General features: G+C 38.0%; 32 non-coding genes across 32 annotated transcripts; all 32 read right to left on the bottom strand.

Moving 5' to 3' along the window:
* Positions 1-6,065: 6,065 nt before the first annotated feature.
* TRNAC-GCA (transfer RNA cysteine (anticodon GCA)) lies at positions 6,066-6,137 on the bottom strand. The gene has a single exon. It is a non-coding gene; the product is annotated as a tRNA-Cys (tRNA).
* A 5,592-nt stretch (positions 6,138-11,729) lies between these two features.
* On the bottom strand, positions 11,730-11,801 carry TRNAC-GCA (transfer RNA cysteine (anticodon GCA)). The gene has a single exon. It is a non-coding gene; the product is annotated as a tRNA-Cys (tRNA).
* An 8,335-nt stretch (positions 11,802-20,136) lies between these two features.
* TRNAC-GCA (transfer RNA cysteine (anticodon GCA)) lies at positions 20,137-20,208 on the bottom strand. The gene has a single exon. It is a non-coding gene; the product is annotated as a tRNA-Cys (tRNA).
* A 48,249-nt stretch (positions 20,209-68,457) lies between these two features.
* On the bottom strand, positions 68,458-68,529 carry TRNAF-GAA (transfer RNA phenylalanine (anticodon GAA)). The gene has a single exon. It is a non-coding gene; the product is annotated as a tRNA-Phe (tRNA).
* A 5,653-nt stretch (positions 68,530-74,182) lies between these two features.
* On the bottom strand, positions 74,183-74,254 carry TRNAC-GCA (transfer RNA cysteine (anticodon GCA)). Its single transcript has one exon. It is a non-coding gene; the product is annotated as a tRNA-Cys (tRNA).
* Positions 74,255-75,134: 880 nt separating this feature from the next.
* Positions 75,135-75,206, bottom strand: TRNAY-GUA (transfer RNA tyrosine (anticodon GUA)). Its single transcript has one exon. It is a non-coding gene; the product is annotated as a tRNA-Tyr (tRNA).
* A 3,734-nt stretch (positions 75,207-78,940) lies between these two features.
* On the bottom strand, positions 78,941-79,012 carry TRNAF-GAA (transfer RNA phenylalanine (anticodon GAA)). The gene has a single exon. It is a non-coding gene; the product is annotated as a tRNA-Phe (tRNA).
* Positions 79,013-84,665: 5,653 nt separating this feature from the next.
* TRNAC-GCA (transfer RNA cysteine (anticodon GCA)) lies at positions 84,666-84,737 on the bottom strand. Its single transcript has one exon. It is a non-coding gene; the product is annotated as a tRNA-Cys (tRNA).
* An 880-nt stretch (positions 84,738-85,617) lies between these two features.
* Positions 85,618-85,689, bottom strand: TRNAC-GCA (transfer RNA cysteine (anticodon GCA)). The gene has a single exon. It is a non-coding gene; the product is annotated as a tRNA-Cys (tRNA).
* Positions 85,690-89,423: 3,734 nt separating this feature from the next.
* Positions 89,424-89,495, bottom strand: TRNAC-GCA (transfer RNA cysteine (anticodon GCA)). Its single transcript has one exon. It is a non-coding gene; the product is annotated as a tRNA-Cys (tRNA).
* An 880-nt stretch (positions 89,496-90,375) lies between these two features.
* On the bottom strand, positions 90,376-90,447 carry TRNAC-GCA (transfer RNA cysteine (anticodon GCA)). Its single transcript has one exon. It is a non-coding gene; the product is annotated as a tRNA-Cys (tRNA).
* A 3,734-nt stretch (positions 90,448-94,181) lies between these two features.
* TRNAC-GCA (transfer RNA cysteine (anticodon GCA)) lies at positions 94,182-94,253 on the bottom strand. Its single transcript has one exon. It is a non-coding gene; the product is annotated as a tRNA-Cys (tRNA).
* A 1,808-nt stretch (positions 94,254-96,061) lies between these two features.
* On the bottom strand, positions 96,062-96,133 carry TRNAC-GCA (transfer RNA cysteine (anticodon GCA)). Its single transcript has one exon. It is a non-coding gene; the product is annotated as a tRNA-Cys (tRNA).
* Positions 96,134-97,941: 1,808 nt separating this feature from the next.
* On the bottom strand, positions 97,942-98,013 carry TRNAC-GCA (transfer RNA cysteine (anticodon GCA)). Its single transcript has one exon. It is a non-coding gene; the product is annotated as a tRNA-Cys (tRNA).
* Positions 98,014-100,777: 2,764 nt separating this feature from the next.
* On the bottom strand, positions 100,778-100,849 carry TRNAC-GCA (transfer RNA cysteine (anticodon GCA)). The gene has a single exon. It is a non-coding gene; the product is annotated as a tRNA-Cys (tRNA).
* A 2,728-nt stretch (positions 100,850-103,577) lies between these two features.
* TRNAC-GCA (transfer RNA cysteine (anticodon GCA)) lies at positions 103,578-103,649 on the bottom strand. The gene has a single exon. It is a non-coding gene; the product is annotated as a tRNA-Cys (tRNA).
* Positions 103,650-106,412: 2,763 nt separating this feature from the next.
* On the bottom strand, positions 106,413-106,484 carry TRNAF-GAA (transfer RNA phenylalanine (anticodon GAA)). Its single transcript has one exon. It is a non-coding gene; the product is annotated as a tRNA-Phe (tRNA).
* Positions 106,485-109,220: 2,736 nt separating this feature from the next.
* Positions 109,221-109,292, bottom strand: TRNAC-GCA (transfer RNA cysteine (anticodon GCA)). The gene has a single exon. It is a non-coding gene; the product is annotated as a tRNA-Cys (tRNA).
* An 871-nt stretch (positions 109,293-110,163) lies between these two features.
* TRNAF-GAA (transfer RNA phenylalanine (anticodon GAA)) lies at positions 110,164-110,235 on the bottom strand. Its single transcript has one exon. It is a non-coding gene; the product is annotated as a tRNA-Phe (tRNA).
* Positions 110,236-112,068: 1,833 nt separating this feature from the next.
* On the bottom strand, positions 112,069-112,140 carry TRNAC-GCA (transfer RNA cysteine (anticodon GCA)). The gene has a single exon. It is a non-coding gene; the product is annotated as a tRNA-Cys (tRNA).
* Positions 112,141-115,884: 3,744 nt separating this feature from the next.
* TRNAF-GAA (transfer RNA phenylalanine (anticodon GAA)) lies at positions 115,885-115,956 on the bottom strand. Its single transcript has one exon. It is a non-coding gene; the product is annotated as a tRNA-Phe (tRNA).
* Positions 115,957-116,837: 881 nt separating this feature from the next.
* On the bottom strand, positions 116,838-116,909 carry TRNAR-GCG (transfer RNA arginine (anticodon GCG)). Its single transcript has one exon. It is a non-coding gene; the product is annotated as a tRNA-Arg (tRNA).
* Positions 116,910-117,774: 865 nt separating this feature from the next.
* Positions 117,775-117,846, bottom strand: TRNAC-GCA (transfer RNA cysteine (anticodon GCA)). The gene has a single exon. It is a non-coding gene; the product is annotated as a tRNA-Cys (tRNA).
* A 3,365-nt stretch (positions 117,847-121,211) lies between these two features.
* TRNAC-GCA (transfer RNA cysteine (anticodon GCA)) lies at positions 121,212-121,284 on the bottom strand. The gene has a single exon. It is a non-coding gene; the product is annotated as a tRNA-Cys (tRNA).
* A 1,604-nt stretch (positions 121,285-122,888) lies between these two features.
* On the bottom strand, positions 122,889-122,960 carry TRNAC-GCA (transfer RNA cysteine (anticodon GCA)). The gene has a single exon. It is a non-coding gene; the product is annotated as a tRNA-Cys (tRNA).
* A 1,818-nt stretch (positions 122,961-124,778) lies between these two features.
* TRNAC-GCA (transfer RNA cysteine (anticodon GCA)) lies at positions 124,779-124,850 on the bottom strand. The gene has a single exon. It is a non-coding gene; the product is annotated as a tRNA-Cys (tRNA).
* Positions 124,851-128,850: 4,000 nt separating this feature from the next.
* Positions 128,851-128,922, bottom strand: TRNAC-GCA (transfer RNA cysteine (anticodon GCA)). Its single transcript has one exon. It is a non-coding gene; the product is annotated as a tRNA-Cys (tRNA).
* Positions 128,923-131,660: 2,738 nt separating this feature from the next.
* TRNAC-ACA (transfer RNA cysteine (anticodon ACA)) lies at positions 131,661-131,732 on the bottom strand. Its single transcript has one exon. It is a non-coding gene; the product is annotated as a tRNA-Cys (tRNA).
* Positions 131,733-132,596: 864 nt separating this feature from the next.
* Positions 132,597-132,668, bottom strand: TRNAC-GCA (transfer RNA cysteine (anticodon GCA)). Its single transcript has one exon. It is a non-coding gene; the product is annotated as a tRNA-Cys (tRNA).
* Positions 132,669-135,389: 2,721 nt separating this feature from the next.
* Positions 135,390-135,461, bottom strand: TRNAC-GCA (transfer RNA cysteine (anticodon GCA)). The gene has a single exon. It is a non-coding gene; the product is annotated as a tRNA-Cys (tRNA).
* A 2,968-nt stretch (positions 135,462-138,429) lies between these two features.
* On the bottom strand, positions 138,430-138,501 carry TRNAC-GCA (transfer RNA cysteine (anticodon GCA)). The gene has a single exon. It is a non-coding gene; the product is annotated as a tRNA-Cys (tRNA).
* A 2,723-nt stretch (positions 138,502-141,224) lies between these two features.
* On the bottom strand, positions 141,225-141,296 carry TRNAC-GCA (transfer RNA cysteine (anticodon GCA)). The gene has a single exon. It is a non-coding gene; the product is annotated as a tRNA-Cys (tRNA).
* Positions 141,297-144,179: the final 2,883 nt, after the last annotated feature.

Raw genomic sequence — 144,179 nt, 5'->3', positions numbered from 1 at the left:
GATCTATTGACGAGGGTATATGGTTATGAAACAGGGACTTCTTGAACTGCACTCCTACGCTCTACCACTGAGTTAAACCCTTTAATGCTTAAAACTGCCCTTTTTTAAAAAGGTGATTGAGTGGTGACTGTATGGAACTTGTAGAACTAATGACATCAGTGCACTTCTGGTCAGCTGTACAAATTAATACATTTCATTAAGGGCATATTATTGGTTTCCACCACAGTTTTATAACATTCATATGAGCTTCCAATGGACTATTTCAAACTGATAATATCACCAGTAGAACTTGGGTGAATGTAAAACACAGCTTGTATCATATGAAGGAATCCTAAACAGTTTCATGGTGTTTACCCTATGTTTCAAGAGTATTTCAAATGTAGAAATGTGTTGCTCATTACATCAAATGCTAAGATTGTAAATGTTTTTTTCTACAGGTAAAACAGTTGAACAAGAGGGCACCCAGATTTCAACTAGGGACCTCTTGATCTGCAGTCAAATGCTCTACCACTGAGCTATACCCCCAATTTTGAAAAGTTCACCTTTATTAATTCAGTAATATGTACAAATTGCAAGCAACATGCAATCACCATCAAAGCAATGCATTTTCAGCCACCAAACCCTCCTTATAAGTATATGGGGTACGATGGATGTCCTTTATCTGCCTTGGTAAAATACAGTGAGGTTTCCATTGCAAGAATTCATACATTTCGTATCACATGTAGATCTTGGAACATGGAAAAAAATCTTTTGTCAAATGCACAAATTCTGCAAAATGTAACTGCTTCTCTACTGCAGTTTGTTGATTTTGTGCTAAGAGCATAGTTAAACCCAATTGTTCATTGTTTTGTATTTGAAATGATGATATATCCTATTGTTTCTTAAAATGCATTGGGTTGAAAAACATTTTAACAGGATCTATTGAAGAGGGTATATGGTTATGAAACAGGGACTTCTTGAAAAGCACTCCTACGCTCAACCACTGACATAAACCCTTGAATGCTGAAAACTGCCCTTTTTTAAAAAGGTGATAGAGTGGGTGACTGTATGGAACTTGTAGAACTATTGACATCAGTGCACTTCTGGTCAGCTGTACAAATTAATACATTTCATTAAGGGCATATTATTGGTTTCCTCCACACTTTTATAACATTCATATGAACTTCCAATGGACTATTTCAAACTGATAATATCACCAGTAGAACTTGGGTGAATGTAAAACACAGCTTGTATCATATGAAGAAATCCTAAACAGCTTAATGGTGTTTACCCTATGTTTCAGGTGATGATCAGGAGTATTTCAAATGTAGAAATGTGTTGCTCATTACATCAAATGCTAAGATTGTAAATGTTTTTTTCTACAGGTAAAACAGTTGAACAAGAGGTCACCCAGATTTGAACTAGGGACCGCTTGATCTGCGGTTAAATGCTCTACCACTGAGCTATACCCCCAATTTTGAAAAGTTCACCTTTATTAATTCAGTAATATGTACAAAGTGCAAGCAACATGCAATCACCATCAAAGCAATGCATTTTCAGCCACCAAACCCTCCTTATAAGTATATGGGGTGCGAAGGATGTCCTTTATCTGCCTTGGTAAAATACAGCGAGGTTTCCATTGCAAGAATTCATACATTTCGTATCACATGTAGATTTAGGAACATGGAAAAAAAATCTTTTGTCAAATGCACAAATTCTGCAAAATGTAACTGCTTCTCTACTGCAGTTTGTTGATTTTGTGCTAAGAGCATAGTTAAACCCAATTGTTCATTGTTTTGTATATGAAATGATGATATATCCTATTGTTTCTTAAAGTGCATTGGGTTGAAAAACATTTTAACAGGATCTGTTGAAGAGGGTATATGGTTATGAAACAGGGACTTCTTGAACTGCACTCCTACGCTCTACCACTGAGTTAAACCCTTGAATGCTGAAAACTGCCCTTTTTTAAAAAGGTGATAGAGTGGGTGACTGTATGGAACTTGTAGACCTAATGACATCAGTGCACTTCTGGGCAGCTGTACAAATTAATACATTTCATTAAGGGCATATTATTGGTTTCCTCCACACTTTTATAACATTCATATGAGCTTCCAATGGACTATTTCAAACTGATAATATCACCAGTAGAACTTGGGTGAATGTAAAACACAGCTTGTATCATATGAAGAAATCCTAAACAGCTTAATGGTGTTTACCCTATGTTTACCCTATGTTTCAGGTGATGATCAGGAGTATTTCAAATGTAGAAATGTGTTGCTCATTACATCAAATGCTAAGATTGTAAATGTTTTTTTCTACAGGTAAAACAGTTGAATAAGAGGTCAGCCAGATTTGAACTAGGGACCTCTTGATCTGCGGTTAAATGCTCTACCACTGAGCTACACCGCCAGTTCCGAAAGGTTCATCTTTATTTATTCAGTAATATGTACAAAGTGGAAGCAACATGCAATCACCATCAAAGCAATGCATGTTCAGCCACCAAACCCTCCTTATAAGTGTAAGGGGTGTGAAGGATGTCCTTTATCTGCCCTGGTAAAATACAGTGAGGTTTCCATTGCAAGAATTCATACATTTCGTATCACATGTAGATCTTGGAACATGGAAAAAAAATCTTTTGTCAAATGCACAAATTCTGCAAAATGTAACTGCTTCTCTACTGCAGTTTGTTGATTTTGTGCTAAGAGTATAGTTAAACCCAATTGTTCATTGTTTTGTATATGAAATGATGATATATCCTATTGTTTCTTACAGTGCATTGGGTTGAAAAACATTTTAACAGGATCTATTGAAGAGGGTATATGGTTATGAAACAGGGACTTCTTGAACTACACTCCTGTGCTCTACCACTGACATAAACCCTTCAATGTTGAAAACTGCCCTTTTTTAAAAATGTGATAGAGTGGGTGACTCTATGGAACTTGTAGAACTAATGACATCAGTGCACTTCTGGTCAGCTGTACAAATTAATACATTTCATTAAGGGCATATTATTGGTTTCCACCACAGTTTTATAACATTCATATGAGCTTCCAATGGACTATTTCAAACTAATCATATCACCAGTAGAACTTGGGTGAATGTACAACACAGCGTGTATCATATGAAGAAATCCTAAACAGCTTAATGGTGTTTACCCTATGTTTCAGGTGATGATCAGGAGTATTTCAAATGTAGAAATGTGTTGCTCATTGCATAAAATGCTAAGATTGTAAATGTTTACTTCAATTTATTTAATTAACAAAAATATTTCTACAGGTAAAACAGATAGATAAAGGAAGCACCCAGATTTGAACTAGGGACCTCTTGATCTGCAGTGAAATGCTCTACCCCTGAGCTATAACCCAATTTCTGAAATGTTCACCTTTATTTATTCAGTAATATGTACAAAGTGGAAACAACATGCAATCACCACCAAAGCAATGCATTTTCAGCTGCAACCAAACCCTCCTTATAAGTATAAGGGGTACAAAAGATGTCCTTTATCTGCCTTGGTAAAATACAGTGAGGTTTCCATTGCAAAAATTCATACATTTCGTACTACATGTAGATCTTGGAACATGGAAAAAAAAAACTTTTGTCAAATGCACAAATTCTGCAAAACATAACTGCTTCTCTACTGCAGTTTGTTGATTTTGTGCTAAGAGCATAGTTAAACCCAATTGTTCATTGTTTTATATATGAAATGATGATATATCCTATTGTTTCTTACAGTACATTGGGTTGAAAAACATTTTAACAGGATCTTTTGACGAAGGTATATGGTTATGAAACAGGGACTTCTTGAACTGCACTCCTACGCTCTACCACTGAGTTAAACCCTTGAATGCTGAAAACTGCCCTTTTTTAAAAAGGTAATAGAGTGGGTGACTGTATGGAACTTGTAGACTAATGACATCAGTGCACTTCTGGTCAGCTGTACACATTAATACATTTCATTAAGGGCATATTATTGGTTTCCACCACAGTTTTATAACATTCATATGAGCTTCCAATGGACTATTTCAAACTGATAATATCACCAGTAGAACTTGGGTGAATGTAAAACACAGCTTGTATCATATGAAGAAATCCTAAACAGTTTCATGGTGTTTACCGTATGTTTCAGGAGTATTTCAAATGTAGAAATGTGTTGCTCATTTCATCAAATGCTAAGATTGTAAATGTTTTTTTCTACAGGTAAAACAGTTGAACAAGAGGGCACCCAGATTTGAACTAGGGACCGCTTGATCTGCGGTTAAATGCTCTACCACTGAGCTATACCCCCAATTTTGAAAAGTTCACCTTTATTAATTCAGTAATATGTACAAAGTGCAAGCAACATGCAATCACCATCAAAGCAATGCATTTTCAGCCACCAAACCATCCTTATAAGTATATGGGGTGCGAAGGATGTCCTTTATCTGCCTTGGTAAAATACAGCGAGGTTTCCATTGCAAGAATTCATACATTTCGTATCACATGTAGATCTAGGAACATGGAAAAAAAATCTTTTGTCAAATGCACAAATTCTGCAAAATGTAACTGCTTATCTACTGCAGTTTGTTGATTTTGTGCTAAGAGCATAGTTAAACCCAATTGTTCATTGTTTTGTATATGAAATGATGATATATCCTATTGTTTCTTAAAGTGCATTGGGTTGAAAAACATTTTAACAGGATCTGTTGAAGAGGGTATATGGTTATGAAACAGGGACTTCTTGAACTGCACTCCTACGCTCTACCACTGAGTTAAACCCTTGAATGCTGAAAACTGCCCTTTTTTTAAAAAGGTGATAGAGTGGGTGACTGTATGGAACTTGTAGAACTAATGACAACAGTGCACTTCTGGTCAGCTGTACAAATTAATACATTTCATTAAGGGCATATTATTGGTTTCCTCCACACTTTTATAACATTCATTAGAGCTTCCAATGGACTATTTCAAACTGATAATATCACCAGTAGAACTTGGGTGAATGTAAAACACAGCTTGTATCATATGAAGAAATCCTAAAGAGCTTAATGGTGTTTACCCTATGTTTCAGGTGATGATCAGGAGTATTTCAAATGTAGAAATGTGTTGCTCATTACATCAAATGCTAAGATTGTAAATGTTTTTTTCTACAGGTAAAACAGTTGAACAAGAGAGCAGCCAGATTTGAACTAGGGACCTCTTGATCTGCGGTTAAATGCTCTACCACTGAGCTACACCGCCAGTTCCGAAAAGTTCACCTTTATTTAATCAGTAATATGTACAAAGTGGAAGCAACATGCAATCACCATCAAAGCAATGCATGTTCAGCCACCAAACCCTCCTTATAAGTATAAGGGGTGTGAAGGATGTCCTTTATCTGCCTTGGTAAAATACAGTGAGGTTTCCATTGGAAGATATCATACATGTAGATCTTCGAACATGGAAAAAAAATCTTTTGTCAAATGCACAAATTCTGCAAAATGTAACTGCTTCTCTACTGCAGTTTGTTGATTTTGTGCTAAGAGCATAGTTAAACCCAATTCTTCATTGTTTTGTATATGAAATGATGATATATCCTATTGTTTCTTACAGTGCATTGGGTTGAAAACATTTTAACATGATCTATTGAAGAGGGTATATGGTTATGAAACAGGGACTTCTTGAAAAGCACTCCTACGCTCTACCACTGACATAAACCCTTGAATGCTGAAAATTGACCTATTTTAAAAAGGTGATAGAGTGGGTGACTGTATGGAACTTGTAGAACTAATAAAATCAGTGCACTTCTGGTCAGCTGTACAAATTAATACATTTCATTAAGGGCATATTATTGGTTTCCACCACAGTTTTATAACATTCATATGAGCTTCCAATGGACTATTTCAAACTAATCATATCACCAGTAGAACTTGGGTGAATGTAAAACACAGGATGTATCATATGAAGAAATCCTAAACAGTTTCATGGTGTTTACCCTATGTTTGAGGAGATGATCAGGAGTATTTCAAATGTAGAAATGTGTTGCTCATTACATAAAATGCTAAGATTGTAAATGTTTTCTTCAATTTATGTAATTAAAATAATATTTCTACAGGTAAAACAGTTGAACAAGGGGGCACCCAGATTTCAACTAGGGACCTCTTGATCTGCAGTCAAATGCTCTACCACTGAGCTATACCCCCAGTTCTGAAAAGTGCACCTTTATTAATTCAGTAATATGTACAAAGTGCAAGCAACATGCAATCACCATCAAAGCAAAGCATTTTCAGCCACCAAACCCTCCTTATAAGTATATGGGGTGCGAAGGATGTCCTTTATCTGCCTTGGTAAAATACAGTGAGGTTTCCATTGCAAGAATTCATACATTTCGTATCACATGTAGATCTTGGAACATGGAAAAAAAATCTTTTGTCAAATGCAAAAATTCTGCCAAAAGGTAACTGCTTCTCTACTGCAGTTTGTTGATTTTGTGCTAAGAGCATAATTAAACCCAATTGTTCATTGTTTTTTATATGAAATGAAGATATATCCTATTGTTTCCTACAGTGCATTGGGTTGAAAAACATTTTAACAGGATCTATTGACGAGGGTATATGGTCATGAAACAGGGACTTCTTGTACTGCACTCCTACGCTCTACCACTGAGTTAAACCCTTGAATGCTTAAAACTGCCCTTTTTTAAAAAGGTGATTGAGTGGTGACTGTATGGAACTTGTAGAACTAATGACATCAGTGCACTTCTGGTCAGCTGTACAAATTAATACATTTCATTAAGGGCATATTATTGGTTTCCACCACAGTTTTATAACATTCATATGAGCTTCCAATGGACTATTTCAAACTGATAATATCACCAGTAGAACTTGGGTGAATGTACAACGCAGCGTGTATCATATGAAGAAATCCTAAACAGTTTCATGGTGTTTACCCTATGTTTCAGGAGTATTTCAAATGTAGAAATGTGTTCCTCATTACATCAAAAGCTAAGATTGTAAATGTTTACTTCAATTTATTTAATTAAAACAATATTTCTACAGGAAAAACAGTTGGACAAGGGGGCACCCAGATTTGAACTAAGGACTTTTGATCTGCAGTGAAATGCTCTACCCCTGAGCTATACCCCCATTTCTGAAATGTTCACCTTTATTTATTCAGTAATATGTACAAAGTGGAAGCAACATGCAATCACCATCAAAGCAATGCATTTTCAGCCACCAAACCTTCCTTATAAGTATATGGGGTGCGAAGGATGTCCTTTATCTGCCTTGGTAAAATACAGTGAGGTTTCCATTGCAAGAATTCATACATTTCGTATCACATGTAGATCTTGGAACATGGAAAAAAAATCTTTTGTCAAATGCACAAATTCTGCAAAATGTAACTGCTTCTCTACTGCAGTTTGTTGATGTTGTGCTAAGAGCATAGTTAAACCCAATTGTTCATTGTTTTGTATATGAAATGATGATATATCCTATTGTTTCTTACAGTCATTGGGTTGAAAAACATTTTAACAGGATCTATTGAAGAGGGTATATGGTTATGAAACAGGGACTTCTTGAACTACACTCCTACGCTCTACTACTGACATAAACCATTCAATGTTGAAAACTGGCCTTTTTTAAAAAGGTGATAGAGTGGGTGACTGTATGGAACTTGTAGAACTAATGACATCAGTGCACTTCTGGTCAGCTGTACACATTAATACATTTCATTAAGGGCATATTATTGGTTTCCACCACAGTTTTATAACATTCATATGAGCTTCCAATGGACTATTACCAACTGATAATATCACCAGTAGAACTTGGATGAATGTAAAACACAGCTTGTATCATATGAAGAAATCCTAAACAGTTTCATGGTGTTTACCCTATGTTTCAGGAGATGATCAGGAGTATTTCAAATGTAGAAATGTGTTGCTCATTACATAAAATGCTAAGATTGTAAATGTTTTCTTCAATTTATTTAAAAAAATATTTCTACAGGTAAAACAGCTGAACAAGGGGGCACCCAGATTTGAACTAGGGACCTCTTGATCTGCAGAGAAATGCTCTACCACTGAGCTATATCCCCGTTTCTGAAATGTTCACCTTTATTTATTCAGTAATATGTACAAAGTGGAAGCAACATGCAATCACCATCAAAGCAATGCATTTTCAGCCACCAAACCCTCCTTATAAGTATAAGGGGTACAAAAGATGTCCTTTATCTGCCTTGGTAAAATACAGTGAGGTTTCCATTGCAAGGATTCATACATTTCGTATCACATGTAGATCTTGGAACATGGAAAAAAAAATCTTTTGTTAAATGCACAAATTCTGCAAAATGTAACTGCTTCTCTACTGCAGTTTGTTGATGTTGTGCTAAGAGCATAGTTAAACCCAATTGTTCATTGTTTTGTATATGAAATGATGATATATCCTATTGTTTCTTACAGTGCATTGGGTTGAAAAACATTTTAACAGGATCTATTGAAGAGGGTATATGGTTATGAAACAGGGACTTCTTGAACTACACTCCTACGCTCTACCACTGACATAAACCCTTCAATGTTGAAAACTGCCCTTTTTTAAAAAGGTGATAGACTGGGTGACTCTCCGGAACTTGTAGAACTAATGACATCAGAGAACTTCTGGTCAGCAGTACAAATTAATACATTTCTTTAAGGGCATATTATTGGTTTCCACCACAGTTTTATAACATTCATATGAGCTTCCAATGGACTAGTTCAAACTGATCATATCACCAGTAGAACTTGGGTGAATGTAAAGCACAGCATGTATCATATGAAGAAATCCTAAACATCTTAATGGTGTTTACCCTATGTTTCAGGTGATGATCAGGAGTATTTCAAATGTAGAAATGTGTTGCTCATTACATAAAATGCTAAGATTGTAAATGTTTACTTCAATTTATTTAATTAAAAAAATATTTCTACAGGTAAAATAGTTGGATAAGGGGGCACCCAGAATTGAACTAGTGACCTCTTGATCTGCAGTGAAATGCTCTATCCCTGAGCTATAACCCCATTTCTAAAATGTTCACCTTTACTTATTCAGTAATATGTACAAAGTGGAAGCAACATGCAATCACCATCAAAGCAATGCATTTTCAGCCACCAAACCCTCCTTATAAGTATAATGGGTACAAAAGATGTCCTTTATCTGCCTTGGTAAAATACAGTGAGGTTTCCATTGCAAGAATTCATACATTTCGTATCACATGTAGATCTTGGAACATGGAAAAAAAATCTTTTGTCAAATGCACAAATTCTGCAAAACGTAACTACTTCTCTACTGCAGTTTGTTGATTTTGTGCTAAGAGCATAGTTAAACCCAATTGTTCATTGTTTTTTTATATGAAATGATATATCCTATTGTTTCTTACAGTGCATTGGGTTGAAAAACATTTTAACAGGATCTATTGACGAGGGTATATGGTTATGAAACAGGGACTTCTTGAACTGCACTCCTACGCTCTACCACTGAGTTAAACCCTTGAATGCTGAAAACTGCCCTTTTTTAAAAAGGTGATAGAGTGGGTGACTGCATGGAACTTGTAGAACTAATGACATCAGTGCACTTCTGGTCATCTGAACAAATTAATACATTTCATTAAGGGCGAATTATTGGTTTCCACCACAGTTTTATAACATTCATATGAGCTTCCAATGGACTATTTCAAACTGATAATATCACCAGTAGAACTTGGGTGAATGTAAAACACAGCTTGTATCATATGAAGGAATCCTAAACAGTTTCATGGTGTTTACCCTATGTTTCAGGAGTATTTCAAATGTAGAAATGTGTTGCTCATTACATCAAATGCTAAGATTGTAAATGTTTTTTTCTACAGGTAAAACAGTTGAACATGAGGGCACCCAGATTTCAACTAGGGACCTCTTGAACTGCAGTCAAATGCTCTACCACTGAGCTATACCCTCAATTTTGAGAAGTTCACCTTTATTAATTCAGTAATATGTACAAAGTGCAAACAACATGCAATCACCATCAAAGCAATGCATTTTCAGCCACCAAACCCTCCTTATAAGTATATGGGGTGCGATGGATGTCCTTTATCTGCCTTGGTAAAATACAGTGAGGTTTCCATTGCAAGAATTCATACATTTCGTATCACATGTAGATCTTGGAACATGGAAAAAAATCTTTTGTCAAATGCACAAATTCTGCAAAATGTAACTGCTTCTCTACTGCAGTTTGTTGATTTTGTGCTAAGAGCATAGTTAAACCCAATTGTTCATTGTTTTGTATATGAAATGATGATATATCCTATTGTTTCTTAAAGTGCATTGGGTCGAAAAACATTTTAACAGGATCTATTGAAGTGGGTATATGGTTATGAAACAGGGACTTCTTGAAAAGCACTCCTACGCTCTACCACTGACATAAACCCTTGAATGCTGAAAATTGCCCTTTTTTAAAAAGGTGATAAAGTGGGTGACTGTATGGAACTTGTAGAACTAATAACATCAGTGCACTTCTGGTCAGCTGTACAAATTAATACATTTCATTAAGGGCATATTATTGGTTTCCACCACAGTTTTATAACATTCATATGAGCTTCCAATGGACTATTTCAAACTAATCATATCACCAGTAGAACTTGGGTGAATGTAAAACACAGCATGTATCATATGAAGAAATCCTAAACAGTTTCATGGTGTTTACCCTATGTTTCAGTAGATGACCAGGAGTATTTCAAATGTAGAAATGTGTTGCTCATTACATGAAATGCTAAGATTGTAAAAGTTTACTTCAATTTATTTAATTGATAAATATTTCTACAGGTAAAACAGTTGGACAAGGGGGCACCCAGATTTGAACTAGGGATCTCTTGATATTCAGTGAAATGCTCTACCCCTGAGCTATAACCCCATTTCTGAAATGTTCACCTTTATTAATTCAGGAATATGAACAAAGTGGAAGCAACATGCAATCACCTTCAAAGCAATGCATGTTCAGCCACCAAACCCTCCTTATAAGTATCAGGGGTGTGAAGGATGTCCTTTATCTGCCTTGGTAAAATACAGTGAGGTTTCAATAACAATAATTCATACATTTCGTATCACATGTAGATCTTGGAACATGGAAAAAAATCTTTTGTCAAAAGCACAAATTCTGCAAAATGTAACTGCTTCTCTACTGCAGTTTGTTGATTTTGTGCTAAGAGTATAGTTAAACCCAATTGTTCATTGTTTTGTATATGAAATGATGATATATCCTATTGTTTCTTACAGTGCATTGGGTTGAAAAACATTTTAACAGGATCTATTGAAGAGGGTATATGGTTATGAAACAGGGACTTCTTGAACTACACTCCTACGCTCTACCACTGACAAAAACCCTTGAATGTTGAAAACTGCCCTTTTTAAAAAGGTGATAGAGTGGGTGGCTGTATGGAACTTGTAGAACTAATGACATCAGTGCACTTCTGGTCAGCTGTACAAATTAATACATTTCATTAAGGGCATATTATTGGTTTCCACCACAGTTTTATAACATTCATATGAGCTTCCAATGGACTATTTCAAACTGATAATATAACCAGTAGAACTTGGGTGAATGTAAAACACAGCTTGTATCATATGAAGAAATCCTAAACAGTTTCATGGTGTTTACCCTATGTTTCAGGAGATGATCAGGAGTATTTCAAATGTAGAAATGTGTTGCTCATTACATGAAATGCTAAGATTGTAAATGTTTACTTCAATTTATTTAATTGATAAATATTAATACAGGTAAAACAGTTGGACAAGGGGGCACCCAGATTTGAACTAGGGACCTCTTGATCTGCAGTCAAATGCTGTACCACTGAGCTATACCCCCATTTCTGAAAAGTTCACCTTTATTAATTCAGTAATATGTACAAAGTGCAAGCAACATGCAATCACCATCAAAGCAAAGCATTTTCAGCCACCAAACCCTCCTTATAAGTATATGTGGTGCGAAGGATGTCCTTTATCTGCCTTGGTAAAATACAGTGAGGTTTCCATTGCAAGAATTCATACATTTCGTATCACATGTAGATCTTGGAACATGGAAAAAAAATCTTTTGTCAAATGAAAAAATTCTGCAAAATGTAACTGCTTCTCTACTGCAGTTTGTTGATTTTGTGTTAAGAGCATAGTTAAACCCAATTGTTCATTGTTTTGTATATGAAATGATGATATAGCCTATTGTTTCTTACAGTGCATTGGGTTGAAAAACATTTTAACAGGATCTATTGAAGAGGGTATATGTTTATGAAACAGGGACTTCTTGAAACGCACTCCTACGCTCTACCACTGACATAAACCCTTGAATGCTGAAAACTGCCCTTTTTTAAAAAGGTGATAGAGTGGGTGACTGTATGGAACTTGTAGAACTAATGACATCAGTGCACCTCTGGTCATTTGTACAAATTAGTACATTTCATTAAGGGCATATTATTGGTTTCCACCACAGTTTTATAACATTCATATGAGCTTCCAATGGACTATTTCAAACTGATAGTATCACCAGTAGAACTTGGGTGAATGTAAAACACAGCTTGTATCATATGACGAAATCCTAAACAGTTTCATGGTGTTTACCCTATGTTTCAGGAGATGATCAGGAGTATTTCAAATGTAGAAATGTGTTCCTCATTACATCAAATGCTAAGATTGTAAATGTTTTTTTTCTACAGGTAAAACAGTTGAACAAGGGGGCACCCAGATTTGAACTAGAGACCACTTGATTTGCAGTCAAATGCTGTACCACTGAGCTATACCCCCAGTTCTGAAACGTTCACCTTTATTAATTCATGAATATGAACAAAGTGGAAGCAACATGCAATCACCCTCAAAGCAATGCATTTTCAGCCACCAAACCCTCCTTATAAGTATAAGGGGTACAAAAGATGTCCTTTATCTGCCTTGGTAAAATACAGTGAGGTTTCCATTGCAAGAATTCATACATTTCGTATCACATGTAGATCTTGGAACATGGAAAAAAAAACTTTTGTCAAATGCACAAATTCTGCAAAACGTAACTGCTTCTCTACTGCAGTTTGTTGATTTTGTGCTAAGAGCATAGTTAAACCCAATTGTTCATTGTTTTTTATATGAAATGATGATATATCCTATTGTTTCTTACAGTACATTGGGTTGAAAAACATTTTAACAGGATGTATTGACAAGGGTATATGGTAATGAAACAGGGACTTCTTGAAAAGCACTCCTACGCTCTACCACTGACATAAACCCTTGAATGCTGAAAACTGCCCTTTTTTAAAAAGGTGATAGAGTGGGTGACTGTATGGAACTTGTAGAACTAATGACATCAGTGCACTTCTGGTCAGGTGTACACATTAATACATTTCATTAAGGGCATATTATTGGTTTCCACCACAGTTTTATAACATTCATATGAGCTTCCAATGGACTATTTCAAACTAATCATATCACCAGTAGAACTTGGGTGAATGTAAAACATAGCTTGTATCATATGAAGAAATCCTAAACAGCTTAATGGTGTTTACCCTATGTTTCAGGAGATGATCAGGAGTATTTCAAATGTAGAAATGTGTTCCTCATTACATCAAATGCTAAGATTGTAAATGTTTACTTCAATTTATTTAATTAAAAAAATATTTCTACAGGTAAAGCAGTTGGACAAGGGGGCACCCGGATTTGAATGAGGGACCTCTTGATCTGCAGTGAAATGCTCTACCCCTGAGCTATAACCCCATTTCTGAAATGTTCACCTTTATTTATTCAGTAATATGTATAAAGTGGAAGCAACATGCAATCACCATCAAAGCAATTCATTTTCAGCCACCAAACCCTCCTTATAAGTATAAGGGGTACAAAAGATGTCCTTTATCTGTCTTGGTAAAATACAGTGAGGTTTCCATTGCAAGAATTCATACATTTCGTATCACATGTAGATCTTGGAACATGGAAAAAAAACTTTTGTCAAATGCACAAATTCTGCAAAACGTAACTACTTCTCTACTGCAGTTTGTTGATTTTGTGCTAAGAGCATAGTTAAACCCAATTGTTCATTGTTTTTTATATGAAATGATATATCCTATTGTTTCTTACAGTGCATTGGGTTGAAAAACATTTTAACAGGATCTATTGACGAGGGTATATGGTTATGAAACAGGGACTTCTTGAACTGCACTCCTACGCTCTACCACTGAGTTAAACCCTTTAATGCTTAAAACTGCCCTTTTTTAAAAAGGTGATTGAGTGGTGACTGTATGGAACTTGTAGAACTAATGACATCAGTGCACTTCTGGTCAGCTGTACAAATTAATACATTTCATTAAGGGCATATTATTGGTTTCCACCACAGTTTTATAACATTCATATGAGCTTCCAATGGACTATTTCAAACTGATAATATCACCAGTAGAACTTGGGTGAATGTAAAACACAGCTTGTATCATATGAAGGAATCCTAAACAGTTTCATGGTGTTTACCCTATGTTTCAAGAGTATTTCAAATGTAGAAATGTGTTGCTCATTACATCAAATGCTAAGATTGTAAATGTTTTTTTCTACAGGTAAAACAGTTGAACAAGAGGGCACCCAGATTTCAACTAGGGACCTCTTGATCTGCAGTCAAATGCTCTACCACTGAGCTATACCCCCAATTTTGAAAAGTTCACCTTTATTAATTCAGTAATATGTACAAATTGCAAGCAACATGCAATCACCATCAAAGCAATGCATTTTCAGCCACCAAACCCTCCTTATAAGTATATGGGGTACGATGGATGTCCTTTATCTGCCTTGGTAAAATACAGTGAGGTTTCCATTGCAAGAATTCATACATTTCGTATCACATGTAGATCTTGGAACATGGAAAAAAATCTTTTGTCAAATGCACAAATTCTGCAAAATGTAACTGCTTCTCTACTGCAGTTTGTTGATTTTGTGCTAAGAGCATAGTTAAACCCAATTGTTCATTGTTTTGTATTTGAAATGATGATATATCCTATTGTTTCTTAAAATGCATTGGGTTGAAAAACATTTTAACAGGATCTATTGAAGAGGGTATATGGTTATGAAACAGGGACTTCTTGAAAAGCACTCCTACGCTCAACCACTGACATAAACCCTTGAATGCTGAAAACTGCCCTTTTTTAAAAAGGTGATAGAGTGGGTGACTGTATGGAACTTGTAGAACTATTGACATCAGTGCACTTCTGGTCAGCTGTACAAATTAATACATTTCATTAAGGGCATATTATTGGTTTCCTCCACACTTTTATAACATTCATATGAACTTCCAATGGACTATTTCAAACTGATAATATCACCAGTAGAACTTGGGTGAATGTAAAACACAGCTTGTATCATATGAAGAAATCCTAAACAGCTTAATGGTGTTTACCCTATGTTTCAGGTGATGATCAGGAGTATTTCAAATGTAGAAATGTGTTGCTCATTACATCAAATGCTAAGATTGTAAATGTTTTTTTCTACAGGTAAAACAGTTGAACAAGAGGTCACCCAGATTTGAACTAGGGACCGCTTGATCTGCGGTTAAATGCTCTACCACTGAGCTATACCCCCAATTTTGAAAAGTTCACCTTTATTAATTCAGTAATATGTACAAAGTGCAAGCAACATGCAATCACCATCAAAGCAATGCATTTTCAGCCACCAAACCCTCCTTATAAGTATATGGGGTGCGAAGGATGTCCTTTATCTGCCTTGGTAAAATACAGCGAGGTTTCCATTGCAAGAATTCATACATTTCGTATCACATGTAGATTTAGGAACATGGAAAAAAAATCTTTTGTCAAATGCACAAATTCTGCAAAATGTAACTGCTTCTCTACTGCAGTTTGTTGATTTTGTGCTAAGAGCATAGTTAAACCCAATTGTTCATTGTTTTGTATATGAAATGATGATATATCCTATTGTTTCTTAAAGTGCATTGGGTTGAAAAACATTTTAACAGGATCTGTTGAAGAGGGTATATGGTTATGAAACAGGGACTTCTTGAACTGCACTCCTACGCTCTACCACTGAGTTAAACCCTTGAATGCTGAAAACTGCCCTTTTTTAAAAAGGTGATAGAGTGGGTGACTGTATGGAACTTGTAGAACTAATGACATCAGTGCACTTCTGGTCAGCTGTACAAATTAATACATTTCATTAAGGGCATATTATTGGTTTCCTCCACACTTTTATAACATTCATATGAGCTTCCAATGGACTATTTCAAACTGATAATATCACCAGTAGAACTTGGGTGAATGTAAAACACAGCTTGTATCATATGAAGAAATCCTAAACAGCTTAATGGTGTTTACCCTATGTTTACCCTATGTTTCAGGTGATGATCAGGAGTATTTCAAATGTAGAAATGTGTTGCTCATTACATCAAATGCTAAGATTGTAAATGTTTTTTTCTACAGGTAAAACAGTTGAATAAGAGGTCAGCCAGATTTGAACTAGGGACCTCTTGATCTGCGGTTAAATGCTCTACCACTGAGCTACACCGCCAGTTCCGAAAGGTTCATCTTTATTTATTCAGTAATATGTACAAAGTGGAAGCAACATGCAATCACCATCAAAGCAATGCATGTTCAGCCACCAAACCCTCCTTATAAGTGTAAGGGGTGTGAAGGATGTCCTTTATCTGCCCTGGTAAAATACAGTGAGGTTTCCATTGCAAGAATTCATACATTTCGTATCACATGTAGATCTTGGAACATGGAAAAAAAATCTTTTGTCAAATGCACAAATTCTGCAAAATGTAACTGCTTCTCTACTGCAGTTTGTTGATTTTGTGCTAAGAGTATAGTTAAACCCAATTGTTCATTGTTTTGTATATGAAATGATGATATATCCTATTGTTTCTTACAGTGCATTGGGTTGAAAAACATTTTAACAGGATCTATTGAAGAGGGTATATGGTTATGAAACAGGGACTTCTTGAACTACACTCCTGTGCTCTACCACTGACATAAACCCTTCAATGTTGAAAACTGCCCTTTTTTAAAAATGTGATAGAGTGGGTGACTCTATGGAACTTGTAGAACTAATGACATCAGTGCACTTCTGGTCAGCTGTACAAATTAATACATTTCATTAAGGGCATATTATTGGTTTCCACCACAGTTTTATAACATTCATATGAGCTTCCAATGGACTATTTCAAACTAATCATATCACCAGTAGAACTTGGGTGAATGTACAACACAGCGTGTATCATATGAAGAAATCCTAAACAGCTTAATGGTGTTTACCCTATGTTTCAGGTGATGATCAGGAGTATTTCAAATGTAGAAATGTGTTGCTCATTGCATAAAATGCTAAGATTGTAAATGTTTACTTCAATTTATTTAATTAACAAAAATATTTCTACAGGTAAAACAGATAGATAAAGGAAGCACCCAGATTTGAACTAGGGACCTCTTGATCTGCAGTGAAATGCTCTACCCCTGAGCTATAACCCAATTTCTGAAATGTTCACCTTTATTTATTCAGTAATATGTACAAAGTGGAAACAACATGCAATCACCACCAAAGCAATGCATTTTCAGCTGCAACCAAACCCTCCTTATAAGTATAAGGGGTACAAAAGATGTCCTTTATCTGCCTTGGTAAAATACAGTGAGGTTTCCATTGCAAAAATTCATACATTTCGTACTACATGTAGATCTTGGAACATGGAAAAAAAAAACTTTTGTCAAATGCACAAATTCTGCAAAACATAACTGCTTCTCTACTGCAGTTTGTTGATTTTGTGCTAAGAGCATAGTTAAACCCAATTGTTCATTGTTTTATATATGAAATGATGATATATCCTATTGTTTCTTACAGTACATTGGGTTGAAAAACATTTTAACAGGATCTTTTGACGAAGGTATATGGTTATGAAACAGGGACTTCTTGAACTGCACTCCTACGCTCTACCACTGAGTTAAACCCTTGAATGCTGAAAACTGCCCTTTTTTAAAAAGGTAATAGAGTGGGTGACTGTATGGAACTTGTAGACTAATGACATCAGTGCACTTCTGGTCAGCTGTACACATTAATACATTTCATTAAGGGCATATTATTGGTTTCCACCACAGTTTTATAACATTCATATGAGCTTCCAATGGACTATTTCAAACTGATAATATCACCAGTAGAACTTGGGTGAATGTAAAACACAGCTTGTATCATATGAAGAAATCCTAAACAGTTTCATGGTGTTTACCGTATGTTTCAGGAGTATTTCAAATGTAGAAATGTGTTGCTCATTTCATCAAATGCTAAGATTGTAAATGTTTTTTTCTACAGGTAAAACAGTTGAACAAGAGGGCACCCAGATTTGAACTAGGGACCGCTTGATCTGCGGTTAAATGCTCTACCACTGAGCTATACCCCCAATTTTGAAAAGTTCACCTTTATTAATTCAGTAATATGTACAAAGTGCAAGCAACATGCAATCACCATCAAAGCAATGCATTTTCAGCCACCAAACCATCCTTATAAGTATATGGGGTGCGAAGGATGTCCTTTATCTGCCTTGGTAAAATACAGCGAGGTTTCCATTGCAAGAATTCATACATTTCGTATCACATGTAGATCTAGGAACATGGAAAAAAAATCTTTTGTCAAATGCACAAATTCTGCAAAATGTAACTGCTTATCTACTGCAGTTTGTTGATTTTGTGCTAAGAGCATAGTTAAACCCAATTGTTCATTGTTTTGTATATGAAATGATGATATATCCTATTGTTTCTTAAAGTGCATTGGGTTGAAAAACATTTTAACAGGATCTGTTGAAGAGGGTATATGGTTATGAAACAGGGACTTCTTGAACTGCACTCCTACGCTCTACCACTGAGTTAAACCCTTGAATGCTGAAAACTGCCCTTTTTTTAAAAAGGTGATAGAGTGGGTGACTGTATGGAACTTGTAGAACTAATGACAACAGTGCACTTCTGGTCAGCTGTACAAATTAATACATTTCATTAAGGGCATATTATTGGTTTCCTCCACACTTTTATAACATTCATTAGAGCTTCCAATGGACTATTTCAAACTGATAATATCACCAGTAGAACTTGGGTGAATGTAAAACACAGCTTGTATCATATGAAGAAATCCTAAAGAGCTTAATGGTGTTTACCCTATGTTTCAGGTGATGATCAGGAGTATTTCAAATGTAGAAATGTGTTGCTCATTACATCAAATGCTAAGATTGTAAATGTTTTTTTCTACAGGTAAAACAGTTGAACAAGAGAGCAGCCAGATTTGAACTAGGGACCTCTTGATCTGCGGTTAAATGCTCTACCACTGAGCTACACCGCCAGTTCCGAAAAGTTCACCTTTATTTAATCAGTAATATGTACAAAGTGGAAGCAACATGCAATCACCATCAAAGCAATGCATGTTCAGCCACCAAACCCTCCTTATAAGTATAAGGGGTGTGAAGGATGTCCTTTATCTGCCTTGGTAAAATACAGTGAGGTTTCCATTGGAAGATATCATACATGTAGATCTTCGAACATGGAAAAAAAATCTTTTGTCAAATGCACAAATTCTGCAAAATGTAACTGCTTCTCTACTGCAGTTTGTTGATTTTGTGCTAAGAGCATAGTTAAACCCAATTCTTCATTGTTTTGTATATGAAATGATGATATATCCTATTGTTTCTTACAGTGCATTGGGTTGAAAACATTTTAACATGATCTATTGAAGAGGGTATATGGTTATGAAACAGGGACTTCTTGAAAAGCACTCCTACGCTCTACCACTGACATAAACCCTTGAATGCTGAAAATTGACCTATTTTAAAAAGGTGATAGAGTGGGTGACTGTATGGAACTTGTAGAACTAATAAAATCAGTGCACTTCTGGTCAGCTGTACAAATTAATACATTTCATTAAGGGCATATTATTGGTTTCCACCACAGTTTTATAACATTCATATGAGCTTCCAATGGACTATTTCAAACTAATCATATCACCAGTAGAACTTGGGTGAATGTAAAACACAGGATGTATCATATGAAGAAATCCTAAACAGTTTCATGGTGTTTACCCTATGTTTGAGGAGATGATCAGGAGTATTTCAAATGTAGAAATGTGTTGCTCATTACATAAAATGCTAAGATTGTAAATGTTTTCTTCAATTTATGTAATTAAAATAATATTTCTACAGGTAAAACAGTTGAACAAGGGGGCACCCAGATTTCAACTAGGGACCTCTTGATCTGCAGTCAAATGCTCTACCACTGAGCTATACCCCCAGTTCTGAAAAGTGCACCTTTATTAATTCAGTAATATGTACAAAGTGCAAGCAACATGCAATCACCATCAAAGCAAAGCATTTTCAGCCACCAAACCCTCCTTATAAGTATATGGGGTGCGAAGGATGTCCTTTATCTGCCTTGGTAAAATACAGTGAGGTTTCCATTGCAAGAATTCATACATTTCGTATCACATGTAGATCTTGGAACATGGAAAAAAAATCTTTTGTCAAATGCAAAAATTCTGCCAAAAGGTAACTGCTTCTCTACTGCAGTTTGTTGATTTTGTGCTAAGAGCATAATTAAACCCAATTGTTCATTGTTTTTTATATGAAATGAAGATATATCCTATTGTTTCCTACAGTGCATTGGGTTGAAAAACATTTTAACAGGATCTATTGACGAGGGTATATGGTCATGAAACAGGGACTTCTTGTACTGCACTCCTACGCTCTACCACTGAGTTAAACCCTTGAATGCTTAAAACTGCCCTTTTTTAAAAAGGTGATTGAGTGGTGACTGTATGGAACTTGTAGAACTAATGACATCAGTGCACTTCTGGTCAGCTGTACAAATTAATACATTTCATTAAGGGCATATTATTGGTTTCCACCACAGTTTTATAACATTCATATGAGCTTCCAATGGACTATTTCAAACTGATAATATCACCAGTAGAACTTGGGTGAATGTACAACGCAGCGTGTATCATATGAAGAAATCCTAAACAGTTTCATGGTGTTTACCCTATGTTTCAGGAGTATTTCAAATGTAGAAATGTGTTCCTCATTACATCAAAAGCTAAGATTGTAAATGTTTACTTCAATTTATTTAATTAAAACAATATTTCTACAGGAAAAACAGTTGGACAAGGGGGCACCCAGATTTGAACTAAGGACTTTTGATCTGCAGTGAAATGCTCTACCCCTGAGCTATACCCCCATTTCTGAAATGTTCACCTTTATTTATTCAGTAATATGTACAAAGTGGAAGCAACATGCAATCACCATCAAAGCAATGCATTTTCAGCCACCAAACCTTCCTTATAAGTATATGGGGTGCGAAGGATGTCCTTTATCTGCCTTGGTAAAATACAGTGAGGTTTCCATTGCAAGAATTCATACATTTCGTATCACATGTAGATCTTGGAACATGGAAAAAAAATCTTTTGTCAAATGCACAAATTCTGCAAAATGTAACTGCTTCTCTACTGCAGTTTGTTGATGTTGTGCTAAGAGCATAGTTAAACCCAATTGTTCATTGTTTTGTATATGAAATGATGATATATCCTATTGTTTCTTACAGTCATTGGGTTGAAAAACATTTTAACAGGATCTATTGAAGAGGGTATATGGTTATGAAACAGGGACTTCTTGAACTACACTCCTACGCTCTACTACTGACATAAACCATTCAATGTTGAAAACTGGCCTTTTTTAAAAAGGTGATAGAGTGGGTGACTGTATGGAACTTGTAGAACTAATGTCATCAGTGCACTTCTGGTCAGCTGTACACATTAATACATTTCATTAAGGGCATATTATTGGTTTCCACCACAGTTTTATAACATTCATATGAGCTTCCAATGGACTATTACCAACTGATAATATCACCAGTAGAACTTGGATGAATGTAAAACACAGCTTGTATCATATGAAGAAATCCTAAACAGTTTCATGGTGTTTACCCTATGTTTCAGGAGATGATCAGGAGTATTTCAAATGTAGAAATGTGTTGCTCATTACATAAAATGCTAAGATTGTAAATGTTTTCTTCAATTTATTTAAAAAAATATTTCTACAGGTAAAACAGCTGAACAAGGGGGCACCCAGATTTGAACTAGGGACCTCTTGATCTGCAGAGAAATGCTCTACCACTGAGCTATATCCCCGTTTCTGAAATGTTCACCTTTATTTATTCAGTAATATGTACAAAGTGGAAGCAACATGCAATCACCATCAAAGCAATGCATTTTCAGCCACCAAACCCTCCTTATAAGTATAAGGGGTACAAAAGATGTCCTTTATCTGCCTTGGTAAAATACAGTGAGGTTTCCATTGCAAGGATTCATACATTTCGTATCACATGTAGATCTTGGAACATGGAAAAAAAAATCTTTTGTTAAATGCACAAATTCTGCAAAATGTAACTGCTTCTCTACTGCAGTTTGTTGATGTTGTGCTAAGAGCATAGTTAAACCCAATTGTTCATTGTTTTGTATATGAAATGATGATATATCCTATTGTTTCTTACAGTGCATTGGGTTGAAAAACATTTTAACAGGATCTATTGAAGAGGGTATATGGTTATGAAACAGGGACTTCTTGAACTACACTCCTACGCTCTACCACTGACATAAACCCTTCAATGTTGAAAACTGCCCTTTTTTAAAAAGGTGATAGACTGGGTGACTCTCCGGAACTTGTAGAACTAATGACATCAGAGAACTTCTGGTCAGCAGTACAAATTAATACATTTCTTTAAGGGCATATTATTGGTTTCCACCACAGTTTTATAACATTCATATGAGCTTCCAATGGACTAGTTCAAACTGATCATATCACCAGTAGAACTTGGGTGAATGTAAAACACAGCTTGTATCATATGAAGGAATCCTAAACAGTTTCATGGTGTTTACCCTATGTTTCAGGAGTATTTCAAATGTAGAAATGTGTTGCTCATTACATCAAATGCTAAGATTGTAAATGTTTTTTTCTACAGGTAAAACAGTTGAACATGAGGGCACCCAGATTTCAACTAGGGACCTCTTGAACTGCAGTCAAATGCTCTACCACTGAGCTATACCCTCAATTTTGAGAAGTTCACCTTTATTAATTCAGTAATATGTACAAAGTGCAAACAACATGCAATCACCATCAAAGCAATGCATTTTCAGCCACCAAACCCTCCTTATAAGTATATGGGGTGCGATGGATGTCCTTTATCTGCCTTGGTAAAATACAGTGAGGTTTCCATTGCAAGAATTCATACATTTCGTATCACATGTAGATCTTGGAACATGGAAAAAAATCTTTTGTCAAATGCACAAATTCTGCAAAATGTAACTGCTTCTCTACTGCAGTTTGTTGATTTTGTGCTAAGAGCATAGTTAAACCCAATTGTTCATTGTTTTGTATATGAAATGATGATATATCCTATTGTTTCTTAAAGTGCATTGGGTCGAAAAACATTTTAACAGGATCTATTGAAGTGGGTATATGGTTATGAAACAGGGACTTCTTGAAAAGCACTCCTACGCTCTACCACTGACATAAACCCTTGAATGCTGAAAATTGCCCTTTTTTAAAAAGGTGATAAAGTGGGTGACTGTATGGAACTTGTAGAACTAATAACATCAGTGCACTTCTGGTCAGCTGTACAAATTAATACATTTCATTAAGGGCATATTATTGGTTTCCACCACAGTTTTATAACATTCATATGAGCTTCCAATGGACTATTTCAAACTAATCATATCACCAGTAGAACTTGGGTGAATGTAAAACACAGCATGTATCATATGAAGAAATCCTAAACAGCTTAATGGTGTTTACCCTATGTTTCAGGTGATGATCAGGAGTATTTCAAATGTAGAAATGTGTTGCTCATTACATAAAATGCTAAGATTGTAAATGTTTACTTCAATTTATTTAATTAAAAAAATATTTCTACAGGAAAAACAGTTGGACAAGGGGGCACCCAGATTTGAACTAGGGACTTTTGATCTGCATAGAAATGCTCTACCCCTGAGCTATACCCCCATTTCTGAAACGTTCACCTTTATTTATTCAGTAATATGTACAAAGTGGAAGCAACATGCAATCACCATCAAAGCAATGCATTTTCAGCCACCAAACCTTCCTTATAAGTATATGGGGTGTGAAGGATGTCCTTTATCTGCCTTGGTAAAATACAGTGAGGTTTCCATTGCAAGAATTCATACATTTCGTATCACATGTAGATCTTGGAACATGGAAAAAGAATCTTTTGTCAAATGCAAACATTCTGCCAAAAGGTAACTGCTTCTCTACTGCAGTTTGTTGATTTTGTGCTAAGAGCATAATTAAACCCAATTGTTCATTGTTTTTTATATGAAATGAAGATATATCCTATTGTTTCCTACAGTGCATTGGGTTGAAAAACATTTTAACAGGATCTATTGAAGAGGGTATATGGTTATGAAACAGGGACTTCTTGAACTACACTCCTACGCTCTACTACTGACTTAAACCATTCAATGTTGAAAACTGGCCTTTTTTAAAAAAGTGATAGAGTGGGTGACTGTATGGAACTTGTAGAACTAATGACATCAGTTCACTTCTGGTCATCTGTCCAAATTAATACATTTCATTAAGGGCATATTATTGGTTTCCACCACAGTTTTATAACATTCATATGAGCTTCCAATGGACTATGTTAAACTGGTCATATCACCAGTAGAACTTGGGTGAATGTAAAACACAGCTTGTATCATATGAAGAAATCCTAAACAGCTTAATGGTGTTTACCCTATGTTTCAGGTGATGATCAGGAGTATTTCAAATGTAGAAATGTGTTGCTCATTACATAAAATGCTAAGATTGTAAATGTTTACTTCAATTTATTTAATTAAAAAAATATTTCTACAGGTAAAACAGTTGGACAAGGGGGCACCCAGATTTGAACTAGGGACCTTTTGATCTGCAGTGAAATGCTCTACCCCTGAGCTATACCCCCATTTTTGAACTGTTCACCTTTATTTATTCAGTAATATGTACAAAGTGGAAGCAACATGCAATCACCATCAAAGCAATGCATTTTCAGCCACCAAACCTTCCTTATAAGTATATGGGGTGCGAAGGATGTCCTTTATCTGCCTTGGTAAAATACAGTGAGGTTTCCATTGCAAGAATTCATACATTTCGTATCACATGTAGATCTTGGAACATGGAAAAAAAATCTTTTGTCAAATGCACAAATTCTGCAAAATGTAACTGCTTCTCTACTGCAGTTTGTTGATTTTGTGCTAAGAGCATAGTTAAACCCAATTGTTCATTGTTTTGTATATGAAATGATGATATATCCTATTGTTTCTTACAGTGCATTGGGTTGAAAAACATTTTAACACGATCTATTGAAGGGGGTATATGGTTATGAAACAGGAACTTCTTGAAATTTGAAAAGCACTCCCACGCTCTACCACTGACATAAACCCTTGAATGCTGAAAACTGCCCTTTTTTAAAAAGGTGATAGAGTGGGTGACTCTATGGAACTTGTAGAACTAATGACATCAGAGCACTTCTGGTCAGCTGTACAAATTAATACATTTCATTAAGAGCATATTATTGGTTTCCACCACAGTTTTATAACATTCATATGCGCTTCCAATGGACTATTTCAAACTGATAATATCACCAGTAGAAATTGGGTGAATGTAAAACGCAGCTTGTATCATATGAAGAAATCCTAAACAGCTTAATGGTGTTTACCCTATGTTTCAGGAGTATTTCAAATGTAGAAATGTGTTCCTCATTACATCAAATGCTAAGATTGTAAATGTTTTTTTCTACAGGTAAAACAGTTGAACAAGAGAGCACACAGATTTGAACTAGGGATCTCTTGATCTGCAGTCAAATGTTCTACCACTGAGCTACACCCCCAGTTCCGAAAAGTTCACCTTTATTTATTCAGTAATATGTACAAAGTTGAAGCAACATGCTGTCGTGGGGAAATTTTGCCGGGGTCGGCCGGGCCGTCTGCGGACCTCCAGGCAGGGAGGCCCCAACTCCTCCCGTGTATCCCAGTTGAGACAGAGTGCGAGACACACACAAGGAGCAAGGTGACTCTGCTGTTTATTAGACAAAAACGGCAGGGATGGGTCAAGGAGCGTACGCGTCCGTCCTGACACACACACAATCGTGGGGCTCGCAGGCCCTTTTTACTGCATTATGACGCGCTATTCGCGTCACTTCAGAAAGTTAACAAAAAACCTATCGCCACTCTTAATTGGTTGCTCGAGTGGTAGGGTTAGTATAGCACACATATAGAGGACAATGTTACTGGACAAAGGGTAGTCAGGTGATATATCTGGGTTGTCCCTACAATTAGATACATGAAAATTGTTACATGAAGACTCCTGAGGATTGGCTAATATTACTGACGTCTGAGATAAGAGCCCCATGTTCTGATTGGTGCACCCGTGAGCTTCCCAGCCTGGGACCACCGTTGTTCCCAGCTCTCGGTGTACCTGCGATTGCAACAATGTTTCAATATGGGTACGTGCAGACAATGTGAGGATTTATTCATAGTTGGAAGGCTGACCGCTCCCACTGTCGCAGATGTCCATTGAGCCTTTCAAGTGTATCTGCCTGTGTCTCGTAGTGAGGGATCCAGACGCCTTTTCTCTCCTGGGTTTGGCATCTCGTCAGGTTCGGCTTGGTCACGTGGGGAGGGACCGTGTTTGAGGCAGAATTCTGCACAATTAATATTGCTCTTCCACTGTGTGTCTGGTTTAATTTGCAGGTGTGACCTTAACGTTGGTGCGCGCAGTGCGAGGCTGCGACATCGTGCCTTTGATGCTTTGTTCTTGGAATGTGGGTTTGCAACATCGCGACCTTGGCTGGTTGTTTCACCGGGCCCATTCTGCAGGATCAGCAACCAGACTCTTGCTTTGTTAACGTCCACGGGAGCTCTTGTTTGAGGCCTACTTGGGCCTGGTGCATACGTGATCCGGTTGGTGCATGGGTGCTTTAAGTTATAGTAGCATATAGTTCCATGACCAGTATCGTGTCTTCATTATAGTTCTTATAGTGGTAACTGGTTTCAAGAGAAGCGTGAGCAAGCTTTGTAAATGAATTCATGACGCGTCTTGCGTTTCTGCATTCTGAAAGCCTATGTAAAAATAATAAAGATGCACGTCCGTGAATATGCCTGTCGCCTACGTCATAGCACTGAGTATATTCTTCGTGTATGATCGGTGTGGGAATGTCCAATGTGTGTATTTGTGCAGAGGTGCTTCCCGTTGTCTAGGTCGTCATAGCATCTCTAACGACGTGTAGATTTTAGTCTAGTTGGTCCGTGCCGCAGGTGTCGGCATGGCCAGTGCGGGCTGTTGGGCAGGCAGATGGACACATCCGTATGTTCCTATACCAGGGTATTTGGTCATCTGGTAAATGGACAAACTTTTCTCGTGGCGGGTGTCTGGGTCTTGACCCTCTAGGCCAAGCGCGAGAGGTGAAGGACGGGAGCCTGGTCTTCCATTCTCCCACTTCAGTCCCCCCTCTGGTCGACTTGTCGACCACAAACATATCCTTCTCGTTATCTCCTCTTACTCGCCATATCTTAGTTATTCCTCCTAGATGTCCATAATGGTTCACATGATCTTCAAATGACCAATACATATATTCACAGGTTCCTCCAGGAGTACAGTATACCCATTTCCCTATGTAACTCCTGGGGTTTCTTGGGTTCTCGATCTTCACTGATGGTGGGTCTAGATGGTTGGTGATTATTTGGGTGCGCAGCTTCTCCCTCTCCTGTATTATCACACCTGTATGTTGGCCCTCATCTGCTGGCATCAGGGGGAGCATTCCCACCATTTCGAGCAACTCGTCAGTGGTGCGTGCCTTCCGGGCCTTCCAAAATCTAATTATGATCAGCGTAGCTCCAGCCAAAATAGTACAACCCACTATTATTTTCAGTCCATCTGACAGCCAGGATGGCATCCATGACCATAATATTGAGAACCAGCTCTTATCCTTGTTTACACCGTTACTTTCATCCATCATTTTGGAGTGCATCTGGGCCAATTGTGAAACTGCTTCAGTCAGTGTACCATTATCAGCATCGTTGGCAGGTATGAACGTGCAGCATGATTGTCCTATCTTTGCACAAACTCCTCCTTCCATTGCTGTGAGAAGGTCCAATACATATCTGTTCTGGAGTGCTACCATTCTTATAGCTCGCAGCTCCTCTTTTATTGCGTTAAACCCATTTACTGTAGAATTGATGGTCATCATTAGTTCCCATCTAGTTATTTGGAGCCATTTCGCGTTTGCGTAAGCCTGCAGTCCCGGGTGTATTATTGAAGAGAAGAACATTGCTGCTCTGCTGAATAGTCTGTGTTCTGGTGGTATGGAGGTTAGTTCCGTTTCCGACCTTCCCCACAGGTAATTTCCTGTCAGTGGCTCTCCTTGTCTTTTCCTTCTATTTAGAACAGTATCATTGTTGTTGGTCCTGTTCCCTTGCTCCTCCTTAAGTGGTGCAGATCTCTTTTTTCTCTTGTCCCCTTCATCCATTTTGGGAAAGTTCGCCACATTAACATGCTTCTTAGGTACCACTAGTGATGGTACATTGACGTGCACCATTGTGCACACACCATTCCACAGGGGGGGCAGTGTATGGTATGCCTTTTCTCCACAGGCCCAATAATGGTCCATTATTACTGCTGTTCCTGCTCCCCCCTCAGGTAACTCCGTCACACTTGCACAATTGGTGTTATATCCTACGTCCACCTCTCCTTTATGCTGGTAGCATACCTTGGGCGCAGTCAGCGGTAGTATTGTTATTGGGTCTTCATCTGTTTCTACCCACGTGAGCATTGGTACATACTTGATCCACGTCGTCCAACATCGGTGATTGTGGGCCTCGATAGTTGAGATAGTTTCTTTTGTTACCATGTTGCTGCCAATCACTCCTATCTCCCAGCTGTTGTCCAGATACACCTTTCCTGTTCTCGTCACCAGCGGCCTCTCCCAACATCCTTGTTTGCCCGGAACTTCGGTGGCGTACCAATCACATGGTAGATACTGCAGTGTTACTTTCTTTGTTTCTCCTTTTGCAGGGCCACTTGTTATGTATCTGAATGCTTCTGCATGTAAACTGGTCTTGTGGTAACTCAAATAGGTCTTGAGGAAGTTGTTTTCATATGGATATGAGTCTCGTGTTTTCCATGTCATGTGCACTACCGTCCCTTGAAATCTTCCTTTCGTTTGGAACAGTGCCAAGTATATTATGCATTGTGCTATCTTTTCATCAATTTCTGTGGCAACAAATGTTCGTGAAGCACTCATGGCGTATGGTATTAATGAGCAAACGTAGCAGCTGTCCTCAGTTGTTTGTTTACCAATGCGGGTCATGTGTTGGTACCATATGTTGTTTGTGACGTGTGCTGAATCTTGTATAAAATTATCAATACCTTTATTGTCTGAGTATGTGCTGCGTTTAACTCTATTTTGCTTGGGTGCAAGGTTACTACTATCACCTGACGTAACACCTGTTGCAGCAGGGGACAGGGGTATATTAGGTTTAGGTGCAGCAATAAAATTAATAGCATAGCTGTACTGCCATACAGAAGCAGCCAAGAACCCGGTGATCATCAAAATCCCTATTATCTTTATTACATATGCTAGTCTCACCGGCATTTTGCTCTTACCTTGCTGCAGTCCTGGCAGCGTATTCTTGCGACGTTAAAGTTGCCCGCCTGAAAATTCTCAAAAATGCTGGTTACTAAATGTTAGTGGTTTGTTTCCTTTAAGCTCTCCCTATCAAATAGTCATTCAGTGCCCAGGCGAAGAGCTGTTCCCACGCTACTCTAAGTGATCTGTCTCTTAGGATCGGCAAGTATGGGCGGAGGTGGGGCATGGAATATTCTATGGCCAAGAGGAATGCTGTGTAGTAGACACGCACCCTTCTCCTTTTTAGGTACGTTGGCCTTTTTATTTCGTATAGAAATTGGTGTGACAATTCTTCTGGGTAGTTATCGTCTGGGAGTACCATCTACACCTGGGCAGTGAACTTGTTAGTAAGCTACTTTCTTAACAATACAATACGCAGTTCCTGTATGTGCGAGAGAAACAGAGAACATTCACGTGTTTACAGGTGTATTTGTGAGGCAATGTCTTTCAGGTCGGTTATGACTATACTTGGGGGTCAATGGGCGGGGGTTTGGGCTCAGGTGGCGGAAGTATTTTTACTCCTTGAGCGTGTGACCATGGGGTGGGCAGTATGGGTATCACTCCTTTCTTCGTCAGTTATTGTCTCCGGGGAAGTTGGGTAGTGACACGGTAAGGGAACAATTGGGTCGTTGTCTGTGGTAGAACTTCCTTCCTCTGTAGGGGATGTTGTTGCTGTTCTTCCACTGGCCCTGTCGTTGGCGCTGGGGCGGGTCTGCAGTTTGTAGATCTTTACATCATGTAAGTGGTTCCAGGCACGCTTGTCTTTTAGTTTTACTGCTCTTGTTGATACGTCCTCTACCAGATGGGGGCCAGTGAACCTCTTATCGTTCCACTTTCTATTGAAATTGCGAAGTAGCACGTGGTCACCTTTGGCAAGTTTGCACAAGTTCTCCTTTTCTAATTCGGTACTGGCGCCTTCTTCTTGATTGCTGGTGGACCCGCCCCGTGTGCGCTCGAGCTGTTGAGACACAAACACAACACTAGTAATCAAAGAAGACACATATTGATACATTTCATCACCTAACACACTTGCTGAACTTTCGTGGTCAGTGAATGCCCTTGACGTTGGCGTTAGGGGAAGGCGCATTTGACGTCCAGTAACCACCTCGTGCGGGGTGAGGTGGTGGTCGGACCCTGGCCTATTCCTCAATTCGAATAGGGCTAATGGAAGGCAATACAACCAGCTTTTCTTTGTTGTTTGTTGTATTTTTGCAATTGCCTCCTTCAGTAGGCCATTCAGGCGTTCACATACACCGTTAGCCTGTGGGTGGTATGCACATGCAAATTTATGTTTTATGTTCAGCAAGGATGTAATATGTTGGAACATTTCGTTTGCGAAATGTGGGCCGTTGTCTGACCTTAACACCTCGCACACTCCCCACCTGGGGAAGACCTCCCTTACTAGGAATTTGGCTGCTCTAAATGCATCTGGGTGTGAACAGGGCCCTGCTTCAATCCATCTAGAGAATGGGCATACTACTACAATCATATACCTATTACCTTGACATATGTTGATCATATCAACATAGTCAATGTGAAGGTGCCGAAAAGGTCCCTCTGGCCGGGGTATGGTACCTCTTATCACCTTTAGGGTATGACCGGCCATAAACTGCTGACATGTAAGACAATTGCTGATAAAATTTGACACATGAGAATTTAACTCAGGACAGAACCAATCTTCTCTAATTCGTGCTGCAATTATTTCCTTGCCTGTATGGGCTGGGTGATGTAATTGGCTCAGGGCGGTGTTTAAAAGTGCCAATAGTATTACAACTTTCCCAGTGCTGCTCTGGCGCCATAATGCGTCGGTTGGTGACATTGTACATCCTCTTTTTACCCATATTTCTTTTTCGGCCATTGGTGCAGCCGCTTGTAACTCCATAATCTGTGTGGCTGGAAGATGGGTGTACCCTTCTCTTATCAACATCTCCCTAGCCATTCCCCTCCCTCTCCCTCTCTGTGAGTCTGTAGGGTTCCATATCTCCCCAAAGTATGCAGCATATTTCGCATGTGCGTCTGCTGCTGCATTCCCTTTTGAGATGTGATCTTCCCCATTGGTGTGTGCGGTGCATTTTACTAGGGCTAGTTCTTGGGGGTCATTTATTACTTCAATTAGTTCAGCTAATAAGAGGGCATGTTGCACTGGGGTGCCATCAGCTCTCCTAAACCCTCTTCTTCTCCATTTTGATAGCCCTGAGTGGACAGTGGATGTAACATATGCACTGTCGGAATATATTGTTACTCGTTTGTCAAAACTTTCCTTCAATGCCAATATTAGTGCAACCAGTTCTGCGGCTTGAGCAGAATAATGCTGTGGTAATTGTACACATTTCATAGCCACACACACCGGCGCCTCCATCATTTTAACCACTGCTGCCCCCGTCCTCCTTATCCCATCTCCTTGATCAATAGTTGATGACCCATCAATAAACAAAAGTTCACCTCCCTCTAGTGCGTTTTCTTCAACTTTTCTAGTACCCGAGTACAGTTCAGTTATTTGGGAGCAATCATGGGCATAATCTCCCTCTTCAATTACTTCTGCTAGGAACCTTGCAGGGTTAACCGTGCTACATCTAACAGTTGCTAGTTCAGCTCTAGACAAGATGATCTCATAACCTGATGCCCTTTGCGTTGTTAGTGTGGACTTAGGTTTATTCAATATTGTAAATAGTGCATGTTCCACAAACAGTGTAGTCGGACACCCCATGGTTATTGCTGATGCTTTTTCCACTGCAAAAGCAGCTGCAGCGAGACCTTGTTTGCAAGGGAAGTGGCCTAACATCACAGGGTCTAAGTGACCGCTGTAAAATGCTACTGGTTTATAGCCCATGCTCGTTTTTTGGGCCAATACTGCCTTCATCACTGCTGAGTCGCAATGTGAAAATATAAAAAATCGTCGCTCATAGTCTGGGGATGCCAGTACTGGAGCAGTTGAGATTGCATCTTTCAATTCATCAAAGGCCTCTCTCATTTCCATAGTCCACCTCAACTTTTTCTCTCCTTTATTTGCTTCTCTCAAACCCTCAAGCAGGGGTCCTATGTATGAGCTGTAATCAAATACCCATGCTCTGCAGTAGTTGCACAGCCCCAGAAATTGCTGCAGTTCTCTCACAGTCTGTGGCATTGGAGTGCTTGAAATGGCCTGTGCTCTTTGTGGTGCAATCTTTCTTCCATGTTGGGATATCAGTTGGCCAATGTAAAGTACCTGTTCCTGACAGTATTGTATCTTATTCATGTCTACCTTGTACCCTTTTTCAGCCAATATCGTCAACATTTTTAAGGAGTCCTCTCTACATTTACTTTCGTTTATACTGCAAATTATTATGTCATCCACATACTGCAACACTGTGCTTTCCATTTCAACGTTACTCAAATCCATCTGTATTACTCTATTGAAAATTGAGGGTGATTCACAATACCCCTGTGGCAATCTGGTATTTTTCCACTTTGTGTTTCGGTAAGTGAAGCTTGTCAAATCTTGTGAGTCTGGGTGTAATGGTATTGAGAAGAAAGCATTTTTAAGGTCAATCACTGTAAACCGTGATGCTTCTGCTGGAATGCCACACAATATTGTGGCCGGGTTTGCTGTTACTGGATACTCTGCTTCCACTATGTTATTCAAGGGCCTGAGGTCTTGTATGAAGCGCCAAGACCCCCCTTTAGCCTTGCACACTGGGTACACAGCCGTGTTGCAGGGTGACTCTGAGGGGACCAATATGCCATTGTTTATAAGAGCCGTTATGGTTTCATATATACCCTCATCTGCCTCTCTTGACAGTGGGTACTGTTTCACTATTGGTAGTATTGCACCTTTTTTCAATTTTATCCTTACACCCCCTATGCTTTTTATGCATCCCACGTCATAAGGGCTAGTAGTCCATAATGATTTGGGCACCTTTGACATATCCTCCTCAAAGAAGGGGACTGGGGTGCATGCGGGTGCCTCAAGTGCCATTGCAATTTTCTGTGCTACTTGTTTGTGAGCCACCCTTAGCCATATTCCTACACTCATCATGAACACCATTTCACCTTCCTCCTTTTCTTCTGAGAACAGCTCCTCATCTGACACCTGGGTCAGCCTACACCCTTCTGCTAGTGCTATCACTGCCCTCCATGCTTTCCCTTCTTTATCTTGGGCATGTACAGCAATATAATCAGCTGTTGCAATAATGCTCTCAATGTCCATTACAAACACCTTTCCTTCTGGTTCATTAACAGGTGTTTCTGGTCGGAACAGATAGGCTGCTGGCCTCCTCCATATTTTCCCTTCTATCCCTGGCATCCATGCAAATGCCATGTCTGTTCCATACTGGAATAGCTCGCCATCTACTGGCTCCGCCCTAATCGCTGTCTGTCCACAGTATGCTTGCATAATCTGTCGTGCTGCGAGCATGTTAATCCCTGGAGTAGAGCAAATTATGCCATCCTCTGTAAAGGAGATCGTCATATTCAACCTGTTCATTATGTCCCTCCCAAGTATATTCACTGGTGAGGCACTATAATATAAAAGTGGAACTGACAGATCATAATCTCCAATAGATAAGGGAACGTTATCAGTGAATGGAACCAACCCCTTAGCCCCAGAAAATCCTTGGGTGTTCATGGCTTCGCCTGACATCTTAAATTTACCTTCCCTTATGCAAGACCGGGTTGCCCCGGTGTCAACAAGGAATGATAATTTTTTGTCACCTATCGTTACCTCTATGCGTGGCTCCTCCGCACTATTAGGTGTTACTGACAGGATGGGACACACGAAGGCCGTCTGTGGGCTGTCCTATTGTGGGTACAATGATTGGCCATTCCCTGTGTAAGGGTTGTGTCCCAAGACCGTCACCCTACCCAATTGCGTTTGTTGAGTTTTGGGTTGCTGTGTTAACGTTGCTTGTTGTTGTGGCAGTGGCTGTTGTTGTGGTATTTGTTGTTGTTGTGGGTCATTTCCTTGTTGTAACGTCTGCTGTTGTTGTATACCCTGCAGTTCTTGTGGGGTCCTAGGTTGTGCTTGTTCATTCCATGCTGGTGTCCCTGGCCTGACCCTACACGTACGTGACATGTGTCCTAATAACCCACAACTCCAACACACGGGTGGTTCCCTGCTTTGCCATGGGAAGCTCCCTGTGTTGTCCTGGTATACTGGTTGCCCTGTGGGGTAGGAATGTCTAAGTCCTCCCACCTGCTGTTGGGCATTATATCCGTATCCTCTCCCTCTCATAAATCCTCCTCTCCCCCTATTATAACTATAATACCCAGCTCCTTGCATTGGGTACCCTCCTCCCATGTTTGGTGCGTGTAATTGCAGTGGCGGGACTGGGACTTGTTGTGTTATAATCTGTGGAGGTGCTATTTGAGCAGGATCTTGTGCAGCCACTACTTGTATTGGGCTTTGGGCCATTGGTGTGGGCGTAGTTATTAGTGCCCCTTCCATTGTGTATTTAGTAAGTTTTTTCTGTACTAGTTTAGCCTCTTCTTTTTTCCTGTCCTCTTCTTTTTGTTTCATCTTTCCTTGCCATGTCCTGCAGTGATGTACTATAGTCAGTTGTATTTCTGGCCATGGTTTTGCTTCCATTCCCACTACTTTCTTTAGTTGTTTCTGAACTCCTTCTGGGAGCCCTTGTACTAGTATATGATAAAATATGGCTAGTGTTTTGTCCCATTGTTCTCTAGTTTCCATGCGCCACTTCTCTTGGATATCCTGGATATAATCAACAGGATCCTCATTCTCACGCATCTTACGGGAAGTAATTGCTCCTATGTCTGATGTGTCTGGGTATTGTACTCTCAGTGCCTGCCATAGCGCATGTCTGCAGTTTGCAAACGGTGCCCCATCATGCGATGTGTTTGTTATTGTTACCCCATGGAATCCCGCTCTCTTCCAAATGTCATCCGCTCTATCCCCTAATATTGATATTAACAGGCCCTTTACATCTCCTACTGCTAGTTTATGTCCCGCGGTGTGTTTTTCCATTTCATATATCCACTTACCCGCACCTCCACTTAGTGATGGGAGCCTACATTTTATATTTTCCTTATCCGTATGCTTCCAAGGGACGTACTGTGGTCTAACCCCTCCTCTCTCCAACAGTGGCATTAAGTTGTGTCTGGTGTCACCCTTTATGTTCCACAATATCGAGTCTTCACACCCCTCCTCTTCTTCCGGTTCCTTTACCTCTTCAATTTCGTCCTTATTACCCCTGCTCCTAACTCCTTCTCCATCCTTTCCCCTTTCGTCATTTCCTGTAGTTTATGTGGGCGTGTTTATTTGTCTGTCTTGCCTGCGACTAGGGAGGTCTCTAAGCCTACATGCATAGGGTGTCAGTTCGTCCATAAAGGGCGCAAGCTTTATTCTGCGCAGCGAGCGTGTGGTGGTTGAGCATGTAGGGTGCGATGGGGGAGGGCATGATGGAGATGGGGATGGTGTGTTTTCATGGGTTTGTCTTTCCACTAGTCCTTTCACTCCCTCCTCACTTTTCTCCAAGTCCTCCCTTCTCCTACTGATCCATGGCGAGTCTATGTTTGTTCGAGTGAGGTATAGCTTATCTAAGCTTTCCCTCTCACTCTTTCTTCCTTCTCTCTCAGCTCCTTCTTCCTCCTCACTGCAAAAATCATTCATAAATGGCACCCCCCACTCTGCCTTTTTCCCTTTTATTGTTACTGTCTCTAAGTCTATTAGGTCTATTTCTCCTTTTCCTTTGTTATCAACCGCTCCCCCTAGTGCTGATGTTGTTGCTACTTCTCTACTTCTATATACATCCCCCCATCTTTCACTCTCCCTACTCCTCCCCTCTCTTTCTCCTTCCCTTTTCTCCTCCATCTCCCTACTATTTTCCTCCCTCTTCCTTTTCAATTCCTCCATCACTTCGTTGCTCATCTGTTCCAATATTCTTTCATCCTCTTTCTTCCTTTCCTGTTTCACTCTTTCTCTCTCCACGATACTTTCTATTATTTTCCCCTCTTCATATTTCTTAGCTGTCTCTGATAGTACCCTCCTCTTCCATATTGCCATTTCCTTTTCTCTTTCTTCTTCTTCCTTCTTCTTTTCTCTCAACACTACTCTTGATACCCTGTCTGCTGCTGCTTTTACCCTTTCAGCTTCTCTCCTTTGCTCCTCATTTTGTTCCCTTAATTTTTCCAATTCGTTCTTACCTTCTTTTCTTTTCCTCACTCTCTCTTTTTCCTCCCTCTCAAGCTGTTTGATCAGTTCATTCTGCTCATCCCTTAGCTTTGCTAATCTTTCCTCTAAAATCTCTTCCTTTTGCCGTAATAGCTCCTCCCCCCTTATTTCACTCTCTCTTGCACTATCTTCGTCTGTTCTCTTTACTACCTCCCTCTCTTCTCCAGTTAGTGAACCTCGTAATTTGAATAAAATTTGTGCAGCTACCCACTCATCATGTCCTATCTCTACAGTCTGCTCTTCTCCAATCTTCCCCTCTCCCACTGCCATTTTCCTATGAGCCACATATGGTGGAGGGCTGTATGCCGGGTTCGAGTATCCTTCAGCCGCCCTTAACTGTCCTTCTATTTCTCCTAATTCTCTTAAAGGGTACAACCCTCCTCCCTCCGTTTTCACTCCCGGTGTTATGGGTATCTCGTTGTTTGGTTCCTTTTTTATGTCGTCTGATTTAACACTCTTTTCTCCTCCCTCTCCTCCGTTCCCCGTATTGTTTGTGCTTTCACGCCCCTGTTTCCCATCCTCTCCTTCTTTCTTAGTCTCCTTTTCTTCCGGTGTTTCCCCCATAGTGAACATTCCATTTGGTCCCGGTCAGGACCCCTGGAACATCCTCCATAAGTTAAACACCTCCACATGGTTTGCCAACTTCTTCCCCTTGTATGTATTGTGCAGATGGTTTAGCAGTGAATGTTGGGCATATGGATCGAAACTCCCATTAGGCGGCCATGGTGTTAACATTTTGTTATCCGTCCCCTGGGTCCACTCTATGCTGTACTTTATTAACTTCTCCCTATGGGGTGGCAGTGTGGTGCATATGTGTTGTAATGGTGTAGTGAGGGTGTTCCCCCACCCTCCCGACCCTGTCCCGTATGACATGGTTACTCTCCACTTGTTATCCTTTCCTTCACTGGTAGTTTACAATATACAACCTTATATTGTTTACCTGGCCCCGTAAGTATGGGGACTTACGACAATCCGTTATGTATGGTTTTACATTTGTCGATTCCCTTCTGTTACTACACCCTTACGGCCCCCTGCGGCCGAAGCGCACACAGCCCCCTGCGGCTGTGTACCCTTTACGACGCTCTTATACAGTTGTCCTGTTTCCCCGTTCTCCTCCCCCTGTTACACTTGCCGTGGCTGGCGTTCTCCGTGCGCAGCCACGCCCCTTTCCCCTTCTTCTTTTCCCGATCCACTCGTTTATCGTTTATCTCCGCGCCCGCTCCCTTATCACATTTCTCTTCCCCACCACTCCCAAAACCAAACTTCCTTGCGTTCGCGCTATCCTATTAAATCCCTTCTGGTGACGTCACTGATCTCTTCGAGCTAATGGTACATTCTTATTATTTTCTTTTAAGTTCAAAATACACTTGCAACCTACCCCCGCTAACCCTACAGCTGTCTTCCTGTCACTCCTGGAACAAGGTAATCAAATCAATAATATAATCGGACTGCGCACACTGCGTCGCCTCGCGTGTGATACGCCCCTCAACAGGAGGGCTTAACCAGCCAATTATCTTCCGTATTGGGCAACTTAATTAACTAGCCACCGCCTACAGGGAATCGTCATCTACCTATCGAGTGTCTTGCTCGAACAATAGGGATCCTCGTCTACTCATTGATCAATAAATGCCAAATCGTAGGAAACCACACACACACACCCACCCTCACACGTAGTCGCGACTTAGGCCAATCAGTGCCTTACGAGCGGCCGCACGTGATGTTTTCGTGCTCCGCCCTCCCTCTTCCGCGTAACGTAGCCGACTGCTCTCGCACTCGTTTCGCTACCATTCATTCCATTGGCAACACTAAGTTGTTAGACCTACGCCGCGCATCTGTACAACACCTCCCTCATTCACTTCCTCCCCCCTCCCTCACAATTTTGCATTGCTTGTTGTGCGTGTCATGCTCACCAAGTTCTCTCGATGCAGGGCCGCTCGACTGCGTGCACCCCTCCAAGCGGCTCGCCACCTCCCTTCGTCTGGACCACGTCTGGACACTCGCCAACCGCGGGCGGGATACTTCTCAACCGGCTCCCGAGGGCCAATATCCGGATTGCGCCGTCCGGTCTTCTCGCAGCTCCTCGATGGTCCTGCAGTCCTCAGAAGGGGCAACGGCAGAGGGGGCCGCGCCGCCGGGCCTCCTCGCAACGGGAGTGCCTGGAAAAATTAAAAATATATGGTCGAAGTAAAAAAGAAAAAGTCGATCTTAAACAGATCTCAGCAGTGCCTCCAACTTGTCGGGGGGAAATTCTGCCGGGGTCGGCCGGGCCGTCCGCGGACCTCCAGGCAGGGAGGCCCCAACTCCTCCCGTGTATCCCAGTTGAGACAGAGCGCGAGACACACACAAGGAGCAAGGTGACTCTGCTGTTTATTAGACAAAAACGGCAGGGATGGGTCAAGGAGCGTACGCGTCCGTCCTGACACACACACAATCGTGGGGCTCGCAGGCCCTTTTTACTGCATTATGACGCGCTATTCGCGTCACTTCAGAAAGTTAACAAAAAACCTATCGCCACTCTTAATTGGTTGCTCGAGTGGTAGGGTTAGTATAGCACACATATAGAGGACAATGTTACTGGACAAAGGGTAGTCAGGTGATATATCTGGGTTGTCCCTACAATTAGATACATGAAAATTGTTACATGAAGACTCCTGAGGATTGGCTAATATTACTGACGTCTGAGATAAGAGCCCCATGTTCTGATTGGTGCACCCGTGAGCTTCCCAGCCTGGGACCACCGTTGTTCCCAGCTCTCGGTGTACCTGCGATTGCAACAATGTTTCAATATGGGTACGTGCAGACAATGTGAGGATTTATTCATAGTTGGAAGGCTGACCGCTCCCACTGTCACAGATGTCCATTGAGCCTTTCAAGTGTATCTGCCTGTGTCTCGTAGCGAGGGATCCAGACGCCTTTTCTCTCCTGGGTTTGGCATCTCGTCAGGTTCGGCTTGGTCACGTGGGGAGGGACCGTGTTTGAGGCAGAATTCTGCACAATTAATATTGCTCTTCCACTGTGTGTCTGGTTTAATTTGCAGGTGTGACCTTAACGTTGGTGCGCGGAGTGCGAGGCTGCAACATCGTGCCTTTGATGCTTTGTTCTTGGAATGTGGGTTTGCAACATCGCGACCTTGGCTGGTTGTTTCACCGGGCCCATTCTGCAGGATCAGCAACCAGACTCTTGCTTTGTTAACGTCCACGGGAGCTCTTGTTTGAGGCCTACTTGGGCCTGGTGCATACGTGATCCGGTTGGTGCATGGGTGCTTTAAGTTATAGTAGCATATAGTTCCATGACCAGTATCGTGTCTTCATTATAGTTCTTATAGTGGTAACTGGTTTCAAGAGAAGCGTGAGCAAGCTTTGTAAATGAGTTCAAGACGCGTCTTGCGTTTCTGCATTCTGAAAGCCTATGTAAAAATAATAAAGATGCACGTCCGTGAATATGCCTGTCACCTACGTCATAGCACTGAGTATATTCTTCGTGTATGATCGGTGTGGGAATGTCCAATGTGTGTATTTGTGCAGAGGTGCTTCCCATTGTCTAGGTCGTCATGGCATCTCTAACGACGTGTAGATTTTAGTCTAGTTGGTCCGTGCCGCAGGTGTCGGAATGGGCAGTGCGGGCTGTTGGGCAGGCAGATGGACACATCCGTATGTTCCTATACCAGGGTATTTGGTCATCTGGTAAATGAACAAACTCTTCTCGTGGCGGGTGTCTGGGTCGTGACCCTCTAGGCCAAGCGCGAGAGGTGAAGGACGGGAGCCTGGTCTTCCATTCTCCCACTTCAATGCAATCACCATCAAAGCAATGATTGTTCAGCCACCAAACCCTCCTTATAAGTATAAGGGGTGCAGATGATGTCCTTTATCTGCCTTGGTAAAATACAGTGAGGTTTCCTTTGCAAGAATTCATACATTTCGTATCACATGTAGATCTTGGAACATGGAAAAAAAATCTTTTGTCAAATGCACAAATTCTGCAAAATGTAACTGCTTCTCTACTGCAGTTTGTTGATTTTGTGCTAAGAGCATAGTTAAACCCAATTGTTCATTGTTTTGTATATGAAATGATGATATATCCTATTGTTTCTTACAGTGCATTGGGTTGAAAAACATTTTAACATGATCTATTTAAGAGGGTATATGGTTATGAAACAGGGACTTCTTGAACTACACTCCTACGCTCTACCACTGACATAAACCCTTCAATGTTGAAAACTGCCTTTTTTTAAAAAGGTGATAGAGTGGGTGACTCTATGGAACTTGTAGAACTAATGACATCAGTGCACTTCTGGTCAGCTGTACAAATTAATACATTTCATTAAGGGCATATTATTGGTTTCCACCACAGTTTTATAACATTCATATGAGCTTCCAATGGACTATTTTAAACTGGTCATATCACCAGTAGAACTTGAGTGAATGTAAAACACAGCTTGTAACATATGAAGAAATCCTAAACAGCTTAATGGTGTTTACCCTATGTTTCAGGTGATGATCAGGAGTATTTCAAATGTAGAAATGTGTTGCTCATTACATAAAATGCTAAGATTGTAAATGTTTACTTCAATTTATTTAATTAAAAAAATATTTCTACAGGTAAAACAGTTGGACAAGGGGGCACCCAGATTTGAACTAGGGACTTTTGATCTGCAGTGAAATGCTCTACCCCTGAGCTATACCCCCATTTCTGAAATGTTCACCTTTATTTATTCAGTAATACGTACAAAGTGGAAGCAATATGCAATCACCATCAAAGCAATGCATTTTCAGCCACCAAACCCTCCTTATAAGTATACGGGGTACAAAAGATGTCCTTTATCTGCCTTGGTAAAATACAGTGAGGTTTCCATTGCAAGAATTCATAAATTTCGTATCACATGTAGATCTTCGAACATGGAAAAAAAAATCTTTTGTCAAATGCACAAATTCTGCAAAATGTAACTGCTTCTCTACTGCAGTTTGTTGATTTTGTGCTAAGAGCATAGTTAAACCCAATTGTTCATTGTTTTGTATATGAAATGATGATATATCCTATTGTTTATTACAGTGCATTGTGTTGAAAAACATTTTAACAGGATCTATTGAAGAGGCGATGTGGTTATGAAACAGGAACTTCTTGAAAAGCACTCCTACGCTCTATCACTGACATAAACCCTTGAATGCTGAAAACGGCCCTTTTTTAAAAAGGTGATAGAGTGGGTGACTGTATGGAACTTGTAGAACTAATGACATCAGTGCACTTCTGGTCAGCTGTACAAATTAATACATTTCATTAAGGGCATATTATTGGTTTCCACCACAGTTTTATAACATTCATATGAGCTTCCAATGGACTATTTCAAACTAATCATATCACCAGTAGAACTTGGGTGAATGTAAAACACAGCTTGTATCATATGAAGAAATCCTAAACAGCTTAATGGTGTTTACCCTATGTTTCAGGTGATGATCAGGAGTATTTCAAATGTAGAAATGTGTTGCTCATTACATAAAATGCTAAGATTGTAAATGTTTACTTCAATTTATTTAATTAAAAAAATATTTCTACAGGTAAAACAGTTGGACAAGGGGGCACCCAGATTTGAACTAGGGACTTTTGATCTGCAGTGAAATGCTCTACCCCTGAGCTATACCCCCATTTCTGAAATGTTCATCTTTATTTATTAAGTAATATGTACAAAGTGGAAGCAACATGCAATCACCATCAAAGCAATGCATTTTCAGCCACCAAACCCTCCTTATAAGTATAAGGGGTACAAAAGATGTCCTTTATCTGCCTTGGTAAAATACAGTGAGGTTTCCATTGCAAGAATTCATACATTTCGTATCACATGTAGATCTTGGAACATGGAAAAAAAATCTTTTGTCAAATGCACAAATTCTGCAAAATGTAACTGCTTCTCTACTGCAGTTTGTTGATTTTGTGCTAAGAGCATAGTTAAACCCAATTGTTCATTGTTTTGTATATGAAATGATGATATATCCTATTGTTTCTTACAGTGCATTGGGTTGAAAAACATGTTAACAGGATCTATTGACGAGGGTATATGGTTATGAAACAGGAACTTCTTGAAAAGCACTCCTACGCTCTACCACTGAGTTAAACCCTTGAATGCTGAAAACTGCCCTTTTTTAAAAAGGTGATAGAGTGGGTGACTGTATGGAACTTGTAGAACTAATGACATCAGTTCACTTATGGTCAGCTGTACAAATTAATACATTTCATTAAGGCCATATTATTGGTTTCCACCACAGTTTTATAACATTCATATGAGCTTCCAATGGACCATTTCAAACTAATCATATCACCAGTAGAACTTGGGTGAATGTAAAACACAGCTTGTATCATATGAAGAAATCCTAAACAACTTAATGGTGTTTACCCTGTGTTTCAGGTGATGATCAGGAGTATTTCAAATGTAGAAATGTGTTGCTCATTACATAAAATGCTAAGATTGTAAATGTTTACTTCAATTTATTTAATTAAAAAAATATTTCTACAGGTAAAACAGTTGGACAAGGGGGCACCCAGATTTGAACTAGGGACCTTTTAATCTGCAGTGAAATGCTCTACCCCTGAGCTGTACCCCCATTTCTGAAACGTTCACCTTTATTTATTCAGTAATATGTACAAAGTGGAAGCAACATGCAATCACCATCAAAGCAATGCATTTTCAGCCACCAAACCCTCCTTATAAGTATAAGGGGTACAAAAGATGTCCTTTATCTGCCTTGGTAAAATACAGTGAGGTTTCCATTGAAAGAATCATACATTTCGTATCACATGTAGATCTTGGAACATGGAAAAACAACTTTTGTCAAATGCACACATTCTGCAAAATGTAACTGCTTCTCTACTGCAGTTTGTTGATTTTGTGCTAAGAGCATAGTTAAACCCAATTGGTCATTGTTTTGTATATGAAATGATGATATAACCTATTGTTTCTTACAGTGCATTGGGTTGAAACACATTTTAACAGAATCTATTGAAGAGGGTATATGGTTATGAAACAGGGACTTCTTGAACTACACTCCTACGCTCTACCACTGACATAAACCCTTCAATGTTGAAAACTGCCCTTTTTTAAAAAGGTGATAGAGGAGGTGACTCTATGGAACTTGTAGAACTAATGACATCAGTGCAATTCTGGTCAGCTGTACAAATTAATACATTTCATTAAGGGCATATTATTGTTATCCACCACAGTTTTATAACATTCATATGAGCTTCCAATGGACTATTTTAAACTGGTCATATCACCAGTAGAACTTGGGTGAATGTAAAACACAGCTTGTATCATATGAAGAAATCCTAAACAGCTTAATGGTGTTTACCCTATGTTTCAAGTGATGATCAGGAGTATTTCAAATGTAGAAATGTGTTGCTCATTACATAAAATGCTAAGATTGTAAATGTTTACTTCAATTTATTTAATTAAAAAAATATTTCTACAGGTAAAACAGTTGGACAAGGGGGCACCCATATTTGAATTAGGGACCTTTTGATCTGCAGTGAAATGCTCTACCCCTGAGCTATACCCCCATTTCTGAAATGTTCACCTTTATTTATTCAGTAATATGTAGAAAGTGGAAGCAACATGCAATCACCATCAAAGCAATGCATTTTCAGACACCAAACCCTCCTTATAAGTATAAGGGGTACAAAAGATGTCCTTTATCTGCCTTGGTAAAATACAGTGAGGTTTCCATTGCAAGAATTCATACATTTCGTATCACATGTAGATCTTGGAACATGGAAAAAAAACTTTTGTCAAATGCACAAATTCTGCAAAACGTAACTACTTCTCTACTGCAGTTTGTTGATTTTGTGCTAAGAGCATAGTTAAACCCAATTGTTCATTGTTTTGTATATGAAATGATGATATATCCTATTGTTTCTTACAGTGCATTGGGTTGAAAAACATTTTAACAGGATCTATTGACGAGGGTATATGGTTATGAAACAGGGACTTCTTGAACTGCACTCCTACGCTCTACCACTGAGTTAAACCCTTGAATGCTGAAAACTGCCCTTTTTTAAAAAGGTGATAGAGTGGGTGACTGTATGGAACTTGTAGAACTAATGACATCAGTGCACCTCTGGTGAGCTGTACACATTAATACATTTCATTAAGGGCATATTATTGGTTTCCACCACAGTTTTATAACATTCATATGAGCTTCCAATGGACTATTTCAAACTGATAATATCACCAGTAGAACTTGGGTGAATGTAAAACACAGCTTGTATCATATGAAGAAATCCTAAACAGTTTCATGGTGTTTACCCTATGTTTCAGGAGTATTTCAAATGTAGAAATGTGTTCCTCATTACATCAAATGCTAAGATTGTAAATGTTTTTTTCTACAGGTAAAACAGTTGAACAAGAGAGCACACAGATTTGAACTAGGGATCTCTTGATCTGCAGTCAAATGTTCTACCACTGAGCTACACCCCCAGTTCCGAAAAGTTCACCTTTATTTATTCAGTAATATGTACAAAGTTGAAGCAACATGCTGTCGTGGGGAAATTCTGCCGGGGTCGGCCGGGCCGTCTGCGGACCTCCAGGCAGGGAGGCCCCAACTCCTCCCGTGTATCCCAGTTGAGACAGAGTGCGAGACACACACAAGGAGCAAGGTGACTCTGCTGTTTATTAGACAAAAACGGCAGGGATGGGTCAAGGAGCGTACGCGTCCGTCCTGACACACACACAATCGTGGGGCTCGCAGGCCCTTTTTACTGCATTATGACGCGCTATTCGCGTCACTTCAGAAAGTTAACAAAAAACCTATCGCCACTCTTAATTGGTTGCTCGAGTGGTAGGGTTAGTATAGCACACATATAGAGGACAATGTTACTGGACAAAGGGTAGTCAGGTGATATATCTGGGTTGTCCCTACAATTAGATACATGAAAATTGTTACATGAAGACTCCTGAGGATTGGCTAATATTACTGACGTCTGAGATAAGAGCCCCATGTTCTGATTGGTGCACCCGTGAGCTTCCCAGCCTGGGACCACCGTTGTTCCCAGCTCTCGGTGTACCTGCGATTGCAACAATGTTTCAATATGGGTACGTGCAGACAATGTGAGGATTTATTCATAGTTGGAAGGCTGACCGCTCCCACTGTCGCAGATGTCCATTGAGCCTTTCAAGTGTATCTGCCTGTGTCTCGTAGTGAGGGATCCAGACGCCTTTTCTCTCCTGGGTTTGGCATCTCGTCAGGTTCGGCTTGGTCACGTGGGGAGGGACCGTGTTTGAGGCAGAATTCTGCACAATTAATATTGCTCTTCCACTGTGTGTCTGGTTTAATTTGCAGGTGTGACCTTAACGTTGGTGCGCGCAGTGCGAGGCTGCGACATCGTGCCTTTGATGCTTTGTTCTTGGAATGTGGGTTTGCAACATCGCGACCTTGGCTGGTTGTTTCACCGGGCCCATTCTGCAGGATCAGCAACCAGACTCTTGCTTTGTTAACGTCCACGGGAGCTCTTGTTTGAGGCCTACTTGGGCCTGGTGCATACGTGATCCTGTTGGTGCATGGGTGCTTTAAGTTATAGTAGCATATAGTTCCATGACCAGTATCGTGTCTTCATTATAGTTCTTATAGTGGTAACTGGTTTCAAGAGAAGCGTGAGCAAGCTTTGTAAATGAATTCATGACGCGTCTTGCATTTCTGCATTCTGAAAGCCTATGTAAAAATAATAAAGATGCACGTCCGTGAATATGCCTGTCACCTACGTCATAGCACTGAGTATATTCTTCGTGTATGATCGGTGTGGGAATGTCCAATGTGTGTATTTGTGCAGAGGTGCTTCCCGTTGTCTAGGTCGTCATGGCATCTCTAACGACGTGTAGATTTTAGTCTAGTTGGTCCGTGCCGCAGGTGTCGGCATGGCCAGTGCGGGCTGTTGGGCAGGCAGATGGACACATCCGTATGTTCCTATACCAGGGTATTTGGTCATCTGGTAAATGGACAAACTTTTCTCGTGGCGGGTGTCTGGGTCTTGACCCTCTAGGCCAAGCGCGAGAGGTGAAGGACGGGAGCCTGGTCTTCCATTCTCCCACTTCAGTCCCCCCTCTGGTCGACTTGTCGACCACAAACATATCCTTCTCGTTATCTCCTCTTACTCGCCATATCTTAGTTATTCCTCCTAGATGTCCATAATGGTTCACATGATCTTCAAATGACCAATACATATATTCACAGGTTCCTCCAGGAGTACAGTATACCCATTTCCCTATGTAACTCCTGGGGTTTCTTGGGTTCTCGATCTTCACTGATGGTGGGTCTAGATGGTTGGTGATTATTTGGGTGCGCAGCTTCTCCCTCTCCTGTATTATCACACCTGTATGTTGGCCCTCATCTGCTGGCATCAGGGGGAGCATTCCCACCATTTCGAGCAACTCGTCAGTGGTGCGTGCCTTCCGGGCCTTCCAAAATCTAATTATGATCAGCGTAGCTCCAGCCAAAATAGTACAACCCACTATTATTTTCAGTCCATCTGACAGCCAGGATGGCATCCATGACCATAATATTGAGAACCAGCTCTTATCCTTGTTTACACCGTTACTTTCATCCATCATTTTGGAGTGCATCTGGGCCAATTGTGAAACTGCTTCAGTCAGTGTACCATTATCAGCATCGTTGGCAGGTATGAACGTGCAGCATGATTGTCCTATCTTTGCACAAACTCCTCCTTCCATTGCTGTGAGAAGGTCCAATACATATCTGTTCTGGAGTGCTACCATTCTTATAGCTCGCAGCTCCTCTTTTATTGCGTTAAACCCATTTACTGTAGAATTGATGGTCATCATTAGTTCCCATCTAGTTATTTGGAGCCATTTCGCGTTTGCGTAAGCCTGCAGTCCCGGGTGTATTATTGAAGAGAAGAACATTGCTGCTCTGCTGAATAGTCTGTGTTCTGGCGGTATGGAGGTTAGTTCCGTTTCCGACCTTCCCCACAGGTAATTTCCTGTCAGTGGCTCTCCTTGTCTTTTCCTTCTATTTAGAACAGTATCATTGTTGTTGGTCCTGTTCCCTTGCTCCTCCTTAAGTGGTGCAGATCTCTTTTTTCTCTTGTCCCCTTCATCCATTTTGGGAAAGTTCGCCACATTAACATGCTTCTTAGGTACCACTAGTGATGGTACATTGACGTGCACCATTGTGCACACACCATTCCACAGGGGGGGCAGTGTATGGTATGTCTTTTCTCCACAGGCCCAATAATGGTCCATTATTACTGCTGTTTCTGCTCCCCCCTCAGGTAACTCCGTCACACTTGCACAATTGGTGTTATATCCTACGTCCACCTCTCCTTTATGCTGGTAGCATACCTTGGGCGCAGTCAGCGGTAGTATTGTTATTGGGTCTTCATCTGTTTCTACCCACGTGAGCATTGGTACATACTTGATCCACGTCGTCCAACATCGGTGATTGTGGGCCTCGATAGTTGAGATAGTTTCTTTTGTTACCATGTTGCTGCCAATCACTCCTATCTCCCAGCTGTTGTCCAGATACACCTTTCCTGTTCTCGTCACCAGCGGCCTCTCCCAACATCCTTGTTTGCCCGGAACTTCGGTGGCGTACCAATCACATGGTAGATACTGCAGTGTTACTTTCTTTGTTTCTCCTTTTGCAGGGCCACTTGTTATGTATCTGAATGCTTCTGCATGTAAACTGGTCTTGTGGTAACTCAAATAGGTCTTGAGGAAGTTGTTTTCATATGGATATGAGTCTCGTGTTTTCCATGTCATGTGCACTACCGTCCCTTGAAATCTTCCTTTCGTTTGGAACAGTGCCAAGTATATTATGCATTGTGCTATCTTTTCATCAATTTCTGTGGCAACAAATGTTCGTGAAGCACTCATGGCGTATGGTATTAATGAGTAAACGTAGCAGCTGTCCTCAGTTGTTTGTTTACCAATGCGGGTCATGTGTTGGTACCATATGTTGTTTGTGACTTGTGCTGAATCTTGTATAAAATTATCAATACCTTTATTGTCTGAGTATGTGCTGCGTTTAACTCTATTTTGCTTGGGTGCAAGGTTACTACTATCACCTGACGTAACACCTGTTGCAGCAGGGGACAGGGGTATATTAGGTTTAGGTGCAGCAATAAAATTAATAGCATAGCTGTACTGCCATACAGAAGCAGCCAAGAACCCGGTGATCATCAAAATCCCTATTATCTTTATTACATATGCTAGTCTCACCGGCATTTTGCTCTTACCTTGCTGCAGTCCTGGCAGCGTATTCTTGCGACGTTAAAGTTGCCCGCCTGAAAATTCTCAAAAATGCTGGTTACTAAATGTTAGTGGTTTGTTTCCTTTAAGCTCTCCCTATCAAATAGTCATTCAGTGCCCAGGCGAAGAGCTGTTCCCACGCTACTCTAAGTGATCTGTCTCTTAGGATCGGCAAGTATGGGCGGAGGTGGGGCATGGAATATTCTATGGCCAAGAGGAATGCTGTGTAGTAGACACGCACCCTTCTCCTTTTTAGGTACGTTGGCCTTTTTATTTCGTATAGAAATTGGTGTGACAATTCTTCTGGGTAGTTATCGTCTGGGAGTACCATCTACAGCTGGGCAGTGAACTTGTTAGTAAGCTACTTTCTTAACAATACAATACGCAGTTCCTGTATGTGCGAGAGAAACAGAGAACATTCACGTGTTTACAGGTGTATTTGTGAGGCAATGTCTTTCAGGTCGGTTATGACTATACTTGGGGGTCAATGGGCGGGGGTTTGGGCTCAGGTGGCGGAAGTATTTTTACTCCTTGAGCGTGTGACCATGGGGTGGGCAGTATGGGTATCACTCCTTTCTTCGTCAGTTATTGTCTCCGGGGAAGTTGGGTAGTGACACGGTAAGGGAACAATTGGGTCGTTGTCTGTGGTAGAACTTCCTTCCTCTGTAGGGGATGTTGTTGCTGTTCTTCCACTGGCCCTGTCGTTGGCGCTGGGGCGGGTCTGCAGTTTGTAGATCTTTACATCATGTAAGTGGTTCCAGGCACGCTTGTCTTTTAGTTTTACTGCTCTTGTTGATACGTCCTCTACCAGATGGGGGCCAGTGAACCTCTTATCGTTCCACTTTCTATTGAAATTGCGAAGTAGCACGTGGTCACCTTTGGCAAGTTTGCACAAGTTCTCCTTTTCTAATTCGGTACTGGCGCCTTCTTCTTGATTGCTGGTGGACCCGCCCCGTGTGCGCTCGAGCTGTTGAGACACAAACACAACACTAGTAATCAAAGAAGACACATATTGATACATTTCATCACCTAACACACTTGCTGAACTTTCGTGGTCAGTGAATGCCCTTGACGTTGGCGTTAGGGGAAGGCGCATTTGACGTCCAGTAACCACCTCGTGCGGGGTGAGGTGGTGGTCGGACCCTGGCCTATTCCTCAATTCGAATAGGGCTAATGGAAGGCAATACAACCAGCTTTTCTTTGTTGTTTGTTGTATTTTTGCAATTGCCTCCTTCAGTAGGCCATTCAGGCGTTCACATACACCGTTAGCCTGTGGGTGGTATGCACATGCAAATGTATGTTTTATGTTCAGCAAGGATGTAATATGTTGGAACATTTCGTTTGCGAAATGTGGGCCGTTGCCTGACCTTAACACCTCGCACACTCCCCACCTGGGGAAGACCTCCCTTACTAGGAATTTGGCTGCTCTAAATGCATCTGGGTGTGAACAGGGCCCTGCTTCAATCCATCTAGAGAATGGGCATACTACTACAATCATATACCTATTACCTTGACATATGTTGATCATATCAACATAGTCAATGTGAAGGTGCCGAAAAGGTCCCTCTGGCCGGGGTATGGTACCTCTTATCACCTTTAGGGTATGACCGGCCATAAACTGCTGACATGTAAGACAATTGCTGATAAAATTTGACACATGAGAATTTAACTCAGGACAGAACCAATCTTCTCTAATTCGTGCTGCGATTATTTCCTTGCCTGTATGGGCTGGGTGATGTTATTGGCTCAGGGCGGTGTTTAAAAGTGCCAATAGTATTACAACTTTCCCAGTGCTGCTCTGGCGCCATAATGCGTCGGTTGGTGACATTGTACATCCTCTTTTTACCCATATTTCTTTTTCGGCCATTGGTGCAGCCGCTTGTAACTCCATAATCTGTGTGGCTGGAAGATGGGTGTACCCTTCTCTTATCAACATCTCCCTAGCCATTCCCCTCCCTCTCCCTCTCTGTGAGTCTGTAGGGTTCCATATCTCCCCAAAGTATGCAGCATATTTCGCATGTGCGTCTGCTGCTGCATTCCCTTTTGAGATGTGATCTTCCCCATTGGTGTGTGCGGTGCATTTTACTAGGGCTAGTTCTTGGGGGTCATTTATTACTTCAATTAGTTCAGCTAATAAGAGGGCATGTTGCACTGGGGTGCCATCAGCTCTCCTAAACCCTCTTCTTCTCCATTTTGATAGCCCTGAGTGGACAGTGGATGTAACATATGCACTGTCGGAATATATTGTTACTCGTTTGTCAAAACTTTCCTTCAATGCCAATATTAGTGCAACCAGTTCTGCGGCTTGAGCAGAATAATGCTGTGGTAATTGTACACATTTCATAGCCACACACACCGGCGCCTCCATCATTTTAACCACTGCTGCCCCCGTCCTCCTTATCCCATCTCCTTGATCAATAGTTGATGACCCATCAATAAACAAAAGTTCACCTCCCTCTAGTGCGTTTTCTTCAACTTTTCTAGTACCCGAGTACAGTTCAGTTATTTGGGAGCAATCATGGGCATAATCTCCCTCTTCAATTACTTCTGCTAGGAACCTTGCAGGGTTAACCGTGCTACATCTAACAGTTGCTAGTTCAGCTCTAGACAAGATGATCTCATAACCTGATGCCCTTTGCGTTGTTAGTGTGGACTTAGGCTTATTCAATATTGTAAATAGTGCATGTTCCACAAACAGTGTAGTCGGACACCCCATGGTTATTGCTGATGCTTTTTCCACTGCAAAAGCAGCTGCAGCGAGACCTTGTTTGCAAGGGAAGTGGCCTAACATCACAGGGTCTAAGTGACCGCTGTAAAATGCTACTGGTTTATAGCCCATGCTCGTTTTTTGGGCCAATACTGCCTTCATCACTGCTGAGTCGCAATGTGAAAATATAAAAAATCGTCGCTCATAGTCTGGGGATGCCAGTACTGGAGCAGTTGAGATTGCATCTTTCAATTCATCAAAGGCCTCTCTCATTTCCATAGTCCACCTCAACTTTTTCTCTCCTTTATTTGCTTCTCTCAAACCCTCAAGCAGGGGTCCTATGTATGAGCTGTAATCAAATACCCATGCTCTGCAGTAGTTGCACAGCCCCAGAAATTGCTGCAGTTCTCTCACAGTCTGTGGCATTGGAGTGCTTGAAATGGCCTGTGCTCTTTGTGGTGCAATCTTTCTTCCATGTTGGGATATCAGTTGGCCAATGTAAAGTACCTGTTCCTGACAGTATTGTATCTTATTCATGTCTACCTTGTACCCTTTTTCAGCCAATATCGTCAACATTTTTAAGGAGTCCTCTCTACATTTACTTTCGTTTATACTGCAAATTATTATGTCATCCACATACTGCAACACTGTGCTTTCCATTTCAACGTTACTCAAATCCATCTGTATTACTCTATTGAAAATTGAGGGTGATTCACAATACCCCTGTGGCAATCTGGTATTTTTCCACTTTGTGTTTCGGTAAGTGAAGCTTGTCAAATCTTGTGAGTCTGGGTGTAATGGTATTGAGAAGAAAGCATTTTTAAGGTCAATCACTGTAAACCGTGATGCTTCTGCTGGAATGCCACACAATATTGTGGCCGGGTTTGCTGTTACTGGATACTCTGCTTCCACTATGTTATTCAAGGGCCTGAGGTCTTGTATGAAGCGCCAAGACCCCCCTTTAGCCTTGCACACTGGGTACACAGCCGTGTTGCAGGGTGACTCTGAGGGGACCAATATGCCATTGTTTATAAGAGCCGTTATGGTTTCATATATACCCTCATCTGCCTCTCTTGACAGTGGGTACTGTTTCACTATTGGTAGTATTGCACCTTTTTTCTATTTTATCCTTACACCCCCTATGCTTTTTATGCATCCCACGTCATAAGGGCTAGTAGTCCATAATGATTTGGGCACCTTTGACATATCCTCCTCAAAGAAGGGGACTGGGGTGCATGCGGGTGCCTCAAGTGCCATTGCAATTTTCTGTGCTACTTGTTTGTGAGCCACCCTTAGCCATATTCCTACACTCATCATGAACACCATTTCACCTTCCTCCTTTTCTTCTGAGAACAGCTCCTCATCTGACACCTGGGTCAGCCTACACCCTTCTGCTAGTGCTATCACTGCCCTCCATGCTTTCCCTTCTTTATCTTGGGCATGTACAGCAATATAATTAGCTGTTGCAATAATGCTCTCAATGTCCATTACAAACACCTTTCCTTCTGGTTCATTAACAGGTGTTTCTGGTCGGAACAGATAGGCTGCTGGCCTCCTCCATATTTTCCCTTCTATCCCTGGCATCCATGCAAATGCCATGTCTGTTCCATACTGGAATAGCTCGCCATCTACTGGCTCCGCCCTAATCGCTGTCTGTCCACAGTATGCTTGCATAATCTGTCGTGCTGCGAGCATGTTAATCCCTGGAGTAGAGCAAATTATGCCATCCTCTGTAAAGGAGATCGTCATATTCAACCTGTTCATTATATCCCTCCCAAGTATATTCACTGGTGAGGCACTATAATATAAAAGTGGAACTGACAGATCATAATCTCCAATAGATAAGGGAACGTTATCAGTGAATGGAACCAACCCCTTAGCCCCAGAAAATCCTTGGGTGTTCATGGCTTCGCCTGACATCTTAAATTTACCTTCCCTTATGCAAGACCGGGTTGCCCCGGTGTCAACAAGGAATGATAATTTTTTGTCACCTATCGTTACCTCTATGCGTGGCTCCTCCGCACTATTAGGTGTTACTGACAGGATGGGACACACGAAGGCCGTCTGTGGGCTGTCCTATTGTGGGTACAATGATTGGCCATTCCCTGTGTAAGGGTTGTGTCCCAAGACCGTCACCCTACCCAATTGCGTTTGTTGAGTTTGGGGTTGCTGTGTTAACGTTGCTTGTTGTTGTGGCAGTGGCTGTTGTTGTGGTATTTGTTGTTGTTGTGGGTCATTTCCTTGTTGTAACGTCTGCTGTTGTTGTATACCCTGCAGTTCTTGTGGGGTCCTAGGTTGTGCTTGTTCATTCCATGCTGGTGTCCCTGGCCTGACCCTACACGTATGTGACATGTGTCCTAATAACCCACAACTCCAACACACGGGTGGTTCCCTGCTTTGCCATGGGAAGCTCCCTGTGTTGTCCTGGTATACTGGTTGCCCTGTGGGGTAGGAATGTCTAAGTCCTCCCACCTGCTGTTGGGCATTATATCCGTATCCTCTCCCTCTCATAAATCCTCCTCTCCCCCTATTATAACTATAATACCCAGCTCCTTGCATTGGGTACCCTCCTCCCATGTTTGGTGCGTGTAATTGCAGTGGCGGGACTGGGACTTGTTGTGTTATAATCTGTGGAGGTGCTATTTGAGCAGGATCTTGTGCAGCCACTACTTGTATTGGGCTTTGGGCCATTGGTGTGGGCGTAGTTATTAGTGCCCCTTCCATTGTGTATTTAGTAAGTTTTTTCTGTACTAGTTTAGCCTCTTCTTTTTTCCTGTCCTCTTCTTTTTGTTTCATCTTTCCTTGCCATGTCCTGCAGTGATGTACTATAGTCAGTTGTATTTCTGGCCATGGTTTTGCTTCCATTCCCACTACTTTCTTTAGTTGTTTCTGAACTCCTTCTGGGAGCCCTTGTACTAGTATATGATAAAATATGGCTAGTGTTTTGTCCCATTGTTCTCTAGTTTCCATGCGCCACTTCTCTTGGATATCCTGGATATAATCAACAGGATCCTCATTCTCACGCATCTTACGGGAAGTAATTGCTCCTATGTCTGATGTGTCTGGGTATTGTACTCTCAGTGCCTGCCATAGCGCATGTCTGCAGTTTGCAAACGGTGCCCCATCATGCGATGTGTTTGTTATTGTTACCCCATGGAATCCCGCTCTCTTCCAAATGTCATCCGCTCTATCCCCTAATATTGATATTAACAGGCCCTTTACATCTCCTACTGCTAGTTTATGTCCCGCGGTGTGTTTTTCCATTTCATATATCCACTTACCCGCACCTCCACTTAGTGATGGGAGCCTACATTTTATATTTTCCTTATCCGTATGCTTCCAAGGGACGTACTGTGGTCTAACCCCTCCTCTCTCCAACAGTGGCATTAAGTTGTGTCTGGTGTCACCCTTTATGTTCCACAATATCGAGTCTTCACACCCCTCCTCTTCTTCCGGTTCCTTTACCTCTTCAATTTCGTCCTTATTACCCCTGCTCCTAACTCCTTCTCCATCCTTTCCCCTTTCGTCATTTCCTGTAGTTTATGTGGGCGTGTTTATTTGTCTGTCTTGCCTGCGACTAGGGAGGTCTCTAAGCCTACATGCATAGGGTGTCAGTTCGTCCATAAAGGGCGCAAGCTTTATTCTGCGCAGCGAGCGTGTGGTGGTTGAGCATGTAGGGTGCGATGGGGGAGGGCGTGATGGAGATGGGGATGGTGTGTTTTCATGGGTTTGTCTTTCCACTAGTCCTTTCACTCCCTCCTCACTTCTCTCCAAGTCCTCCCTTCTCCTACTGATCCATGGCGAGTCTATGTTTGTTCGAGTGAGGTATAGCTTATCTAAGCTTTCCCTCTCACTCTTTCTTCCTTCTCTCTCAGCTCCTTCTTCCTCCTCACTGCAAAAATCATTCATAAATGGCACCCCCCACTCTGCCTTTTTCCCTTTTATTGTTACTGTCTCTAAGTCTATTAGGTCTATTTCTCCTTTTCCTTTGTTATCAACCGCTCCCCCTAGTGCTGATGTTGTTGCTACTTCTCTACTTCTATATACATCCCCCCATCTTTCACTCTCCCTACTCCTCCCCTCTCTTTCTCCTTCCCTTTTCTCCTCCATCTCCCTACTATTTTCCTCCCTCTTCCTTTTCAATTCCTCCATCACTTCGTTGCTCATCTGTTCCAATATTCTTTCATCCTCTTTCTTCCTTTCCTGTTTCACTCTTTCTCTCTCCACGATACTTTCTATTATTTTCCCCTCTTCATATTTCTTAGCTGTCTCTGATAGTACCCTCCTCTTCCATATTGCCATTTCCTTTTCTCTTTCTTCTTCTTCCTTCTTCTTTTCTCTCAACACTACTCTTGATACCCTGTCTGCTGCTGCTTTTACCCTTTCAGCTTCTCTCCTTTGCTCCTCATTTTGTTCCCTTAATTTTTCCAATTCGTTCTTACCTTCTTTTCTTTTCCTCACTCTCTCTTTTTCCTCCCTCTCAAGCTGTTTGATCAGTTCATTCTGCTCATCCCTTAGCTTTGCTAATCTTTCCTCTAAAATCTCTTCCTTTTGCCGTAATAGCTCCTCCCCCCTTATTTCACTCTCTCTTGCACTATCTTCGTCTGTTCTCTTTACTACCTCCCTCTCTTCTCCAGTTAGTGAACCTCGTAATTTGAATAATATTTGTGCAGCTACCCACTCATCATGTCCTATCTCTACAGTCTGCTCTTCTCCAATCTTCCCCTCTCCCACTGCCATTTTCCTATGAGCCACATATGGTGGAGGGCTGTATGCCGGGTTCGAGTATCCTTCAGCCGCCCTTAACTGTCCTTCTATTTCTCCTAATTCTCTTAAAGGGTACAACCCTCCTCCCTCCGTTTTCACTCCCGGTGTTATGGGTATCTCGTTGTTTGGTTCCTTTTTTATGTCGTCTGATTTAACACTCTTTTCTCCTCCCTCTCCTCCGTTCCCCGTATTGTTTGTGCTTTCACGCCCCTGTTTCCCATCCTCTCCTTCTTTCTTAGTCTCCTTTTCTTCCGGTGTTTCCCCCATAGTGAACATTTCATTTGGTCCCGGTCAGGACCCCTGGAACATCCTCCATAAGTTAAACACCTCCACATGGTTTGCCAACTTCTTCCCCTTGTATGTATTGTGCAGATGGTTTAGCAGTGAATGTTGGGCATATGGATCGAAACTCCCATTAGGCGGCCATGGTGTTAACATTTTGTTATCCGTCCCCTGGGTCCACTCTATGCTGTACTTTATTAACTTCTCCCTATGGGGTGGCAGTGTGGTGCATATGTGTTGTAATGGTGTAGTGAGGGTGTTCCCCCACCCTCCCGACCCTGTCCCGTATGACATGGTTACTCTCCACTTGTTATCCTTTCCTTCACTGGTAGTTTACAATATACAACCTTATATTGTTTACCTGGCCCCGTAAGTATGGGGACTTACGACAATCCGTTATGTATGGTTTTACATTTGTCGATTCCCTTCTGTTACTACACCCTTACGGCCCCCTGCGGCCGAAGCGCACACAGCCCCCTGCGGCTGTGTACCCTTTACGACGCTCTTATACAGTTGTCCTGTTTCCCCGTTCTCCTCCCCCTGTTACACTTGCCGTGGCTGGCGTTCTCGGTGCGCAGCCACGCCCCTTTCCCCTTCTTCTTTTCCCGATCCACTCGTTTATCGTTTATCTCCGCGCCCGCTCCCTTATCACATTTCTCTTCCCCACCACTCCCAAAACCAAACTTCCTTGCGTTCGCGCTATCCTATTAAATCCCTTCTGGTGACGTCACTGATCTCTTCGAGCTAATGGTACATTCTTATTATTTTCTTTTAAGTTCAAAATACACTTGCAACCTACCCCCGCTAACCCTACAGCTGTCTTCCTGTCACTCCTGGAACAAGGTAATCAAATCAATAATATAATCGGACTGCGCACGCTGCGTCGCCTCGCGTGTGATACGCCCCTCAACAGGAGGGCTTAACCAGCCAATTATCTTCCGTATTGGGCAACTTAATTAACTAGCCACCGCCTACAGGGAATCGTCATCTACCTATCGAGTGTCTTGCTCGAACAATAGGGATCCTCGTCTACTCATTGATCAATAAATGCCAAATCGTAGGAAACCACACACACACACCCACCCTCACACGTAGTCGCGACTTAGGCCAATCAGTGCCTTACGAGCGGCCGCACGTGATGTTTTCGTGCTCCGCCCTCCCTCTTCCGCGTAACGTAGCCGACTGCTCTCGCACTCGTTTCGCTACCATTCATTCCATTGGCAACACTAAGTTGTTAGACCTACGCCGCGCATCTGTACAACACCTCCCTCATTCACTTCCTCCCCCCTCCCTCACAATTTTGCATTGCTTGTTGTGCGTGTCATGCTCACCAAGTTCTCTCGATGCAGGGCCGCTCGACTGCGTGCACCCCTCCAAGCGGCTCGCCACCTCCCTTCGTCTGGACCACGTCTGGACACTCGCCAACCGCGGGCGGGATACTTCTCAACCGGCTCCCGAGGGCCAATATCCGGATTGCGCCGTCCGGTCTTCTCGCAGCTCCGCGATGGTCCTGCAGTCCTCAGAAGGGGCAACGGCAGAGGGGGCCGCGCCGCCGGGCCTCCTCGCAACGGGAGTGCCTGGAAAAATTAAAAATATATGGTCGAAGTAAAAAAGAAAAAGTCGATCTTAAACAGATCTCAGCAGTGCCTCCAACTTGTCGGGGGGAAATTCTGCCGGGGTCGGCCGGGCCGTCCGCGGACCTCCAGGCAGGGAGGCCCCAACTCCTCCCGTGTATCCCAGTTGAGACAGAGCGCGAGACACACACAAGGAGCAAGGTGACTCTGCTGTTTATTAGACAAAAACGGCAGGGATGGGTCAAGGAGCGTACGCGTCCGTCCTGACACACACACAATCGTGGGGCTCGCAGGCCCTTTTTACTGCATTATGACGCGCTATTCGCGTCACTTCAGAAAGTTAACAAAAAACCTATCGCCACTCTTAATTGGTTGCTCGAGTGGTAGGGTTAGTATAGCACAAATATAGAGGACAATGTTACTGGACAAAGGGTAGTCAGGTGATATATCTGGGTTGTCCCTACAATTAGATACATGAAAATTGTTACATGAAGACTCCTGAGGATTGGCTAATATTACTGACGTCTGAGATAAGAGCCCCATGTTCTGATTGGTGCACCCGTGAGCTTCCCAGCCTGGGACCACCGTTGTTCCCAGCTCTCGGTGTACCTGCGATTGCAACAATGTTTCAATATGGGTACGTGCAGACAATGTGAGGATTTATTCATAGTTGGAAGGCTGACCGCTCCCACTGTCGCAGATGTCCATTGAGCCTTTCAAGTGTATCTGCCTGTGTCTCGTAGCGAGGGATCCAGACGCCTTTTCTCTCCTGGGTTTGGCATCTCGTCAGGTTCGGCTTGGTCACGTGGGGAGGGACCGTGTTTGAGGCAGAATTCTGCACAATTAATATTGCTCTTCCACTGTGTGTCTGGTTTAATTTGCAGGTGTGACCTTAACGTTGGTGCGCGGAGTGCGAGGCTGCAACATCGTGCCTTTGATGCTTTGTTCTTGGAATGTGGGTTTGCAACATCGCGACCTTGGCTGGTTGTTTCACCGGGCCCATTCTGCAGGATCAGCAACCAGACTCTTGCTTTGTTAACGTCCACGGGAGCTCTTGTTTGAGGCCTACTTGGGCCTGGTGCATACGTGATCCGGTTGGTGCATGGGTTCTTTAAGTTATAGTAGCATATAGTTCCATGACCAGTATCGTGTCTTCATTATAGTTCTTATAGTGGTAACTGGTTTCAAGAGAAGCGTGAGCAAGCTTTGTAAATGAGTTCAAGACGCGTCTTGCGTTTCTGCATTCTGAAAGCCTATGTAAAAATAATAAAGATGCACGTCCGTGAATATGCCTGTCACCTACGTCATAGCACTGAGTATATTCTTCGTGTATGATCGGTGTGGGAATGTCCAATGTGTGTATTTGTGCAGAGGTGCTTCCCGTTGTCTAGGTCGTCATGGCATCTCTAACGACGTGTAGATTTTAGTCTAGTTGGTCCGTGCCGCAGGTGTCGGCATGGCCAGTGCGGGCTGTTGGGCAGGCAGATGGACACATCCGTATGTTCCTATACCAGGGTATTTGGTCATCTGGTAAATGAACAAACTCTTCTCGTGGCGGGTGTCTGGGTCGTGACCCTCTAGGCCAAGCGCGAGAGGTGAAGGACGGGAGCCTGGTCTTCCATTCTCCCACTTCAATGCAATCACCATCAAAGCAATGATTGTTCAGCCACCAAACCCTCCTTATAAGTATAAGGGGTGCAGATGATGTCCTTTATCTGCCTTGGTAAAATACAGTGAGGTTTCCTTTGCAAGAATTCATACATTTCGTATCACATGTAGATCTTGGAATATGGAAAAAAAATCTTTTGTCAAATGCACAAATTCTGCAAAATGTAACTGCTTCTCTACTGCAGTTTGTTGATTTTGTGCTAAGAGCATAGTTAAACCCAATTGTTCATTGTTTTGTATATGAAATGATGATATATCCTATTGTTTCTTACAGTGCATTGGGTTGAAAAACATTTTAACATGATCTATTTAAGAGGGTATATGGTTATGAAACAGGGACTTCTTGAACTACACTCCTACGCTCTACCACTGACATAAACCCTTCAATGTTGAAAACTGCCTTTTTTTAAAAAGGTGATAGAGTGGGTGACTCTATGGAACTTGTAGAACTAATGACATCAGTGCACTTCTGGTCAGCTGTACAAATTAATACATTTCATTAAGGGCATATTATTGGTTTCCACCACAGTTTTATAACATTCATATGAGCTTCCAATGGACTATTTTAAACTGGTCATATCACCAGTAGAACTTGAGTGAATGTAAAACACAGCTTGTAACATATGAAGAAATCCTAAACAGCTTAATGGTGTTTACCCTATGTTTCAGGTGATGATCAGGAGTATTTCAAATGTAGAAATGTGTTGCTCATTACATAAAATGCTAAGATTGTAAATGTTTACTTCAATTTATTTAATTAAAAAAATATTTCTACAGGTAAAACAGTTGGACAAGGGGGCACCCAGATTTGAACTAGGGACTTTTGATCTGCAGTGAAATGCTCTACCCCTGAGCTATACCCCCATTTCTGAAATGTTCACCTTTATTTATTCAGTAATACGTACAAAGTGGAAGCAATATGCAATCACCATCAAAGCAATGCATTTTCAGCCACCAAACCCTCCTTATAAGTATACGGGGTACAAAAGATGTCCTTTATCTGCCTTGGTAAAATACAGTGAGGTTTCCATTGCAAGAATTCATACATTTCGTATCACATGTAGATCTTCGAACATGGAAAAAAAAATCTTTTGTCAAATGCACAAATTCTGCAAAATGTAACTGCTTCTCTACTGCAGTTTGTTGATTTTGTGCTAAGAGCATAGTTAAACCCAATTGTTCATTGTTTTGTATATGAAATGATGATATATCCTATTGTTTCTTACAGTGCATTGTGTTGAAAAACATTTTAACAGGATCTATTGAAGAGGCGATGTGGTTATGAAACAGGAACTTCTTGAAAAGCACTCCTACGCTCTATCACTGACATAAACCCTTGAATGCTGAAAACGGCCCTTTTTTAAAAAGGTGATAGAGTGGGTGACTGTATGGAACTTGTAGAACTAATGACATCAGTGCACTTCTGGTCAGCTGTACAAATTAATACATTTCATTAAGGGCATATTATTGGTTTCCACCAAAGTTTTATAACATTCATATGAGCTTCCAATGGACTATTTCAAACTAATCATATCACCAGTAGAACTTGGGTGAATGTAAAACACAGCTTGTATCATATGAAGAAATCCTAAACAGCTTAATGGTGTTTACCCTATGTTTTAGGTGATGATCAGGAGTATTTCAAATGTAGAAATGTGTTGCTCATTACATAAAATGCTAAGATTGTAAATGTTTACTTCAATTTATTTAATTAAAAAAATATTTCTACAGGTAAAACAGTTGGACAAGGGGGCACCCAGATTTGAACTAGGGACTTTTGATCTGCAGTGAAATGCTCTACCCCTGAGCTATACCCCCATTTCTGAAATGTTCATCTTTATTTATTAAGTAATATGTACAAAGTGGAAGCAACATGCAATCACCATCAAAGCAATGCATTTTCAGCCACCAAACCCTCCTTATAAGTATAAGGGGTACAAAAGATGTCCTTTATCTGCCTTGGTAAAATACAGTGAGGTTTCCATTGAAAGAATCATACATTTCGTATCACATGTAGATCTTGGAACATGGAAAAACAACTTTTGTCAAATGCACACATTCTGCAAAATGTAACTGCTTCTCTACTGCAGTTTGTTGATTTTGTGCTAAGAGCATAGTTAAACCCAATTGTTCATTGTTTTGTATATGAAATGATGAAATATCCTATTGTTTCTTACAGTGCATTGGGTTGAAAAACATTTTAACAGGATCTATTGAAGTGGGTATATGGTTATGAAACAGGGACTTCTTGAACTACACTCCTACGCTCTACCACTGACATAAACCCTTGAATGCTGAAAACTGCCCTTTTTTAAAAAGGTGATAGAGTGGGTGACTCTATGGAACTTGTAGAACTAATGACATCAGTTCACTTATGGTCAGCTGTACAAATTAATACATTTCATTAAGGCCATATTATTGGTTTCCACCACAGTTTTATAACATTCATATGAGCTTCCAATGGACTATTTCAAACTGATCATATCACCAGTAGAACTTGGGTGAATGTAAAACACAGCTTGTATCATATGAAGAAATCCTAAACAGTTTCATGGTGTTTACCCTATGTTTCAGGAGATGATCAGGAGTATTTCAAATGTAGAGATGTGTTGCTCATTACATAAAATGCTAAGATTGTAAATGTTTTCTTCAATATATTTAATTTAAAAAATATTTCTACAGGTAAAACAGTTGAACAAGGGAGCACCCAGCTTTGAACTAGGGACCTCTTGATCTGCAGGCAAATGCTCTACCACGGAGCTATACCCCCATTTCTGAATTGTGCACCTTTATTTATTCAGTAATATGTACAAAGTGGAAACAACATGCAATCACCATCAAAGCAATGCATGTTCAGCCACCAAAACCTCCTTATACCTATAAGGGGTACAGATGATGTCCTTTATCTGCCTTGGTAAAATACAGTGAGGTTTCCATTGCAAGAATCATACATTTCGTATCACATGTAGATCTTGGAACATGGAAAAAAACTTTTGTCAAATGCACAAATTCTGCCAAATGTAACTGTTTCTCGACTGCAGTTTGGTGATTTTGTGCTAAGAGCATAGTTAAACCCAATTGTTCATTGTTTTGTATATGAAATGATGATATATCCTATTGTTTCTTATAGTGCATTGGGTTGAAAAACATTTTAACAGGATCTATTGAAGAGGGTATATGGTTATGAAACAGGAACCTCTTGAAAAGCACTCCCACGCTCTACCACTGACATAAATCCTTCAATGTTGAAAACTGCCCTTTTTTAAAAAGGTGATAGAGTGGGTGACTCTATGGAACTTGTAGAACTAATGACATCAGAGCACTTCTGGTCAGCTGTACAAATGAATACATTTCATTAAGGGCATATTATTGGTTTCCACCACAGTTTTATAACATTCATATGAGCTTCCAATGGACTATTTCAAACTGATCATATCACCAGTAGAACTTGGGTGAATGTAAAACACAGCTTGTATCATATGAAGAATTCCTAAACAGCTTAATGGTGTTTACCCTATGTTTCAGGTGATGATCAGGAGTATTTCAAATGTAGAAATGTGTTGCTCATTACATAAAATGCTATGAATGTAAATGTTTACTTCAATTTATTTAATTAAAAAAATATTTCTATAGGTAAAACAGTTGGACAAGGGGACACCCAGATTTGAACTAGGGACCTCTTGATCTGCAGTGAAATGCTCTACCCCTGAGCTATAACCCCATTTCTGAAATGTCCACCTTTACTTATTCAGTAATATGTACAAAGTGGAAGCAACATGCAATCACCATCAAAGCAATGCATTTTCAGCCACCAAACCCTCCTTATAAGTTTAAGGGGTACAAAAGATGTCCTTTATCTGCCTTGGTAAAATACAGTGAGGTTTCCATTGCAAGAATTCCTACATTTCGTATCACATGTAGATCTTGGAACATGGAAAAAAAACTTTTGTCAAATGCACAAATTCTGCAAAACGTAACTGCTTCTCTACTGCAGTTTGTTGATTTTGTGCTAAGAGCATAGTTAAACCCAATTGTTCATTGTTTTGTATATGAAATGATGATATATCCTATTGTTTCTTACAGTGCATTGGGTTGAAAAACATTTTAACAGGATCTATTGAAGAGGGTATATAGTTATGAAACAGGGACTTCTTGAACTGCACTCCTATTCTCTACCACTGAGTTAAACCCTTGAATGCTGAAAACTGCCCTTTTTTAAAAAGGTGATAGAGTGGGTGACGGTATGGAACTTGTAGAACTAATGACATCAGTGCACTTCTGGTCAGCTGTACAAATTAATACATTTCATTAAGGGCATATTATTGGTTTCCACCACAGTTTTATAACATTCATATGAGCTTCCAATGGACTATTTCAAACTGATAATATCACCAGTAGAACTTGGGTGAATGTAAAACACAGCTTGTATCATATGAAGAAATCCTAAACAGTTTTGTTGTGTTTACCCTATGTTTCAGGAGATGATCAGGAGTATTTCAAATGTAGAAATGTGTTGCTCACTACATAAAATGCTAAGATTGTAAATGTTTACTTCAATTTATTTAATTAAAAAAATATTTCTACAGGTAAAACAGTTTGACAAGGATGCACCCAGATTTGAACTAGGGACCTCTTGATCTGCAGTGAAATGCTCTACCCCTGAGCTATAACCCCATTTCTGAAACGTTCCCCTTTACTTATTCAGTAATATGTACAAAGTGGAAGCAACATGCAATCACCATCAAAGCAATGCATTTTCAGCCACCAAACCCTCCTTATAAGTATAAGGGGTACAACAGATGTCCTTTATCTGCCTTGGTAAAATACAGTGAGGTTTCCATTGCAAGAATTCCTACATTTCGTATCACATGTAGATCTTGGAACATGGAAAAAAAACTTTTGTCAAATGCACAAATTCTGTAAAACGTAACTGCTTCTCTACTGCAGTTTGTTGATTTTGTGCTAAGAGCATAGTTAAACCCAATTGTTCATTGTTTTGTATATGAAATGATGATATATCCTTTTGTTTCTTACAGTACATTTGGTTGAAAAACATTTTAACAGGATCTATTGATGAGGGTATATGGTTATGAAACAGGGACTTCTTGAACTGCACTCCTACGCTCTATCACCGAGTTAAACTCTTGAATGCTGGAAACTGCCCTTTTTTAAAAAGGTGATAGAGTGGGTGACTGTATGGAACTTGTAGAACTAATGACATCAGTTCACTTATGGTCAGCTGTACAAATTAATACATTTCATTAAGGGCATATTATTGGTTTCCACCACAGTTTTATAACATTCATATGAGCTTCCAATGGACTATTTCAAACTGATAATATCACCAGTAGAACTTGGGTGAATGTAAAACACAGCTTGTATAATATGAAGAAATCCTAAACAGCTTAATGGTGTTTATCCTATGTTTCAGGTGATGATCAGGAGTATTTCAAATGTAGAAATGTGTTGCTCATTACATAAAATGCTAAGATTGTAAATGTTTACTTCAATTTATTTAATTAAAAAAATATTTCTGCAGGTGAAACAGTTGGACAAGGAGGCACCCAGATTTAAACTAGGGAGCTTTTGTTCTGCAGTGAAATCCTCTACCCGTGAGCTACAGCCCCATTTCTGAAATGTTCACCTTTATTTATTCAGTAATATGTAAAAAGTGGAAGCAACATGCAATCACCATCTAAGCAATGCATTTTCAGCCACCAAACCCTCCTTATAAGTATAAGGGGTACAAATGATGTCCTTTATCTGCCTTGGTATAATACAGTGAGGTTTCCATTGCAAGAATTCATACATTTCGTATCACATGTAGATTTTGGAACATGGAAAAAAAACGTTTGTCAAATGCACAAATTCTGCAAAACATAACTGCTTCTCTACTGCAGTTTGTTGATTTTGTGCTAAGAGTATAGTTAAACCCAATTGTTCATTGTTTTTTATATGAAATGATGATATATCCTATTGTTTCTTACAGTGCATTGGGTTGAAAAACATTTTGACAGGATCTATTGACGAGGGTATATGGGTATGAAACAGGGACTTCTTGAACTACACTCCTACGCTCTACCACTGACATAAACCCTTGAATGCTGAAAACTGCCCTTTTTCAAAAAGGTGATAGAGTGGGTGACTGTATGGAACTTGTATAACTAATGACATCAGTTCACTTATGGTCAGCTGTACAAATTAATACATTTCATTAAGGGCATATTATTGGTTTCCACCACAGTTTTATAACATTCATATGAGCTTCCAATGGACCATTTCAAACTAATCATATCACCAGTAGAACTTGGGTGAATGTAAAACACAGCTTGTATCATATGAAGAAATCCTAAACAACTTAATGGTGTTTACCCTATGTTTCAGGTGATGATCAGGAGTATTACAAATGTAGAAATGTGTTGCTCATTACATAAAATGCTAAGATTGTAAATGTTTACTTCAATTTATTTAATTAAAAAAATATTTCTACAGGTAAAACAGTTGGACAAGGGGGCACCCAGATTTGAACTAGGGACCTTTTAATCTGCAGTGAAATGCTCTACCCCTGAGCTATACCCCCATTTCTGAAATGTTCACCAATATGTACAAAGTGGAAGCAACATGCAATCACCATCAAAGCAATGCATTTTCAGCCACCAAACCCTCCTTATAAGTATAAGGGGTACACAAGATGTCCTTTATCTGCCTTGGTAAAATACAGTGAGGTTTCCATTGCAAGAATCATACATTTCGTATCACATGTAGATCTTGGAACATGGAAAAAAAACTTTTGTCAAATGCACAAATTCTGCAAAATGTAACTGCTTCTCTACTGCAGTTTGTTGATTTTGTGCTAAGAGCATAGTTAAACCCAATTGTTCATTGTTTTGTATATGAAATGATGATATATCCTATTGTTTCTTACAGTGCATTGGGTTGAAAAACATTTTAACAGGATCTATTGACGAGGGTATATGGTTATGAAACAGGGACTTCTTGAACTGCACTCCTACGCTCTACCACCGAGTTAAACCCTTGAATGCTGAAAACTGCCCTTTTTTAAAAAGGTTATAGAGTGGGTGGCTGTATGGAACTTGTAGAACTAATGACATCAGTTCACCTATGGTCAGCTGTACAAATTAATACATTTCATTAAGGGCATATTATTGGTTTCCACCACAGTTTTATAACATTCATATGAGCTTCCAATGGACTATTTCAAACTGATAATATCACCAGTAGAACTTGGGTGAATGTAAAACACAGCTTGTATCATATGAAGAAATCCTAAACAGCTTAATGGTGTTTATCCTATGTTTCAGGTGATGATCAGGAGTATTTCAAATGTAGAAATGTGTTGCTCATTACATAAAATGCTAAGATTGTAAATGTTTAATTCAATGTATTTAATTAAACAAATATTTCTACAGGTAAACAGTTGGACAAGGGGGCACCCAGATTTGAACTAGGGAGCTTCTGATCTGCAGTGAAATACTCTACCGCTGAGCTATACCCCCATTTCTGAAATGTTCACCTTTATTTATTCAGTAATATGTACAAAGTGGAAGCAACATGCAATCACCATTAAAGCAATGCATTTTCAGCCACCAAACCCTCCTTATAAGTATAAGGGGTACAAAAGATATCCTTTATCTGCCTTGGTAAAATACAGTGAGGTTTCCATTGCAAGAATTCATACATTTCGTATCACATGTAGATCTTGGAACATGGAAAAAAAAATCTTTTGTCAAATGCACAAATTCTGCAAAATGTAACTGCTTCTCTACTGCAGTTTGTTGATTTTGTGCTAAGAGCATATTTAAACCCAATTGTTCATTGTTTTGTATATGAAATGATGATATATCTTATTGTTTCTTACAGTGCATTGGGTTGAAAAACATTTTAACAGGCTCTATTGACGAGGGTATATGGTTATGAAACAGGGACTTCTTGAACTGCATTCCTACGCTCTACCACTGAGTTAAACCCTTGAATGCTGAAAACTGCCCTTTTTTAAAAAGGTGATAGAGTGGGTGACTGTATGGAACTTGTAGAACTAATGACATCAGTGCACTTCTGGTCAGCTGTACAAATTAATACATTTCACTAAGGGCATATTATTGGTTTCCACCACAGTTTTATAACATTCATATGAGCTTCCAATGGACTATTTCAAACTGATAATATCACCTGTAGAATTTGGGTGAATGTAAAACACAGCTTGTATCATATGACGAAATCCTAAACAGTTTCATGGTGTTTACCCTATGTTTCAGGTGATGATCAGGAGTATTTCAAATGTAGAAATGTGTTGCTCATTACATAAAATGCTAAGATTGTAAAAGTTTTCTTCAATTTATTTAATAAAAAAAAATATTTCTACAGGTAAAACAGTTGAACAAGGGGGCACCCAGATTTGAAGTAGGGACCTCTTGATCTTCAGTCAAATGCTCTACCACTGGGCTATACCCCCAGTTCTGACATGTTCACCTTTATTAATTCAGTAATATGTACAAAGTGCAAGCAACATGCAATCACCATCAAAGCAATGCATTTTCAGCCACCAAACCCTCCTTATAAGTATAAGGGGTACAAAAGATATCCTTTATCTGCCTTGGTAAAATACAGTGAGGTTTCCATTGCAAGAATTCATACATTTTGTATCACATGTAGATCTTGGAACATGGAAAAAAAATCTTTTGTCAAATGCACAAATTCTGCAAAATGTAACTTCTTCTCCACTGCAGTTTGTTGATTTTGTGCTAAGAGCATAGTTAAACCCAATTGTTCATTGTTTTGTTTATGAAATGATGATATATATTATTGTTTCTTACAGTGCATTGGGTTGAAAAACATTTTAACAGGATCTATTGCAGAGGGTATATGGTTATGAAACAGGGACTTCTTGAACTACACTCCTATGCTCTACCACTGACATAAACCCTTGAATGTTGAAAACTGCCCTTTTTTTAAAAAGGTGATAGAGTGGGTGACTGTATGGAACTTGTAGAACTAATGACATCAGTGCACTTCTGGTCAGCTGTACAAATTAATACATTTCATTAAGGGCATATTATTGGTTTCCACCACAGTTTTATAACATTCATATGGGCTTCCAATGGACTCTTTCAAACTGATAATATCACCAGTACAACTTGGGTGAATGTAAAACACAGCTTGTATCATATGAAGAAATCCTAAACAGTTTCATGGTGTTTACCCTATGTTTCAGGTGATGATCAGGAGTATTTCAAATGTAGAAATGTGTTGCTCATTACATAAAATGCTAAGATTGTAAATGTTTGCTTCAATGTATTTAATTAAAACAATATTTCTACAGGTAAAACAGTTGGACAAGGGGGCACCCAGATTTGAACTAGGAACCTTTTTATCTGCAGTGAAATGCTCTACCCTTGAGCTATACCCCCATTTCTGAAATGTTCACCTTTATTTATTCAGTAATATGTACAAAGTGGAAGCAACATGCAATCACCATCAAAGCAATTAATTTTCAGCCACCAAACCCTCCTTATAAGTATATGGGGTGCAAAGGATGTCCTTTATCTGCCTTGGTAAAATACAGTGAGGTTTCCATTGCAAGAATTCATACATTTCGTATCACATATAGATCTTGGAACATGGAAAAAAAATCTTTTGTCAAATGCACACATTCTGCAAAATGTAACTGCTTCTCTACTGCAGTTTGTTGATTTTGTGCTAAGAGCATAGTTAAACCCAATTGTTCATTGTTTTGTATATGGAATACTGATATATCCTATTGTTTCTTACAGTGCATTGGGTTGAAAAACATTTTAACAGGATCTATTGAAGAGGGTATATGGTTATGAAAAAGGGACTTCTTGAACTACACTCCTACGCTCTACCACTGTCATAAACCCTTCAATGTTGAAAACTGCCCTTTTTTAAAAAGGTGATAGAGTGGGTGACTCTATGGAACTTGTAGAACTAATGACATCAGTGCACTTCTGGTCAGCTGTACAAATTAATACATTTCATTAAGGGCATATTATTGGTTTCCACCACAGTTTTATAACATTCATATGAGCTTCCAATGGACTATTTCAAACTGATCATATCACCAGTAGAACTTGGGTGAATGTAAAACACAGCTTGTATCATATGAAGAAATCCTAAACAGCTTAATGGTGTTTACCCTATGTTTCAGGAGATGATCAGGAATATTTCAAATGTAGAAATGTGTTGCTCATTACATAAAATGCTAAAATTGTAAATGTTTTCTTCAATATTTTTAATTAAAAAAATATTTCTACAGGTAAAACAGTTGAACAAGGGGGCATCCAGATTTGAACTAAGGACCTCTTGATCTGCAGTCAAATGCTCTACCATTAAGCTATAACCCAAATTCTGAAATGTTCACCTTTATTAATTCAATAATATGTACAAAGTGCAAGCAACATGCAATCACCATCAAAGCAATGCATTTTCAACCACCAAACCCTCCTTATAAGTATATGGGGTGCGAAGGATGTCCTTTATCTGCCTTGGTAAAATACAGTGAGGTTTCCATTGCAAGAATTCATACATTTCGTATCACATGTAGATCTTTGAACATGGAAAAAAAACGTTTGTCAAATGCACAAATTCTGCAAAACATAACTTCTTCTCTACTGCAGTTTGTTGATTTTGTGCTAAGAGCATAGTAAAACTCAATTGTTCATTGTTTTGTATATGAAATGATGATATATCCTATTGTTTCTCACAGTGCATTGGGTTGAAAAATATTTTAACAGGATCTATTGCAGAGGGTATATGGTTATGAAACAGGGACTTCTTGAACTACACTCCTATGCTCTACCACTGACATAAACCCTTGAATGTTGAAAACTGCCCTTTTTTTAAAAAGGTGATAGAGTGGGTGACTGTATGGAACTTGTAGAACTAATGACATCAGTGCACTTCTGGTCAGCTGTACAAATTAATACATTTCATTAAGGGCATATTGTTGGTTTCCACCACAGTTTTATAACATTCATATGGGCTTCCAATGGACTCTTCCAAACTGATCATATCACCAGTACAACTTGGGTGAATGTAAAACACAGCTTGTATCATATGAAGAAATCCTAAACAGCTTAATGGTGTTTACCCTATGTTTCAGGAGATGATCAGGAGTATTTCAAATGTAGAAATGTGTTGCTCATTACATAAAATGCTAAGATTGTAAATGTTTTCTTCAATATTTTTAATTAAAAAAATATTTCTACAGGTAAAACAGTTGAACAAGGGGGCATCCAAATTTGAACTAGGGAACTCTTGATCTGCAGTCAAATGCTCTACCATTAAGCTATAACCCAAATTCTGAAATGTACACCTTTATTAATTCAATAATATGTACAAAGTGGAAGCAACATGCAATCACCATCAAAGAAATGCATTTTCAGCCACCAAACCCTCCTTATAAGTATATGGGGTGTGAAGGATGTCCTTTATCTGCCTTGGTAAAATACAGTGAGGTTTCCATTGCAAGAATTCATACATTTCGTATCACATGTAGATCTTGGAACATGGAAAAAAAATCTTTTGTCAAATGCACAAATTCTGCAAAATGTAACTGCTTCTCTACTGCAGTTTGTTGATTTTGTGCTAAGAGCATAGTTAAACCCAATTGTTCATTGTTTTGTATATGGAATGATGATATATCCTATTGTCTCTTACAGTGCATTGGGTTGAAAAACATTTTAACAGGATCTATTGAAGAGGGTATATGGTTATGAAACAGGGACTTCTTGAACTACACTCCTACGCTCTACCACTGTCATAAACCCTTCAATGTTGAAAACTGCCCTTTTTTAAAAAGGTGATAGAGTGGGTGACTGTATGGAACTTGTAGAACTAATGACATCAGTGCACTTCTGGTCAGCTGTACAAATTAATACATTTCATTTAGGGCATATTATTGGTTTCCACCACAGTTTTATAACATTCATATGAGCTTCCAATGGACTATTTCAAACTGATAATATCACCAGTAGAACTTGGGTGAATTTAAAACACAGCTTGTATCATATGAAGAAATCCTAAACAGTTTCATGGTGTTTACCCTGTGTTTCAGGAGATGATCAGGAGTATTTCAAATGTAGAAATGTGTTGCTCATTACATAAAATGCTAAGATTGTAAATGTTTTCTTCAATTTATTTAATAAAAAAAATATTTCTACAGGTACAACAGTTGAACAAGGAGGCACCCAGATTTGAACTAGGAACATCTTGATCTGCAGTGAAATGCTTTACCACTGAGCTATACCCCCAGTTCTGAAAAGTTCACCATTATTAATTCAGTAATATGTACAAAGTGCAAGCAACATGCAATCACCATCAAAGCAATGCAATTTCAGCCACCAAACCCTCCTTATAAGTATATGGGGTGCGAAGGATGTCCTTTATCTGCCTTGGTAAAATACAGTGAGGTTTCCATTGCAAGAATTCATACATTTCGTACCACATGTAGATCTTGGAACATGGAAAAAAATCTTTTGTCAAATGCACAAATTCTGCAAAATGTAACTGCTTCTCTACTGCAGTTTGTTGATTTTGTGCTAAGAGCATAGTTAAACTCAATTGTTCATTGTTTTGTATATGAAATGATGATATATCCTATTGTTTCTTACAGTGCATTGGGTTGAAAAACATTTTAACAGGATCTATTGAAGAGGGTATATGGTTATGAAACAGGGACTTCTTGAACTACACGCCTATGCTCTACCACTGACATAAACCCTTGAATGTTGAAAACTGCCCTTTTTTAAAAAAGGTGATAGAGTGGGTGACTGTATGGAACTTGTAGAACTAATCACATCAGTGCACTTCTGGTCAGCTGTACAAATTAATACATTTCATTAAGGGCATATTATTGGTTTCCACCACAGATTTATAACATTCATATGAGCTTCCAATGGACTATTTCAAACTGATCATATCACCAGTAGAACTTGGGTGAATGTGAAACACAGCTTGTATCATATGAAGAAATCCTAAACAGCGTAATGGTGTTTACCCTATGTTTCAGGTGATGATCAGGAGTATTTCAAATGTAGAAATGTGTTGCTCATTACATAAAATGCTAAAATTGTAAATGTTTACTTCAATTTATTTAATTAAAAAAATATATCTACAGGTAAAAGAGTTGGACAAGGAGGCACCCAGATTTGAATTAGGGACCTTTTGATCTGCAGTGAAATGCTCTACCCCTGAGCTATACCCCCATTTCTGGAATGTTCACCTTTATTTATTCAGTAATATGTACAAAGTGGAAGCAACATGCAATCACCATCAAAGCAATGCATGTTCAGCCACCAAACCCTCCTTATAAGTATAAGGGGTGCGAAGGATGTCCTTTATCTGCCTTGGTAAAATACAGTGAGGTTTCCATTGCAAGAATTCATACATTTCGTATCACATATAGATCTTGGAACATGGAAAAAAAATCTTTTGTCAAATGCACACATTCTGCAAAATGTAACTGCTTCTCTACTGCAGTTTGTTGATTGTGTGCTAAGAGCATAGTTAAACCCAATTGTTCATTGTTTTGTATATGGAATGATGATATATCCTATTGTTTCTTACAGTGCATTGGGTTGAAAAACATTTTAACAGGATCTATTGAAGAGGGTATATGGTTATGCAACAGGGACTTCTTGAACTACACTCCTACGCTCTACCACTGACATAAACCCTTCAATGTTGAAAACTGCCCTTTTTTAAAAAGGTGATAGAGTGGGTGACTCTATGGAACTTGTAGAACTAATGACATCAGTGCACTTCTGGTCAGCTGTACAAATTAATACATTTCATTAAGGGCATATTATTGGTTTCCACCACAGTTTTATAACATTCATATGAGCTTCCAATGGACTATTTCAAACTGATAATATCACCAGTAGAACTTGGGTGAATGTAAAACACAGCTTGTATCATATGAAGAAATCCTAAACAGTTTCATGGTGTTTACCCCATGTTTCAGGAGATGATCAGGAGCATTTCAAATGTAGAAATGTGTTGCTCATTACATAAAATGCTAAGATTGAAAATGTTTTCTTCAATTTATTTAATTAAAAAAAAAATTCTACAGGTAAAACAGTTGAACAAGGGGGCACCCAGATTTGAACTAGGGACCTCTTGATCTGCAGTCAAATGCTCTACCACTGAGCTATACCCCCAGTTCTGAAAAGTTCACCTTTATTAATTCAGTAATATGTACAAAGTGCAAGCAACATGCAATCACCATCAAAGCAATGCAATTTCAGCCACCAAACCCTCCTTATAAGTATATGGGGTGCGAAGGATGTCCTTTATCTGCCGTGGTAAAATACAGTGAGGTTTCCATTGCAAGAATTCATACATTTCGTACCACATGTAGATCTTGGAACATGGAAAAAAATCTTTTGACAAATGCACACATTATGCAAAATGTAACTGCTTCTCTACTGCAGTTTGTTGATTTTGTGCTAAGAGCATAGTTAAACTCAATTGTTCATTGTTTTGTATATGAAATGATGATATATCCTATTGTTTCTTACAGTGCATTGGGTTGAAACACATTTTAACAGGATCTATTGAAGAGGGTATATGGTTATGAAACAGGGACTTCTTGAACTACACTCCTACGCTCTACCACTGACATAAACCCTTCAATGTTGAAAACTGCCCTTTATAAAAAGGTGATAGTGTGGGTGACTGTATGGAACTTGTATAACTAATGACATCAGTGCACTTCTGGTCAGCTGTACAAATTAATACATTTCATTAAGGGCATATTATTGGTTTCCACCACAGTTTTATAACATTCATATGAGCTTCCAATGGACTATTTCAAACTGATAATATCACCAGTAGAACTTGGGTGAATGTAAAACACAGCTTGTATCATATGCAGAAATCCTAAACAGCTTAATGGTGTTTACCCTATGTTTCAGGTGATGATCAGGAGTATTTGAAATGTAGAAATGTGTTGCTCATTACATAAAATGCTAAGATTGTAAATGTTTTCTTCAATTTATTTAATTAAAAAAATATTTCTACAGGTAAAACAGTTGAACAAGGGGGCACCCAGATTTGAACTAGGGACCTCTTGATCTACAGTCAAATGCTCTACCACTGAGCTATACCCCCAGTTCTGAACAGTTCACCTTTATTAATTCAGTAATATGTACAAAGTGCAAGCAACATGCAATCACCATCAAAGCAATGCATTTTCAGCCACCAAATACTCCTTATAAGTATATGGGGTGCGAAGGATGTCCTTTATCTGCCTTGGTAAAATACAGTGAGGTTTAAGAATTCATACATTTCGTATCACATGTAGATCTTGGAACATGGAAAAAAAATCTTTTGTCAAATGCACAAATTCTGCAAAATGTAACTGCTTCTCTACTGCAGTTTGTTGATGTTGTGCTAAGAGCATAGTTAAACCCAATTGTTCATTGTTTTGTATATGAAATGATGATATATCCTATTGTTTCTTACAGTGCATTGGGTTGAAAAACATTTTAACAGGATCTATTGAAGAGGGTATATGGTTATGAAACAGGGACTTCTTGAACTACACTCCTACGCTCTACCACTGACATAAACCCTTGAATGTTGAAAACTGCCCTTTTTTAAAAAGTTGATAGAGTGGGTGACTCTATGGAACTTGTAGAACTAATGACATCAGTGCACTTTTGCTCAGCTGTACAAATTAATACATTTCATTAAGGGCACATTATTGGTTTCCAGCACATTTTTATAACATTCATATGAGCTTCCAATGGACCATTTCAAGCTGATCATATCACCAGTAGAACTTGGGTGAATGTAAAACACAGCTTGTATCATATGAAGAAATCCTAAACAGCTTAATGGTGTTTACCCTATGTTTCAGGTGATGATCAGGAGTATTTCAAATGTAGAAAAGTGTTGCTCATTACATAAAATGCTAAGATTGTAAATGTTTACTTCAATTTATTCAATTGAGAAATATTTCTACAGGTAAAACAGTTGGACAACGGGGCACCCCGATTTGAACTAGGGACCTCTTGATCTGCAGTGAAATGCTCTATCCCTGAGCTATAACCACATTTCTGAAATGTTCACCTTTATTTATTCAGTAATATGTACAAAGTGGAAGCAACATCCAATCACCATCAAAGCAATTCATTTTCAGCCACCACACCCTCATTATATGTATAAGGGGTACAAAAGATGTCCTTTATCTGCCTTGGTAAAATACAGTGAGGTTTCCATTGCAAGAATTCATACATTTCGTATCACATGTAGATCTTGGAACATGGAAAAAAAACTTTTGTCAAATGCACAAATTCCGCAAAACGTAACTGCTTCTCTACTGCAGTTTGTTGATTTTGTGCTAACAGCATAGTTAAACCCAATTGTTCATTGTTTTGTATATGAAATGATGATATATCTTATTTTTTCTTACAGTGCATTGGGTTGAAAAACATTTTAACAGGATCTATTGAAGAGGGTATATGTTTATGAAACAGGGACTTCTTGAACTGCATTCCTACGCTCTACCACTGAGTGAAACCCTTGAATGCTGAAAACTGCCCTTTTTTAAAAAGGTGATAGAGTGGGTGACTGTATGGAACTTGTAGAACTAATGACATCAGTGCACTTCTGGTCAGCTGTACAAATTAATACATTTCATTTAGGGCATATTATTGGTTTCCACCACAGTTTTATAACATTCATATGAGCTTCCAATGGACTATTTCAAACTGATAATATCACCAGTTGAACTTGGGTGAATTTAAAACACAGCTTGTATCATATGAAGAAATCCTAAACAGTTTCATGGTGTTTACCCTGTGTTTCAGGAGATGATCAGGAGTATTTCAAATGTAGAAATGTGTTGCTCATTACATAAAATGCTAAGATTGTAAATGTTTACTTCAATTTATTTAATTAAAAAAATATTTCTACAGGTAAAACAGTTTGACAAGGATGCACCCAGATTTGAACTAGGGACCTCTTGATCTGCAGTGAAATGCTCTACCCCTGAGCTATACCCCCATTTCTGAAACGTTCCCCTTTACTTATTCAGTAATATGTACAAAGTGGAAGCAACATGCAATCACCATCAAAGCAATGCATTTTCAGCCACCAAACCCTCCTTATAAGTATAAGGGGTACAACAGATGTCCTTTATCTGCCTTGGTAAAATACAGTGAGGTTTCCATTGCAAGAATCATACATTTCGTATCACATGTAGATCTTGGAACATGGAAAAAAAACTTTTGTCAAATGCACAAATTCTGCAAAATGTAACTGCTTCTCTACTGCAGTTTGTTGATTTTGTGCTAAGAGCATAGTTAAACCCAATTGTTCATTGTTTTGTATATGAAATGATGATATATCCTATTGTTTCTTACAGTGCATTGGGTTGAAAAACATTTTAACAGGATCTATTGACGAGGGTATATGGTTATGAAACAGGGACTTCTTGAACTGCACTCCTACGCTCTACCACCGAGTTAAACCCTTGAATGCTGAAAACTGCCCTTTTTTAAAAAGGTTATAGAGTGGGTGGCTGTATGGAACTTGTAGAACTAATGACATCAGTTCACCTATGGTCAGCTGTACAAATTAATACATTTCATTAAGGGCATATTATTGGTTTCCACCACAGTTTTATAACATTCATATGAGCTTCCAATGGACTATTTCAAACTGATAATATCACCAGTAGAACTTGGGTGAATGTAAAACACAGCTTGTATCATATGAAGAAATCCTAAACAGCTTAATGGTGTTTATCCTATGTTTCAGGTGATGATCAGGAGTATTTCAAATGTAGAAATGTGTTGCTCATTACATAAAATGCTAAGATTGTAAATGTTTAATTCAATGTATTTAATTAAACAAATATTTCTACAGGTAAACAGTTGGACAAGGGGGCACCCAGATTTGAACTAGGGAGCTTCTGATCTGCAGTGAAATACTCTACCGCTGAGCTATACCCCCATTTCTGAAATGTTCACCTTTATTTATTCAGTAATATGTACAAAGTGGAAGCAACATGCAATCACCATTAAAGCAATGCATTTTCAGCCACCAAACCCTCCTTATAAGTATAAGGGGTACAAAAGATATCCTTTATCTGCCTTGGTAAAATACAGTGAGGTTTCCATTGCAAGAATTCATACATTTCGTATCACATGTAGATCTTGGAACATGGAAAAAAAAATCTTTTGTCAAATGCACAAATTCTGCAAAATGTAACTGCTTCTCTACTGCAGTTTGTTGATTTTGTGCTAAGAGCATATTTAAACCCAATTGTTCATTGTTTTGTATATGAAATGATGATATATCTTATTGTTTCTTACAGTGCATTGGGTTGAAAAACATTTTAACAGGCTCTATTGACGAGGGTATATGGTTATGAAACAGGGACTTCTTGAACTGCATTCCTACGCTCTACCACTGAGTTAAACCCTTGAATGCTGAAAACTGCCCTTTTTTAAAAAGGTGATAGAGTGGGTGACTGTATGGAACTTGTAGAACTAATGACATCAGTGCACTTCTGGTCAGCTGTACAAATTAATACATTTCACTAAGGGCATATTATTGGTTTCCACCACAGTTTTATAACATTCATATGAGCTTCCAATGGACTATTTCAAACTGATAATATCACCTGTAGAATTTGGGTGAATGTAAAACACAGCTTGTATCATATGACGAAATCCTAAACAGTTTCATGGTGTTTACCCTATGTTTCAGGTGATGATCAGGAGTATTTCAAATGTAGAAATGTGTTGCTCATTACATAAAATGCTAAGATTGTAAAAGTTTTCTTCAATTTATTTAATAAAAAAAAATATTTCTACAGGTAAAACAGTTGAACAAGGGGGCACCCAGATTTGAAGTAGGGACCTCTTGATCTTCAGTCAAATGCTCTACCACTGGGCTATACCCCCAGTTCTGACATGTTCACCTTTATTAATTCAGTAATATGTACAAAGTGCAAGCAACATGCAATCACCATCAAAGCAATGCATTTTCAGCCACCAAACCCTCCTTATAAGTATAAGGGGTACAAAAGATATCCTTTATCTGCCTTGGTAAAATACAGTGAGGTTTCCATTGCAAGAATTCATACATTTTGTATCACATGTAGATCTTGGAACATGGAAAAAAAATCTTTTGTCAAATGCACAAATTCTGCAAAATGTAACTTCTTCTCCACTGCAGTTTGTTGATTTTGTGCTAAGAGCATAGTTAAACCCAATTGTTCATTGTTTTGTTTATGAAATGATGATATATATTATTGTTTCTTACAGTGCATTGGGTTGAAAAACATTTTAACAGGATCTATTGCAGAGGGTATATGGTTATGAAACAGGGACTTCTTGAACTACACTCCTATGCTCTACCACTGACATAAACCCTTGAATGTTGAAAACTGCCCTTTTTTTAAAAAGGTGATAGAGTGGGTGACTGTATGGAACTTGTAGAACTAATGACATCAGTGCACTTCTGGTCAGCTGTACAAATTAATACATTTCATTAAGGGCATATTATTGGTTTCCACCACAGTTTTATAACATTCATATGGGCTTCCAATGGACTCTTTCAAACTGATAATATCACCAGTACAACTTGGGTGAATGTAAAACACAGCTTGTATCATATGAAGAAATCCTAAACAGTTTCATGGTGTTTACCCTATGTTTCAGGTGATGATCAGGAGTATTTCAAATGTAGAAATGTGTTGCTCATTACATAAAATGCTAAGATTGTAAATGTTTGCTTCAATGTATTTAATTAAAACAATATTTCTACAGGTAAAACAGTTGGACAAGGGGGCACCCAGATTTGAACTAGGAACCTTTTTATCTGCAGTGAAATGCTCTACCCTTGAGCTATACCCCCATTTCTGAAATGTTCACCTTTATTTATTCAGTAATATGTACAAAGTGGAAGCAACATGCAATCACCATCAAAGCAATTAATTTTCAGCCACCAAACCCTCCTTATAAGTATATGGGGTGCAAAGGATGTCCTTTATCTGCCTTGGTAAAATACAGTGAGGTTTCCATTGCAAGAATTCATACATTTCGTATCACATATAGATCTTGGAACATGGAAAAAAAATCTTTTGTCAAATGCACACATTCTGCAAAATGTAACTGCTTCTCTACTGCAGTTTGTTGATTTTGTGCTAAGAGCATAGTTAAACCCAATTGTTCATTGTTTTGTATATGGAATACTGATATATCCTATTGTTTCTTACAGTGCATTGGGTTGAAAAACATTTTAACAGGATCTATTGAAGAGGGTATATGGTTATGAAAAAGGGACTTCTTGAACTACACTCCTACGCTCTACCACTGTCATAAACCCTTCAATGTTGAAAACTGCCCTTTTTTAAAAAGGTGATAGAGTGGGTGACTCTATGGAACTTGTAGAACTAATGACATCAGTGCACTTCTGGTCAGCTGTACAAATTAATACATTTCATTAAGGGCATATTATTGGTTTCCACCACAGTTTTATAACATTCATATGAGCTTCCAATGGACTATTTCAAACTGATCATATCACCAGTAGAACTTGGGTGAATGTAAAACACAGCTTGTATCATATGAAGAAATCCTAAACAGCTTAATGGTGTTTACCCTATGTTTCAGGAGATGATCAGGAATATTTCAAATGTAGAAATGTGTTGCTCATTACATAAAATGCTAAAATTGTAAATGTTTTCTTCAATATTTTTAATTAAAAAAATATTTCTACAGGTAAAACAGTTGAACAAGGGGGCATCCAGATTTGAACTAAGGACCTCTTGATCTGCAGTCAAATGCTCTACCATTAAGCTATAACCCAAATTCTGAAATGCTCACCTTTATTAATTCAATAATATGTACAAAGTGCAAGCAACATGCAATCACCATCAAAGCAATGCATTTTCAACCACCAAACCCTCCTTATAAGTATATGGGGTGCGAAGGATGTCCTTTATCTGCCTTGGTAAAATACAGTGAGGTTTCCATTGCAAGAATTCATACATTTCGTATCACATGTAGATCTTTGAACATGGAAAAAAAACGTTTGTCAAATGCACAAATTCTGCAAAACATAACTTCTTCTCTACTGCAGTTTGTTGATTTTGTGCTAAGAGCATAGTAAAACTCAATTGTTCATTGTTTTGTATATGAAATGATGATATATCCTATTGTTTCTCACAGTGCATTGGGTTGAAAAATATTTTAACAGGATCTATTGCAGAGGGTATATGGTTATGAAACAGGGACTTCTTGAACTACACTCCTATGCTCTACCACTGACATAAACCCTTGAATGTTGAAAACTGCCCTTTTTTTAAAAAGGTGATAGAGTGGGTGACTGTATGGAACTTGTAGAACTAATGACATCAGTGCACTTCTGGTCAGCTGTACAAATTAATACATTTCATTAAGGGCATATTGTTGGTTTCCACCACAGTTTTATAACATTCATATGGGCTTCCAATGGACTCTTCCAAACTGATCATATCACCAGTACAACTTGGGTGAATGTAAAACACAGCTTGTATCATATGAAGAAATCCTAAACAGCTTAATGGTGTTTACCCTATGTTTCAGGAGATGATCAGGAGTATTTCAAATGTAGAAATGTGTTGCTCATTACATAAAATGCTAAGATTGTAAATGTTTTCTTCAATATTTTTAATTAAAAAAATATTTCTACAGGTAAAACAGTTGAACAAGGGGGCATCCAGATTTGAACTAGGGAACTCTTGATCTGCAGTCAAATGCTCTACCATTAAGCTATAACCCAAATTCTGAAATGTACACCTTTATTAATTCAATAATATGTACAAAGTGGAAGCAACATGCAATCACCATCAAAGAAATGCATTTTCAGCCACCAAACCCTCCTTATAAGTATATGGGGTGTGAAGGATGTCCTTTATCTGCCTTGGTAAAATACAGTGAGGTTTCCATTGCAAGAATTCATACATTTCGTATCACATGTAGATCTTGGAACATGGAAAAAAAATCTTTTGTCAAATGCACAAATTCTGCAAAATGTAACTGCTTCTCTACTGCAGTTTGTTGATTTTGTGCTAAGAGCATAGTTAAACCCAATTGTTCATTGTTTTGTATATGGAATGATGATATATCCTATTGTCTCTTACAGTGCATTGGGTTGAAAAACATTTTAACAGGATCTATTGAAGAGGGTATATGGTTATGAAACAGGGACTTCTTGAACTACACTCCTACGCTCTACCACTGTCATAAACCCTTCAATGTTGAAAACTGCCCTTTTTTAAAAAGGTGATAGAGTGGGTGACTGTATGGAACTTGTAGAACTAATGACATCAGTGCACTTCTGGTCAGCTGTACAAATTAATACATTTCATTTAGGGCATATTATTGGTTTCCACCACAGTTTTATAACATTCATATGAGCTTCCAATGGACTATTTCAAACTGATAATATCACCAGTAGAACTTGGGTGAATTTAAAACACAGCTTGTATCATATGAAGAAATCCTAAACAGTTTCATGGTGTTTACCCTGTGTTTCAGGAGATGATCAGGAGTATTTCAAATGTAGAAATGTGTTGCTCATTACATAAAATGCTAAGATTGTAAATGTTTTCTTCAATTTATTTAATAAAAAAAATATTTCTACAGGTACAACAGTTGAACAAGGAGGCACCCAGATTTGAACTAGGAACATCTTGATCTGCAGTGAAATGCTTTACCACTGAGCTATACCCCCAGTTCTGAAAAGTTCACCATTATTAATTCAGTAATATGTACAAAGTGCAAGCAACATGCAATCACCATCAAAGCAATGCAATTTCAGCCACCAAACCCTCCTTATAAGTATATGGGGTGCGAAGGATGTCCTTTATCTGCCTTGGTAAAATACAGTGAGGTTTCCATTGCAAGAATTCATACATTTCGTACCACATGTAGATCTTGGAACATGGAAAAAAATCTTTTGTCAAATGCACAAATTCTGCAAAATGTAACTGCTTCTCTACTGCAGTTTGTTGATTTTGTGCTAAGAGCATAGTTAAACTCAATTGTTCATTGTTTTGTATATGAAATGATGATATATCCTATTGTTTCTTACAGTGCATTGGGTTGAAAAACATTTTAACAGGATCTATTGAAGAGGGTATATGGTTATGAAACAGGGACTTCTTGAACTACACGCCTATGCTCTACCACTGACATAAACCCTTGAATGTTGAAAACTGCCCTTTTTTAAAAAAGGTGATAGAGTGGGTGACTGTATGGAACTTGTAGAACTAATCACATCAGTGCACTTCTGGTCAGCTGTACAAATTAATACATTTCATTAAGGGCATATTATTGGTTTCCACCACAGATTTATAACATTCATATGAGCTTCCAATGGACTATTTCAAACTGATCATATCACCAGTAGAACTTGGGTGAATGTGAAACACAGCTTGTATCATATGAAGAAATCCTAAACAGCGTAATGGTGTTTACCCTATGTTTCAGGTGATGATCAGGAGTATTTCAAATGTAGAAATGTGTTGCTCATTACATAAAATGCTAAAATTGTAAATGTTTACTTCAATTTATTTAATTAAAAAAATATATCTACAGGTAAAAGAGTTGGACAAGGAGGCACCCAGATTTGAATTAGGGACCTTTTGATCTGCAGTGAAATGCTCTACCCCTGAGCTATACCCCCATTTCTGGAATGTTCACCTTTATTTATTCAGTAATATGTACAAAGTGGAAGCAACATGCAATCACCATCAAAGCAATGCATGTTCAGCCACCAAACCCTCCTTATAAGTATAAGGGGTGCGAAGGATGTCCTTTATCTGCCTTGGTAAAATACAGTGAGGTTTCCATTGCAAGAATTCATACATTTCGTATCACATATAGATCTTGGAACATGGAAAAAAAATCTTTTGTCAAATGCACACATTCTGCAAAATGTAACTGCTTCTCTACTGCAGTTTGTTGATTGTGTGCTAAGAGCATAGTTAAACCCAATTGTTCATTGTTTTGTATATGGAATGATGATATATCCTATTGTTTCTTACAGTGCATTGGGTTGAAAAACATTTTAACAGGATCTATTGAAGAGGGTATATGGTTATGCAACAGGGACTTCTTGAACTACACTCCTACGCTCTACCACTGACATAAACCCTTCAATGTTGAAAACTGCCCTTTTTTAAAAAGGTGATAGAGTGGGTGACTCTATGGAACTTGTAGAACTAATGACATCAGTGCACTTCTGGTCAGCTGTACAAATTAATACATTTCATTAAGGGCATATTATTGGTTTCCACCACAGTTTTATAACATTCATATGAGCTTCCAATGGACTATTTCAAACTGATAATATCACCAGTAGAACTTGGGTGAATGTAAAACACAGCTTGTATCATATGAAGAAATCCTAAACAGTTTCATGGTGTTTACCCCATGTTTCAGGAGATGATCAGGAGCATTTCAAATGTAGAAATGTGTTGCTCATTACATAAAATGCTAAGATTGAAAATGTTTTCTTCAATTTATTTAATTAAAAAAAAAATTCTACAGGTAAAACAGTTGAACAAGGGGGCACCCAGATTTGAACTAGGGACCTCTTGATCTGCAGTCAAATGCTCTACCACTGAGCTATACCCCCAGTTCTGAAAAGTTCACCTTTATTAATTCAGTAATATGTACAAAGTGCAAGCAACATGCAATCACCATCAAAGCAATGCAATTTCAGCCACCAAACCCTCCTTATAAGTATATGGGGTGCGAAGGATGTCCTTTATCTGCCGTGGTAAAATACAGTGAGGTTTCCATTGCAAGAATTCATACATTTCGTACCACATGTAGATCTTGGAACATGGAAAAAAATCTTTTGACAAATGCACACATTATGCAAAATGTAACTGCTTCTCTACTGCAGTTTGTTGATTTTGTGCTAAGAGCATAGTTAAACTCAATTGTTCATTGTTTTGTATATGAAATGATGATATATCCTATTGTTTCTTACAGTGCATTGGGTTGAAACACATTTTAACAGGATCTATTGAAGAGGGTATATGGTTATGAAACAGGGACTTCTTGAACTACACTCCTACGCTCTACCACTGACATAAACCCTTCAATGTTGAAAACTGCCCTTTATAAAAAGGTGATAGTGTGGGTGACTGTATGGAACTTGTATAACTAATGACATCAGTGCACTTCTGGTCAGCTGTACAAATTAATACATTTCATTAAGGGCATATTATTGGTTTCCACCACAGTTTTATAACATTCATATGAGCTTCCAATGGACTATTTCAAACTGATAATATCACCAGTAGAACTTGGGTGAATGTAAAACACAGCTTGTATCATATGCAGAAATCCTAAACAGCTTAATGGTGTTTACCCTATGTTTCAGGTGATGATCAGGAGTATTTGAAATGTAGAAATGTGTTGCTCATTACATAAAATGCTAAGATTGTAAATGTTTTCTTCAATTTATTTAATTAAAAAAATATTTCTACAGGTAAAACAGTTGAACAAGGGGGCACCCAGATTTGAACTAGGGACCTCTTGATCTGCAGTCAAATGCTCTACCACTGAGCTATACCCCCAGTTCTGAACAGTTCACCTTTATTAATTCAGTAATATGTACAAAGTGCAAGCAACATGCAATCACCATCAAAGCAATGCATTTTCAGCCACCAAATACTCCTTATAAGTATATGGGGTGCGAAGGATGTCCTTTATCTGCCTTGGTAAAATACAGTGAGGTTTAAGAATTCATACATTTCGTATCACATGTAGATCTTGGAACATGGAAAAAAAATCTTTTGTCAAATGCACAAATTCTGCAAAATGTAACTGCTTCTCTACTGCAGTTTGTTGATGTTGTGCTAAGAGCATAGTTAAACCCAATTGTTCATTGTTTTGTATATGAAATGATGATATATCCTATTGTTTCTTACAGTGCATTGGGTTGAAAAACATTTTAACAGGATCTATTGAAGAGGGTATATGGTTATGAAACAGGGACTTCTTGAACTACACTCCTACGCTCTACCACTGACATAAACCCTTGAATGTTGAAAACTGCCCTTTTTTAAAAAGTTGATAGAGTGGGTGACTCTATGGAACTTGTAGAACTAATGACATCAGTGCACTTTTGCTCAGCTGTACAAATTAATACATTTCATTAAGGGCACATTATTGGTTTCCAGCACATTTTTATAACATTCATATGAGCTTCCAATGGACCATTTCAAGCTGATCATATCACCAGTAGAACTTGGGTGAATGTAAAACACAGCTTGTATCATATGAAGAAATCCTAAACAGCTTAATGGTGTTTACCCTATGTTTCAGGTGATGATCAGGAGTATTTCAAATGTAGAAAAGTGTTGCTCATTACATAAAATGCTAAGATTGTAAATGTTTACTTCAATTTATTCAATTGAGAAATATTTCTACAGGTAAAACAGTTGGACAACGGGGCACCCCGATTTGAACTAGGGACCTCTTGATCTGCAGTGAAATGCTCTATCCCTGAGCTATAACCACATTTCTGAAATGTTCACCTTTATTTATTCAGTAATATGTACAAAGTGGAAGCAACATCCAATCACCATCAAAGCAATTCATTTTCAGCCACCACACCCTCATTATATGTATAAGGGGTACAAAAGATGTCCTTTATCTGCCTTGGTAAAATACAGTGAGGTTTCCATTGCAAGAATTCATACATTTCGTATCACATGTAGATCTTGGAACATGGAAAAAAAACTTTTGTCAAATGCACAAATTCCGCAAAACGTAACTGCTTCTCTACTGCAGTTTGTTGATTTTGTGCTAACAGCATAGTTAAACCCAATTGTTCATTGTTTTGTATATGAAATGATGATATATCTTATTTTTTCTTACAGTGCATTGGGTTGAAAAACATTTTAACAGGATCTATTGAAGAGGGTATATGTTTATGAAACAGGGACTTCTTGAACTGCATTCCTACGCTCTACCACTGAGTGAAACCCTTGAATGCTGAAAACTGCCCTTTTTTAAAAAGGTGATAGAGTGGGTGACTGTATGGAACTTGTAGAACTAATGACATCAGTGCACTTCTGGTCAGCTGTACAAATTAATACATTTCATTTAGGGCATATTATTGGTTTCCACCACAGTTTTATAACATTCATATGAGCTTCCAATGGACTATTTCAAACTGATAATATCACCAGTTGAACTTGGGTGAATTTAAAACACAGCTTGTATCATATGAAGAAATCCTAAACAGTTTCATGGTGTTTACCCTGTGTTTCAGGAGATGATCAGGAGTATTTCAAATGTAGAAATGTGTTGCTCATTACATAAAATGCTAAGATTGTAAATGTTTTCTTCAATTTATTTAATAAAAAAATATTTCTACAGGTAAAACAGTTGAACAAGGGGGCACCCAGATTTGAACTAGGGACATCTTGATCTGCAGTGAAATGCTCTACCACTGAGCTATACCCCCAGTTCTGAAAAGTTCACCATTATTAATTCAGTAATATGTACAAAGTGCAAGCAACATGCAATCACCATCAAAGCAATGCAATTTCAGCCACCAAACCCTCCTTATAAGTATATGGGGTGCGAAGGATATCCTTTATCTGCCTTGGTAAAATACAGTGAGGTTTCCATTGCAAGAATTCATACATTTCGTACCACATGTAGATCTTGGAACATGGAAAAAAATCTTTTGTCAAATGCACAAATTCTCCAAAATGTAACTGCTTCTCTACTGCAGTTTGTTGGTTTTGTGCTAAGAGCATAGTTAAACTCAATTGTTCATTGTTTTGTATATGAAATGATGATATATCCTATTGTTTCTTACAGTGCATTGGGTTGAAAAACATTTTAACAGGATCTATTGAAGAGGGTATATGGTTATGAAACAGGGACTTCTTGAACTACACGCCTATGCTCTACCACTGACATAAACCCTTGAATGTTGAAAACTGCCCTTTTTTAAAAAAGGTGATAGAGTGGGTAACTGTATGGAACTTGTAGAACTAATGACATCAGTGCACTTCTGGTCAGCTGTACAAATTAATACATTTCATTAAGGGCATATTATTGGTTTCCACCACAGATTTATAACATTCATATGAGCTTCCAATGGACTATTTCAAACTGATCATATCACCAGTAGAACTTGGGTGAATGTGAAACACAGCTTGTATCATATGAAGAAATCCTAAACAGCGTAATGGTGTTTACCCTATGTTTCAGGTGATGATCAGGAGTATTTCAAATGTAGAAATGTGTTGCTCATTACATAAAATGCTAAAATTGTAAATGTTTACTTCAATTTATTTAATTAAAAAAATATATCTACAGGTAAAACAGTTGGACAAGGGGGCACCCAGATTTGAATTAGGGACCTTTTGATCTGCAGTGAAATGCTCTACCCCTGAGCTATACCCCCATTTCTGGAATGTTCACCTTTATTTATTCAGTAATATGTACAAAGTGGAAGCAACATGCAATCACCATCAAAGCAATGCATGTTCAGCCACCAAACCCTCCTTATAAGTATAAGGGGTGCGAAGGATGTCCTTTATCTGCCTTGGTAAAATACAGTGAGGTTTCCATTGCAAGAATTCATACATTTCGTATCACATATAGATCTTGGAACATGGAAAAAAAATCTTTTGTCAAATGCACACATTCTGCAAAATGTAACTGCTTCTCTACTGCAGTTTGTTGATTGTGTGCTAAGAGCATAGTTAAACCCAATTGTTCATTGTTTTGTATATGGAATGATGATATATCCTATTGTTTCTTACAGTGCATTGGGTTGAAAAACATTTTAACAGGATCTATTGAAGAGGGTATATGGTTATGCAACAGGGACTTCTTGAACTACACTCCTACGCTCTACCACTGACATAAACCCTTCAATGTTGAAAACTGCCCTTTTTTAAAAAGGTGATAGAGTGGGTGACTCTATGGAACTTGTAGAACTAATGACATCAGTGCACTTCTGGTCAGCTGTACAAATTAATACATTTCATTAAGGGCATATTATTGGTTTCCACCACAGTTTTATAACATTCATATGAGCTTCCAATGGACTATTTCAAACTGATAATATCACCAGTAGAACTTGGGTGAATGTAAAACACAGCTTGTATCATATGAAGAAATCCTAAACAGTTTCATGGTGTTTACCCCATGTTTCAGGAGATGATCAGGAGCATTTCAAATGTAGAAATGTGTTGCTCATTACATAAAATGCTAAGATTGAAAATGTTTTCTTCAATTTATTTAATTAAAAAAAAAATTCTACAGGTAAAACAGTTGAACAAGGGGGCACCCAGATTTGAACTAGGGACCTCTTGATCTGCAGTCAAATGCTCTACCACTGAGCTATACCCCCAGTTCTGAAAAGTTCACCTTTATTAATTCAGTAATATGTACAAAGTGCAAGCAACATGCAATCACCATCAAAGCAATGCAATTTCAGCCACCAAACCCTCCTTATAAGTATATGGGGTGCGAAGGATGTCCTTTATCTGCCGTGGTAAAATACAGTGAGGTTTCCATTGCAAGAATTCATACATTTCGTACCACATGTAGATCTTGGAACATGGAAAAAAATCTTTTGACAAATGCACACATTATGCAAAATGTAACTGCTTCTCTACTGCAGTTTGTTGATTTTGTGCTAAGAGCATAGTTAAACTCAATTGTTCATTGTTTTGTATATGAAATGATGATATATCCTATTGTTTCTTACAGTGCATTGGGTTGAAACACATTTTAACAGGATCTATTGAAGAGGGTATATGGTTATGAAACAGGGACTTCTTGAACTACACTCCTACGCTCTACCACTGACATAAACCCTTCAATGTTGAAAACTGCCCTTTATAAAAAGGTGATAGTGTGGGTGACTGTATGGAACTTGTATAACTAATGACATCAGTGCACTTCTGGTCAGCTGTACAAATTAATACATTTCATTAAGGGCATATTATTGGTTTCCACCACAGTTTTATAACATTCATATGAGCTTCCAATGGACTATTTCAAACTGATAATATCACCAGTAGAACTTGGGTGAATGTAAAACACAGCTTGTATCATATGCAGAAATCCTAAACAGCTTAATGGTGTTTACCCTATGTTTCAGGTGATGATCAGGAGTATTTGAAATGTAGAAATGTGTTGCTCATTACATAAAATGCTAAGATTGTAAATGTTTTCTTCAATTTATTTAATTAAAAAAATATTTCTACAGGTAAAACAGTTGAACAAGGGGGCACCCAGATTTGAACTAGGGACCTCTTGATCTGCAGTCAAATGCTCTACCACTGAGATATACCCCCAGTTCTGAACAGTTCACCTTTATTAATTCAGTAATATGTACAAAGTGCAAGCAACATGCAATCACCATCAAAGCAATGCATTTTCAGCCACCAAATACTCCTTATAAGTATATGGGGTGCGAAGGATGTCCTTTATCTGCCTTGGTAAAATACAGTGAGGTTTAAGAATTCATACATTTCGTATCACATGTAGATCTTGGAACATGGAAAAAAAATCTTTTGTCAAATGCACAAATTCTGCAAAATGTAACTGCTTCTCTACTGCAGTTTGTTGATGTTGTGCTAAGAGCATAGTTAAACCCAATTGTTCATTGTTTTGTATATGAAATGATGATATATCCTATTGTTTCTTACAGTGCATTGGGTTGAAAAACATTTTAACAGGATCTATTGAAGAGGGTATATGGTTATGAAACAGGGACTTCTTGAACTACACTCCTACGCTCTACCACTGACATAAACCCTTGAATGTTGAAAACTGCCCTTTTTTAAAAAGTTGATAGAGTGGGTGACTCTATGGAACTTGTAGAACTAATGACATCAGTGCACTTTTGCTCAGCTGTACAAATTAATACATTTCATTAAGGGCACATTATTGGTTTCCAGCACATTTTTATAACATTCATATGAGCTTCCAATGGACCATTTCAAGCTGATCATATCACCAGTAGAACTTGGGTGAATGTAAAACACAGCTTGTATCATATGAAGAAATCCTAAACAGCTTAATGGTGTTTACCCTATGTTTCAGGTGATGATCAGGAGTATTTCAAATGTAGAAAAGTGTTGCTCATTACATAAAATGCTAAGATTGTAAATGTTTACTTCAATTTATTCAATTGAGAAATATTTCTACAGGTAAAACAGTTGGACAACGGGGCACCCCGATTTGAACTAGGGACCTCTTGATCTGCAGTGAAATGCTCTATCCCTGAGCTATAACCACATTTCTGAAATGTTCACCTTTATTTATTCAGTAATATGTACAAAGTGGAAGCAACATCCAATCACCATCAAAGCAATTCATTTTCAGCCACCACACCCTCATTATATGTATAAGGGGTACAAAAGATGTCCTTTATCTGCCTTGGTAAAATACAGTGAGGTTTCCATTGCAAGAATTCATACATTTCGTATCACATGTAGATCTTGGAACATGGAAAAAAAACTTTTGTCAAATGCACAAATTCCGCAAAACGTAACTGCTTCTCTACTGCAGTTTGTTGATTTTGTGCTAACAGCATAGTTAAACCCAATTGTTCATTGTTTTGTATATGAAATGATGATATATCTTATTTTTTCTTACAGTGCATTGGGTTGAAAAACATTTTAACAGGATCTATTGAAGAGGGTATATGTTTATGAAACAGGGACTTCTTGAACTGCATTCCTACGCTCTACCACTGAGTGAAACCCTTGAATGCTGAAAACTGCCCTTTTTTAAAAAGGTGATAGAGTGGGTGACTGTATGGAACTTGTAGAACTAATGACATCAGTGCACTTCTGGTCAGCTGTACAAATTAATACATTTCATTTAGGGCATATTATTGGTTTCCACCACAGTTTTATAACATTCATATGAGCTTCCAATGGACTATTTCAAAGTGATAATATCACCAGTTGAACTTGGGTGAATTTAAAACACAGCTTGTATCATATGAAGAAATCCTAAACAGTTTCATGGTGTTTACCCTGTGTTTCAGGAGATGATCAGGAGTATTTCAAATGTAGAAATGTGTTGCTCATTACATAAAATGCTAAGATTGTAAATGTTTTCTTCAATTTATTTAATAAAAAAATATTTCTACAGGTAAAACAGTTGAACAAGGGGGCACCCAGATTTGAACTAGGGACATCTTGATCTGCAGTGAAATGCTCTACCACTGAGCTATACCCCCAGTTCTGAAAAGTTCACCATTATTAATTCAGTAATATGTACAAAGTGCAAGCAACATGCAATCACCATCAAAGCAATGCAATTTCAGCCACCAAACCCTCCTTATAAGTATATGGGGTGCGAAGGATATCCTTTATCTGCCTTGGTAAAATACAGTGAGGTTTCCATTGCAAGAATTCATACATTTCGTACCACATGTAGATCTTGGAACATGGAAAAAAATCTTTTGTCAAATGCACAAATTCTCCAAAATGTAACTGCTTCTCTACTGCAGTTTGTTGGTTTTGTGCTAAGAGCATAGTTAAACTCAATTGTTCATTGTTTTGTATATGAAATGATGATATATCCTATTGTTTCTTACAGTGCATTGGGTTGAAAAACATTTTAACAGGATCTATTGAAGAGGGTATATGGTTATGAAACAGGGACTTCTTGAACTACACGCCTATGCTCTACCACTGACATAAACCCTTGAATGTTGAAAACTGCCCTTTTTTAAAAAAGGTGATAGAGTGGGTAACTGTATGGAACTTGTAGAACTAATGACATCAGTGCACTTCTGGTCAGCTGTACAAATTAATACATTTCATTAAGGGCATATTATTGGTTTCCACCACAGATTTATAACATTCATATGAGCTTCCAATGGACTATTTCAAACTGATCATATCACCAGTAGAACTTGGGTGAATGTGAAACACAGCTTGTATCATATGAAGAAATCCTAAACAGCGTAATGGTGTTTACCCTATGTTTCAGGTGATGATCAGGAGTATTTCAAATGTAGAAATGTGTTGCTCATTACATAAAATGCTAAAATTGTAAATGTTTACTTCAATTTATTTAATTAAAAAAATATATCTACAGGTAAAACAGTTGGACAAGGGGGCACCCAGATTTGAATTAGGGACCTTTTGATTTGCAGTGAAATGCTCTACCCCTGAGCTATACCCCCATTTCTGGAATGTTCACCTTTATTTATTCAGTAATATGTACAAAGTGGAAGCAACATGCAATCACCATCAAAGCAATGCATGTTCAGCCACCAAACCCTCCTTATAAGTATAAGGGGTGCGAAGGATGTCCTTTATCTGCCTTGGTAAAATACAGTGAGGTTTCCATTGCAAGAATTCATACATTTCGTATCACATATAGATCTTGGAACATGGAAAAAAAATCTTTTGTCAAATGCACAAATTCTGCAAAATGTAACTGCTTCTCTACTGCAGTTTGTTTATTTTGTGCTAAGAGCATAGTTAAACCCAATTGTTCATTGTTTTGTATATGGAATGATGATATATCCTATTGTTTCTTACAGTGCATTGGGTTGAAAAACATTTTAACAGGATCTATTGAAGAGGGTATATGGTTATGCAACAGGGACTTCTTGAACTACACTCCTACGCTCTACCACTGACATAAACCCTTCAATGTTGAAAACTGCCCTTTTTTAAAAAGGTGATAGAGTGGGTGACTCTATGGAACTTGTAGAACTAATGACATCAGTGCACTTCTGGTCAGCTGTACAAATTAATACATTTCATTAAGGGCATATTATTGGTTTCCACCACAGTTTTATAACATTCATATGAGCTTCCAATGGACTATTTCACACGGATAATATCACCAGTAGAACTTGGGTGAATGTAAAACACAGCTTGTATCATATGAAGAAATCCTAAACAGTTTCATGGTGTTTACCCCATGTTTCAGGAGATGATCAGGAGCATTTCAAATGTAGAAATGTGTTGCTCATTACATAAAATGCTAAGATTGAAAATGTTTTCTTCAATTTATTTAATTAAAAAAAAATTTCTACAGGTAAAACAGTTGAACAAGGGGGCACCCAGATTTGAACTAGGGACCTCTTGATCTGCAGTCAAATGCTCTACCACTGAGCTATACCCCCAGTTCTGAAAGGTTCACCTTTATTAATTCAGTAATATGTACAAAGTGCAAGCAACATGCAATCACCATCAAAGCAATGCAATTTCAGCCACCAAACCCTCCTTATAAGTATATGGGGTGCGAAGGATGTACTTTATCTGCCATGGTAAAATACAGTGAGGTTTCCATTGCAAGAATTCATACATTTCGTACCACATGTAGATCTTGGAACATGGAAAAAAATCTTTTGTCAAATGCACACATTATGCAAAATGTAACTGCTTCTCTACTGCAGTTTGTTGATTTTGTGCTAAGAGCATAGTTAAACTCAATTGTTCATTGTTTTGTATATGAAATGATGATATATCCTATTGTTTCTTACAGTGCATTGGGTTGAAACACATTTTAACAGGATCTATTGAAGAGGGTATATGGTTATGAAACAGGGACTTCTTGAACTATACTCCTACGCTCTACCACTGACATAAACCCTTCAATGTTGAAAACTGCCCTTTATAAAAAGGTGATAGTGTGGGTGACTGTATGGAACTTGTAGAACTAATGACATCAGTGCACTTCTGGTCAGCTGTACAAATTAATACATTTCATTAAGGGCATATTATTGGTTTCCACCACAGTTTTATAACATTCATATGAGCTTCCAATGGACTATTTCAAACTGATCATATCACCAGTAGAACTTGGGTGAATGTAAAAGACAGCTTGTATCAGTAGAAGAAATCCTAAACAGCTTAATGGTGTTTACCCTATGTTTCAGGAGATGATCAGGAGTATTTCAAATGTAGAAATGTGTTGCTCATTACATAAAATGCTAAGATTGTAAATGTTTTCTTCAATTTATTTAATTAAAAAAATATTTCTACAGGTAAAATATTTGAACAAGGTTGCACCCAGATTTGAACTAGGGACCTTTTGATCTGCAGCCACATGCTCTACCACTGAGCTATACCCCAAGTTCTGAAATGTTCACCTTTATTAATTCAGTAAAAAGTACAAAGTGCAAGCAACATGCAATCACCATCAAAGCAATGCATTTTCAGCCACCAAACCCTCCTTATAAGTATATGGGGTGCGAAGGATGTCCTTTATCTGCCTTGGTAAAATACAGTGAGGTTTCCATTGCAAGAATTCATACATTTCGTATCACATGTAGATCTTGGAACATGGAAAAAAAATCTTTTGTCAAATGCACAAATTCTGCAAAATGTAACTGCTTCTCTACTGCAGTTTGTTGATTTTGTGCTAAGAGCAGAGTTAAACCCAATTGTACATTGTTTTGTATATGAAATGATGATATATCCTATTGTTTCTTAAAGTGCATTGGGTTGAAAAACATTTTAACAGGATCTATTGAAGAGGGTATATGGTTATGAAACAGGGACTTCTTGAACTACACTCCTACGCCCTACTACTGACATAAACCCTTCAATGTTGAAAACTGCCCTTTTTTAAAAAGGTGATAGAGTGGGTGACTCTATGGAACTTGTAGAACTAATGACATCAGTGCACTTCCGGTCAGCTGTACAAATTAATACATTTCATTAAGGGCATATTATTGCTTTCCACCACAGTTTTATAACATTCATATGAGCTTCCAATGGACTATTTCAAACTGATAATATCACCAGTAGAACTTGGGTGAATGTAAAACACAGCTTGTATCATATGAAGAAATCCTAAACAGTTTCATGTTGTTTACCCTATGTTTCAGGAGATGATCAGGAGTATTTCAAATGTAGAAATGTGTTGCTCATTACATCAAATGCTAAGATTGTAAATGTTTTTTTCTACAGGTAAAACAGTTGAACAAGGGGGCACCCAGATTTGAACTAGGGACTTCTTGATCTGCAGTCAAATGCTCTACCACTGAGCTATACCCCCAGTTCTGAAAAGTTCACCTTTATTAATTCAGTAATATGTACAAAGTGCAAGCAACATGCAATCACCATCAAAGCAATGCATTTTCAGCCACCAAATCCTCCTTATAAGTATATGGGGTGCGAAGGATGTCCTTTATCTGCCTTGGTAAAATACAGTGAGGTTTCCATTGCAAGAATTCATACATTTCGTATCACATGTAGATCTTGGAACATGGAAAAAAAATCTTTTGTCAAATGCACAAATTCTGCAAAATGTAACTGCTTCTCTACTGCAGTTTGTTGATGTTGTGCTAAGAGCATAGTTAAACCCAATTGTTCATTGTTTTGTATATGAAATGATGATATATCCTATTGTTTCTTACAGTGCATTGGGTTGAAAAACATTTTAACAGTATCTATTGAAGAGAGTATATGGTTATGAAACAGGGACTTCTTGAACTACACTCCTACGCTCTACCACTGACATAAACCCTTCAATGTTGAAAACTGCCCTTTTTTAAAAAGGTGATAGAGTGGGTGACTCTATGGAACTTGTAAAACTAATGACATCAGTGCACTTTTGCTCAGCTGTACAAATTAATACATTTCATTAAGGGCACATTATTGGTTTCCAGCACATTTTTATAACATTCATATGAGCTTCCAATGGACCATTTCAAACTGATCATATCACCAGTAGAACTTGGGTGAATGTAAAACACAGCTTGTATCATATGAAGAAATCCTAAACAGCTTAATGGTGTTTACCCTATGTTTCAGGTGATGATCAGGAGTATTTCAAATGTGGAAAAGTGTTGCTCATTACATAAAATGCTAAGATTGTAAATGTTTACTTCAATTTATTCAATTGAGAAATATTTCTACAGGTAAAACAGTTGGACAAGGGGGCACCCAGATTTGAACTAGGGACTTCTTGTTCTGCAGTGAAATGCTCTACCCCTGAGCTGTAACCCCATTTCTGAAATGTTCCCCTTTATTTATTCAGTAATATGTACAAAGTGGAAGCAACATGCAATCACCATCAAAGCAATTCATTTTCAGCCACCAAACCCTCATTATATGTATAAGGGGTACAAAAGATGTCCTTTATCTGCCTTGGTAAAATACAGTGAGGTTTCCATTGCAAGAATTCATACATTTCGTATCACATGTAGATCTTGGAACATGGAAAAAAAGCTTTTGTCAAATGCACAAATTCCGCAAAACGTAACTGCTTCTCTACTGCAGTTTGTTGAGTTTGTGCTAAGAGCATAGTTAAACCCAATTGTTCATTGTTTTTTATATGAAATGATGATATATCCTATTGTTTCTTACAGTGCATTGGGTTGAAAAACATTTTAACAGGATCTATTGACGAGGGTATATGGTTATGAAACAGGGACTTCTTGAACTGCACTCCTACGCTCTACCACTGAGTTAAACCCTTGAATGCTGAAAACTGCCCTTTTTTAAAAAGGTGAGAGAGTGGGTGACTGTATGGAACTGGTATAACTAATGACATCAGTGCACTTCTGGTCAGCTGTACAAATTAATACATTTCATTAAGGGCATATTATTGGTTTCCACCACAGTTTTATAACATTCCTATGAGCTTCCAATGGACTATTTCAAACTGATAATATCACCAGTAGAACATGGGTGAATGTAAAACACAGCATGTATCATATGAAGAAATCCTAAACAGTTTCATGGTGTTTACCCTATGTTTCAGGAGATGATCAGGAGTATTTCAAATGTAGAAATGTGTTGCTCATTACATCAAATGCTAAGATTGTAAATGTTTTTTTCTACAGGTAAAACAGTTGAACAAGGGGGCACCCAGATTTGAACTAGGGACCTCTTGATCTGCAGTCAAATGCTCCACCACTGAGCTATACCCCCAGTTCTGAAAAGTTCACCTTTATTAATTCAGTAATATGTACAAAGTGCAAGCAACATGCAATCACCATCAAAGCAATGCATTTTCAGCCACCAAATCCTCCTTATAAGTATATGGGGTGCGAAGGATGTCCTTTATCTGCCTTGGTAAAATACAGTGAGGTTTCCATTGCAAGAATTCATACATTTCGTATCACATGTAGATCTTGGAACATGGAAAAAAAATCTTTTGTCAAATGCACAAATTCTGCAAAATGTAACTGCTTCTCTACTGCAGTTTGTTGATGTTGTGCTAAGAGCATAGTTAAACCCAATTGTTCATTGTTTTGTATATGAAATGATGATATATCCTATTGTTTCTTACAGTGCATTGGGTTGAAAAACATTTTAACAGGATCTATTGAAGAGGGTATATGGTTATGAAACAGGGACTTCTTGAACTACACTCCTACGCTCTACCACTGACATAAACCCTTGAATGTTGAAAAGTGCCCTTTTTTAAAAGTTGATAGAGTGGGTGACTCTATGGAACTTGTAGAACTAATGACATCAGTGCACTTTTGCTCAGCTGTACAAATTAATACATTTCATTAAGGGCACATTATTGGTTTCCAGCACATTTTTATAACATTCATATGAGCTTCCAATGGACCATTTCAAGCTGATCATATCACCAGTAGAACTTGGGTGAATGTAAAACACAGCTTGTATCATATGAAGAAATCCTAAACAGCTTAATGGTGTTTACCCTATGTTTCAGGTGATGATCAGGAGTATTTCAAATGTAGAAAAGTGTTGCTCATTACATAAAATGCTAAGATTGTAAATGTTTACTTCAATTTATTCAATTGAGAAATATTTCTACAGGTAAAACAGTTGGACAAGGGGGCACCCCGATTTGAACTAGGGACCTCTTGATCTGCAGTCAAATGCTCTACCACTGAGTTGTACTCCCAGTTCTAAAAAGCTCACCTTTATTAATTCAGTAATATGTACAAAGTGCAAGCAACATGCAATCACAATCAAAGCAAGGCATTTTCAGCCACCAAACCCTCCTTATAAGTATATGGGGTGCGAAGGATGTCCTTTATCTGCCTTGGTAAAATACAGTTAGGTTTCCATTGCAAGAATTGATACATTTCGTATCACATGTAGATCTTTGGAACATGGAAAAAAAATCTTTTGTCAAATGCACAAATTCTGCAAAATGTAACTGCTTCACTACTGCAGTTTGTTGATTTTGTGCCAAGCGCATAGTTAAACCCAATTGTTCATTGTTTTGTATATGAAATGATGATATATCCTATTGTTTCTTACAGTGCATTGGGTTGAAAAACATTTTAGCAGGATCTATTGAAGAGGGTATATGGTTATGAAACAGGGACTTCTTGAAAAGCACGCCTACGCTCTACCACTGACATAAACCCTTGAATGCTGAAAACTGCCCTTTTTTAAAAAGGTGATAGAGTGGGTGACTGTATGGAACTTGTAGAACTAATGACATCAGTGCACTTCTGGTCAGCTGTACAAATTAATACATTTCATTAAGGGCATATTATTGGTTTCCACCACAGTTTTATAACATTCATATGAGCTTACATCGGACTATTTCAAACTGATAATATCACCAGTAGAACTTGGGTGAATGTAAAACACAGCTTGTATCATATGAAGAAATCCTAAACAGTTTCATCGTGTTTACCCTATGTTTCAGGAGATGATAAGGAGTATTTCAAATGTAGAAATGTGTTGCTCATTACATCAAATGCTAAGATTGTAAAAGTTTTTTTCTACAGGTAAAACAGTTGAACAAGGGTGGCACCCAGATTTGAACTAGGGACCTCTTGATCTGCAGTCAATAGCCCTACCACTGAGCTATACCCCCAGTTCTGAAAAGCTCACCTTTATTAATTCAGTAATATGTACAAAGTGCAAGCAACATGCAATCACCATCAAAGCAATGCATTTTCAGCCACCAAACCCTCCTTATAAGTATATGGGGTGCAAAGGATGTCCTTTATCTGCCTTGGTAAAATACAGTGAGGTTTCCATTGCAAGAATTCATACATTTCGTACCACATGTAGATCTTGGAACATGGAAAAAAAATCTTTTGTCAAATGCACAAATTCTGCAAAATGTAACTGCTTCTCTACTGCAGTTTGTTGATTTTGTGCTAAGAGCATAGTTAAACCCAATTGTTAATTGTTTTGTATATGAAATGATGATATATCATATTGTTTCTTACAGTGCATTGGGTTGAAAAACATTTTAACAGGATCTATTGAAGAGGGTATATGGTTATGAAACAGGGACTTCTTGAACTACACTCCTACGCTCTACCACTGACATAAACCCTTGAATGTTGAAAACTGCCCTTTTTTAAAAAGGTGATAGAGTGGGTGACTGTATGGAACTTGTAGAACTAATGACATCAGTGCACTTCTGGTCATCTGTTCAAATTAATACATTTCATTAAGGGCGTATTGTTGGTTTCCAACACAGTTTTATAACATTCATATGAGCTTCCAATGGACTATTTCAAACTGATAATATCACCAGTAGAACTTGGGTGAAAGTAAAACAGAGCTTGTATCATATGAAGAAATCCTAAACAGTTTCATGGTGTTTACCCTATGTTTCAGGAGATGATCAGGAGTATTTCAAATGTAGAAATGTGTTGCTCATTACACAAAATGCTAAGATTGTAAATGTTTTCTTCAATTTATTTAATTAAAAAAAAATGTCCACAGGTAAAACAGTTGAACAAGGGGGCACCCAGATTTGAACTAGGGACCTCTTGAACTGCAGTCAAATGCTCTACCACTGAGCTATACCCCCAGATCTGAAAAATTCACCTTTATTAATTCTGTAATATGTACAAAGTGCAAGCAACATGCAATCACCATCAAAGCAATGCTTTTCAGCCACCAAACCCTCCTTATAAGTATATGGGGTGCGAAGGATGTCCTTTATCTGCCTTGGTAAAATACAGTGAGGTTTCCATTGCAAGAATTCATACATTTCGTATCACATGTAGATCTTGGAACATGGAAAAAAATCTTTTGTCAAATGCACAAATTCTGCAAAATGTAACTGCTTCTCTACTGCAGTTTGTTGATGTTGTGCTAAGAGCATAGTTAAACCCAATTGTTCATTGTTTTGTATATGAAATGATGATATATCCTATTGTTTCTTACAGTGCATTGGGTTGAAAAACATTTTAACAGTATCTATTCAAGAGGGTATATGGTTATCAAACAGGGACTTCTTGAACTACACTCCTACGCTATACCACTGACATAAACCCTTCAATGTTGAAAACTGCCCTTTTTTAAAAAGGTGATAGAGTGGGTGACTCTATGGAACTTGTAGAACTAATGACATCAGTGCACTTCTGGTCAGCTGTACAAATTAATACATTTCATTAAGGGCACATTATTGGTTTCCACCACAGATTTATAACATTCATATGAGCTTCCAATGGACCATTTCAAACTGATCATATCACCAGTAGAACTTGGGTGAATGTAAAACACAGCTTGTATCATATGAAGAAATCCTAAACAGCTTAATGGTGTTTACCCTATGTTTCAGGTGATGATCAGGAGTATTTCAAATGTAGAAAAGTGTTGATCATTACATAAAATGCTAAGATTGTAAATGTTTACTTCAATTTATTTAATTGATAAATATTTCTACAGGTAAAACAGTTGGACACGGGGGCACCCAGATTTGAACTAGGGACCTCTTGATCTGCAGTGAAATGCTCTACCCCTGAGCTATAACCCCATTTCTAAAATGTTCACCTTTATTTATTCAGTAATATGTACAAAGTGGAAGCAACATGCAATCACCATCAAAGCAATTCATTTTCAGCCACCAAACCCTCATTATATGTATAAGGGGTACAAAAGAGGTCCTTTATCTGCCTTGGTAAAATACAGTGAGGTTTCCATTGCAAGAATTCATACATTTCGTATCACATGTAGATCTTGGAACATGGAAAAAAACATATTTTGTCAAATGCACACATTCTGCAAAACGTAACTGCTTCTCTACTGCAGTTTGTTGATTTTGTGCTAAGAGCATAGTTAAACCCAATTGTTCATTGTTTTTTATATGAATTGATGATATATCCTATTGTTTCTTACAATGCATTGGGTTGAAAAACATTTTAACAGGATCTATTGATGAGGGTATATGGTTATGCAACAGGAACTTCTTGAACTGTACTCCTACGCTCTACCACTGAGTTGAACCCTTGAATGCTGAAAACCGCCCTTTTTTAAAAAGGTGATAGAGTGGGTGACTGTATGGAACTTGTAGAACTAATGACATTAGTGCACTTCTGGTCAGCTGTACAAATTAATACATTTCATTAAGGGCATATTATTGGTTTCCACCACAGTTTTATAACATTCATATGAGCTTCCAATGGACTATTTCAAACTGATAATATCACCAGTAGAACTTGGGTGAATGTAAAACACAGCTTGTATCATATGAAGTAATCCTAAACAGCTTAATGGTGTTTACCCTATGTTTCATGTGATGATCAGGAGTATTTCAAATGTAGAAATGTGTTGCTCATTGCATCAAATGCTAAGATTGTAAATGTTTTTTTCTATAGGTAAAACAGTTGAACAAGGGGGCACCCAGATTTGAAATAGGGACCTCTTGATCTGCAGTCAAATGCTCTACCACTGAGCTGTACTCCCAGTTCTGAAAAGTTTACCTTTATTAATTCAGTAATATGTACAAAGCGCAAGCAACATGCAATCACCATCAAAGCAATGCATTTTCAGCCACCAAACCCTCCTTATAAGTATATGGGGTGCAAAGGATGTCCTTTATCTGCCTTGGTAAAATACAGTGAGGTTTCCATTGCAAGAATGCATACATTTCGTATCACATGTAGATCTTGGAACATGGAAAAAAAATCTTTTGTCAAATGCACAAATTCTGCAAAATGTAACTGCTTCTCTACTGCAGTTGGTTGATTTTGTGCTAAGCACATAGTTAAACCCAATTGTTCATTGTTTTGTATATGAAATGATGATATATCCTATTGTTTCTTACAGTGCGTTGGGTTGAAAAACATTTTAACAGGATCTATTGAAGAGGGTATATGGTTATGAAACAGGGACTTCTTGAACAGCACTCCTACGCTCTACCACTGACATAAACCCTTGAATGCTGAAAACTGCCCTTTTTTAAAAAGGTGATAGAGTGGGTGACTGTATGGAACATCTGTACAAATTAATACATTTCATTAAGGGCTTATTATTGGTTTCCAACACAGTTTTATAACATTCATATGAGCATCCAATGGACTATTTCAAACTGATAATATCACCGGTAGAACTTGGGTGAAAGTAAAACACAGCTTGTATCATATGAAGAAATCCTAAACAGTTTCATGGTGTTTACCCTATGTTTCAGGAGATGATCAGGAGTATTTCAAATGTAGAAATGTGTTGCTCATTACACAAAATGCTAAGATTGTAAATGTTTTCTTCAATGTATTTAATTAAAAAAAAATGTCCACAGGTAAAACAGTTGAACAAGGGTGCACCCAGATTTGAACTAGGGACCTCTTGATCTGCAGTCAAATGCTCTACCACTGAGCTATACCCCCAAATCTGAAAAGTTCACCTTTATTAATTCTGTAATATGTACAAAGTGCAAGCAACATGCAATCACCATCAAAGCAATGCTTTTCAGCCACCAAACCCTCCTTATAAGTATATGGGGTGCGAAGGATGTCCTTTATCTGCCTTGGTAAAATACAGTGAGGTTTCCATTGCAAGAATTCATACATTTCGTATCACATGTAGATCTTGGAACATGGAAAAAAAACTTTTGTCAAATGCACAAATTCTGCAAAACGTAACTGCTTCTGTACTGCAGTTTGTTGATTTTGTGCTAAGGGCATAGTTAAACCCAATTGTTCATTGTTTTTTATATGAATTGATGATATATCCTATTGTTTCTTACAATGCATTGGGTTGAAAAACATTTTAACAGGATCTATTGATGAGGGTATATGGTTATGAAACAGGAACTTCTTGAACTGTACTCCTACGCTCTACCACTGAGTTAAACCCTTGAATGCTGAAAACTGCCCTTTTTTAAAAAGGTGATAGAGTGGGTGACTGTATGGAACTTGTAGAACTAATGACATCAGTGCACTTCTGGTCAGCTGTACAAATTAATACATTTCATTAAGGGCATATTATTGGTTTCCACCACAGTTTTATAACATTCATATGAGCTTCCAATGGACTATTTCAAACTAATCATATCACCAATAGAACTTTGGTGAATGTAAAACACATCTTGTATCATATGAAGAAATCCTAAACAGCTTAATGGTGTTTACCCTATGTTTCAGGTGATGATCAGGAGTATTTCAAATGTAGAAATGTGTTGCTCATTACATCAAATGCTAAGATTGTAAATGTTTTCTTCTACAGGTAAAACAGTTGGACAAGGGGGCACCCAGATTTGAACTATGGACCTCTTGATATGCAGTCAAATTCTCTACCACTGAGCTATACCCCCAGTTCTGAAAAGTTCACCTTTATTAATTCAGTAATATGTACAAAGTGCAAGCAACATGCAATCACCATCAAAGCAATGCATTTTCAGCCACCATACCCTCCTTATAAGTATATGGGGTACAAAAGATGTCCTTTATCTGCCTTGGTAAAATACAGTGAGGTTTCCATTGCATTAATTCATACATTTCGTATCACATGTAGATCTTGGAACATGGAAAAAAAACTTTTGTCAAATGCACACATTCTGCAAAACGTATCTGTTTCTCTACTGCATTTTGTTGATCTTGTGATAAGAGCATAGTTAAACCCAATTGTTCATTGTTTTGTATATGAAATGATGATATATCTTATTGTTTCTTACAGTGCATTGGGTTAAAAAATACATTTTAACAGGATCTATTGACGAGGGTATATGGTTATGAAACAGGGACTTCTTGAACTGCACTCCTATGCTCTTCCACTGAGTTAAACCCTTGAATGCTGAAAACTGCCCTTTTTTAAAAAGGTGATAGAGTGGGTGACTGTATGGAACCTGTAGTACTAATGACATCAGTGCACTTCTGGTCAGCTGTACAAATTAATACATTTAATTAAGGGCATATTATTGGTTTCCACCACAGTTTTATAACATTCATATGAGCTTCCAATGGACTATTTCAAACTGATAATATCACGAGTAGAACTTGGGTGAATGTAAAACACAGCTTGTATCATATGAAGAAATCCTAAACAGTTTCATGGTGTTTACCCTATGTTTCAGGAGATGATCAGGAGTATTTCAAATGTAGAAATGTGTTGCTCATTACATCAAATGCTAAGATTGTAAATGTTTTCTTCAATTTATTTAATTAAAAAAAAATTCTACAGGTAAAACAGTTGAACAAGGGGGCATCCAGATTTGAACTAGGGACCTCTTGATCTGCAGTCAAATGCTCTGCCACTGAGCTATACACCCAGTTCTGAAAATTGGATCTTTATTAATTCAGTAATATGTACAAAGTGCAAGCAACATGCAATCACCATCAAAGCAATGCATTTTCAGCCACCAAACCCTCCTTATAAGTATATGGGGTGCGAAGGATGTCCTTTATCTGCCTTGGTAAAATACAGTGAGATTTCCATTGCAAGAATTCATACATTTCGTATCACATGTAGATCTTGGAACATGGAAAAAAAATCTTTTGTCAAATGCACAAATTATGCAAAATGTAACTGCTTCTCTACTGCAGTTTGTTGATTTTGTGCTAAGAGCATAGTTAAACCCAATTGTTCATTGTTTTTTTATATGAAATGATAATATATCCTATTGTTTCTTACAGTGCATTGGGATGAAAAACATTTTAACAGGATCTACTGAAGAGGGTATATTGTTATGAAACAGGGACTTCTTGAACTGCACTCCTACGCTCTACCACTGAGTTAAATCCTTGAATGCTGAAAACTGCCCTTTTTTAAAAAGGTGATAGAGTGGGTGACTGTATGGAACTTGTAGAACTAATTACATCAGTGCACTTCTGGTCAGCTGTACAAATTAATACAATTCCTTAAGGGCATATTATTGGTTTCCACCACAGTTTTATAACATTCATATGAGCTTCCAATGGACTGTTTCAAACTGATAATATCACGAGTAGAACTTGGGTGAATGTAAAACACAGCTTGTATCATATGAAGAAATCCGAAACAGCTTAATGGTATTTACCCTATGTTTCAGGAGATGATCAGGAGTATTTCAAATGTAGAAATGTGTTGCTCATTACATAAAATGCTAAGATTGTAAATGTTTTCTTCAATTTATTTAATTAAAAAAACATTTCTACAGGTATAACAGTTGGGCAAGGGGGCACCCAGATTTGAACTAGGGACCTCTTGATCTTCAGTCCAATGCTCTACCACTGAGCTATACCCACAGTTCAAAAATGTTCGCCTTTATTAATTCAGTAATATGTACAAAGCGCAAGCAACATGCAATCACCATCAAAGCAATGCATTTTCAGCCACCAAAACCTCCTTATAAGTATATGGGGTGCGAAGGATGTCCTTTATCTGCCTTGGTAAAATATAGTGAGGTTTACATTGCAAGAATTCATACATTTCGTATCACATGTAGATCTTGTAACATGGAAAAAAAACTTTTGTCAAATGCACAAATTCTGCAAAACGTAACTGCTTCTCTACTGCAGTTTGTTGATTTTGTGCTAAGAGCATAGTTAAACCCAATTGTTCATTGTTTTTTATATGAATTGATGATATATCCTATTGTTTCTTACAATGCATTGGGTTGAAAAACATTTTAACAGGATCTATTGATGAGGGTATATGGTTATGAAACAGGAACTTCTTGAACTGTGCTCCTACGCTCTACCACTGAGTTAAACCCTTGAATGCTGAAAACTGCCCTTTTTTAAAAAGGTGATCGAGTGGGTGACTGTATGGAACTTGTAGAACTAATGACATCAGTGCACTTCTGGTCAGCTGTACAAATTAATACATTTCATTAAGGGCATATTATTGCTTTCCACCACAGTTTTATAACATTCATATGAGCTTCCAATGGACTATTTCAAACTGATAATATCACCAGTAGAACTTGGGTGAATGTAAAACACAGCTTGTATCATATGAAGTAATCCTAAACAGCTTAATGGTGTTTACCCTATGTTTCAGGTGATGATCAGGAGTATTTCAAATGTAGAAATGTGTTGCTCATTACATCAAATGCTAAGATTGTAAATGTTTTTTTCTATAGGTAAAACAGTTGAACAAGTCGGCACCCAGATTTGAAATAGGGAGCTCTTGATGTGCAGTCAAATGCTCTACCACTGAGCTGTACTCCCAGTTCTGAAAAGTTCACCTTTATTAATTCAGTAATATGTACAAAGTGCAAGCAACATGCAATCACCATCAAAGCAATGCATTTTCAGCCACCAAACCCTCTTTATAAGTATATGGGGTGCGAAGGATGTCCTTTATCTGCCTTGGTAAAATACAGTGAGGTTTCCATTGCAAGAATTCATACATTTCGTATCACATGTAGATCTTGGAACATGGAAAAAAATCGTTTGTCAAATGCACAAATTCTGCAAAATGTAACTGCTTCTCTACTGCAGTTTGTTGATTTTGTGCTAAGCACATAGTTAAACCCAATTGTTCATTGTTTTGTATATGAAATGATGATATATCCTATTGTTTCTTACAGTGCATTGGGTTGAAAAACATTTTAACAGTATCTATTGAAGAGAGTATATGGTTATGAAACAGGGACTTCTTGACAAGCACTCCTACGCTCTACCACTGACATAAACCCTTGAATGCTGAAAACTGCCCTTTTTTAAAAAGGTGATAGAGTGGGTGACTGTATGGAACTTGTAGAACTAATGACATCAGTGCACTTCTGGTCAGCTGTACAAATTAATACATTTCATTAAGGGCATATTATTGGTTTCCACCACAGTTTTATAACATTCATATGAGCTTCCAATGGACTATTTCAAACTAATCATATCACCAATAGAACTTGGGTGAATGTAAAACACAGCTTGTATCATATGAAGAAATCCTAAACAGCTTAATGGTGTTTACCCTATGTTTCAGATGATGATCAGGAGTATTTCAAAGTAGAAATGTGTTGCTCATTACATCAAATGCTAAGATTGTAAATGTTTTCTTCTACAGGTAAAACAGTTGGACAAGGGGGCACCCAGATTTGAACTAGGAACCTCTTGATATGCAGTAAAATTCTCTACCACTGAGCTATACCCCCAGTTCTGAAAAGTTCACCTTTATTAATTCAGTAATATGTACAAAGTGCAAGCAACATGCAATCACCATCAAAGCAATGCATTTTCAGCCACCATACCCTCCTTATAAGTATATGGGGTACAAAAGATGTCCTTTATCTGCCTTGGTAAAATACAGTGAGGTTTCCATTGCATTAATTCATACATTTCGTATCACATGTAGATCTTGGAACATGGAAAAAAAACTTTTGTCAAATGCACACATTCTGCAAAACGTATCTGTTTCTCTACTGAATTTTGTTGATCGTGTGCTAAGAGCATAGTTAAACCCAATTGTTCATTGTTTTGTATATGAAATGATGATATATCTTATTGTTTCTTACAGTGCATTGGGTTAAAAAATACATTTTAACAGGATCTATTGACGAGGGTATATGGTTATGAAACAGGGACTTCTTGAACTGCACTCCTATGCTCTTCCACTGAGTTAAACCCTTGAATGCTGAAAACTGCCCTTTTTTAAAAAGGTGATAGAGTGGGTGACTGTATGGAACTTGTAAAACTAATGACATCAATGCACTTCTGGTCAGCTGTACAAATTAATACATTTAATTAAGGGCATATTATTGGTTTCCACCACAGTTTTATAACATTCATATGAGATTCCAATGGACTATTTCAAACTGATAATATCACGAGTAGAACTTGGGTGAATGTAAAACACAGCTTGTATCATATGAAGAAATCCTAAACAGTTTCATGGTGTTTACCCTATGTTTCAGGAGATGATCAGGAGTATTTCAAATGTAGAAATGTGTTGCTCATTACATAAAATGCTAAGATTGTAAATGTTTTCTTCAATTTATTTAATTAAAAAAATATTTCTACAGGTAAAACAGTTGAACAAGGGGGCACCCAGATTTGAACTAGGGACCTCTTGATCTGCAGTCAAATGCTCTGCCACTGAGCTATACCCCCAGTTCTGAAAAGCGGACCTTTATTAATTCAGTAATATGTACAAAGTGCAAGCAACATGCAATCACCATCAAAGCAATGCATTTTCAGCCACCAAACCCTCCTTATAAGTATGTGGGGTGCGAAGAATGTCCTTTATCTGCCTTGGTAAAATACAGTGAGGTTTCCATTGCATTAATTCATACATTTCGTATCACATGTAGATCTTGGAACATGGAAAAAAAACTTTTGTCAAATGCACAAATTATGCAAAACGTATCTATTTCTCTACTGAATTTTGTTGATCGTGTGCTAAGAGCATAGTTAAACCCAATTGTTCATTGTTTTTTATATGAAATGATAATATATCCTATTGTTTCTTACAGTGCATTGGGATGAAAAACATTTTAACAGGATCTACTGAAGAGGGTATATTGTTATGAATCAGGGACTTCTTGAACTGCACTCCTACGCTCTACCACTGAGTTAAATCCTTGAATGCGTAAACTGCCCTTTTTTAAAAAGGTGATAGAGTGGGTGACTGTATGGAACGTGTAGAACTAATGACATCAGTGCACTTCTGGTCAGCTGTACAAATTAATACATTTCCTTAAGGGCATATTATTGGTTTCCACCACAGTTTTATAACATTCATATGAGCTTCCAATGGACTGTTTCAAACTGATAATATCACGAGTAGAACTCGGGTGAATGTAAAACACAGCTTGTATCATATGAAGAAATCCGAAACAGCTTAATGGTATTTACCCTATGTTTCAGGAGATGATCAGGAGTATTTCAAATGTAGAAATGTGTTGCTCATTACATAAAATGCTAAGATTGTAAATGTTTTCTTCAATTAAAAAAACATTTCTACAGGTATAACAGTTGGGCAAGGGGGCACCCAGATTTGAACTAGGGACCTCTTGTTCTTCAGTCAAATGCTCAACCACTGAGCTATACCCGCAGTTCAAAAATGTTCGCCTTTATTAATTCAGTAATATGTACAAAGCGCAAGCAACATGCAATCACCATCAAAGCAATGCATTTTCAGCCACCAAAACCTCCTTATAAGTATATGGGGTGCGAAGGATGTCCTTTATTTGCCTTGGTAAAATATAGTGAGGTTTACATTGCAAGAATTCATACATTTCGTATCACATGTAGATCTTGGAACATGGAAAAAAACTTTTGTCAAATGCACAAATTCTGCAAAACGTAACTGCTTCTCTACTGCAGTTTGTTGATGTTGTGCTAAGAGCATAGTTAAACCCAATTGTTCATTGTTTTTTATATGAAATGATGATATATCCTATTGTTTCTTACAGTGCATTGGGATGAAAAATATTTTAACAGGATCTATTGAAGAGGGTATATTGTTATGAAACAGGGACTTCTTGAACTGCACTCCTACGCTCTACCACTGACATAAACCCTTCAATGTTGAAAACTGCCCTTTTTTAAAAAGGTGATAGAATGGGTGACTCTATGGAACTTGTAGAACTAATGACATCAGTGCACTTCTGGTCAGCTGTACAAATTAATACATTTCATTAAGGGCACATTATTGGTTTCCACCACAGTTTTATAACATTCATATGAGCTTCCAATGGACCATTTCAAACTGATCATATCACCAGTAGAACTTGGGTGAATGTAAAACACAGCTTGTATCATATGAAGAAATCCTAAACAGCTTAATGGTGTTTACCCTATGTTTCAGGTGATGATCAGGAGTATTTCAAATGTAGAAAAGTGTTGCTCATTACATAAAATGCTAAGATTGTAAATGTTTACTTCAATTTATTTAATTGATAAATATTTCTACAGGTAAAACAGTTGGACAAGGGGGCACTCAGATTTGAACTAGGGACCTCTTGATCTGCAGTGAAATGCTCTACCCCTGAGCTATAACCCCATTTCTGAAATGTTCACCTTTATTAATTCAGTAATATGTACAAAGTGCAAGCAACATGCAATCACCATCAAAGCAATGCATTTTCAGCCACCAAACCATCCTTATAAGTATATGGGGTGCGAAGGATGTCCTTTATCTGCCTTGGTAAAATACAGTGAGGTTTCCATTGCAAGAATTCATACATTTCGTATCACATGTAGATCTTGGAACATGGAAAAAAAATCTTTTGTCAAATGCACAAATTCTGCAAAATGTAACTGCTTCTCTGCTGCAGTTTGTTGATTTTGTGCTAAGCACATAGTTAAACCCAATTGTTCATTGTTTTGTATATGAAATGATGATATATCCTATTGTTTCTTACAGTGCATTGGGTTGAAAAACATTTTAACAGGATCCATTGAAGAGGGTATATGGCTATGAAACAGGGACTTCTTGAAAAGCACTCCTATGCTCTACCACTGACATAAACCCTTGAATGCTGAAAACTGCCCTTTTTTAAAAAGGTGATAGAGTGGGTGACTGTATGGAACTTGTAGAACTAATAACATCAGTGCACTTCTGGTCAGCTGTACAAATTAATACATTTCATTAAGGGCATATTTTTGGTTTCCACCACAGTTTTATAACATTCATATGAACTTCCAATGGACTATTTCAAACTAATCATATCACCAATAGAACTTGGGTGAATGTAAAACACAGCTTGTATCATATGAAGAAATCCTAAACAGCTTAATGGTGTTTACCCTATGTTTCAGGTGATGATCAGGAGTATTTAAAATGTACAAATGTGTTGCTCATTACATCAAATGCTAAGATTGTAAATGTTTTCTTCAATTTATTTAATTAAAAAAACATTTCTACAGGTATAACAGTTGGGCAAGGGGGCACCCAGATTTGAACTAGGGACCTCCTGATCTGCAGTCAAATGCTCTACCACTGAGCTATACCCCCAGTTCTGAAATTATTTTCTTTATTAATTCAGTAATATTTACAAAGTGCAAGCAACATGCAATCACCATCAAAGCAATGCATTTTTAGCCACCAAACCCTCCTTATAACTATAAGGGGTACACAAGATGTCCTTTATCTGCCTTGGTAAAATACAGTGAGGTTTCCATTGCAAGAATTCATACATTTCGTATCACATGTAGATCTTGGAACATGGAAAAAACACTTTTGTCAAATGCACAAATTCTACAAAACGTAACAGCTTCTCTACTGCAGTTTGTTGATTTTGTGCTAAGAGCATAGTTAAACCCAATTGTTCATTGTTTTGTCTATGAAATGATGATATATCTTATTGTTTATTACAGTGCATTGGCTTGAAAAACATTTTGACAGGATTTATTGAAGAGGGTATATGGTTATGAAACAGGGACTTCATGAACTGCACTCCTACGCTCTACCATTGACATAAACCCTTGAATGCTGAAAACTGCCCTTTTTTAAAAAAGTGATAGAGTGGGTGACTGTATGGAACTTGTAGAACTAATGACATCAGTGCACTTCTGGTCAGCTGTACAAATAAATACATTTCATTAAGGTCATATTATTGGTTTCCACCACGGTTTTATAACATTCATATGAGCTTCCAATGGACTATTTCAAACTGATATTATCACCAGTAGAACTTGGGTGAATGTAAAACACAGCTTGTATCATATGAAGAAATCCTAAACAGCTTAATGGTGTTTACCCTATGTTTCAGGAGATGATCAGGAGTGTTTCAAATGTAGAAATGTGTTGCTCATTACATAAAATGCTAAGATTGTAAATGTTTTCTTCAATTTATTTAATTAAAAAAATATTTCTACAGGTAAAACAGTTGGACAAGAGGGCACCTAGATTTGAACTAGGGACCTCTTGAGCTGCAAGCAAATGCTCTACCACGGAGCTATACCCCCAATTCTAAAATGTTCACCTATTTTTATTCAGTAATATGTACAAAGTGGAAGCAACATGCAATCACCATCAAAGCAATGCATTTTCAGCCACCAAACCCTCCTTATAAGTATATGGGGTGCGAAGGATGTCCTTTATCTGCCTTGGTAAAATACAGTGAGGTTTCCATTGCAAGAATTCATACATTTCGTATCACATGTAGATCTTGGAACATGGAAAAAAAAACTTTTGTCAAATGCACAAATTCTGCAAAACGTAAGTGCTTCTATACTGCAGTTTGTTGATTTTGTGCTAAGAGCATAGTTAAACCCAATTGTTCATTGTTTTTTTATATGAAATGATGATATATCCTCTTGTTTCTTACAGTGCATTTGGATGAAAAACATTTTAACAGGATCTATTGAAGAGGGTATATTGTTATGAAACAGGGACTTCTTGAACTGCACTCCCACGCTCTACCACTGAGTTAAACCCTTGAATGCTGAAAACTGCCCTTTTTTAAAAAGGTGATAGAGTGGGTGACTGTATGGAACTTGTAGAACTAATGACATCAGTGCACTTCTGGTCAGCTGTACAAATCAACACATTTCATTGAGGGCATATTATTGGTTTCCACCACAGTTTTATAACATTCATATGAGCTTCCAATGGACTATTTCAAACTGATAATATCAGCAGTAGAACTTGGGTGAATGTAAAACACATCTTGTATCATATGAAGAAATCCTAAACAGCTTAATGGTGTTTACCCTATGTTTCAGGAGATGATCAGGAGTATTTCAAATGTAGAAATGTGTTGCTCATTACATAAAATGCTAAGATTGTAAATGTTTTCTTCAATGTATTTAATTAAACTATATTTCTACAGGTAAAACAGTTGGAAAAGGGGGCACCCAGATTTGAACTATGGACCTCTTGATATGCAGTCAAATGCTCTACCACTGAGCTATACCCACAGATCGAAAATGTTCGACTTTATTAATTCAGTAATATGTACAAAGCGCAAGCAACATGCAATCACCATCAAAGCAATGCATTTTCAGCCACCAAAACCTCCTTATAAGTATATGGGGTGCGAAGGATGTCCTTTATCTGCCTTGGAAAAATATAGTGAGGTTTACATTGCAAGAATTCATATATTTTGTATCACATGTAGATCTTGGAACATGGAAAAAATCTTTTGTCAAATTCACAAATTCTGCAAAACGTAACTGCTTCTCTACTGCAGTTTGTTGATTTTGTGCTAAGAGCATAGTTAAACCCAATTGTTCATTGTTTTTTATATGAAATGATGATATATCCTATTGTTTCTTACAGTGCATTGGGATGAAAAATATTTTAACAGGATCTATTGAAGAGGGTATATTGTTATGAAACAGGGACTTCTTGAACTGCACTCCTACGCTCTACCACTGAGTTAAACCCTTGAATGCTGAAAACTGCCCTTTTTTAAAAAGGTGATAGAGTGGGTGACTGTATGGAACTTGTAGAACTAATGACATCAGTGCACTTCTGGTCAGCTGTACAAATCAATACATTTCATTAAGGGCATATTATTGGTTTTCACCACAGTTTTATTACATTCATATGAGCTTCCAATGGACTATTTCAAACTGATAATATCACCAGTATAACTTGGGTGAATGTAAAACACAGCTTGTATCATATGAAGAAATCCTAAACAGCTTAATGGTGTTTACCCTATGTTTCAGGAGATGATCAAGAGTATTTCAAATGTAGAAATGTGTTGCTCATTATATAAAATGCTAAGATTGTAAATGTTTTCCTCAATGTATTTAATTAAAAAAATATTTCTACAGGTAAAACAGCTGAACAAGGGTGCACCCAGATTTGAACTAGGGACCTCTTGATCTCCAGTGAAATGCTCTACCACTGAGCTTTACCCCCATTTCGGAAATGTTCACCATTATTTATTCAGTAATATGTACAAAGTGGAAGCAACATGCAATCACCATCAAAGCAATGCATTTTCAGCCACCAAACCCTCCTTATAAGTATAAGGGGTACAAAAGATGTCCTTTATCTGCCTTGGTAAAATACAGTGAGGTTTCCATTGCAAGAATTCATACATTTCGTATCACATGTAGATCTTGGAACATGGAAAAAAAACTTTTGTCAAATGCACAAATTCTGCAAAACGTAACTGCTTCTCTACTGCAGTTTGTTGATTTTGTGCAAAGAGCATAGTAAAACCCAATTGTTCATTGTTTTGTATATGAAATGATGATATATCTCATTGTTTCTTACAGTGCATTAGGTTGAAAAACATTTTAACAGGATCTATTGAAGAGGGTATATGGTTATGAAACAGGGACTTCTTGAACTGCACTCCTACGCTCTACCACTGAGTTTAACTCTCTAATGCTGAAAACTGCCCTTTTATTTTAAAAAGGTGATAGAGTGGGTGACTGTATGGAACTTGTAGAACTAATGACATCAGTGCACTTCTGGTCAGCTGTACAAATTAATACATTTCATTAAGGGCATATTATTGGTTTCCACCACAGTTTTATAACATTCATATGAGCTTCCAATGGACTATTTCAAACTGATAATATCACCAGTAGAACTTGTGTGAATGTAATACACAACTTGTATCATACAAAGAAATCCGAAACAGCTTAATGGTGTTTACCCTATGTTTCAGGAGATGATCAGGAGTATTTCAAATGTAGAAATGTGTTGCTCATTACATAAAATGCTAAGATTGTAAAAGTTTTCTTCAATTTATTTAATTAATAAAATATTTCTACCGGTAAAACAGTTGGACAAGGGGGGCACCCAGATTTGAACTAGGGACCTCCTGACCTTCAGTCAAATGCTCTACCACTGAGCTATACCCCCAGTTCTGAAATGTTCACCTTTATTTATTCAGTAATATGTACAAAGTGGAAGCAACATGCAATCACCATCAAAGCAATGCAATTTCAGCCACCAAACCCTCCTTATAAGAATAAGGGGTAGAAAAAATGTCCTTTATCTGCCTTGGTAAAATACAGTGAGGTTTCCATTGCAAGAATTCATAGATTACGTATCACATGTAGATCTTGGAATATGGAAAAAAAACTTTTGTCAAATGCACAAATTCTGCAAAACGTAACTGCTTCTCTACTGCAGTTTGTTGATTTTGTGCTAAGAGCATAGTAAAACCCAATTGTTCATTGTTTTGTATATGAAATGATGATATATCTTATTGTTTCTTACAGTGCATTGGGTTGAAATACATTTTGACAGGATCTATTGAAGTGGGTATATGGTTATGAAACAGGGACTTCTTGAACTGCACTCCTACGCTCTACCACTGAGTTAAACCCTTGAATGCTGAAAACTGCCCTTTTTAAAAAAGGTGATAGAGCGGGTGACTGTATGGAAATTGTAGAACTAATGACATCAGTGCACTTCTGGTCAGCTGTACAAATTAATACATTTCATTAAGGGCATATTATTGGTTTCCACCACAGTTTTATAACATTCATATGAGCTTCCAATGGACTATTTCAAACTGATAATATCACCAGTAGAACTTGTGTGAATGTAATACACAACTTGTATCATACAAAGAAATCCGAAACAGCTTAATGGTGTTTACCCTATGTTTCAGGAGATGATCAGGAGTATTTCAAATGTAGAAATGTGTTGCTCATTACATAAAATGCTAAGATTGTAAAAGTTTTCTTCAATTTATTTAATTAAAAAAATATTTCTACAGGTAAAAAAGTTGGACAAGGGGGCACCCAGATTTGAACTAGGGACCTCTTGATCCGCAGTCGAATGCTCTACCACTGAGCTATAACCCCAGTTCTGAAATCTTCCCCTTTATTAATTCAGTAATATGTACAAAGTGCAAGCAACATGCAATCACCATCAAAGCAATGCATTTTCAGCCACCAAACCCTCCTTATAAGTATATGGGGTGCGAAGGATGTCCTTTATCTGCATTGGTAAAATACAGTGAGGTTTCCATTGCAAGAAATCATACATTTCGTATCACATGTAGATCTTGGAACATGGAAAAAAAATCTTTTGTCAAATGCACAAATTCTGCAAAACGTAACTGCTTCTCTACTGCAGTTTGTTGATTTTGTGCTAAGAGCATAGTAAAACCCAATTGTTCATTGTTTTGTATATGAAATGATGATATATCTTATTGTTTCTTACAGTGCATTGGGTTGAAATACATTTTGACAGGATCTATTGAAGAGGGTATATGGTTATGAAACAGGGACTTCTTGAACTGCACTCCTACACTCTATCACTGAGTTAAACCCTTGAATGCTGAAAACTGCTCTTTTTTTAAAAAGTGATATAGTAGGTGACTGTATGGAACTTGTAGAACTAATGACATCAGTGCACTTCTGGTCAGCTGTACAAATTTATACATTTCATTAAGGGAATATTATTGGTTTCCACCACAGTTTTATAACATTCATATGAGCTTCCAATGGACTATTTCAAACTGATAATATCACCAGTAGAACTTGGGTGAATGTACAACACAGCTTGCATCACATGAAGAAATCCTAAACAGCTTAATGGTGTTTACCCTATGTTTCAGGAGATGATCAGGAGTCTTTCAAATGTAGAAATGTGTTGCTCATTACATAAAATTCTAAGATTGTAAATGTTTTCTTCAATTTATTTCTACAGGTAAAACAGTGGACAAGGGGGCACCCAGATTTGAACTAGGAACTTCTTGATCTGCAGTCAAATGCTCTACCACTGAGCTATACCCCCAGTTCTGAAATGTTCACCTTTATTTATTCAATAATTTGTACAAAGTGGAAGCAACATGCAATCACCATCAAAGCAATGCCTTTTCAGCCACCAAACCCTCCTTATAAGTATAAGGGGTACAAAAGATGTCCTTTATCTGCCTTGGTAAAATACAGTGAGGTTTCCATTGCAAGAATTCATACATTTCGTATCACATGTAGATCTTGGAACATGGAAAAAAAACTTTTGTCAAATGCACAAATTCTGCAAAACGTAACTGCTTCTCTACGGCAGTTTGTTGATTGTGTGCTAAGAGCATAGTAAAACCCAATTGTTCATTGTTTTGTATATGAAATGATGATATATCTTATTGTTTCTTACAGTGCATTGGGTTGAAAAACATTTTGACAGGATCTATTGAAGACGGTATATGGTTATGAAACAGGGACTTCTTGAACTGCACTCCTACGCTCTACCACTGACATAAACCCTTGAATGCTGAAAACTGCCCTTTTTTAAAAAGTGATATAGTGGGTGACTGTATGGAACTTGTAGAACTAATGACATCAGTGCACTTCTGGTCAGCTGTACAAATTTATACATTTCATTAAGGGCATATTATTGGTTTCCACCACAGTTTTCTAACATTCATATGAGCTTCCAATCGACTATTTCAAACTGATAATATCACCAGTAGAACTTGGGTGAATGTAATACACAACTTGTATCATACAAAGAAATCCGAAACAGCTTAATGGTATTTACCCTATTTTTCAGGAGATGATCAGGAGTATTTCAAATGTAGAAATGTGTTGCTCATTACATAAAATGCTAAGATTGTAAATGTTTTCTTCAATTTATTTAATTAAAAAAATATTTCTACAGGTAAAACAGTTGGACAAGGGGGCACCCAGATTTGAACTAGGAACCTCTTGATCTGCAGTTAAATGCTCTACCACTGAGCTATACCCCCCAGTTCTGAAATGTTCACCTTTATTTATTCAGTAATATGTTCAAAGTGGAAGCAACATGCAATCACCATCAAAGCAATGCATTTTCAGCCACCAAACCCTCCTTATAAGTATAAGGGGTACACAAGATGTCCTTTATCTGCCTTGGTAAAATACAGTGAGGTTTCCATTGCAAGAATTCATACATTTCGTATCACATGTAGATCTTGGAACATGGAAAAAAAACTTTTGTCAAATGCACAAATTCTGCAAAATGTAACTGCTTCTCTACTGCAGTTTGTTGATTTTGTGCTAAGAGTATAGTTAAACCCAATTGTTCATTGTTTTGTATATGATATGATGATATATCTTATTGTTTCTTACAGTGCATTGGGTTCAAAAACATTTTAACAGGATCTATTGAAGAGGGTATATGGTTATGAAACAGGGACTTCTTGAACTGCACCCCTACGCTCTACCACTGAGTTAAACCCTTGAATGCTGAAAACTGCCCTGTTTTTAAAAAGGTGATAGAGTGGGTGACTGTATGGAACTTGTAGAACTAATGACATCAGTGTACTTCTGGTCAGCTGTACAAATGAATACATTTCATTAAGGGAATATTATTGGTTTCCACCACAGTTTTATAACATTCATATGAGCTTCCAATGGACTATTTCAAACTGATAATATCACCAGTAGAACTTGGGTGAATGTAAAACACAGCTTGTATCATACGAAGAAATGCTAAACAGTTTCAAGGTGTTTTCCCTATGTTTCAGGAGATTGTCGGGGGGAAATTCTGCCGGGGTCGGCCGGGCCGTCCGCAGACCTCCGGGCAGGGAGGCCCCAACTCCTCCCGTATATCCCAGACGAGATAGAGTATGAGACACACACAAGGAGCAAGGTGACTCTGCTGTTTATTTAGACAAAACGGCAGGGATGGGTCAAGGAGCGTACGCGTTCGTCCTGACACACACACAATCGTGGGGCACGCAGGCCCTTTTTACTGCATTATGACGCGCTACTTGCGTCACTTCAGAAAGTTAACAAAAAACCTATTGCCACTCTTAATTGGTTGCTCGAGTGGTAGGGTTAGTATAGTACACATATAGAGAATGATATTAGTGGACAAGGTGTAGTCAGGTGGTATATCTGGGTTGTCCCTACAATTAGATACATAAGAATTGTTACATGAAGACTCCTGAGGATTGGCTAGTATTACTGACGTCTGAGATAAGAGCCCCATGTTCTGATTGGTGCATCCGTGAGCTTCCCAGCCTGGGACCACCGTTGTTCCCAGCTCTCGGTGTACCTGTGTTTGCAACAATGTTTCAATATGGGTACGTGCAGACAATATGAGGATTTATTCATAGGTGGAAGGCTGACCGCTCCCACTGTAGCAGATGTCCATTGAGCCTTTCAAGTGTATCGGCCTGTGTCTCGTAGTGAGGGACCCAGACGCCTTTTCTCTCCTGGGTTTTGGCATCTCGTCAGGTTCGGCTTGGTCACGTGGGGAGGGACCGTGAAAGAGGCAGAATTCTGCACAATTAATATTGTTTTTTCTACTGCGCGTCTGGTTTAATTTGTCGGCGTGCCTTTATCGTTGAGGCGCGGAGTGCGAGGTTGCAACATCGTGCCTTTGATGATTTGTTCTTGGATGTGGGTTTGCAACATTGCGACCTTGGCTGGTTGCTCCACCGGGTTCTTTCTGCAGGATCAGCAACCTGACTCTTGCTTTGTTAATGTCCACAGGAGCTCTTGTTTGAGGCCTACTCGGGCCTGGTGCTTAAGTAGTCTGTTTGGTGCATAGGTGCTTTTGGGTTATAATGGCATATATTTCCATGACCAGTATCGTGTTTCCATTATACCTCTCATGGTGGTAACGGGTTTCAAGAGAAGCGTGAGCAAGCGTTATAGATGAGTTCATGATGCGTCTTGCGTTTCTGCGTTCTGAAAGCCTATGTAAAAATAATAAAGATGCACGTCCGTGAATATGCCTGTCGCCTACGTCAGAGCACTGAGTATGTTCTTCGTGTAGATTGGTGTGGAAATGTTAAGTGTGTATATTTGTACAGATGTGCTTCCCGTTGTCTAGGTCGTCATGGCATCTCTAACGACGTGTGGTTTTTAGTCTAGCTGATCCGAGCCGCAGGTGTCGGCATGGCCAGTGCGGGCTGCTGGACACATCCGTATGTTCCTGTACCAGGGTACCTGGTCGTCTGGTAAATGGACAAACTCTTCTCGCGGCGGGTGTCTGGGCCGTGACCCTCTAGGCCAAGCGCGAGAGGTGAAGGACGGGAGCCTGGTCTTCCATTCTCCCACTTCAAGATGATCAGGAGTCTTTCAAATGTAGAAATGTGTTGCTCATTAAATAACATGCTAAGTTTGTAAAGGTTTTCTTCAATTTATTTCTACAGGTAAAACAGCTGGAGAAGGGGGCACCCAGATTTGAACTAGGGACCTCTTGATCTGCAGTCAAATGCTCTACCACTGAGCTATACCACCCGTTCAGAAAAGCTCTCCTTTATTAATTCTGTAATATGTACAAAGTGCAAGCAACATGCAATCACCATCAAAGCAATGCATTTTCAGCCACCAAACCCTCCTTATTAGTATATGGGGTGTAAAGGATGTCCTTTATCTGCCTTGGTAAAATACAGTGAGGTTTCCATTGCAAGAATTCATACATTTCGTATCACATGTAGATCTTGGAACATGGAAAAAAAATCTTTTGTCAAATGCACACATTCTGCAAAATGTAACTGCTTCTCTAGTGCAGCTTGTTGATTTTGTGCTAAGAGCATAGTTAAACCCAATTGTTCATTGTTTTGTATATGAAATGATGATATATCCTATTGTTTCTCAAAAAGTGCATTGGGTTGAAAAACATTTTAACAGGATCTATTGAAGAGGGTATATGGTTATGAAACAGGGACTTCTTGAACTGCACTCCTACACTCTACCACTGAGTTAAACCCTTGAATGCTGAAAACTGCCCTTTTTAAAAAAGGCGATAGAGTGGGTGACTGTATGGAACTTGTAGAACTAATGACATCAGTGCACTTCTGGTTAGCTGTTCAAATTAATACATCTAATTAAGGGCATAAGATTGTAAATGTTTTCTTCAATTTATTTCTACAGGTAAAACAGTGGACAAGGGGGCACCCAGATTTGAACTAGGAACCTCTTGATCTGCAGTTAAATGCTCTACCACTGAGCTATACCCCCCAGTTCTGAAATGTTCACCTTTATTTATTCAGTAATATGTTCAAAGTGGAAGCAACATGCAATCACCATCAAAGCAATGCATTTTCAGCCACCAAACCCTCCTTATAAGTATAAGGGGTACACAAGATGTCCTTTATCTGCCTTGGTAAAATACAGTGAGGTTTCCATTGCAAGAATTCATACATTTCGTATCACATGTAGATCTTGGAACATGGAAAAAAAACTTTTGTCAAATGCACAAATTCTGCAAAATGTAACTGCTTCTCTACTGCAGTTTGTTGATTTTGTGCTAAGAGTATAGTTAAACCCAATTGTTCATTGTTTTGTATATGAAATGATGATATATATTATTGTTTCTTACAGTGCATTGGGTTGAAAAACATTTTAAAAGGATCTATTGAAGAGGGTATATGGTTATGAAACAGGGACTTCTTGAACTGCACTCCTACACTCTACCACTGAGTTAAACCCTTGAATGCTGAAAACTGCCCTTTTTAAAAAAGGTGATAGAGTGGGTGACTGTATGGAACTTGTAGAACTAATGACATCAGTGCACTTCTGGTTAGCTGTTCAAATTAATACATTTAATTAAGGGCATATTATTGGTTTCCACCACAGTTTTATAACATTCATATGAGCTTCCAATGGACTATTTCAAACTGATAATAAACCAGTACAACTTGGGTGAATGTAAAACCCAGCTTGCATCACATGAAGAAATCCTAAACAGCTTAATGGTGTTTACCCTATGTTTCAGGAGATGATCAGGAGTCTTTTCAAATGTAGAAATGTGTTGCTCATTACATAAAATGCTAAGATTGTAAATGTTTTCTTCAATTTATTTAATTAAAAAAATATTTCTACAGGTAAAACAGTTGGATAAGGGGGCACCCAGATTTGAACTAGGGACCTCTTGATCTGCAGTCAAATGCTCTACCACTGAGCTATACCACCAGTTCAGAAATGTTCTCCTTTATTAATTCTGTAATATGTACAAAGTGCAAGCAACATGCAATCACCATCAAAGCAATGCATTTTCAGCCACCAAACCCTCCTTATTAGTATATGGGGTGTAAAGGAAGTCCTTTATCTGCCTTGGTAAAATACAGTGAGGTTTCCATTGCAAGAATTCATACATTTCGTATCACATGTAGATCTTGGAACATGGAAAAAAAATCTTTTGTCAAATGCACACATTCTGCAAAATGTAACTGCTTCTCTAGTGCAGTTTGTTGATTTTGTGCTAAGAGCATAGTTAAACCCAATTGTTCATTGTTTTGTATATGAAATGAAGATATATCTTATTGTTTCTTACAGTGCATTGGGTTGAAAAACATTTTAACAGGATCTATTGAAGAGGGTATATGGTTATGAAACAGGGACTTCTTGAACTGCACTCGTACCGTCTTCCACTGACATAAACCCTTGAATGCTGAAAACTGCCCTTTTTTTAAAAAGTGATAGAGTGGGTGACTGTATGGAACTTGTAGAACTAATGACACTAATGCACTTTTGGTCAGCTGTACAAATTAATACATTTCATTAAGGGCATATTATTGGTTTCCACCACAATTTTATAACATTCATATGAGCTGCCAATGGACTATTTCAAACTGATAATATCACCAGTAGAACTTGGGTGAATGTAAAACACAGCTTGTATCATATGAAGAAATCCTAAACAGTTTCATGGTGTTTACCCTATGTTTCAGATGATGATCAGGAGTATTTCCGATGTAGAAATGTGTTGCGCATTACATAAAATGCTAAGATTGTAAATGTTTTCTTCAATTTATTTAAAAAAATATTTCTACAGGTAAAACAGTCGGATAAGGGGGCACCCCGATTTGAACTAGGGACCTCTTCATCTGCAGTCAAATGCTCTACCACTGAGCTATACCCCCAGTACTGAAATGTTCTCCTTTATTAATTCTGTAACATGTACAAAGTGCAAGTAACATGCAATCACCATCAAAGCAATGCATTTTCAGCCACCAAACCCTCCTTATAAGTATATGGGGTGTAAAGGATGTCCTTTATCTGCCTTGGTAAAATACAGTGAGGTTTCCATTGCAAGAATTCATACATTTCGTATCACATGTAGATCTTGGAACATGGAAAAAAAATCTTTTGTCAAATGCACACATTCTGCAAAATGTAACTGCTTCTCTAGTGCAGTTTGTTGATTTTGTGCTAAGAGCATAGTTAAACCCAATTGTTCATTGTTTTGTATATGAAATGATGATATATCCTATTGTTTCTCAAAAAGTGCATCGGGTTGAAAAACATTTTAACAGGATCTATTGAAGAGGGTATATGGTTATGAAACAGGGACTTCTTGAACTGCACTCCTACACTCTACCACTGAGTTAAACCCTTGAATGCTGAAAACTGCCCTTTTTAAAAAAGGTGATAGAGTGGGTGACTGTATGGAACTTGTAGAACTAATGACACTAATGCACTTCTGGTCAGCTGTACAAATTAATACATGTCATTAAGGGCATATTATCGGTTTCCACCACAGTTTTATAACATTCATATGAGCTTCCAATGGACTATTTCAAACTGATAATATCACCAGTAGAACCTGGGTGAATGTAAAACACAGCTTGTATCATACGAAGAAATCCTAAACAGTTGCATGTTGTTTACCCTATGATTCGGATGATGATCAGGAGTATTTCAAATGTAGAAATGTGTTGCTCATTACATAAAATGCTAAGATTGTAAATGTTTTCTTCAATTTATTTCTACAGGTAAAACAATTGGACAAGGGGGCACCCAGATTTGAACTAGGGACCTCTTGATCTGCAGTCAAATGCTCTACCACTGAGCTATAGCCCCAGTTCTGAAATATTCACCTTTATTTATTCAGTAATATGTACAAAGTGGAAGCAACATGCTATCACCATCAAAGCAATGCATTTTCAGCCACCAAACCCTCCTTATAAGTTTAAGGGGTACAAAAGATGTCCTTTATCTGCCTTGGTAAAATACAGTGAGGTTTCCATTGCAAGAATTCATTGATTTCGTATCACATGTAGATCTTGGAACATGGAAAAAAAACTTTTGTCAAATGCACAAATTCTGCAAAACGTAACTGCTTCTCTACTGCAGTTTGTTGATTTTGTGCTAAGAGCATAGTTAAACGCAATTGTTCATTGTTTTGTATATGAAATGATGATATATCTTATTGTTTCTTAGAGTGCATTGGGTTGAAAAACATTTTAACAGGATCTATTGAAGAGGGTATATGGTTATGAAACCGGGACTTCTTGAACTGCACTCCTACGCTCTACCACTGAGTTAAACCCTTGAATGCTGAAAACTGCCCTTTTTTTAAAAAGGTGATAGAGTGGGTGACTGTATGGAACTTGTAGAACTAATGACATCAGTGTACTTCTGGTCAGCTGTACAAATGAATACATTTCATTAAGGGAATATTATTGGTTTCCACCACAGTTTTATAACATTCATATGAGCTTCCAATTGACTATTTCAAACTGATAATATCACCAGTAGAACTTGGGTGAATGTAAAACACAGCTTGTATCATACGAAGAAATCCTAAACAGTTTCATGATGTTTACCCTATGTTTCTGGAGATGATCAGGAGTCTTTCAAATGTAGAAATGTGTTGCTCATTACATAAAATGCTAAGATTGTAAAGGTTTTCTTCAATTTATTTCTACAGGTAAAACAGTTGGAGAAGGGGGCACCCAGATTTGAACTAGGGACCTCTTGATCTGCCGTAAAATGCTCTACCACTGAGCTATACCCCCCTTTTTGAAATGTTCACCTTTATTTATTCAGTAATATGTACAAAGTGGAAGCAACATGCAATCACCATCAAAGCAATGCAATTTCAGCCACCAAACCCTCCTTATAAGTATAAGGGGTACAAAAGATGTCCTTTATCTGCCTTGGTAAAATACAGTGAGGTTTCTATTGCAAGAATTCATACATTTCGTATCACATGTAGATCTTGGAACATGAAAAAAAAACTTTTGTCAAATGCACAAATTCTGCAAAACGTAACTGCTTCTCTACTGCAGTTTGTTGATTTTGTGCTAAGAGCATAGTTAAACCCAATTGTTCATTGTTTTGTATATGAAATGATGATATATCTTATTGTTGCTTACACAAAGTGCAAGCAACATGCAATCACCATCAATGCATTGCAAATTCAGCCACCAAACCCTCCTTATAAGTATAAGGGGTACAAAAGATGTCCTTTATCTGCCTTGGTAAAATACAGTGAGGTTTCCATTGCAAGAATTCATACATTTCGTATCACCTGTAGATCTTGGAACATGAAAAAAAACTTTTGTCAAATGCACAAATTCTGGAAAACGTAACTGCTTCTCTACTGCAGTTTGTTGATTTTGTGCTAAGAGCATAGTTAAACCCAATTGTTCATTGTTTTGTATATGAAATCATGATATATCTTATTGTTTCTTACAGTGCATTGGGTTGAAAAACATTTTAACAGGATCTATTGAAGAGGGTATATGGTTATGAAACAGGGACTTCTTGAACTGCACTCCTACGCTCTACCACTGAGTTTAACTCTCTAATGCTGAAAACTGCCCTTTTATTTTAAAAAGGTGATAGAGTGGGTGACTGTATGGAACTTGTAGAACTAATGACATCAGTGCACTTCTGGTCAGCTGTACAAATGAATACATTTCATTAAGGGAATATTATTGGTTTCCACCACAGTTTTATAACATTCATATGGGCTTCCAATGGACTATTTCAAACTGATAATATCACCAGTAGAACTTGGGTGAATGTAAAACACAGCTTGTATCATACGAAGAAATCCTAAACAGTTTCATGGTGTTTACCCTATGTTTCAGGAGATGATCAGGAGTCTTTCAAATGTAGAAATGTGTTGCTCATTACATAAAATGCTAAGATTGTAAAGGTTTTCTTCAATTTATTTCTACAGGTAAAACAGTTGGAGAAGGGGGCACCCAGATTTGAACTAGGGACCTCTTGATCTGCAGTAAAATGCTCTACCACTGAGCTGTACCCCCCTTTTTGAAATGTTCACCTTTATTTATTCAGTAATATGTACAAAGTGGAAGCAACATGCAATCACCATCAAAGCAATGCAATTTCAGCCACCAAACCCTCCTTATAAGAATAAGGGGTAGAAAAAATGTCCTTTATCTGCCTTGGTAAAATACAGTGAGGTTTCCATTGCAAGAATTCATACATTTTGTATCACATGTAGATCTGGGAACATTGAAAAAAAATCTTTTGTCAAAAGCACAAATTCTGCAAAACGTAACTGCTTCTCTACTGCAGTTTGTTGATTTTGTGCTAAGAGCTTAGTTAAACCCAATTGTTCATTGTTTTGTATATGAAATGATGATATATCTTATTGTTTCTTACAGTGCATTGGGTTGAAAAAGATTTTAACAGGATCTATTGAAGAGGGTATATGGTTATGAAACAGGGACTTCTTGAACTGCACTCCTACGCTCTACCACTGAGTTAAATTCTTGAATGCTGAAAACTGCCCTTTTTTAAAAAGGTGATAGAGTGGGTGACTGTATGGAACTTGTAGAACTAATGACATCAGTGCACTTCTGGTCAGCTGTACAAATCAATGCATTTCATTAAGGGCATATTATTGGTTTCCACCACAGTTTTATAACATTCATAAGAGCTTCCAATGGACTATTTCAAACTGATAATATCACCAGTAGAACTTGGGTGAATGTAAAACCCAGCTTGGATCATATGAAGAAATCCTAAACAGCTTAATGGTGTTTACCCTATGTTTCAGGAGATGATCAGGAGTCTTTAAAATGTAGAAATGTGTTGCTCTTTACATAAAATGCTAAGATTGTAAAGGTTTTCTTCAATTTATTTCTACAGGTAAAACAGTTGGAGAAGGGGGCACCCAGATTTGAACTAGAGACCTCTTGATCTGTAGTCAAACTCTTTACCACTGAGCTATACCCGCTTTCTGAAATGTTCACCTTTATTTATTCAGTAATATGTACAAAGTGGAAGCAACATGCAATCACCATCAAAGCAATGCAAATTCAGCCACCAAACCCTCCTTATAAGTATAAGGGGTACAAAAGATGTCCTTTATCTGCCTTGGTAAAATACAGTGAGGTTTCCATTGCAAGAATTCATACATTTCGTATCACATGTAGATCTTGGAACATGAAAAAGAAACTTTTGTCAAATGCACAAATTCTGCAAAAAGGAACTGCTTCTCTACTGCAGTTTGTTGATTTTGTGCTAAGCGCATAGTTAAACCCAATTGTTCATTGTTTTGTACATGAAATGATGATATATCTTATTGTTTCTTACAGTGCATTGGGTTGAAAAACATTTTAACAGGATCTATTGAAGAGGGTATATAGTTATGAAACAGGGACTTCTTGAACTGCACTCCTACACTCTACCACTGAGTTAAACCCTTGAATGCTGAAAACTGCCCTTTTTAAAAAAGGTGATAGAGTGGGTGACTGTATGGAACTTGTAGAACTAATGACATCAGTGTACTTCTGGTCAGCTGTACAAATGAATACATTTCATTAAGGGAATATTATTGGTTTCCACCAGAGTTTTATAACATTCATATGAGCTTCGAATGGACTATTTCAAACTGATAATATCACCAGTAGAACTTGGGTGAATGTAAAACACAGCTTGTATCATATGAAGAAATCCTAAACAGTTTCATGGTGTTTACCCTATGTTTCAGGAGATGATCAGGAGTCTTTCAAATGTAGAAATGTGTTGCTCATTACATAAAATGCTAAGATTGTAAATGTGTTCTGCAATTTATTTCTACAGGTAAAACAGTTAGACAAGAGGGCACCCAGAATTGAACTAGGGACCTCTTGATCTGCAGTCAAATGCTCTACCACTGAGCTATACCCCCAGTTCTGAAATGTTTTCCTTTATTAATTCTGTAATATGTACAAAGTGCAAACAACATGCAATCACCATCAAAGCAATGCATTTTCAGCCACCAAACCCTCCTTATAAGTATATGGGGTGTGAAGGATGTCCTTTATGTGCCTTGGTAAAATACAGTGAGGTTTCCATTGCAAGAATTCATACATTTCGTATCACATGTAGATCTTGGAAGATGAAAAAAAAACTTTTGTCAAATGCACAAATTCTGCAAAACGTAACTGCTTCTCTACTGCAGTTTGTTGATTTTGTGCTAAGAGCATAGTTAAAGCCACTTGTTCATTGTTTTGTATATGAAATGATGATATATCTTATTGTTTCTTACAGTGCATTGGGTTGAAAAACATTTTAACAGGATCTATTGAAGAGGGTATATGGTTATGAAACAGGGACTTCTTGAACTGCACTCCTACGCTCTACCACTGAGTTAAACCCTTGAATGCTGAAAACTGCCCTTTTTTTTAAAAAGGTGATAGAGTGGGTGACTGTATGGAACTTGTAGAACTAATGACATCAGTGTACTTCTGGTCAGCTTTTCAAATGAATACATTTCATTAAGGGAATATTATTGGTTTCCACCACAGTTTTATAACATTCATATGAGCTTCCAATGGACTATTTCAAACTGATAATATCACCAGTAGAACTTGGGTGAATGTAAAACACATCTTGTATCATACGAAGAAATCCTAAACAGTTTCATGGTGTTTACCCTATGTTTCAGGAGATGATCAGGAGTCTTTCAAATGTAGAAATGTGTTGCTCATTACATAAAATGCTAAGATTGTAAAGATTTTCTTCAATTTATTTCTACAGGTAAAACAGTTGGAGAAGAGGGCACCCAGATTTGAACTAGGGACCTCTTCATCTGCAGTCAAATGCTCTATCAGTGAGCTATACCCCCCTTTTTGAAATGTTTACCTTTATTTATTCAGTAATATGTACAAAGTGGAAGCAACATGCAATCACCATGAAAGCAATGCAATTTCAGCCACCAAACCCTCTTTATAAGTATAAGGGGTACAAAAGATGTCCTTTATCTGCCTTGGTAAAATACAGTGAGGTTTCCATTGCAAGAATTCATACATTTCGTATCACATGTAGATCTTGGAACATAAAAAAAAAACTTTTGTCAAATGCACAAATTCTGCAAAACGTAACTGCTTCTCTACTGCAGTTTGTTGATTTTGTGCTAAGAGCATAGTTAAACCCAATTGTTCATTGTTTTGTATATGAAATGATGATATATTTTATTGTTTCTTACAGTGCATTGGGTTGAAAAACATGTTAACAGGATCTATTGAAGAGGGTATATGGTTATGAAACAGGGACTTCTTGAACTGCACTCCTACGCTCTACCACTGAGTTAAACCCTTGAATGCTGAAAACTGCCCTTTTTTAAAAAGGTGATAGAGTGGGTGACTGTATGGAACTTGTAGAACTAATGACATCAGTGCACTTCTGGTCAGCTGTACAAATTAATACATTTCATTAAGGGCATATTATTGGTTTCCACCACAGATTTATAACATTCATGTGAGCTTCCAATGGACTATTTCAAACTGATAATATCACCAGTAGAACTTGGGTGAATGTAAAACACAGCTTGTATCATATGAATAAATCCTAAACAGCTTAGTGGTGTTTACCCTATGTTTCAGGAGATGATCAGGAGCATTTCAAATGTAGAAATGTGTTGCTCATTACATAAAATGCTAAGATTGTAAATGTTTTCTTCAATTTATTTCTACAGATAAAACAGTTGGACAAGGGGGCACCGAGATTTGATCTACGGACCTCTTGATCTACAGTCAAATGCTCTACAACTGAGCTATACCCCCTTTCTGATATGTTCACCTTTATTTATTCAGTAATATGTACAAAGTGGAAGCAACATGCAATCACCATCAAAGCAATGCAATTTCAGCCACCAAACCCTCCTTATAAGAATAAGGGGTAGAAAAGATGTCCTTTATCTGCCTTGCTAAAATACAGTGAGGTTTCCATTGCAAGAATTCATACATTTCGTATCACATGTAGATCTTGGAACATGAAAAAAAACTTTTGTCAAATGCACAAATTCTGCAAAACGTAACTGCTTCTCTACTGCAGTTTGTTGATTTTGTGCTAAGAGCATGGTTAAACCCAATTGTTCATTGTTTTGTATATGAAATGATGATATATCTTATTGTTTCTTACAGTGCATTGGGTTGAAAAACATTTTAACAGGATCTATTGAAGAGGGTATATGGTTATGAACAGGGACTTCTTGAACTGCACTCCTACGCTCTACCACTGAGTTAAACCCTTGAATGCTGAAAACTGCCCTTTTTTTAAAAAGGTGATAGAGTGGGTGACTGTATGGAACTTGTAGAACTAATGACATCAGTGTACTTCTGGTCAGCTTTACAAATGAATACATTTCATTAAAGGAATATTATTGGTTTCCACCACAGTTTTATAACATTCATAAGAGCTTCCAATGGACTATTTCAAACTGATAATAGCACCAGTAGAACTTGGGTGAATGTAAAACCCAGCTTGGATCATATGAAGAAATCCTAAACAGCTTAATGGTGTTTACCCTATGTTTCAGGAGATGATCAGGAGTCTTTAAAATGTAGAAATGTGTTGCTCTTACATAAAATGCTAAGATTGTAAAGGTTTTCTTCAATTTATTTCTACAGGTAAAACAGTTGGAGAAGGGGGCACCCAGATTTGAACTAGAGACCTCTTGATCTGTAGTCAAACTCTCTACCACTGAGCTATACCCCCTTTCTGAAATGTTCACCTTTATTTATTCAGTAATATGTACAAAGTGGAAGCAACATGCAATCACCATCAAAGCAATGCAAATTCAGCCACCAAACCCTCCTTATAAGTATAAGGGGTACAAAAGATGTCCTTTATCTGCCTTGGTAAAATACAGTGAGGTTTCCATTGCAAGAATTCATACATTTCGTATCACATGTAGATCTTGGAACATGAAAAAGAAACTTTTGTCAAATGCACAAATTCTGCAAAAAGGAACTGCTTCTCTACTGCAGTTTGTTGATTTTGTGCTAAGCGCATAGTTAAACCCAATTGTTCATTGTTTTGTATATGAAATGATGATATATCTTATTGTTTCTTACAGTGCATTGGGTTGAAAAACATTTTAACAGGATCTATTGAAGAGGGTATATAGTTATGAAACAGGGACTTCTTGAACTGCACTCCTACACTCTACCACTGAGTTAAACCCTTGAATGCTGAAAACTGCCCTTTTTAAAAAAGGTGATAGAGTGGGTGACTGTATGGAACTTGTAGAACTAATGACATCAGTGTACTTCTGGTCAGCTGTACAAATGAATACATTTCATTAAGGGAATATTATTGGTTTCCACCAGAGTTTTATAACATTCATATGAGCTTCGAATGGACTATTTCAAACCGATAATATCACCAGTAGAACTTGGGTGAATGTAAAACAAAGCTTGTATCATATGAAGAAATCCTAAACAGTTTCATGGTGTTTACCCTATGTTTCAGGAGATGATCAGGAGTCTTTCAAATGTAGAAATGTGTTGCTCATTACATAAAATGCTAAGATTGTAAATGTGTTCTGCAATTTATTTCTACAGGTAAAACAGTTGGACAAGGGGGCACCCAGATTTGAACTAGGGACCTCTTGATCTGCAGTCAAATGCTCTACCACTGAGCTATACCCCCAGTTCTGAAATGTTTTCCTTTATTAATTCTGTAATATGTACAAAGTGCAAACAACATGCAATCACCATCAAAGCAATGCATTTTCAGCCACCAAACCCTCCTTATAAGTATATGGGGTGTGAAGGATGTCCTTTATGTGCCTTGGTAAAATACAGTGAGGTTTCCATTGCAAGAATTCATACATTTCGTATCACATGTAGATCGTGGAAGATGAAAAAAAAACTTTTGTCAAATGCACAAATTCTGCAAAACGTAACTGCTTCTCTACTGCAGTTTGTTGATTTTGTGCTAAGAGCATAGTTAAACCTCCTTGTTCATTGTTTTGTATATGAAATGATGATATATCTTATTGTTTCTTACAGTGCATTGGGTTGAAAAACATTTTAACAGGATCTATTGAAGAGGGTATATGGTTATGAAACGGGGACTTCTTGAACTGCACTCCTACGCTCTACCACTGAGTTAAACCCTTGAATGCTGAAAACTGCCCTTTTTTTTAAAAAGGTGATAGAGTGGGTGACTGTATGGAACTTGTAGAACTAATGACATCAGTGTACTTCTGGTCAGCTGTACAAATGAATACATTTCATTAAGGGAATATTATTGGTTTCCACCAGAGTTTTATAACATTCATATGAGCTTCGAATGGACTATTTCAAACTGATAATATCACCAGTAGAACTTGGGTGAATGTAAAACACAGCTTGTATCATATGAATAAATCCTAAACAGCTTAGTGGTGTTTACCCTATGTTTCAGGAGATGATCAGGAGTATTTCAAATGTAGAAATGTGTTGCTCATTACATAAAATGCTAAGATTGTAAATGTTTTCTTCAATTTATTTCTACAGATAAAACAGTTGGACAAGGGGGCACCGAGATTTGATCTACGGACCTCTTGATCTTCAGTCAAATGCTCTACAACTGAGCTATACCCCCTTTCTGATATGTTCACCTTTATTTATTCAGTAATATGTACAAAGTGGAAGCAACATGCAATCACCATCAAAGCAATGCAATTTCAGCCACCAAACCCTCCTTATAAGAATAAGGGGTAGAAAAGATGTCCTTTATCTGCCTTGCTAAAATACAGTGAGGTTTCCATTGCAAGAATTCATACATTTCGTATCACATGTAGATCTTGGAACATGAAAAAAAACTTTTGTCAAATGCACAAATTCTGCAAAACGTAACTGCTTCTCTACTGCAGTTTGTTGATTTTGTGCTAACAGCATAGTTAAACCCAATTGTTCATTGTTTTGTATATGAAATGATGATATATCTAATTGTTTCTTACAGTGTATTGGGTTGAAAAACATTTTAACAGGATCTATTGACGAGGGTATATGGTTATGAAACAGGGACTTCTTGAACTGCACTCCTACGCTCTACCACTGAGTTAAACCCTTGAATGCTGAAAACTGCCCTTTTTTAAAAAGGTGATAGAGTGGGTGACTGTATGGAACTTGTAGAACTAATGACATCAGTGCACTTCTGGTCAGCTGTACAAATTAATACATTTCATTAAGGTCATATTATTGGTTCCAATGCACTATTTCAAACTGATAATATCACCAGTAGAACTTGGGTGAATGTAATACACAGCTTGTATCATACAAAGAAATCCGAAACAGCTTAATGGTGTTTACCCTATGTTTCAGGAGATGATCAGGAGTATTTCAAATGTAGAAATGTGTTGCTCATTACATAAAATGCTAAGATTGTAAATGTTTTCTTCAATTTATTTAATTAAAAAAATATTTCTACAGGTACAACAGTTGGACAAGGGGGCACCCAGATTTGAACTCGGGACCTCTTAATCTGCAGTGAAATGCTCTACCACTGAGCTATACCCACATTTTTGAAATGTTCACCTTTATTTATTCAGTAATATGTACAAAGTGGAAGCAACACGCAATCACCATCAAAGCAATGCATTTTCAGCCACCAAACCCTCCTTATAAGTATAAGGGGTACAAAAGATGTCCTTTATCTGCCTTGGTAAAATACAGTGAGGTTTCCATTGCAAGAATTCATTGATTTAGTATCACATGTAGATCTTGGAACATGGAAAAAAAACTTTTGTCAAATGCACAAATTCTGCAAAACGTAACTGCTTCTCTACTGCAGTTTGTTGATTTTGTGCTAAGAGCATAGTTAAACCCAATTGTTCATTGTTTTCTATGTAAAATTATGATATTTCTTATTGTTTCTTACAGTGCATTGGGTTGAAAAACATTTTAACATGATCTATTGAAGAGGGTATATGGTTATGAAGCAGGGACTTCTTGAACTGCACTCCTACGCTCTACCACTGAGTTAAACCCTTGAATGCTGAAAACTGCCCTTTTTTTAAAAGTGATAGAGTGGGTGACTGTATGGAACTTGTAGAACTAATGAGATCAGTGCACTTCTGGTCAGCTGTACAAATTAATACATTTCATTAAGGGCATATTATTGATTTCCACCACAGTTTTATAACATTCATATGAGCTTCCAATGGACTATTTCAAACTGATAATATCACCAGTAGAACTTGGGTGAATGTAATACACAACTTGTATCATACATAGAAATCCGAAACAGCTTAATGGTGTTTACCCTATGTTTCAGGAGATGATCAGGAGTATTTCAAAAGTAGAAATGTGTCGCTCATTACATAAAATGCTAAGATTGTAAATGTTTTCTTCAATTTATTTCTACATGTAAAACAGTTGGACAAGGGGGCACCCAGATTTAAACTAGGGACCTCTTGATCTGCAGTCAAATGCTCTACCACTGAGCTATACCCCCCTTTCTGAAATGTTCATCTTTATTTATTCAGTAATATGTACAAAGTGGAAGCAACATGCAATCACCATCAAAGCAATGCAATTTCAGCCACCAAACCCTCCTTATAAGTATAAGGGGTACAAAAGATGTCCTTTATCTGCCTTGGTAAAATACAGTGAGATTTCCATTGCAAGAATTCATACATTTCGTATCACATGTAGATCTTGGAACATGGAAAAAAAATCTTTTGTCAAATGCACACATTCTGCAAAATGTAACTGCTTCTCTACTGCAGTTTGTTGATTTTGTGCTAAGAGCATAGTTAAACCCAATTGTTCATTGTTTTGTATATGAAATGATGATATATCTTATTGTTTCTTACAGTGCATTGGGTTGAAAAACATTTTAACAGGATCTATTGAAGAGGGTATATGGTTATGAAACAGGGACTTCTTGAACTGCACACCTACGCTCTACCGCTGAGGTAAACCATTGAATTCTGAAAACTGCCCTTTTTTAAAAAGGTGATAGAGTGGGTCACTGTATGGAGCTTGTAGAACTAATGACATCAGTGCACTTCTGGTCAGCTGTACAAATTAATACATTTCATTAAGGGCATATTATCGGTTTCCACCACAGTTTTATAACATTCATATGAGCTTCCAATGGACTATTTCAAACTGATAATATCACCAGTAGAACTTGGGTGAATGTAAAACACAGCTTGTATCATATGAAGAAATCCTAAACAGTTTCATGGTGTTTACCCTATGTTTCAGGAGATGATCAGGAGTATTTCCAATGTGGAAATGTGTTGCTCATTACATAAAATGCTAAGATAGTAAATGTTTTCTTCAATTTATTTCTACAGGTAAAACATTTGGACAAGGGGGCACCCAGATTTGAACTAGGAACCTCTTGATCTGCAGTCCAATTCTCTACCACTGAGCTATACCCCCAATTCTCAAACATTCTCCTTTATCAATTCAGTAATATGTACAAAGTGCAAGCAACATGCAATCACCATCAAAGCAATGCAAATTCAGCCACCAAACCCTCCTTATAAGTATAAGGGGTACAAAAGATGTCCTTTATCTGCCTTGGTAAAATACAGTGAGGTTTCCATTTGACTCATCTGCATTCAAATGCTCTACCACTGAGCTAAACCCCCCTTTCTGAAATGTTCACCTTTATTTATTCAGTAATATGTACAAAGTGGAAGCAACATGCAATCACCATCAAAGCAATGCAATTTCAGCCACCAAACCCTCCTTATAAGTATAAGGGGTACAAAAGATGTCCTTTATCTGCCTTGGTACAATACAGTGAGGTTTCCATTGCAAGAATTCATACATTTCGTATCACATGTAGATCTTGGAACATGAAAAAGAACTTTTGTCAAATGCAGAAAAATTGTGCAAAACGTAACTGCTTCTCTACTGCAGTTTGTTGATTTTGTGCTAAGAGCATAGTTAAACCCAATTGTTCATTGTTTTGTATATGAAATGATGATATATCTTATTGTTTCTTACAGTGCATTGGGTTGAAAAACATTTTAACAGGATCTATTGAAGAGGGTATATGGTTATGAAACAGGGACTTCTTGAACTGCACTCCTACGCTCTACCACTGAGTTAAACCCTTGAATGCTGAAAACTGCCCTTTTTAAAAAAGGTGATAGAGTGGGTGACTGTATGGAACTTGTAGAACTATTGACATCAGTGCACTTCTGGTCAGCTGTACAAATTAATACATTTCATTAAGGGCATATTATTGGTTTCCACCACAGTTTCATAACATTCATATGAGCTTCCAATGGACTATTTCAAACTGATAATATCACCAGTAGAACTTGGGTGAATGTAAAACACAGCTTGTATCATATGAAGAAATCCTAAACAGTTTCATGGTGTTTAACCTATGTTTCAGGAGATGATCAGGAGTATTTCCAATGTAGAAATGTGTTGCTCATTACATAAAATGCTAAGATTGTAAATGCTTTCTTCAATTTATTTAATTTAAAAAATATTTCTACAGGTAAAACAGTTGGACAAGGGGGCACCCAGATTTGAACTAGGGACCTCTTGATCTGCAGTCAAATTCTCTACCACTGAGCTATACCCACTGTTCTGAAACATTCTACTTTATCAATTCAGTAATATGTACAAAGTGCAAGCAACATGCAATCACCATCAAAGCAATGCAAATTCAGCCACCAAACCCTCCTTATAAGTATAAGGGGTACAAAAGATGTCCTTTATCTGCCTTGGTAAAATACAGTGAGGTTTCCATTGCAAGAATTCATACATTTCGTATCACATGTAGATCTTGGAACATGGAACAGAAACTTGTGTCAAACGCACAAATTCTGCAAAACGTAACTGCTTCTCTACTGCAGTTTGTTGATTTTGTGCTAAGAGCATAGTTAAACCCAATTGTTCATTGTTTTGTATATGAAATGATGATATATCTTATTGTTTCTTACAGTGCATTGGGTTCAAAAACATTTTAACAGGATCTATTGAAGAGGGTATATGGTTATGAAACAGGGACTTCTTGAACTGCACTCCTACGCTCTACCACTGAGTTAAACCCTTGAATGCTGAAAACTGCCCTTTTTTAAAAAGGTGATTGAGTGGGTGACTGTATGGAATTTGTAGAACTAATGACATCAGTGCACTTCTGGTCAGCTGTACAAATTAATACATTTCATTAAGGGCATATTTTTGGTTTCCACCACAGTTTTATATCATTCATATGAGCTTCCAATGGACTATTTCAAACTGATAATATCACAGTAGAACTTGGGTGAATGTAAAACACAGCTTGTATCATATGAAGAAATCATAAACAGCTTAATGGTGTTTACCCTATGTTTCAGGAGATGATCAGGAGTATTTCAAATGTAGAAATGTGTTAGTCATTACATAAAATGCTAAGATTGTAAATGTTTTCTTCAATTTATTTCTACAGGTAAAACAATTGGACAAGGGGGCACCCAGATTTGAACTAGGGACCTCTTGATCTGCAGTCAAATGCTCTACCACTGAGCTATAGCCCCAGTTCTGAAATATTCACCTTTATTTATTCAGTAATATGTACAAAGTGGAAGCAACATGCTATCACCATCAAAGCAATGCATTTTCAGCCACCAAACCCTCCTTATAAGTTTAAGGGGTACAAAAGATGTCCTTTATCTGCCTTGGTAAAATACAGTGAGGTTTCCATTGCAAGAATTCATTGATTTCGTATCACATGTAGATCTTGGAACATGGAAAAAAAACTTTTGTCAAATGCACAAATTCTGCAAAACGTAACTGCTTCTCTTCTGCAGTTTGTTGATTTTGTGCTAAGAGCATAGTTAAACCCAATTGTTCATTGTTTTGTATATGAAATGATGATATATCTTATTGTTTCTTACAGTGCATTGGGTTGAAAAACATTTTAACAGGATCTATTGAAGAGGGTATGTGGTTATGAAACAGGGACTTCTTGAACTACACTCCTACGCTCTACCACTGACATAAACCCTTGAATGTTGAAAACTGCCCTGTTTTAAAAAGTGATAGAGTGGCTGACTGTATGGAACTTGCAGAACTAATGACATCAGTGTACTTCTGGTCAGCTGCACAAATTAATACATTTCATTAAGGGCATATTATTGGTTCCAATGGACTATTTCAAACTGATAATATCACCAGTAGAACTTGGGCGAATGTAATACACAGCTTGTATCATACAAAGAAATCCGAAACAGCTTAATGGTGTTTACCCTATGTTTCAGGAGATGATCAGGAGTATTTCAAATGTAGAAATGTGTTGCTCATTACATAAAATGCTAAGATTGTAAATGTTTTCTTCAATTTATTTAATAAAAAAAATATTTCTACAGGTAAAACAGTTGGACAAGGGGGCACCCAGATTTGAACTAGGGACCTCTTAATCTGCAGTGAAATGCTCTACCACTGAGCCATACCACCATTTCTGAAATGTTCACCTTTATTTATTCAGTAATATGTACAAAGTGGAAGCAACATGCAATCACCATCAAAGCAATGCATTTTCAGCCACCAAACCCTCCTTATAAGTATAAGGGGTACAAAAGATGTCCTTTATATGCCTTGGTAAAATACAGTGAGGTTTCCATTGCAAGAATTCATGCATTTCGTATCACATGTAGATCTTGGAACATGTAAAAAAAACTTTTGTCAAATGCACAAATTCTGCAAAACGTAACTGCTTCTCTACTGCAGTTTGTTGATTTTGTGCTAAGAGCATAGTTAAACCCAATTGTTCATTGTTTTCCATAAAAAATTATGATTTATCTTATTGTTTCTTACAGTGCATTGGGTTGAAAAACATTTTAACAGGATCTATTGAAGAGGGTAAATGGTTATGAAACAGGGACTTCTTGGACTGCACTCCTACGCTCTACCACTGACATAAACCCTTGAATGCTGAAAACTGCCTTTTTTTAAAAAGTGATAGAGTGGGTGACTGAATGGAACTTGTAGAACTAATGACATCAGTGCACTTTTGGTCAGCTGTACAAACTAATACATTTCATTAAGGGCATATTATAAGTTTCCACCACAGTTTTATAACATTCATATGAGCTTCCAATGGACTATTTCAAACTGATAATATCGCCAGTAGAACTTGGGTGAATGTAATACACAACTTGTATCATAGAAAGAAATCCGAAACAGCTTAATGGTGTTTACCCTATGTTTCAGGAGATGATCAGGTGTATTTCAAATGTAGAAATGTGTTGCTCATTACATAAAATGCTAAGATTGTAAATGTTTTCTTCAATTTATTTAAAAAAATATTTTTACAGGTAAAAGAGCTAGACAAGGGGGCACCTAGATTTGACCTAGGGACCTCTTCTCTTGATATGAGGTCAAATGCTCTACCACTGAGTTATAGCCCCAGTTCTGAAATGTTCACCTTTATTTATTCAGTAATATGTACAAAGTGGAAGCAACATGCAATCACCATCAAAGCAATGCATTTTCAGCCACCAAACCCTCCTTATAAGTATAAGGGGTACAAAAGATGTCCTTTATCTGCCTTGGTAAAATACAGTGAGGTTTCCATTGCAAGTATTCATTGATTTCGTATCACATGTAGATCTTGGAACATGGAAAAAAAACTTTTGTCAAATGCACAAATTCTGCAAAACGTAACTGCTTCTCTACTGCAGTTTGTTGATTTTGTGCTAAGAGCATAGTTAAACCCAATTGTTCATTGTTTTCTATATGAAATGATGATATATCTTATTGTTTCTTACAGTGCATTGGGTTGAAAAAAAATTTAACATGATCTATTGAAGAGGGTATATGGTTATGAAACAGGGACTTCTTGAACTGCACTCCTACGCTCCACCACTGACATAAACCCTTGAATGCTGAAAACTGCCCTTTTTTAAAAAGTGATAGAGTGGGTGACTGAATGGAACTTGTAAAACTAATGACATCAGTGCACTTCTGGTCAGCTGTACAAATTAATACATTTCATTAAGGGCATATTATTGGTTTCCACCACAGTTTTATAACATTCATATGAGCTTCCAATGGACTATTTCAAACTGATAATATCACCAGTAGAACTTGGGTGAATGTAATACACAACTTGTATCATACAAAGAAATCCGAAACAGCTTAATGGTGTTTACCCTACGTTTCAGGAGATGATCAGGAGTATTTCAAAAGTAGAAATGTGTCGCTCATTACATAAAATGCTAAGATTGTAAATGTTTTCTTCAGGTAAAACAGTTGGACAAGGGGGCACCCAGATTTAAACTAGGGACCTCTTGATCTGCAGTCAAATGCTCTACCACTGAGCTATACCCCCCTTTCTGAAATGTTCAACTTTATTTATTCAGTAATATGTACAAAGTGGAAGCAACATGCAATCACCATCAAAGCAATGCATTTTCAGCCACCAAACCCTCCTTATAAGTATCAGGGTACAAAAGATTTCCTTTATCTGCCTTGGTAAAATACAGTGAGGTTTCCATTGCAAGAATTCTTACATTTCGTATCACATGTAGATCTTGGAACATGGAAAAAACATCTTTTGTCAAATGCACAAATTCTGCAAAATGTAACTGCTTCTCTACTGCAGTTTGTTTATTTTGTGCTAAGAGCATAGTTAAACCCAATTGTTCATTGTTTTGTATATGAAATGATGATATATCCTATTGTTTCTAACAGTGCATTGGGATGAAAAACATTTTAACAGGATCTATTGAAGAGGGTATATGGTTATGAAACAGGGACTTCTTGAACTACACTCCTACGCTCTACCACTGACATAAACCCTTGAATGTTGAAAACTGCCCTTTTTTAAAAAGGTGATAGAGTGGGTGACTGTATGTAATTTGTAGAACTAATGACATCAGTGCACTTTCTGGTCAGCTGTACAAATTAATACATTTCATTAAGGGCATATTATTGGTTTCCACCACAGTTTTATAACATTCATTTGAGCTTCCAATGGACTATTTCAAACTGATAATATCACCAGTAGAACTTAGGTGAATGTAGAACACAGCTTGTATCATGTGAATAAATCCTAAACAGCTTAATGGTGTTTACCCTATGTTTCAGGAGGTGATCAGGAGTATTTCAAATGTAGAAATGTGTTGCTCATTACATAAAATGCTAAGATTGTAAATGTTTTATTCAATTTATTTAATTAAAAACATATTTCTACAGGTAAAACAGTGGGACAAGGGGGCACCCAGATTTGAACTAAGGACATCGTGATCTGCAGTCAAATGCACTACCACGGAGCTATACCCCCAGTTCTGAAATGTTCGCCTTTATTTATTCAGTAATATGTACAAAGTGCAAGCAACATGCAATCACCATCAAAGCAATGCATTTTCAGCCACCAAACCCTCCTTATAAGTAGAAGGGGTACAAAAGATGTCCTTCATCTGCCTTGGTAAAATACAGTGAGGTTTCCATTGCAAAAATTCATACATTTCGTATCACATGTAGATCTTGGAACATGGAAAAAAAACTTTTGTCAAATGCACAAATTCTGCAAAACGTAACTGCTTCTCTACTGCATTTTGTTGATTTTGTGCTAAGAGCATAGTTAAACCCAATTGTTCATTGTTTTGTATATGAAATGTTGATATATCCTATTGTTTCTTACAGTGCATTGGGTTGAAAAACATTTTAACATGATCTATTGAAGAGGGTATATGGTTATGAAACAGGGACTTCTTGAACTGCACTCCTACGCTCTACCATTGACATAAACCCTTGAATGTTGAAAACTGCCCTTTTTTAAAAAGGTGATAGAGTGGGTGACTGTATGGAACTTGTAGAACTAATTACATCAGTGCACTTTCTGGTCAGCTGTACAAATTAATACATTTCATTAAGGGCATATTATTGGTTTCCACCACAGTTTTATAACATTCATATGAGCTTCCAATGGACTATTTCAAACTGATAATATCACCAGTAGAACTTGGGTGAATGTAAAACACAGCTTGTATCATGTGAAGAAATCCTAAACAGCTTAATGGTGTTTACCCTATGTTTCAGGAGGTGATCAGGAGTATTTCAAATGTATAAATGTTTTGCTCATTACATAAAATGCTAAGATTGTAAATGTTTTCTTCAATTTATCTAATTAAAAAAATATTTCTACAGGTAAAACAAGTGGGCCCCCAGATTTGAACTAGGGACCTCTTGATCAAAAGTCAAATGCTCTATCATTGAGCTATACCCCCCATTCTAAAATGTTTACCTTTATTAATTCAGTAGTATGTACAAAGTGCAAGCAATGTGCAATCACCATCAAAGCAGTGCATTTTCAGCCACCAAACCCTCCTTATAAGTATATGGGGTGCGAAAGATGTCCTTTATATGCCTTGGTAAAATAAAGTGAGGTTTCCATTGCAAGAATTCATACATTTCGTATCACATGTAGATCTTGGAACATGGAAAAAAAAACGTTTGTCAAATGCATAAATTCGGCAAAACGTAACTGCTTCTCTACTGCAGTTTGTTGATTTGGTGCTAAGATCATAGTTAAACCCAATTGTTTTTTTGTTTTTTTATATGAAATGATGATATATCCTATTGTTTCTTACAGTGCATTGGGTTGAAAAACATTTTAACAGGATCTATTGAAGATTGTATGTGGTTATGAAACAGCGACTTCTTGAACTGAACTCCTACGCTCTACCACTGAGTTAAACCCTTGAATGCTGAAAACTGACCTTTTTTAAAAAGGTGATAGAGTGGGTGACTGTGTGGAACTTGTAGAACTAATGACATCAGTGAACTTCTGGTCAGCTGTACAAATTAATACATTTCATTAAGGGCATATTATTGGTTTCCACCACAGTTTTATAACATTCATATGAGCTTCCAATGGACTATTTCAAACTGATAATATCACCAGTAGAACTTGGGTGAATGTAAAACACAGCTTGTATCATATGAGGAAATCCTAAACAGCTTAATGGTGTTTATCCTATGTTTCAGGAGATGATCAGGAGTATTTCAAATGTAGAAATGTTTTGCTCATTACATAAAATGCTAAGATTGTAAATGTGTTCTTCAATTTATTTAATTAAAAAATATTTCTACAGGAAAAACAGTTGGACAAGGGGGCGACTAGATTTGAACTATGGACTTCTTGTTCTGTAATCAAATGCACTACCACTGAGCTATAGCCCCAGTTCTAAAATGTACACCTTTATTAATT

The sequence above is a fragment of the Ambystoma mexicanum genome, chromosome 4q (genome assembly GCF_040938575.1).
Source record: "Ambystoma mexicanum isolate Mex_15411 chromosome 4q, UKY_AmexF1_1, whole genome shotgun sequence".
Lineage (NCBI taxonomy): Eukaryota > Metazoa > Chordata > Amphibia > Caudata > Ambystomatidae > Ambystoma > Ambystoma mexicanum.
This window is presented reverse-complemented; position numbering and strand designations above follow the sequence as displayed.